This window comes from Gasterosteus aculeatus, chromosome 16, assembly GCF_964276395.1.
Source record: "Gasterosteus aculeatus chromosome 16, fGasAcu3.hap1.1, whole genome shotgun sequence".
In the NCBI taxonomy this organism is placed as follows: domain Eukaryota; kingdom Metazoa; phylum Chordata; class Actinopteri; order Perciformes; family Gasterosteidae; genus Gasterosteus; species Gasterosteus aculeatus.
The window spans coordinates 12,026,819-12,152,814 of record NC_135704.1 but is presented as its reverse complement, the minus strand read 5'-3'; the positions used below and the strand labels follow the sequence as shown (position 1 = coordinate 12,152,814).

General features: G+C 45.7%; 5 protein-coding genes across 12 annotated transcripts; 4 read left to right on the top strand and 1 right to left on the bottom strand.

Annotated features, from left to right (window-relative positions):
- The first annotated feature begins 5,282 nt into the window (after positions 1 to 5,282).
- myo10l3 (myosin X, like 3) lies at positions 5,283 to 49,385 on the top strand. Of its 3 annotated transcripts, none has more exons than XM_078091142.1 (41): positions 5,283 to 5,580; positions 17,127 to 17,225; positions 23,325 to 23,483; positions 24,345 to 24,532; positions 24,655 to 24,789; positions 25,059 to 25,183; positions 25,301 to 25,314; positions 25,436 to 25,520; positions 25,641 to 25,747; positions 25,960 to 26,089; positions 27,088 to 27,206; positions 28,661 to 28,807; positions 29,024 to 29,124; positions 29,503 to 29,569; positions 30,124 to 30,216; positions 30,948 to 31,016; positions 32,307 to 32,389; positions 32,494 to 32,602; positions 33,589 to 33,669; positions 35,345 to 35,469; positions 35,717 to 35,831; positions 38,684 to 38,790; positions 39,937 to 40,374; positions 40,470 to 40,500; positions 40,626 to 41,441; positions 42,009 to 42,132; positions 42,456 to 42,699; positions 42,775 to 42,870; positions 43,056 to 43,149; positions 43,408 to 43,463; positions 43,560 to 43,702; positions 43,847 to 44,041; positions 44,189 to 44,346; positions 44,786 to 44,909; positions 45,596 to 45,893; positions 45,984 to 46,191; positions 46,297 to 46,433; positions 46,546 to 46,690; positions 46,780 to 47,235; positions 47,356 to 47,547; positions 47,635 to 49,385. In XM_078091142.1, the coding sequence occupies exons 1-41, from the start codon at positions 5,560 to 5,562 to the stop codon at positions 47,737 to 47,739; spliced, it is 6,339 nt and encodes a 2,112-aa protein (XP_077947268.1). In that variant the 5' UTR covers positions 5,283 to 5,559; the 3' UTR covers positions 47,740 to 49,385. The 3 variants fall into 3 exon arrangements, with proteins under 3 accessions (XP_077947268.1, XP_077947269.1, XP_077947267.1); XM_078091143.1 differs by having other exon boundaries at positions 40,623 to 41,441; positions 46,567 to 46,690; XM_078091141.1 differs by having other exon boundaries at positions 40,623 to 41,441.
- Positions 49,386 to 50,122: 737 nt separating this feature from the next.
- Positions 50,123 to 52,892, top strand: pttg1ipb (PTTG1 interacting protein b). The gene is made up of 7 exons (XM_040201667.2): positions 50,123 to 50,287; positions 50,523 to 50,578; positions 50,675 to 50,783; positions 51,086 to 51,188; positions 51,496 to 51,561; positions 51,679 to 51,725; positions 52,184 to 52,892. The coding sequence occupies exons 1-7, from the start codon at positions 50,197 to 50,199 to the stop codon at positions 52,225 to 52,227; spliced, it is 516 nt and encodes a 171-aa protein (XP_040057601.1). The 5' UTR covers positions 50,123 to 50,196; the 3' UTR covers positions 52,228 to 52,892.
- A 476-nt stretch (positions 52,893 to 53,368) lies between these two features.
- On the top strand, positions 53,369 to 56,990 carry sumo3b (small ubiquitin like modifier 3b). Its single transcript, XM_040201668.2, has 4 exons — positions 53,369 to 53,661; positions 54,678 to 54,806; positions 54,961 to 55,032; positions 55,798 to 56,990. Exons 1-4 carry the CDS (start codon positions 53,641 to 53,643, stop codon positions 55,858 to 55,860), a joined length of 285 nt encoding a protein of 94 aa, XP_040057602.1. The 5' UTR covers positions 53,369 to 53,640; the 3' UTR covers positions 55,861 to 56,990.
- A 3,081-nt stretch (positions 56,991 to 60,071) lies between these two features.
- Positions 60,072 to 104,005, top strand: fmnl2a (formin-like 2a). 4 transcript variants are annotated; one of them, XR_013453086.1, is made up of 28 exons: positions 60,072 to 60,849; positions 76,423 to 76,506; positions 80,473 to 80,553; positions 83,770 to 83,846; positions 85,879 to 85,962; positions 86,692 to 86,847; positions 89,572 to 89,680; positions 89,849 to 89,925; positions 90,590 to 90,683; positions 91,783 to 91,857; positions 93,099 to 93,209; positions 93,553 to 93,702; positions 93,945 to 94,046; positions 94,206 to 94,518; positions 94,656 to 94,838; positions 96,164 to 96,288; positions 96,386 to 96,588; positions 96,787 to 97,021; positions 97,121 to 97,189; positions 97,277 to 97,357; positions 97,447 to 97,576; positions 97,672 to 97,835; positions 97,949 to 98,050; positions 98,596 to 98,691; positions 99,144 to 99,267; positions 100,208 to 100,327; positions 101,727 to 101,825; positions 102,205 to 104,005. XR_013453086.1 is itself a non-coding variant. In XM_040201054.2 (27 exons), the coding sequence occupies exons 1-26, from the start codon at positions 60,736 to 60,738 to the stop codon at positions 101,801 to 101,803; spliced, it is 3,216 nt and encodes a 1,071-aa protein (XP_040056988.2). In that variant the 5' UTR covers positions 60,072 to 60,735; the 3' UTR covers positions 101,804 to 101,825; positions 102,205 to 104,005. The 4 variants fall into 4 exon arrangements, 3 of the variants coding, with proteins under 3 accessions (XP_040056988.2, XP_077947271.1, XP_077947270.1); XM_040201054.2 differs by lacking the exon at positions 100,208 to 100,327; XM_078091145.1 differs by lacking the exon at positions 101,727 to 101,825.
- A 216-nt stretch (positions 104,006 to 104,221) lies between these two features.
- prpf40a (PRP40 pre-mRNA processing factor 40 homolog A) lies at positions 104,222 to 116,832 on the bottom strand. 3 transcript variants are annotated; one of them, XM_040201055.2, is made up of 27 exons: positions 116,743 to 116,832; positions 114,807 to 114,887; positions 114,507 to 114,650; positions 112,879 to 112,962; positions 112,499 to 112,517; positions 112,366 to 112,385; positions 112,176 to 112,217; positions 111,967 to 112,077; positions 111,199 to 111,319; positions 110,952 to 110,976; positions 110,551 to 110,763; positions 110,171 to 110,276; positions 108,899 to 108,963; positions 108,637 to 108,801; positions 107,749 to 107,857; positions 107,456 to 107,606; positions 107,212 to 107,345; positions 106,984 to 107,098; positions 106,650 to 106,741; positions 106,393 to 106,509; positions 106,046 to 106,183; positions 105,810 to 105,905; positions 105,644 to 105,730; positions 105,450 to 105,540; positions 105,289 to 105,350; positions 105,020 to 105,175; positions 104,222 to 104,813 (listed from the first exon to the last, which is right to left on the bottom strand). In XM_040201055.2, exons 1-27 carry the CDS (start codon positions 116,743 to 116,745, stop codon positions 104,724 to 104,726), a joined length of 2,637 nt encoding a protein of 878 aa, XP_040056989.2. In that variant the 5' UTR covers positions 116,746 to 116,832; the 3' UTR covers positions 104,222 to 104,723. The 3 variants fall into 3 exon arrangements, with proteins under 3 accessions (XP_040056989.2, XP_077947273.1, XP_040056990.2); XM_078091147.1 differs by having other exon boundaries at positions 111,967 to 112,074; XM_040201056.2 differs by lacking the exon at positions 114,807 to 114,887 and having other exon boundaries at positions 116,743 to 116,823.
- Between the last annotated feature and the right edge of the window lie 9,164 nt (positions 116,833 to 125,996).

The following is a 125,996-nucleotide window of genomic DNA, read 5'->3' as shown; positions in this document are numbered from 1 at the left end:
AACTATGTTTGTTTGGAGCTGCCAAAGTCAAAGCGGCACTATTATTAACCCTTCTTTACGTTAAAAAATGTATTAAAGAGGAACATTGATTAAGATGAAATGCAAGGTGCTCACTGGTGTTTTGCCTGTTAAACGCCAGCCGATCCCGGGCACAGAAGCTCATTGATTAGCGATGTAGTTGAGGGGTCATGGTCCGTGAGCCACACGGTTGAGTCACACGCTGTGAGACAGCGCTGCAGAATTCCCCACCACTCGCCGTATCGGTCCTGAGCTCAGGATACACTGACTGAGGAATGCAGCCTGTCTGTTTTCTCAGGCTCTGAATGGCCGCTGACTCACTGCTGGGCTCTATCGGATACTCTGGATCCAGAGAGAAAATAGGTTTCTGAGAAACTAAACAATAAACAATAACATCCCGGTAACACGACAAAGGCCCGACAGTGGGCTTGCATTTTATAGCCGATTTAACTCTGCGGTTGTCTGCATCCTTTTCCAGGTTTCTTTAAGCAATTATTCCACATATGGGAACGGGGGAAGACTGCAATCTAACTGTGGGAGCACTGACATATGAAGCTCTATAAACAAACAGGAAGTTGACAGTGCGGGGGAGCATGGGAAGTGTGTTAGCTGGGCCTCATTCCTCAGCCTCGAGGAAGGTACGGTATGTGTCTGAGGAGAATTGTTTGTGGTGAGACATATTGTGAAAGCCGCTCGCTGCGTTCAGAGCTGATGGAGAAGCTTATGAGGCCAAATTAGGCGCAGTGATCAACGTCTTTCTTCTGTTCCTTCCCCTCATTGTCAGATGTTTGTCTCTTCAATCGATAAGCTCTTTGATTTTAGTTGTAGCAGCAGGGCTCAATGGAAAAGTGTGATATTGACATTGATTCCTGCTGTTCATGAGTGCAGCCTCGCTGACTGTTACATGATTTGTTTGGATCATTATTTAATGTTGGTTTTCTCCTTAAATTACGTCAATGTATTACAGAGTCGTATTTGTTGATTAAAGATATTACCTTATTAGCTTAGAATACAGTGCAGAATATCATAAAATGTAGAGCTATAGGTCAAATAGACTTTGGTTTCAGACTAAATTGTGCCACATGAAACGAATATAATTTATTCAATCATTTATTTTTTCCCTTTTAGTCATTACAATTTTTATTTTTCAAAATAAATGTGTGCTTAGATTTTGTTGATTAAATTGAGTTGTTTTGCAGCTCACCTGGAAAATAACAGAGAAAAAAATACAATTTTAATAAAAAAATACCACTTGTAATTTAATCCACTGAATCGTTGACGGATTATTTTCCTTCCATCATCTTTTGCCCTCAATTGTGAAAACGGCATCCATTGTTGTCATAGGTGTGAGTAATGCTTTTAGTTGGAGACCTGTTGGCCCTTTGGTGTTCCATGATCAGCCACATGATTTAATAAATGTGGCACCAAGATTTGTCATCGACCATATTTACACATTAACGTGACGCTTTCAGCGAGAGTGATCCAATAAAGATTGAATCGCCTTTGTCAAAGGATATTGTCAGATGTTCCATTTTTATCTCCATGGTCACATTGCCATCCATCTTAGCTAAACAAAATTTATTTCAATCAATTTTATACCCTCTCCCTCCCTCCTTCTTTGTTTTCTTTGTTCCCTGGGTGTGTCCAATAAACCCCGGCTCCCTCGGCACAGTGGTCACCATCCTAAAAGATGAATAGCAACGACCTCTCGACTAATCTTCTAATGCACAGCTACAGCTTTGCACATCATCCCTCTACCATCTTATTACGCATAATATTTCTTAATACGATATATCTTTGCTTTATTTAAATAATACAGACATTTTGTCTCTAAAGAGGTTTCTAATTCTTTGTACATTTTTTTTGTGCAGTTTCCCTGAGCTGAATTGAGAGTTAAAAAGGGTGTTGTATGTTTGTAAAGCACTGTTAACTCTGTGAGTTTAGGCCATTTGATATAAAATGTTTGGCTGCTTCGGTTTCAGAAAATGGGTTCTCAAGATTTATATTAATAGCTACATCCTTAATATGACAACTCCAATTGGGAAAAAACAGTTGTCGTTAGTGTCACGGATTTAAAAAATGTTTGGTTAACACAACATCAGTATATGTAGGTCTGACACCAATCACACATCAAATATTTCCAGCCACAGTAAATAAAAAGAAGGTGTGTTAGACTTTATTCAATGTGACACGTTGCCAACAAACATACGTCATCGTAAGCAAAGCAGCCGGTGATATAACGACGTGACCGAGCGCGGATCAATGTTTGTGCTAGTTATTCACAGGTCATCGGGGTTCAGGCAATAATACACGGACGGTTGCTTTTTACATTATCAAAACCTCCAGTTAAGTGATTATCAGGGTCTGGCTGTTGAGCGGCGTATTAACTGTATGACATGAGGCTGAAGTGTCCTTCACCTGACCTGAATGACTTTGCCTCAGGTCTTGTCCGCTAACAGGAGGGCCCGCACAGACCCTGTTAGCCCTCCGCACGCATTTAATAGAGCCGCTGATCTGAAATGGTCACATTACCCCGGCTCGTTACCTCGGACGGAGTAGACCATCTTCATGCAAAAGTACTGCCCTGTTGTAAGAGCAGGAAATAAGGGCAACCGTTGTGAAGTAGATCCATATTAATGCAGCAGATTAACCTTAACATTTTTTTGATACTGTTGAATATGCCTTAGAACCCCCATCTTCCTGTGTTTTTCTCTTATGTGATAGAAATGCGACCTTCGCTGTCCCACAGGATGAAGGACCAATACCCGTCGTCCATTGCAGAAGCACATCTTCTCGTGGTTTTCGATTTCATGCTGAACACATGTTCAGTACCAACCCTGCAGACCTGACCCAGCAGTCCACTTTGTCGGTCTGTGGTATGCCTAGTGTCCCCTTCAGTAAGTATATATAGGGTCACAGATGTCGTTTTTAAAACGTAAAACCAAAATAAACTGTGTCACATGCACTTTTTAAAATTCCTTCCTGACACCGATAGCAATGTGTTAAAAGGCTGTAGTTGGCAACCAAAATGTAATAGTGTTATTGACACTGATCTGTGTTCATTGTTTGTCTGGTTCTTTCCTCTTTGACATGGGGAGCAGTTGTCCTGCTGCGATGAGGTTTTTCAATGTCGAATCTGCTTCAAAACCTCGGAAACATTGCTGACCCGCCCGGTTGTTCCCCTCAAAGGACAAAACCAGCACATGTTGACTGGTTGAGGCCACGGAAGGAACGGAGAACAGGAGGTCTTATGATCTCCGTCGCTTCCCCCGATCCCTCTGGGGATGTTGAAGACTAAATGCATGTTTTGTTTTTGCTGTCGTTGTCCCCTCAGGTAGAATGAAAGAAAGCCGTACCCACTCTGTCTGCTGCATTTGCACATTGAGGCGTCAAATTAGTCGCTCACTCAAAGAGCGCTTCTTTTACCATTGTTTGGTTTTTAACAAATGTGTAATGGGTGATGCTCAGTCAGTGCAATGCTGAATATCCTCGACACTCTGACGACTCTCAGTCAGACCTAATATTCAGCCCTGGTTTTACTATAAAGGAACAAATCAACTGAGACATGATGTGGAACAATCCTGCACCCATACTATAAGATATAACTACAGGAATTTCCTATATATGTACATATACTGTATATATCCCTATCTTTCTAGGTAAATTATACATATATACATATTTGTAGTATTGACAGGAAATTGTATAGTTAAAAAATAGGATTATCCAGACAGAATTAAGGGTGAAAGGAGAACCTTCTGTTTTGCTGGACAAACCCCCTTTCAGTAAGCAACAGTCTCACAGTCACTGAGCTTTGGCAACGGCAAAAGGATTCTCTTTTAGTAACACAAAATAATGATTGTGTTGTTCTAATTAAAGCTGCTCCCCAGGAATTACTGAATCCCTAAAAATATGATTAAGCTTCTCTATATTACTGTCATGTTAATCGAGTGACTATTGTTATAGGCCTACTTCTACAATACTTCATGACCACCTTTTAACATACACCCAAAAGACAAATCCCAAGGAGTCCGTCGTAGTTCATAGAGGGGAGGAGAAGGAGATTCTATTTTAAAATTGTATCCAGATGGGACAAAAAAAATGGAGAAAGAAAACCACTAAGCGCTTTGGAAAGCTTTAACCAACGGAAATTTGAGAGACTGCGTTCTGCCGCGTCACTTCTATTAGCTGCCGCACCCATTACATAACAGACTCAAGACGATTTACCAGTCTGCCTCTCTTGTCCTCTTGGCATGACTATTGCATTTAGATTCATCTGTACCACTGTTATCCCAGGTCATGAGTGGGGGGCTGATCTTACTGACATAAGGGCGCAGATTAAAAAGCTTGTGTTTTTTTTGTGGATTGTAAGCTTAAAAGACAACAAGTAAGATTGCATTTGGTAACTGTGGGGAAAGTGTACAATATTAATAAAGCTCTGTTTAGTTTAGCTTAAGGAAAATAATCTATATGTTCGATATGCTCGCACCGGATTCATTTTTATGATCTCAAAAGTAAGAGAACAGAGTTCGTGGCATCCTCTAAATAATGTAAAGTCAGATTTAAAAATGATATTCAAACCGCAGCTTAAAAAATTGAATCATTTAGATTGATTCTGTCTCTCTCATTGTTGTCCTGTTCTTAAAAACAAATAAAGAATTAGAATAAATCTGTGGGCCAAGAAACCAAAAGAATGAGTTAAAAGCGTTTTCTGTTTGTCTGTCTGTCCATTGTTGTTATAGTAGCAGTAAAACCACTCTGTTGTGTGAGCAATGACATTTTTGATGAATTGTGTGAAGCGTTTAGCCTCTAACATAACATTTATATACCTGCACAAAAACAAAACAGCCTGTACACGTCCTGGGACCCACATCACTTCATAAACATCTCTAACTCAGATGACTCGCTACACGTGATCTCCCTCTTCCTCCTCCTTAGTTTATTTTTACTTTTCCGAAAGGAGGAAGTCTAAATAACGACTCATCGTCAGTCTATAACACACACATACTTGGATAACTGGGGGAGAATTCAGTATGCAACAATTCCTCCCTTGGTACAAATATTCCTGTCTCATATCCCTTTAACTGTGTGCTTGAGTGTGTGTGTGTGCGTGTGTGAGTGCATTTGTGTTGAACACCACAGGGGAAACAATACACATCTTGAGCACACACAAAACCATCAGCCCCTTTGTGGGAGTGAACAGCAAAAGGGCGTATGCCGAGTGGGAGGAGCTATGCCCAGTTGGGCCCCGCCCCCCACTCACAATGTGCCGGGCTCATTGAAACGACTAGACAGCTGAAACGCAGCAGCTCGGCAGCGCACCGGGAAGAAAACTCCTCAGCGAAAGACCACACGCCCCGCGAAATGGTCCCAGCTTCCTGAGCCAGCGGGAGGAGGAGGAGGAGGAAGAGGAGGAAGAAGAACTTTTCTTTAGCCGGACGACGTGGATGGAAATCACCCGGGAGGACGGCTTCCTCTCCTCCGCCGTGGTACCCTGAACTCAGACTACAAAGGGACGAGAGGTCCGGCCGCTCGGGGGAAATGGAAACATTCTTTTGCGAGGTAAGTCACTAAGAGCCTCCCGGTACTGTAACGCGGGTTTTCTGTATTTGTACTCTGCTATGAAAGTGACTTGTAAATGGTTTTGGGAAGCCGGCGGTCTTTGTTTCTGTGTTTTGTTGCTGTGGGCCGAGTCTCGCTGCTCCCGTTTTCATCCTATAGTCACTTATTAACATACCATCATTTGCTTTCTTTTTTTTTGTTGGGATGCTTACTCATTTATCGAAATGTGAGTATCCCAGACTAGCACCGGGCTGCTTTGCAGGAATAAACCCCCCTCCCCTCCCCGCCCCCCAAACAAAACTACTTTAAATATACACAGATAATCTCATTATCGGGATCGTGTGAAAGCATCACCGCCGCTTTCCGTCTCCTCTTGTGCAGCATGGCTTTGATCAACCTGCACCAGCGTGGCTGTGAAAACTGAGTGTGTCCCCTGCAGGTTGGATGTGTCATCCTGCCACACATATGCAGGCTGTGTGTGCAGCGCAGGTCTGCTTTGTCCCCCTCATCTGAGTCAGAGGACACACACACACACACAGGGAGTGGGGGGGAGGAGAGAGACAGTCTCCTGCTCTCACCTCCAACTACTTACCATACTTGGCCCTCTGGGATGAGCTGTGCTGTGACTCAGGGGACGGACGCTGTTTCATAGGTGACTCTCGTCTCGTGCTGTTTGCCCATCTACTATGTATGTTCATTTTTTAGATCCGGTTCTTAATTAAAGCAGGTGATTAGTCACCTGAGTTTTACCAAAGTGTTGTCATGGGGTCCCACTGAGTTCCAGTGGTCTAATGTGCTGTTGCGTAATTTTCTGGTCATCCTGAGTGATGTCTCCTTACGAAACAGCGTCTTTCTGCGAGTTCCGTCTTGGAGTGAAAGAATATCCGTCTCAAGAAGCCGTACAAACTACAGTTTTCAAAGTTCTGTCGCATAAACCAACAGTGTAGTGAGCAGATTGAGGCGACCTGGATTTGGGCTCGTAATCTTGTTTTATTAGATTGATATGCTTTCCAGATTATCATTTTAGACCAGGTCGCCATAGAGAATTGTTATTATTTGGCGAGCGTCCTTTGTTCTGTAATAACTGAAATCCCCAAATATGTATTTGACTTTGATCCAGGTTTGTGATATAACCTTCCCTGTGTCGCATGTCTTTGAATTGTTAGCAAAGGACAAAGTCTTAACATGTAATTTGATTAAATTATTGTCAATTCAACTGACATCAAATTAAACTCTACCGTATAATTTGAATGGGCATCAACCGTAGAAAAAACAGGTATTACTTGTGGTTGTCTTGCATTTTTATGAAAATTGCATTCAACTGATTGACCGGATTGTCCTTTTTTTATACAACTTATGGGTCAAGGAACAAAATCTGCTTCCCGAACTCCTCAGTGCAACCAGTGTGAATTTAATTAAGGAGGAATTTTGTGAAGGATTAAACCAGACTCAGCTAAAACCGGCGCGGTGGGATAAATCTTCGCCGTGATTCATTACTGTGACTCAGCCGGTCTGATTTGGAAAGCTGTGACGTTAAAATGATATCATCGTTGTTCAAATCTTCCTCTTGATAAGAGGAGAGATTCTTTTGCAAATCCGGTTCATTTAGATAAACGCTGTCCAGCCTTTTTTTTTTTATCAGGAATCTCTTTATCTAGCCCTCTTCAGCTTAACCTTGCGTGTCACTTTTGGGGGGTTGGGGGGGAGGTGGTGATGGATATAGAGGGAGAGAGGGGGGGAGGGGTGGCAGGTACAAGGGTGTGCGCTCAAAAGGTCTGTCCTGAGAGCCCATCCTGTCCAGCAAAGGTCTTTCCTCTCAGGAGCCGACGCAACGCCGTAAAAGCCTCGGCGCCGCTGCCTCGGCCTCCACGCCCGATACGAGGATGAGGTGAAATCCCAGCTACGCGAGTTGCTAAACTAATCAGCTCCTTTTATTAGCATCAGCTGTTGCACAGTGGAAAGCCACTCGAGGACCTTTCCACGCCCGTTTACTACTTCCCCGCACTGCGCGGCGAATACCTTTCTCTTAAAGACGGCCCCGAGAAGAGCGAACCCCAGATTCCCGGCCCTGACCCCTGAAATTCCCGGTCACGGCCGACCTGTCGTCCTGGCATCGTGGCGCTGTGCGGACAAGGCTTCAGGTTTCACACCGTCGCCACCAGAACCCACGCACACACGCACACACACACACACACAGACGGACACATTCTCCCGAACGTGAAACATGGCTCACAGCCCCCACGTGCTGTTTGTGTGTAGGTGTTTGAAGCCGGCAGCTCGCGCGGTAGACGCTCTGCGTTGAAACGGGTAACGTGAGAAAGGCCAACCTGCTCCGACCCAGTTGTCACTTCCTCCAGCTGCCACTTGGGAGAGCTGAGATTCTGAGCTCATCGCTCTCCACTTCCAGCCGCGGAGAAGTCAGGAAGTACAGTTAGGATGTAAGAAGAGGAAGGAAAAGGTCCCAAAATGGCTAATGGATCCTGTGTTTTGTTAAGTGGTTATTGTTTGCATTGTTCGCATCAAACAAATGGACATTTAAAAAAAACCATGCTGTCGCCCTGAAGAACAGCGGTGGTTGTTCATGAACAAAGGTGGAGGTGTGATGAGGGAGTCGGTTTATGTGTGTCAGCAGAAATCACTCTGGAAGGGGTTTAATCGGTCACAAGAACGCCGGGACTAATCACCAACAGGCGTTGACCACCCATAAAATAACACGGATAATCCCCTCTCACACGCACACAGAGATAACCACCCGTCACAATGACATTTTCAAATTTGTTAAGCTTGAGTTTTTCCATTTTCACGCAACAACTCTTTTCCTGCATGTAAGGTTTGCATTCAAACTACACTCTGTAAAAGCCTGAAGCCTCTCGCCACCTTGTGTTTGCATTTCTCTATCAGTAACCTGAACCCCGTCTATCAGCAAGCGGGCCGTCACACCGGCAGCTCGGGGCCCGTGATGACCTCCTGCTGACACCGCGCTGTTGACTTTAGCTTCAACCGGCTAAATGACCAAGTGTTTCAGATGGAGCAGTCTATTCCTTGTGATGAAAGGAAAAGAACACCCCTTTTTCCCCAGGTCGATCCCACAGAACGTCTAACGCGGCGCAGGAGCCTTCCCTCCCGTCCATGAGCTCATGGTGATGCACAAACTATGAAGTCCCGTGACAACGTCTTTCATCATCTCATTCTTTGACCGGAAACAGTATTAGGCCAAATTTCTGGCTGCGTTGACCTGAACTGACATCCTATGTGTTCACAAAACGCAGCTCGTAAAACATGTTAGTAAGGTAATGTTCAATCCAATGTCCAACACCCATCCTTCCTGCCCTGTGTGTGTGTGTGTGTTCATATCAGGGCCGTCCTAGGTGTGTCGTCCTCTGAAACATAAATCATCACAGGTTACTTGGAGCTCTTGCGCACATCGGTAACACGTCTGCCCTCTTGTTTCGTGACGTCAGCTGTCGTCTGCCATATCTGGGATTTCTATAGTGAAATGAGTCTTTGTGGAGTCATGCAGAGATGCGTCTGGACTTGTGTTAGCAGCAGCTCACGGTTTGACGTGCTCACCTTGTTCAGTCTCAAAGCAACTGTGACGTCGAAGAGATCAAGGGTATCAAGAGGAAGACTCTTAATTCATTTTATTGCTGAGAGGTAAATGAGCAGATGGACCAGCAGACCAAGCTGTGGTCTGGGATCAGTTATCTTCGCTTAGAACAAACACTTGAAACAAAGGGAGACAGCTAGCTCGGCTAAGGCCGTAAATAATAAAGTCCACCTCACTAACATGTTGCTTCTCATTTTGTTTTGACTTCCTGCTAAGCTAAGCTAATCGCCTGCCCGCCTCATATGCACACGTTCAGACGTGAGGGAGTTTTTTTTAACTCTCAGCAAGTGTGCGTCTCAAGATGCTGCTCATGTTTTGTGTGTGTCCACTGTCTGTGATTAGGACGCCGTTCTGAAAGCCTCACATAACACAAGTCTCTTGGCCTTCACCTGACCGACACAGTGAGTTGGAGGAAAGTGAATGGACTAAATCCTGAGTTCAGAGTTGTCGTCTGGAAGCTTAATAACTGCCAACCTGTGATTACTGCTCCCAGGCCAGATGGTGACTTTCCCCTTTTGGCCCCCTATGATTACTGCGCTCGGAGGCCGCCTATTACGGGATAGAGTCTCTCCGCACTCGCCTGTGTATCGCATTTTACCGCTCAAACGCATTGCAGCAACCACAGGGGAATATGGCCGTGAGGTGAAAAAGATTTTTTTTTTCAAACTGTAAAATTGTTGACTCCCTCGTGATGAGGTGACGGCTACAGTTGTGTTTCCAAAACTAATTGCAGGAGTAAGTACACAATCCCACGCTGCGTGGCACAGCTTAAAGAGGCAAATGAGCACAGCATGGCGCAACCCACAGTCATGACGGGGCGGCTTTTCCCCGTCCACTCCCTGTTTGTTTTACTACACGTGCGTGAGTGTGTGTGTGTGTGTGTGCGTGCGTGAGTGTGTGTGTGTGTGTGTGTGTGTGGTTTGGCCGGCGGTTGTTTGTAGGATCAGACACTGAGATACTAAGATTGGCATGTGGAACAATGTTTTAAGACTGTATACATATGTTTATTTCTCCCACTTGTGCCCAACCTTCCATAACATCCTCATCCTATATATGAAATGCTCACCGCGTTCCTCTATGAAGGCACGTTAACCTTTAAATGCTGCAATCAATACATCATCAATGCTCCCTCCCTCTTTACCATTTCTCCATAATGATTAGAATGCTGGAACCGTGTTGGATGATGAGAAAAATACTACATTTCCTGACAAATCTTCCATTATAACTTCTTCAAATTTCTTTTTTTGCCCGACCAATAGTTTAAAACCTAAAAATATTAGTATTGCTATCACACGACAAATGCTAACATTTGAGAAGCATGTATTTGGCATTTTCATCCGCTTAACTGATTAATTGATTATTAAAAGTGTCATGTCTGCGTTTGTATATTGCTACCAGTCAACAAAATGGCTAAATAATGACCGAAGCCCAGAATGCATTCGGTCATGCAACGTGTTAAAATTACATTAAACAGAGAAAAGCAATCACATCACATATTTGTGAAGCTGAGAAAAGCAAAATGTATAATCTGTGTAAGACAGGAGGGTCTCCGGGAGGCCTTACGCTCAACCCGGGACAATGTGAGGAAGGTCAAAGTCAATGTAACATGAACCAGGTCCTCTATCGATGCTCCACTCAACCATAACAACCACTCCCCCGCTCACTCACACATTCAAACACTCCTGACGGCAGCATTCCTGAAATATCTCTGGGATTCCTGCTGTGCGACCCCGCGGCAGTCAACAGATGAGTTCGGAGGAGGCTAGAGAAGACGGGCAGGAGGAGGAAGGCCAGGTGGCTGAGTAGACATTCAAAGTCATTCAGGCTTAGCTCAAACCTGCAGTAATCGCATCATTTGCTGCCTCTTTGCCTCTTCGGGCCCGGAATCTGTTCTGTTGTTGGTGGATCAAAATGCGTCATAACCCTGAGGTCACGGGGTCACACCAGTACTTTCATCACTCTAGATCACTGGTGGAAGGGAAATACGTGCATGTGGAGCAGGACGCTGTGACAGGAGTTTGTGTCAAGTGCTCCTCTTCTTTATGTCCTCCTTGTTATGCAAATTGTCTTCTACTCATTAGCCACATGGCAGATTAGCTGCATGAAATAGTGAGTGAGGGGAGGGGCTATTTAAGACACAGACACACACAAACACACACACTGACGGCGGCAGAAGGACACAAAAGACACACACACACGCGGTGCTAAACACACAGAGACGCACACACAAACACGCGTGAACCTGTGCATATTTGCTCCACTTGCTTCTGTGATTCCATTTAGGATCTTAATGAAAACAGCTCAAGACAGCGGTGAACCGCCGCCGCCGCGCGCGCGTGTTTGTTTTCCATGAACCCCGGTGACACAGCTGCATTCATAACCTTGTCATCCCCAAAGCGTCTCCTCGTAACAATAACCAGGCTATAAATATGCAAATGAAGGCACGGGTTAACCGGTGAGGCCGCTGCCTCCGGGCCATCCACGCTTTAAATCTGTTTATGGCTCCCTCAGCAGGGGGTCCACGCAGCGCCTCGCAGTCGCCCCCCCCAGCGCCCCTCCCTGCACCAAGCCGGGGAAGCCCCGTTCCCCCAAGGGACCTCCTCCTCCATTAGCTAATTTCTGATCAGCTGCTCCCTCCATCATTTATTCATACGTCTCCCGGCACAGACGCTGAAGGTTGCCTTTAATCATCTGATCTCACCTCCCGGTCACACCTCATGCTGGTTGTGCGAGCGTCAGGAGGCAGACGTCGCAGTGCCAACGAGGAAACAAAGAAACAAGGAGACGTCTGAGGGACAAGCAGCAGCACCCTGGTGTTAAAAACCCGCTGTTATGTTTTCTAGATTTAGTCTTTGTGCTAGTCAGCAATTACGTGCCACGTGATGAGACAGTTGCCTGATGCAGAAGTTAGCGCGTTGCCAGAGGGCCGCATGGCCGCTGCTGATGAGCTCTTGAGAGCGACACTGAGCCCGGCATTGGTACAGATGAGCTGCTGAGAAAAACAGTAGAAATATCTAAAATATCTGGATAACAAGTAGGACGTCCCGCTTTTGCCCAACTGGAAAGTTTGTTAGTCTCTGCCAAGATTCCCCTCTGAGCGGCAGTCAGCCCATTTTTTTAATCTCACCAGCTACTTGGCAGTTTCCTCCTCATTCCACTCACTCAGCATCTCAGATTTGGTTACAATCCCTGAATCTGCATTTTCACCCTTTTTGTTGGGCAGAGCAATAAACTCCTTCATTGCTATTGTTGTTATTCTTCTGACTGCATTAATTCACATGGCTTTATTTCTTTGAGCAAATGCTGATTACGTTCAAATTATAAAGCCTCATTTAAAAAACGAAAAATGTAATAATTTCCCCAACAAAATAGTTATTACACACACACAAGAAGCATGCACGTGTCAATGCGCTGTTTGACCGCTGTCTGTCCATCCAGCGTCCTGGACCGCACATCTGCCTTTGTGACATCAGTGAGGTCACAAAAGGGTCTCGGCCTCACGACTCTCCGTTGTTATGGGAACGATGCCACGTTTTGGTATTTGCAGTGTAAATGGCGTTTGAACATCTGTTTACTCTGAGCTCAGGCAAACGTCATCTCGATCGACCCCCCAAAAAGCACATGGTAGAGAGACCAGGGAGCAGCGGCCACAGCTAGGGTTTCGTTTCCACGAATGCGTTCCCGGTGGATACGTTCCGGTTGTTAAGTTCATCCGAGCATAACAAATGAGATGCTGCTCGCAGTCCAGCTGGATGTTCCCGTCCCTCAGCCGGGCATCGCTTCTTGCCAGCAGTCAGCTGAACCCGCCCCGCCGAGGCTGCTGTCCGCCAGGCACGCGTCCACTCGCCAACCCCCCCGAGTCCACGCTGTGATCCGAGAAATTGGCTTCACAACTTGACCGTTCGACCGAGTCCCCAGTCGGGGCGATGTTAATTAGCTTAATTTGGTTCTGTCTGATCCGGTCACCTGATACCGCCTGGTGCTCACGCGCCTTGCCGGCTTCCAAAGTACCCGTGGCACCTTTTTTGTTACCGAGCGGGGCCTTAAATATTTAACTCTTCATTCATTGGCAACTCAAGCCTCCAACTCCAGGGTTACGTCATTCAGCCCCAGCGGGCTTCTGTGTCGGGCAACATGATGGGACGTCGGCGCACGGCCCCCTTTTGGCGTGTTGGATCACCGCTGTCAGCCGGGGGTCCTGCCACACGTGCTCAGTGACACGCACCACCAAGAATTTGAAATGAGCTATAGAGCTGGAAATGTGGTGGCAGCTTTTTAATGGAGAAACATCTGGTTAGCAGAGGCGCGGGAGTGGTGGTTAACTGGGTGATTCCATCCAGTGAAGGATGTGTTTCCTCATGAGATCGACTCTGTGCTTCCCAGTGATGCAACAACAACACGCGCCGAGTCGCTGGTTTGGTCTGAATGGTCGGTTGTGCTGCTGCAGGGGATTCGAGTTTAGACCCGTGTCCCGTTTGCGTCCCAGCTGGCTTTTGTTTGGGATGTTTCCGCCTGGTTAACCCCCAAGCCCTCAGTCCGAGGTGGTTGCCTTTGTCCCGACTTGGTGACGGAGCTCCTGAGGATGGAGGGGACAAGGGGGAGGAGCTCTGTTGAGGCCATCTGTTGCCGCGGCAATTCATCTCCGCTCCGGCTTCGGACTCTTTTTGGCACACATACGCTCACGAACAAAGACACAAGCAAATGGACGAGCACCCCGCGGTCAACTTAAGCTTTACTGGCTGACAGTCATCCAGCGGCATCGCCGGCTGTATTGGAGTGTGAGCTGTAAAGGCAAAAGGTGGTTCAGGTTTAGAGAGAGTGAGGAACGGAAATCAGAGAGCGGTTGGGTGCTGGAGTGCTTTTTTTTTACCTTTTTCATTAATTATTTATTTTTTAATTTTGAAAATCCTTTAATACCGAGAAGACTGCTTTGACATTTTAAAGCAAAACAAACGGGAGATAACACAAAAGGATATGTGACAAATTTTTGGTAGAATCATGTACGTGTTTATTAGGCAACTACTGATTTTCTGCGCAATTTAGGTTATAGTGCCTGGTGGGCCGTTCTCCAGAGACGCCGGTACAGCAAGCCAAACCAAAATGGGCGTCTGTTGGAAAGACTTAAATAATCGTTTGCCTGAGTGGACAGAAGTTCTGTGACCTCTTGTATACTGGGACATGGTTCAAACCAATTCAGGATCAGGACAGTATGCCAGCAAGTCATTCTACAAAGGTGTAAACAAAGCGTTCTCTCCCATCTTTCTAATCATGAATGACCATGCGATCTTTCCCCCGGTGTGGAGGTGACGAAGGTCGAAGCCAAAGGAAGAATCCTTTCAGCAGATTTGAGGCATGATCTGTATGTGTTTCACCTCTGCTCCAAATACCAAGTATTTTTAATAAAGTCCTGTTAATGACTTCACACCGGTGTTGATTCCAATTTTTCTAACAGCATCTTTAAGTGCGAGCTTGTTTCTGACTTTTGGTTTACCATATAGTGTTTACTCATTTCATTATCCAGAGATTGAGACAAAACCCTTCAAATCTTGGAAAATGGTTTGATGTTTTGCAGCACTGAAATTGAAGCCATCCCGCCATGTGGTGTCGAAAAAACAAAGCAGCATTTGGAGCCATCTCACTGCTTTCTCACACAATCTACCTTTCTGTTTACCCCCCCTCTCCCTGCGTGTTTCTTTACATCGTCGCCTCCACTGTTGCGGCTTGGCGCGGGCGCGGCCTCCACCAGCTGCCTTCTGCTAGAGTTCAAGCCTCCGTGATTTGCAGTTACATAACAGAAGTGATCTCCTTAAAAATCTACGGGGTAAATCTCCTCCCCTGGACCTCAGCGAACTCACGTGAAGCGGCTTTGCCTTGAATAGGCCGCGCATGCCGGGCTCGTACCAGGCGGACGCAGGCGGCTGCCGGCGTGGAGGGTCACCGATCGCCCCTCATTAGCGGCGAGCTGAGTTTCCGTGTTGGAGGGTACCTCTGTCCTATTTGTGCCCTGGTGTTTGTTTCTGTTTGTCCGCCTCCTCGTGCAGACAATGGGAGGCGGGACATTATCAGGTGCCTGCACCCTTCCTCTTTCCCCTCTCAGAGCCTCCTCTAATTTACACGACCCCCTTTATCCCACTCAACACGCTCCCTCGTGGTTTCAGAGAGCCACATTTAGATGCAGCCCATTAGACGACTGAAAAAAAATAAAGATGAGAGTAGGTTTTGCAGACGGCCTGGTTGGAGTGAGCGACCCTTTGTCCAAACAAGGAAAAGGAAATCATGAAATCAAGCCAAAAGACTCAAGATCGGTCGTCACTGAGCAAGTTAAACGAATGGATTCTGAGTAATTCCTCTTCGCCCCCGTGATTCAGCACAGATTTTTAAAAAAGATTGCATTTCTCCGTCAAACAAAAGCATCTCGGTTCTCGGCTCAGAACCCGGTGGCCAAAAACATTTTCGCTCCACGTATGAGGGTATGTGTGCACACGTGGCAGCCTGTTGTTAATAGTTAATGAGGATTGATGTCTAGATGTGGTGACCTTGTATAAGGTTTCCTGGTGGAATCCATGCATATCGATCGCTTCGGCTTTATGCTCTGTTGGACTCTCAGTTCCCCTCTGCTGCGAGTTCTCTCCGGCCACTTCAATGGTGGGGATGATTAATGGGGGTTAGTTTGTCAAACAAAAGAGGGTGACTTACAGTCATAATATCTAAGTGCACATCCAATAAATGTCACCGCGAAAACCAAAATATTTGATTAATGTGATCTACAGTTGAAACCGTAAACTGAGGAAGGAAAAATAAAGCTTAAAGGAAAGGTTTGATATTTTTAAGATAAATAAGCATTAATTGTTAGTTTTGCTCAGCGGGGGTTGACTGCTGCACCAAACCAGATATGACTTGTTAAATGTTAAGCATTGCAGCTGCTAGAAAATGTTGTTACCTTCAAGGTAAAGCTGCTAGTTTAGCTGTTTACTCTTGAGTTTCCAGTCTTTATGCTAAGCTATTCAACGGACAAACTTGGCATAGAGTCGCATAGATTTTCTCATTTAACTCTCCCCAAGCAAGCAAATAAGCACTTTTCCAAAATAGTAAACGTTCCTTTAAAGTTAATATGCTCATCCTCCAATTGTTTTATAGTCACTTATGGAGTTAGTCATCCTTAACGATTTACAAATTTGACCGCACAGCCGTTCACTCTCCTCCACTGCTGTCGTTAAAATGCAGCCGGTGCTATAAATGCATCTTCTGACGCTGCGAGGAAATGACAGTCTAAGCAATCGGCCTCAGATTCCTGTTATTGCTCCTGGTCACTGAGCTGCTAACAAACATGTCTGGGAAGGCCAGTGACTCGTACACAATCACGGGAGAGAAAAAGGCGGCCCGGGTCAGCTGGTGCTGCTGACGATCTCCATCTGGAACTGGGACTTGATCCGCGACGGTGGAGGCGGCGGGTTGTTTTTTTGCCTGATTGAAGAAAAATGAAGGAATGGGTGCCATGGACACATTGCTTTGTGGCAAACGCTCGTTTGGGTACATGTGCTTCTGTTTCATGAAGTAGCTCTCACAACCAAAGACTGAAAGCCCCTTTTGACACTTTTACTGCGTGTGTGAATCTGAGTGGCTGTTGTAGTGTCTGACGCACCCTCTGCATGCTGCCTTACTAACAGGCAATGACAGTGTAATGGGAGGATAACTGTGTCAGTTCAGTGTTCAGGGCTGAGTACCGCTGGGAAAAATGTGACAAAACTAGAAGATGTCATCTCTGCCCAGAAAACCTCTCACGCACCTGGTACGCTCACACACTTAAACGACGCGGGATATTTTCAACTTTGCCTTTTCTCGTCACCATAAAAGGATTTTTATTGCAAATGCCCACAGCGAAGACTCCAACGAGACTCCCGGATGTGTCCGGATGCTGACGTGTTTCCTTGCGTTGCAGGGGGCCCGCGTCTGGCTGATGCACAAAGAACAGCTCCTCCCCTCCACCGTCAGTTCCAGTGACCATTCGTCCTTGGTCCTCACCACCGACTATGGGAAGGTAAGAAGACCTGTTTTTCGTTGCTGAAGCATTACCTGAGTGCCTTTGACAGTTCCACCGATGTCATTGTTCAGTGTGCACCATGAAGCATGTTTCCATCGGTTTAACGTCTGTTCTCGCATGAATTTGCGAAACCCTTAAAAAGCCAATACTTGTGTATATGAGTTGCAATCATAAGTTTGCTTGTTTTAACTGATACAACGTACCTGTAGAGACTCCCTTGGTCTTTCATTTATAATTTACACGGTTGTAGTATAACGTAGGAGTGTGCACAAGGTTAATTGTTTGCACACGTGTGCATCTCAAAGGCTGGAATCAACACCTTTTGTAATACAACAAGAATGACAGGAACGGGCTCCTTGTGTCAACTCATTGGCCCAAGCTTATCCGTTTGGCAGTGCGGGGGGTCTTTGTGTCTGGAGGAAATCCTGTCAGAGAGCGAGAGAGAGGGAGGGAGAGAGAGAGAGAGTGTGGGTCAAAAAGAATCATCCAAACAAACCATAAAAGAGGTGCGTATAATCGTCCCTTAGTTTCTTGACTGTCCAAAGGCAGCCTCGGCACTTTGCTCGGGTCAGGGCTTCGGGAAGGGACCGGCCCTTTCTGCAGGATCTCTACTTAAAACATCCTTTCCGCATCCAGACGGCCGTTATCCGAACCTCAAGCCGGAGAGCTGTGATTTATTGCCGGTGTCCTTGAAAGAGCCATGTGAAGACGAGGCCTTGTATTTAAGGTTGAGGGTTATCACTGATGTGTGAGAGGGAACAAATGTACCCATCCTTATGTGTTCGACGTTTCTATAATCCGATCAATGTAAACACCAACCAGGTACAAAGGATTTACAGCCTCGGGTTGCAGGTTGAGAAATGAATCAGTCCTAGCGTGACCGGAGAATACCACTAGCTGCTGCCTTCACCTCCCCTCGGTGGGGTTAGAAAAAAACAAACATTTGGTTGAGGGGACGTCCCATTTTATGGGATTGGGTGTAGCTGAAATGGAGCTGGACTCTTTCGTGATCCTCACATGCAAGCTCAGGATGTGTCGGTCCATCCGGCCAGGCGTATGGTCTAAGATTCTGCAGCCAGAATGACAGGAATGTGGGACTGAAAAACAGACTCCACCTTCAGGGTCCTCCGTCTGACCGGATACAACCTCCTTGTTTGTGAACGATGCATCCGCTGAGGTTCATTTGCATTCCCCGATTAAGTTGTAATCTCTATTTTAAAGTGATTGTTTGTGTGTTTCAAAGTGGGGTTGCATGAGGTGATTATCCATATTCAGTCTATTGGAGACGACACGCGTCTCAGCTCGAGAGCTGAAAACAATGAAGTGCTGCAGCCAAACTTATTTTAGCACCGTAGAATAATATTCATATTATATATAATTATGCATAATAACTATTTTCAGCAGCCCTTCATGGCGCGGAAGCGATCTGACCATGAAGCGTCCTTTCCAGCAAAGCAAACAGACTCTATTGACTAAAACAGTATAAATAAGATCCACTTTCTGTTGGGAAATGGCATTCAGCATGCACTTATACAGATATTGATTCTTTTAGGTCGGCCTTTCTTTTAGGTGACTAAAATACATTTGACCCGCCCGGGTCCACGGCAGCACAGCCCAGTGTCCATGCTGCTGCTCCTGTCTGCCCCCCACCCCCTCATCCCCATTGCAGGGCGTGCAGACCACGGGAGCTCACAAGCCCACAAAACATTTCTTCAACCCAGCTCCTCTGGCAGGTTAAGGGTACTTTGTGTGAGTGTGTGTTGTCTGTCAGTCTTTGTCCTGCAGTCTTTACTCCCGTGTGCAGTGTCAGAGGGGGTTTCATAAATGTATGCTGGCAGGATTTCACCTCGGTGGGGGGGATACACCATTATCCATTGCTCCAGTGCTCACACTAAGGTGCAGCTCCCTGCCTGAGTGCTCATCTTACAGACCCCATAGTGTGTCTTTACCCACAATGCATCGGCTTTTATAGCCTGAGCTGGCTACTGTCAGATTAACCATCATATCAGCATTCATCACTGTCTGGACGCAGTACACGGCAGACCTGAGCGGACCAGTAATACACTGCAGACACACTCAAGCTGAGATAAATGTCTAGTGTCTTTGTGTGTGTGTATTGACCAGATGGCACCGGCTGGATTAACAGTGTGTGCGTTATCCCCAGAGGGGCGCCCATGTAAAGAGAAGCAGGAAGGCTCCGTCACCTGTGCTAAATAGCTGCTGGTGATGTCATCCTTCCCCACCGGAACGAGAAAAAAAGAGATTGACTTTCGTCCGTGCACAAGCCTCGAATGCGATTCTTTAATCATTTTTTACTTTTTTCTTAAATGATGTATTCGTTCAGTCATTCTTTTCTACAGAGAGGTACCACAGATACAATGTTTAAGGATCTTCTCTTTGGGTCGATGCTTTCAATGAGTTAAAAGCTATAAGTGTGACGTCTGAAGTGGTCCTCTGAGTCCTGTAGGCATGAGGTTGAAAATAGGTTTGTTATGGCCCCTCAGTTCTTTTCTCTAGTATTGGTCAAAAGAGTCATTATGTGAGTCTGCGGGTGACGTGTGTATTCATTAGAAATAACAACATGCACTCTCAAACGTTATTGTGAGCATCTGCCTGCATGAGCCAAATATTTGTAGTTGTTGTAGATGTTTTCTGATTTTTCAGCATGGATGTAATGTAAAACTCTTTTTATTTCTAAGAATTTTCGCCATTAATAAGCCTCTGTGAGTGTGTGTGTGTGTGTGTGTGTGTGTGTGTGTGTGTGTGTGTGTGTGTGTGTGTGTGTGCCTGCCCAACACCCCCCCACCCTCCATGTCTCGGGGGTTTGGGTGGGATCTCCCGTCAGCAGATGGATTCACTGTAAGACAGAGAGGGAGTCAGAGGGAAGAAAAGAAAGAAGATAAACAAGACAGTGTTTGTGTTCACAGGCCTGCGATTCTGTATGTGCCCATGTGTCATTTTCTAAAGGCTCGAATATATCTGGCGGCTAAAGGCCACAGAGCGGCAGAGCCCGACGCCGCCCACATGTAAATATTCAGCAGGCCACGTGGAACAAAGCTGCAGCAGGGTGTGGTTCCGGAGGAGGGGAACAAAAGGGAAGTTTAAAATCAATATTATTGCTATTGTTTGGTCATCGGGACAACTGCTCCAGATCCACATTTCCTAATCTACAAATAAGATTGATGGATCTTTACAGATGAGGGGCTGGAACCTGAGAAAGCTTCAGGTTGTTACATGATAATAAAATAAAATAAATGACATTGCCAATAAAGTAACGGAAAGATTTGAAATAAATAACGAAGGAAACCAGCAGAGACAACTTTATGTCCCTCCCCGTTGAGCCGCTTAAAAACCCTCATCACAAAGTCCACAGCAGCAACATTTTCAGTGAGCGGGGTTGTTTTGTGGTCCAGTCAGCGTACTGCACCAGCGCCAACGCCAAGCTCCACTCGGAGAGGATCGATTCTTAACAGCGAACCGTTCCACTAATCAGCGACGGGTCACAGTTGGTTATAAGGGACATGGAATGATCTCCAGCGATCATTACTCCACCCAGAACGTTAACACTGATGAGGCTCAAATGGAAAAGTATCTGCTTCGTGTTTCGAGCGTGGATTTGAATCCAATGGATCCCAGCTCTGATTCCTTTTTGTGGAAGTTGTAATTCAATAACAGCCAACACTCAGTGTTACTTCACTGATGGGGCTAAGACAGGCTTTTATTCCACGGTCCCTTTATGGAAAATGTTCCAGTGGGTCTAAACGTCTTAATGGACGCTAAGAGAACATAATCGTACCTCTTTAGGATTGAAGTTGAGATGGAAAAGAGCGTCAGTCTGCGTCCAGATATGCTCTCATATGCCATCTTAGCTCCCTTTTAGCCGTTATCTACTGCGGTTTGACATAAGTCTTGTGAATCATTTTGAAACAAATTCAAGACATTAATGGATTCAGATGAGAAATGCTTTCGGCTGTACGGACAAAACTAAAACTCTGTGACTTATCCCCCGGGAATCAAATCCAACACGCAAACCAAACCATTGAAAATGGAATGTGAAACCTCTTTTGAAGCTGGAAACTCCAGCTCGGCTTTCCCCGAGCAACCCTGATGTTCCTGCCATGAAAAAGTCCCCCGAGGCTCACAATTATCCACAGCGGATGAAAAACAACGATCACATGATACGACGCGAAGAAAGAAACAAGACACGCTGAAGATGTGACGAGACAATTCCTCTCTGCTGTTTTCATATTTTCCTGCAGCTGTATTGAGAAACCTCTTGAGGTAACGCGGCCCGGCTGCCTCACCTCGCTGATTGCTATCGTGTAACAATCTTTTCTCCCAGTCACGTCCTCGTTACTTTGAAGCTGCGCTCCGGGAATGTGAAGCACGACAACACGGGCCTAATATTTGCCCCCATTTGTGTGGGTTTGTTTGATTGGGTTTCAATGTCTCTCCCTCTGCGTCAACAGAAAATACACTCTGACCCCAAATACATACATAACGTAACAATATTTTTGAATAATAAATTTATGTTCCCTATATATTACATAAAAAATAAATATAGTGACATATTAGACCCTACAAAGACCATGTGTTTGGAATTAGCTTAATCCTTTGCATAAAATTGATATTTAATCCATTTAAAATGACATAGTTCAGACCAAAGATATACGTTTTCTTTTTTTGGAAAACAATTTGCAGAAATCAATTTTTTTTTGATTTAATAGGGATTTGTCTGAGCACATTTTAGTCAGTGCTCTTCCAGAGCACCAGGTGTTGATACTGAATCAATCCCATTAAGGGAGTGATGTAATTTGATGTAAAATGATGATACTGGTTAACGATGTTAGACAAGTGAAAGCTTTTTTTTCTCTTGATTTATCAGTCACAGCAGCCCTGCCTGGTAGAACAGGGCCAATTTGTCAGAGAGGAGAGGGTGGGGTTTAAGCCGATTGTTTATGGACATCTGGGTGTAAATCTGCCTCCTTCTGCTCGATGGATGACATCACTGCACGTGCTGCTTTTCTCCCTGAGGTCCTCTTCACCATTTCACAGACCTCAACAGCCCCAAAACACGTATCAACCCTCTGATGACGCCATTGTTATTGTGCTATTGTCTCAGGCTACGCCCATCTCTGAGGGCCATCGTCTATCTGTACGTGGAAGGCCTTTTTCCTCACTTTCATATAGACTCACACAAGTTTCAATCAATAGATACATATCAATGCAATTGATCAAGACTACACAAACCTCAGCAGCCTCCACGGCGCCGACTCAGCAGTTGAGTGAGAACCATTCTCTGCTCCCAACTGGGACACAGCTAGCGAGAATGAATGGACTGGGACACCACAACCGCCGGCCTCCTCGTCCATCAGTATTGATCTAGCCAGGGCTTCCCGTCAAGTGACCATCACACGTCTCTTCCATTAGAGGTCCGTGGAGCTGTGTGGGTTTGCAGAGCTCGTTCCGTCCTTTGTCTCTCTCTCCCCGGCTCCCCTGTTGGATCAACTCAAAAGAGATGTGTCTGTGATCGAACTGATCAAGGAGGGAAGTCTTGGCATGAGTTTGACGGGGGGCTCTGGCTGGTAGGCCGGCAGCGTGCACAGACAGGCACACATTAGGGCCTCAATCTGTCATTTTGACCCCAGTTCTGCTGCCATTCATGCATGCAGCGCAGGTCACACCAGAAGAGGAGAGATTCTAATCAGTGCTGTTCAGACCCCACCCCGATGCTGAAGGGGAATGTTTAATAGGACTAAATGGGCATGAACTCGTCTCCTTTACAGTATTTAAGACGTATGTGCAGTTCGGTGGTGTTGTTTTGAAATTGTGTGTTGATCGTCGGCCACCAACCATTGAGATGATTAGAAGGCCGGCGGGCACCAGAACTGCTTAAATCAAGAAACCCTTTATCAGATAAACTAATAATATTAACATTTCTCACGTTTGACAGACTAGACGGTGAATAGCTCAATAAAAAATCCATCCATTCACAGTAAATGATGCACGTGCCTGCTCTGCAGACTGCTGCCTACAGCTCATTTAAACACAGACACACGGGGCTGTGAAACCTTTTGGACGTGTGTGTTGTTCCAGGCGATCTACCTGCAGACGGCCGAGCTGAACCGGGAGACGCTTTACCCGATGCACCCCAGCAGCATCCATGGAGTGGAGGACATGTCCACGCTGGCCGAGCTGCACGAAGCTGCCATCATGCACAACCTCTTCCTGCGCTACAGTAAAGACGACATCTACGTAAGGAACCCGCACTGTCTGTGCGTCTGTGAGCGCTTCTACTGTGCGCCGCCACCATGCACCTGGAAGCAGCGGGTCCATTGTCCTGGTGGGGTGGGGGTGGGGGGGGGGGTTGGGAATTCTTGCATGCTTCAGGCAACTTAGAAAGAGATCTCAGACCACATCAACTGGAAATGTGGATTTTTTTTAAGGGGATTACAATATAATTCATTGCGAGAACAAAAAGGTATTAAGACGCCGTCTTGGGGGGCTCGTCAGAGGGAAATGTCGTAATTAAACACTAGAAGTGACTTTGACGGAAGCCAGCAAGATAACAATGATAAATATCAACATTTAACAAGATGCAGAAAACCTCTGGAATGCGCTGAAGAGAATTAAGATTTGAGATGTGTTTGTTCGAGCCCCGTCTCACTCCGGGGGATTATTTTCACAGCAGTGTGCTGAAGTCCTCTTGAAACACTACCCGGGCCTGATTAAAATAATCACTGCCCACGGTCACATGGTGACTGTGTTTTTTTTTTTGATCTCCTAATCTGATCACGGAGGGTTTGTACTGTTCCGCATTCATGGACTCGCAGAACAATCCCATTGTGGAAAGATGACCCACAAACACATTTTTGGTTGAGCCCTCCCCAAAGCGATTAAAGCGTATGCGGTATTTTAAGATTTCAGGTACTGGGTCACAGGAAACTGGGCGAATCTGAGGAGCTGCTGTTAAGTAACTACGCTGCAAATCTCATGCAGAAATTTGATTTGTGTAAATAAAAAGTTGTAACTTCTGGTGTAAAATGCAAACTGTTTCTCTTTCACCCCCTCGGTGCATTCTGCCCTTCACTAACAATCTGTCCTCGTCTCCCTCAGACCAACATCGGCTCCATCCTGGCCGCCGTGAACCCCTACAAGCCGATAGCGGGCCTGTATGACGCCGACGCCGTCGACCTGTACAGCAAACACCAGATGGGGGAGCTTCCTCCTCACATCTTCGCCGTGGCCAACGAGTGTTACCGCTGTCTGTGGAAGAGACACGACAGCCAGTGCGTCCTCATCAGGTGAGCGATTGCCACGAAAGGGCCTGAGAACTAAACATGCAATCAGCGGACACTTGTGGCTCCGACGCAAACAAACGCACGGCGGGTTTGACGGATGGTTTCTGTGTCTATCGCGTGGTCAGCGGGGAGAGCGGCGCCGGGAAGACGGAGAGCACTAAGCTGCTGCTGAAGTTTCTCTCGGTGATGAGTCAAAACTCGGCTGGCGCTCCGCTGACGGAGAGGACCACCAGGGTGGAGCAGGCGCTCGTCCAGAGCAGGTACGGTTTGAATCCAAGGGTGTGAAAGAGCAAGGGGGACGTATTCTCATGAAAACCACCCTGAATTTAGAGAAATAAGTGTTTATTTCGTTAGTGGCTTTCTGTGGCGATCAAGAATATCGATGACTGCTTTGATTTCTGTTCATGTAACAGAAAGATTTCCATCACTGTAGTAAAGAGGTCTAAATACGTACTAGACAATAATGTGACAAACCTGTGATTTGTAAAAAAGGCTTTCCTAGCAGATCTTCTATTTGCTCTCTCTGCAGTCCCATCATGGAGGCCTTCGGCAACGCTAAGACTGTGTACAACAACAACTCCAGTCGCTTTGGCAAGTTCATCCAGCTTCACTTTTCCCAGAACGGAAACATTCAGGGAGGCTGCATCATCGACTGTATCCTCCGACGGTTCACTTAGATGTTCTCTCGTGAAATCACACGTCCGTAGCGCCTGTTTGTTTCAGAGGACGTTCTGTACATGTCCATTGTTCTCCTTGACTTTCGATCGTCAGATTTGCTGGAAAAGGTAGGTTTGTGTTGAAACAGCGACTGGGATCGGCGAGTATCTTCCTCGACTGAATCGATCAGTCCATTCTCTCGTGAAACACTTGACTTAATTTTATTCCAACTATCTTTTTCTCTCCAAGAACCGAGTCGTTCGACAAAATCCCGGAGAGAGAAACTACCATATTTTTTATTCTCTGTTAGCGGGAGCTGACAAAGACCACAGAGGTTTGTGTAAAAGGATGCTTTATTTCTCGACAATGACAATCGTAGGTTTTCCTCTGGATTAAAACGTATCGACCCCTTGATTTATTTGAGTGTGCGTTTCCTCACGCCTCTGTGTTGCAGACATGTTCCTCCTGTCGGAGGGTCCCGAGTCGTATCACTACCTCAGCCAGTCGGGCTGCGTTGAGGATGGAAGCCTGGATGACAAGCAGCTCTTTGACAGTGTGATGGTGAGGCCACGATGAGTGTGTCAATAATTGGTGCAGGTGGTTACTTTGCACTCCAGGGGGCGCCGTAAGCCTTTTTACCGGCGGTGTGATAGCGCAGAGCCTTTGGGCTTTGGACGAACATTATGGGGGAACATATTGTTTTCACAGAAGTGTAAGAAAACCGTGTCTTTCACATTTTGACATGTTGTCCTCGTGGTTCCGTTGTGTTTCAGGCGGCCCTGAGTGTGATGGAGTTCACTGAGGAGGAGATTAGAGACGTGTTTAAGTTGCTGTCGGCTGTCCTCCAGATGGGGAACATTGAATTCATGACTGCTGGTGGAGCTCAGATCACTTCCAAAGGAGGTAGGCGAAGGGATTAGGAGGGAAATATGTGGCAGACCTACGACACAGAGTGTGTTACATGCACATTGTCCACATGTACCACACTGGTAAAACTAGTAGGAGAGAGTTAAGTCAAAATAGGACTATAGGAATCTTAAATGGGAAATTAGGAATTTTCTTTTTTAATCTCCAAATTATTTCTTGGAAAGTTGTGATTTGGAACTAATTATATTTTATTATATACTGAAGATTTGTCAACAGATATGGAAGTTTGAAGTACTCGGTGTACATTTACGTGGGTTTTTAAATGGAGCAAATCCTAGAAGGAAATTCCTGTTCCCACCATAATTCCTTCGAAATTATAGTTATTTCTAGGACACACTATGAAATCCTGAAATGACATAAAAATTACAGATCATCTGCAGTTACACGTTCCCTTTGAAAACCAAAGTATGTTTAAAAAATTGAGGGCACAGTGCTTTGCTAACCAGACAACGTTTATCATTATTTTTACCCTATCCATGTTGCAGGAAAATGGATACAAAGATGAAATGCTGGATAAAAAAATGTATCTGAAGTTTATACAGCAAAGAAATATGTGTTGAATGACCACTTGTTCATGCTGGATTGTGTTGAAACAGTAAACTTGAATCAGATATTTAGATTCGGGACAATCTCTGCTCTACACCTCTTTCCCCTGAGTTTGATTGACACTGCAGGAGCAGACGGCTCTGAACAGGCTGTAACATGAGCTCCAGTCTCCTTTGTTTGCTGTGTGCGACCTCTTTTCCAAAGAACCAGTGAACTACGGTGCCAGCAGAGAACTGCAACCCCCCCCCCCCCTCCCTCCTTTCCCCCCTCTACCCCACCTCCCACGCGGAGCAGAGTTACCTGCAGACCGTGTGGGACCTACGGGCCTTATGTCGCCGGTGTTGTTCCACATGAACAGGGAGACACCCGAACGTGACACACACGCACACGCTACCTCTGAGACATTTGTGCACGTGTGTTTTTTCCAGTTGTCAGCAACGTCAGCGAGCTGCTCGGCCTGGACTCCTTCCAGCTCTCGGAGGTGTTGACCCAGCGCTCCATGATCCTCAGAGGAGAGGAGATTTGCTCGCCGCTCACCGTGGAGCAGGTAACCAATCCAACGCTGCTCCCGCGGCATCCCGGGATTTAAGGATTGTGCTTTTCCCTTTGCATTAAAACACACTGAAACATACAGTAGATGCCTGTTTGTTGGCCCCTGTCCACACGCCCCCCTTGTCCCGGTGACACACACACACACACACTCTTTCTCCGTCGCTCACATGCCTCTCCAGATCCCTTGCGTGACTCCCGGCCATTTCCTGCTTTTTGTCTGCCAGATTCCTGGCACAATAAACCCATCGTGATAGGGATCTCAGTCAAAGGCACAATAGGGCCAATGACTGAGGGCGAGGCGGGAGGCTTCTCCTCCGGAGGCAGCGCGGCTCGAGCACCAAGGCGCCGGTTCAATAATCCTCCCTCGGCCTCAAATCTCCACGCCGGGCTCCGTAATTAACGTGAATGCCTCACAGTTCTGTATCGGCGTGCGTTTGTCCCCCTTCGCCTTACGCCACAAGGACATTCGGACACATGACGCAATCCTTTTTGGTTGAGCTTTGAGGCCTTTGGACACCTCATATGCATAAATACCAGCGACTGTGCAGCGTGGACCTTTTTACTATTATCACAGACACAAAAAGTCACAAGAAAGCTTTTCACCACCAGACAAAGACCTCGCGCTGTCACCCGGCCACTGCCTGGCCTTTTGGAAGCAGCTTGTGTCTTAATAGAGTTCATTATTCCAGCCCCGGGACTCGGTAAGAATGGCTCCTTCTCACAGTGGCCATGGGGAGGGGGGGGGGGGGGGGGGGGGGGTGTGAGGAGGTCAGGCACCCTGCGACCGCCTGCACTAGGCCCTCTTCCCCCGCCACCCTGGACAAACAGCCATTCTTCTCGCCACTGTGACGGAGATCCTGGAGCCACCGGCGCTCTTGTTTCACACCGGGCCAGTCGCAGGAGGTGAAGGGTCTTGATGGATCGCTCCCCAGGAGCATTGTCGCCACCAAATACAGTACACACCTAGTGTTGTTTTCATGTGAAAGCACAATGCCAGTGGAGGAAGTGTGGCTGGCAAGCTCAAGCTTTTTTGTGTTGGATGATGTCGGGCTGAACGCCACGAGAGAAACGCAGAGCCGTGTCAGATGTTTCTTTGTTATTTCGTTTTGAATTTTCTATTTTGTTTGTCTTGCTTGGGGTGTTTGTTTAAAGGTAGAGGTCATCATAAAACGAGACAATCGTCCACAAAAGCAGTTTTTTTACATTTGTCTTTGTTTTCACTGGATGTATGAACAGAAACGGCCTTAGATGATAAACGACTGTGTCGTAACAACAGACATCACCGCTAAAACGTACACGCTTTGTCTCATGGACACCCGACTGAGGCCCTACACATCACATGTAATGATGTCTTTATCTGCCGTGAACATGGGGATGAACTGTGCGCTGCGATGAAGACACATTGGTATCCATGGTAACCTTTTTGTCTCTCCATGTCATGATTCGCAGGCAGTGGACTCGCGGGACTCTGTTGCCATGGCACTTTATTCTCAGTGTTTCTCCTGGATCATAATGAGGATCAACCAAAAGATCAAAGGCAAAGATAACTTCAAGTCCATCGGCATCCTGGACATCTTCGGCTTTGAGAACTTTGAGGTGAAAGTTCGCTTGTTTATTTTAGAACAGACATAAAAGAAAAGATTTACCTCTGAAACTCTTCAGAAAAGGAATGACTACAGGTTTATCTATATGATAAAAAATTATGCTTTTTTTCAACATTAGAGCATTAAGAAACAAAAATCAGCATTATCTGCCCCTGGAATGATGTGCCACTGGTCTGTACTGTCTTTTAAACTCTCTCCCATCGTGTAGGTGAACCGGTTTGAGCAGTTTAACATCAACTACGCCAACGAGAAACTCCAGGAGTATTTCAACAAGCACATCTTCTCGCTGGAGCAGCTCGAGTACAACAGGTCTCCGTCTCCCCAAAAAAAGAGACATCCATGTCTTTGGGTGGGACTCGATTGCTCGTGAATGCAGTGGAAAACAAAACAAGGCTTCTCAATAGCTGTAGACAGTCCCGCAGACAGATACAGCTGCGGGTGGGGGTGGGTTGGCGGGTGGGGGTCGGGGGTTGGGTTGGGAGCTGGCAGGCTGCCAGAGGGTTTGGGGTCAGATCAGTTTCTTGCCCAGACAGTTGTTTTCTTGTATAATGAGCCAGCAGCTTGGACATGGCCCATTTCATCACATGCTCACGCTCGACAATGCAGCCATTGTGTCTCCTTACTTGTTTATGTTTGTATATACACTCGGTGAGTGTGTGTGTGTGTTTGTGTGTGCGTCCCCCTCAGGGAGGGGATCCAGTGGGAGGCCATAGACTGGATGGATAACGCGGAGTGTCTGGATCTCATAGAAAAGGTAACCCAGAGCGAGCAGAGTCACCGCCGGGGTCTACCGCTAACCGCCGGGCCGCGGCGCACAGACCTCGACGCCACGCCGCGCTTTACGCCGCCCCCTCCGTCTCCTACTCCGCCTTTTAAAACTCATTGTGCTCGCCGCATGCACAGTAACGTACAGCAGCCAGCGGCTGGAGGCGCGGTCGGAGGGAAACACTGAGAGGTTTCCCGGGGTCAAAATCCTTAGACGTTGGGTAGAAATTTAAGTGAAGCGCAAAGGAACTACACAGCAAACCGTATCCCTTCTTTTGCGCTCACTTGGGATGGATGGCCCGCTATAAGAGGGATCTCTGATGACTTTGTGCAACCGTGCAGTGCCGGCAAACATCGTGCGTGCTCAGTGAGCCTCCTTTTTGTCAACTAAAAAAAGAAAAAAATTGAATGAAGTCTTACGCTGTTTCCTGTGCACATTGTAATGACAGAAGCTGCCAGATGTGAACCAATGGGATTATAACTAGTTTCATCATGACTGCTGTGTTCAACCCTCCCTGTTCCTCTTGTCTGCATCCCCTTTAGAAGCTGGGCATGTTGGCTCTTATCAATGAAGAGAGTCGCTTCCCCAAAGGCACGGACTACACCCTTCTGGAGAAACTGCACAGCCGACATGCAGTGAGTCCACACACACACACAGATAAAAACATATGTCACACATGCCAGGGAGACCCTCACGGGGACATGTCCCTCCACTCCAGCTCCCAGCAGACAAACCCGCAGAGAGTCAAACCTTTGAATGAATGGTCTGCTGCCCGACGTGTGCAGCGTCTGCGCGGCACCCGTAAAAACGGCCCCGAGCGCTCTCACATACAAACACAACAATGGCGAAATGCGATCAGCCGATCTCAGGGGCTGATGGGGATTGTGTGCAGGAGAAAAGAGTGTCCTTAGAAAACCCGGCATGGTTTGGCATGGCAAGGGGAAAAACGGGAGCGGTACAAGGTGAGACATACGAACTGGCTGAACGCTCCCAGAGGTGTCTGAGGACACAGGTAAAGGTTGAAGGCGGGTCAAAGAACAGCTTTGTCGCGACTCCATCAACGCAGAGGTCATTATTTAGAATATTTAGTTGAATTAACAAAAACAGACTAAATAAAACAACAAATATGAACATTTCTTTTGTCTCAAACTAGGGAAGCAAAAGTGCCGAGGAGGCAGTTCATGTTAATAAACGTTCACGCCACAAATGGTGATTTGATGGCAATCTCCATCAGCTGTCGCGCCCCCACGTGTTCCGGCCTCTCAGCTGAACTCCCGCGAACTACGTACTACTGCTCAATGTGATTACCGGCAATTTACTACACGGACAGCACATTCTTAAAGGTCTCTTTGTCCTTTCTCCTCAGACAAACCCGTACTATGTCAAACCCCGAGTGACCGACCACCAGTTTGGCATCAAGCACTACGCCGGAGAGGTAATTAGCACGGACGCACATGAAAACGTCGATGCGGGGGGCGGGGGGGGGGATCCAGGTTACCTCCCGCAAGTTTGTCGGGGGAAGCGATTTGATGGGCAGCAGCGCATTCTGAGCCAAAAGCAGCTTTTCCCTGAGTCAGGAGAAACCGCTGCACTGTCATCCTCGCCTTCCTTTGCTTGAGCGGAGATTACTCCTGACGGTAGGGAACGTAAAAGAGGGAGAGGGAGAGAGAGATTGAATGGGGCAGGCGGGATGTGTGTGTGTGTGTAGGAGGTGGGGAGGAAGGCCTCATGAAGCCCTCCTCAGACAAGGTCTCCTCAGTGAGCTCGGTCACAGGCCTGCCATGGACGTCTATGGTAATGACTTGGTCCAGAGAGGACAGGCAGGCCAACCAGTTGTTCTCTCTCTCTCTCTCTCTCTCCGGGAATTTCAGTGGCCTCTCTGAAAGCTCCTTCTGTTTACCGAAACTGTGTCATGGAAATAGTAGCGTCCTCCCACAGATTTGATTATCGGCGTGGCGTCGGGGATCTTGGAGGGGGGGGGGGGGGGGGGGTCCTCCTTGTTGGACACGAACTTAACCGACAACAAACACAACTCACCATAGCTTGTGAACTGAGGAGTCAAAATGACACACATTTGCGATTACAGAATCTCAAATAGATCTTGTTGCGGATTCGGTTTATGATCTTTAGGCTTTTTGTAAGATTAAATTAAATTTCCTGGTCTCATTGTTGCATCATGACACCGACCTAGTGGACTGAACCTGAAATATATTCCAATGTGAGGAGGGACTGGAGTGCCATTTATAAATACTTGTGTTGTCAAGTTCGTATCTCGTGGCTTTCCGTGAGCCACAAGGTTTAGCAATGTGGGGCTGGGGGTTGTTTTTGGATTATAGTGTACTACTCACACACAGCTGGGAAAACGTGTACGCAAATGTTTCAGTGTTAAGATCGCACTCTGTGCTGCGTTATCTCCATGTATTTTCTGGCATAAAATACACACACAAACTCTGAGGGCATTGCAACAGGTGACTGCATTAACACACATTCTCTCCTCTGGGCCGTCCCCCTGTGTGCACAACATGCATTGGCAGTGTGTGTGTGTGTGTGTGTGTGTGTGCTTGGTGAATGTTGTCATTAGAAAACCCAGTCGGGATCACGAGCCTGTAGAAGCTAAATAAAGTGCATATTGATACAGACACATTAGCTTGTCTATGTTCAGTTGTGTGTCCAATCTGTGCTTGATTGGCATCAAAGACACATTTCCTTTCCCCGTCCGTTGCAGGTGCTTTACGATGTGCGTGGGATCCTGGAGAAGAACCGAGACACCTTTAGAGACGACATCTTGTTCATTCTCAAGGACAGCAGGTGAGCACGGCACGTGCCGACCAAACACGCCCGCACGATTCAGTTCCCACCTGCAGGTTTCATACATTCACGCCTTCTGCTCTGCGACCCCGTGTTGTCTGCAGGCTTGACTTCATCTACGACCTCTTCGAGCGCGTCGGCAGCAGGAACGGCGATGAGACCTTAAAAATGGGCACGGCGCGACGCAAGCCCACCGTCAGCTCTCAGTTCAGGGTGAGACTTAAGCCTTGGGGATGTGTCTGTCGCTCCGAGTTCGGCACGTGATGGCGTCATCGCACGCACAACAGCTTTATAGCGTCCCGTGTGCTTGGACCACTTAACCTGTCGGCTCTCGGCTGTCTTATCTTGGCATGATGAGTGTGAGCACCAGGGAGAATGCAGCCAGTGCATTTGATCTGCAGAGAAAGATGGGTGATGGGATGTATGAAATATGTGGTTGCGGTGGTGGAGGGAGCGGGGGGAGAGGGGAGAGGGGGGGGCAGTGGAGGGCTTATCTAAGCATGTCCTGACTGCAGTGGGGAGAGAAGGAGCAGGGGAGGTTTTGGCAGGCTGCCTGGGCTACGGTTCCTAAAGCCAAGGGATTAGGGTTGATGGCTGGGCACAGAAGGGCCAACCAGGGGCCGACCAGGCTCGGTTGTGCCAGGCCGGGCCTCGCTGGAGACAGGCTGTCTGAGGCAGCGAGGAGAGCAAGGCTGACAGAGTCTGCGAGGTTCGAGGGTCCTCGGTGTGTGTGTGTGTGTGTTTTGTGATTTATATGGACTTAATTAGTAAAGAGACAGAAAGTATTCATTTGATTTCATCTGTACCTTTTTATGTATTCATTTTTAATAGTTGGACAAAGTTCTGCAACTTGCAACCACTGCAAAAATCTTACCGAGGGATTTGTGAATCCTGAAAGTCTTTCTTAAAACATGTGAAAAAAGCTGTTTTTAAGTTGACATTGACATTTTGGATATTATTCTAGATCAATAATCACTCATTCTGTCTTCTACGATTATCACCCTAACACAAAGCACTGAACAATCGATAAAGTCAGGCCTGTATACATTTGAACCTCTACAAGGTGAAAAGCACAGGCACAACATGCATAATCATTAAGTCATATATTTGAATTGAAATACTGGCTTGAATGACTCTGTTTCATTACACAGATTATGTGCTGTGTTGATCTTAATCCTCTTGTTGCTGATGTGTTTCAGGACTCGCTTCATTCCCTGATGGCAACACTCAGTTCCTCCAACCCCTTTTTTGTTCGCTGCATCAAACCAAACATGGACAAGGTAGGTCATGCAAATTTCATTGCACACAAAAAAAAACATGTGCAAAACCTCGCCAGGTCTTGTCAAGGTCAGCGCCTGCAAAGTTAAATCTTATTGATGCTATTCATAGCTCCCGTTGCCCAGAGCTAATCGTAAGTCATATAAATCTTCCACTTGAAAACTAATTATTCTTTTCCTTTTTTTCGCTGCAGATTCTCTTATACTAATAAATAGTAGCGATAGCGCTTTGGTGCAACGACTCTCATTTGTACTTCCTCAAATAAAAGCGCATTCCTACCACTTTATCCCTTCAACCAGAGGGTCGTAGGTCACAGTTGGCCACTCCAGCTGCAGCCGCTTGGCTGATGCTCTGCTGATCTGGCTGCATCAGTGGAATGCTAAGATAAGACCCAAGTGCCGTAACTGTAGTGAAACCAGAGGGGGGGAATGTTTACTTAATGGGCCCCTATTTCTACCCGCTACTCTTTACCAGATAATGGCAAGAGCTCTCAGCACTCTTATCCAGTTTTCTGATATTGGACGGTTGGTGAAAAGGCGAATTGCGTTTCTTTATGTTTTCTCTGCGCAGAGACCCATCAGCATTATCTGTGTTATTGTTGTTAGTTATTCATGTCTGACTGTCCTCTTCTGTCAGCTCCTCCCATGCCTCTCCTCCTGCTGACGTACTGGCCTTAAAACTGCACACAGTGCACACAAGAAGACACACACACTGTCTTCTTTTCTCTCTCCCCCTCTCTCCCCCGTCCACTGCTCCCCCCTGGCTCTGCCCTGCATTCACAGTGCCTCTGTTAAGCCGGCAGAAATGACAGGATTGCGCGCGCGCGCAAACAGGACAGCACGCGCACTGTATTTTGTGTGATCCACATGTACTCACCCTACTTGTGTTATATGTCACTGAGGGAAGGGTCAGCTTGTTTTCGCTCAAAACCGCTCAACATGCCGTACCTCTTTCAGCTCCCTAAATCCTCTGCTAAAGAACAGAGTTCACAGCTCACAGTGGTGCACATTTATGTGTGAATGTGCGTGTGTGTTTGTTGGATTATGATCATGAAGACATACACGCGTGCCTTTGTATCCAAGTTCTGCTCCATGCGTAGTAGCGTTAGCACGTAATTAGATTGACACACTTGGGGTATGCTGTGGTCCTGTGTGGGGCTTATACAGCCATGTGTGCCCTTCAGGGGACAATGGCCTTCACACGCTCCCTGTGAGGCGTCAGGTAGACCGCGCAGAGGTGTAGATGTCACCGATCCTTTCTGGTTAACACACCCGAGGATTATCTGTAACACGAGGCTGTCAAGAATTGGGCCGATTATTTCTAACACTGTTTGTGTTTTTCTCTGATGGTGCGTATCGCCTTTTTTTCTTCGCAGTAACCTAATTGTTCGTGTAAAATGATAGCGCTCCCCGTGGTAATTTCCTTTTTAGTTCAAGTTAACCCTGACGCAGCAGAAGAACGGTTTGTTTTAGGTGTGTGGGCTCAACTGTGGAGGATTATATTTACTGTCAAATATCTTCCATGGGAATACTCAACGAAACAGCAACTCTGCTAAATGAGGCCTGTTTTCAGCTCGACTTTCAATGCATAGCTGAGTATTACTGAACGTTATCATTCCAAAGGAACGAATAGGCATTTTGGTCATTTTCATGTTGCTTTGTCGCTTGTCATCTGCAGAAAGCCAACCAGTTTGCTCCTGATGTGGTCCTCAACCAGCTGAGATACTCTGGGATGCTCGAAACTGTGAAGATCCGCAGGGCTGGATTCCCAGTCCGTAGAACCTTTCAGGATTTCTACAGCAGGTCAGAAAAATACCAAGAAAATACAGTACAGAGTAGAGCTGACAAGTCATCGATTAAGTGACTGTTAACTGGGAAAAAAACGCAAAATCTGAATAAAAATATCTATCCCGTAGGTGCTGAAATTCACAATATTTGTCTTCTGCTGTTCTGTTAATCTAAAGGTCTGTCTGTGTGTGTGTGTGTGTGTGTGTGTGTGTGCGCGTGCGTGCGTGCGTGCGTGCGTGCGTGCGTGTGTGTGTTTCCATAGGTACAAGATTATCCTGAATAACAAAATCCACTCAGGCGAAGAGAAGCAGAGCTGCTCTGAGCTCCTCACACTTCACGACAAAGCCAAGACAGAGTGGCAACTGGGGAAGACAAAGGTGGAGCACATGCACACACACTCCCACACACACACACGCACGCACGCACACACGCATATGCCCCAACTTGTTTTTGTCATCTAGGAGGACATTGCTTTGACTTCTTCCAAAATAAATCTGAAAATATAAGATTTGAATCTGAAAAAATAAAATCTGAAAATGAAAAATATAATAGAGTGAATATCAAAAAATATATATAAGTGAAGATTGAAAAACAATATATTTTATTTTAAAAATGTATAGAGCTGAGTCAAAACTATATTCATCCCGAAAATATTTTTCGTCCACTTTTTTTTATTTTGAATACATTGTTGTATTTTTCAATGTTCAACAACAAAACTTGAACTTTCAGGTTCACATTTGTTTTTCAAAGGAACAAAACTTTTGACCTGGATTTGGCTCCATACAGTAACCATAACCACAACCCAAACCAAGCCCCGGCCTTTAAATCTCAACCGTACACCAACTCTTGACTCTAAAATGTTGTGTTTGCATCGGAGGGCTGCGCTTTCTGTCTCCAACATGTGAGACGAGGCAACCTGAGGACGTATAAACAGATTTGTCCTCACAATGTAATTAATATAAGAGCTAACCCCTGTTTCATGTAAGACGGACTCTGCAGTCAAGCTTTTTAAAAAAATATCAAAAGTGGCACAAAATCACAGTTTTTAATCTTTTTACGTCATAGTTACACACCTACAACTTCCTGCTGCAAATCCGGTCACCACATTGGTTCAGTCTGGTGTCTTTTGAGCCGGATTTTCCCTCAAGAACTCAAGCTGTTAATGTGTGCCATAGTTTTAACAGCCCCAACTGTGACTCACAACCCAAACATTTTTTCTGGCCGGTTGTGGTCAATCTTCTGCTCTCCTGCGCTCCAGTGTTACATGGCAACTCCTTAAAAACTCTGGACGCCGACAACTGTTTCTGTAACTGTAAACCAACGGGGGGGGGGGAGAGGGGGGGCTCACGGTAATCCGCAGGCCGCCTTGTTGTAGCTGGAAGAGTGTTGGCCTCCTGACACTCGTCTAGCTGTTGATTTAATAAACTGAACTCTCCCGGCGGGGGATTTGGAGGCAGTGATGAAGCGTTGCAGAGGTTAGAGGAAAGTCACGCATTCATCATTTTGAACAGTTATTGTGGCATTCTGATCTCCATCTGTTGCGACACAGTTTAATCTTCTCTCGGTTTCTCTCTTGGCCGATTTATATAAAACAATCATCTACTCCCCCAAGCAAAGTTTTTTTCTTTTTCCTTACTCGGCGCTCTCATTGAATGATTAACCTTTAATGAGTATTTGGATCTGGACAGCAAAACCTTTCATCCTGTTGAACTCAGCATTCATGCCCTCTACACTGCAAAAATGGAAATATAAATAGTTTTACAGGCTTTCTTGAAATCCGCTAAATCCACACATCTACTTCCCGCTCTAAGTTGTGGTTCCCCAGCAGCCGTAAAATCACAGAGACATTCAAATTTGTCGGACCGGTTTGCTGTAATACCCCATTTGGCGGGCACACATGGGGAATTACACGCCGAGACCCAAAAAAGGTTTCTGTTGGTTCTTATAGAGTTTATAACCGGAGCGAAACCAGCAACGTCTTTATTGCACGTTTTCACACATGCATGTAGTATAAATCTCCTCAGTCACTGTGTATTACAGGCATTATGCATCCAGTGTCAGCACCTTTATGCTGCGACTGCTGATGATTTTACAGTCTGTAAATAATACAAGTAAAAAGAGAACTACAGTCGTCTTTTTTAAAGTTAAGACTGCGTCTTTGTCCCTCTGTCCACACGGTTGTGTTTTTGATGGCAGCGTAAAATAGGGTAATGTGGCTTGTGGGAAAGGGGGCTCAGAGACAGATGGGGGCTATTTCCTTTGGAGAAACAATCTGTGTGTAATTACATACATACGTATTGTGTGAAGAGGAAGTGTGTTGCCCAGAATTAGGGGCTTGGGTGACATTGCATGAACTGATGTCTGTGTGTGTGTGTGCGAGACATTACAGACGTGGGAAGGATGTGGACGAAGAGGAAACTTCCTCCTCTCACAGACTTTGCAGAGGCAGGCAGGGCTGCAGCTGTGGGATCCTTTGATTAGTGGAACATCTGGGGCACACACACTGAAAGCCCCCATCAGTTGATCCTCCAGCCTAGCAACATTTATCGCATTATCACAAAAACCCAGCCACGGTCAGACATAAGTCTTTAGATTTTCAATGTTCATTGCTGCGTTTTAGTGTTTTATTCTAGGAGCAGCGGTATGCTGTAATTTGTCCCACAGCACCTACTTTGAAGGGGGGGAAAAACAGGTTAAAGTCTCCCAGGAGTGAGGAAAGGGTTAACTAAACTTTTTCTCCCTGCTTCACAAGAAGAGGTGTGGCTTTCTAGCTGGACAGCAGCCACCATCCCTCCCCCTCTTCCCTCCATCCCTCCTCTCCCTACCTCTCCCCACTCCCTCTCAGGCTGTGCACATCAGTTGTGCCTCCAACGCAGCGGCAGTGGAGAGATGTCCAGGAAGGACTCCTGAACACGATGAGGCTCTGCAGCAGCGCCATTAGCAGCAACACTGCAGTCCCCGTGCCCGCCTCCCCCTCCGCTCAGCCCTGCGGTCAGGGAGAGCAGGTAGCCGGCTAGGCCTCTACTGCACCACAGCTTCCTCTGCAGCGGGCAAAGGGTGCTGCCGAACAGGACAACAGGGAGGGGGAGGACCACGACATCTCTGTTGGCCCTCCTCTGCAGCCTTTATACCTGGAGGAGGAACTAACCCATCCTGTTTTCCCCCTTCCCCCTCCCTGTGTGTCTCTCTGTCCCTCCCCTGTCGGCCCGCGGCGCTGCTCGTCCCGCAGGTGTTCCTGAAGGAGGCCCTGGAGCAAAGGCTGGAGAAGGAGAGGGAGGAGGTGCGGCGCAGGGCCGGCATGGTGATCCGCGCCCACATCCTCAGCTATGTGGCAAGGTGAGTGGTGGGGAGGTGGAGGAGGGGGGGGAGGAGGGGTGAGTGGCAGGCCCAGCTGGCATTGTTTGGTTTTGTAATAGAGGTGCACAGACTGTGTGCGTGCATGTGTGTGTGTGTGTGTGTGTGTGTGTGTGTGTGTGTGCGCGCTGACTTAGGAGAGTTGTACAGTGTCATTGCTGAAATGGCTTCCCAGACTTTAAAGTGCAGTAAAGATGTTTAGTTATTTCCACACAGAAAAAGACCTGTGGACTCGCTGATGGGACAGTCATTATAAACTCATCTGTTTTATACCTACAGAATATTAAAATGAAGTTTCCAATGAAGACACAAATGTCATGCAACATGTTTGAGAAAGTTTGATAAAAAATTCTCTTACACCAAAATGTCTGAAGTAATTCAAGAAATATCTTCACTTTGTATCCACAAAATTGATGAGGTAAATTTAATTTAATTGAGTGCAATGATTTTTTTTTCCTACACAATTGGAGTGGTGTGTATAGAATGATGCACGTACAATCTAGACTTTGCCCCAATGATTTAATGCTGCTGAGTCTTTGGCTCAAATATTTAGTTTGGATGACGATTTTGCATTCGTTCTTTTGTGCAGCTAAAATAAATCGCAGTCTTTTCAGCCCGAGCAGCCGGTTTCAGACACCCTCAGGGATGTTAATTGCACCTGCGTGCTACAACATATCATATCACACAGTCGTCTATAGGCTCCGTTGGCAGAGTATAATGTGACTGATGACGTTGTTCAGGCTGTGAGTTCCCTTCCATTCAGAGGCACTAAAGAGAACTAAAGAGAGCGGCTAGGCGGTTCCCCAAAGACCCAAGCAAAGCCTTTGTATTATTATATGTAACACTACCTCTGCCCTAAGACCAGTCAGAGGCCACAGTTATTACTGTGGAGAGTCAGAGAGTCAGAGCAGTGTGTGTGGTCCTTTCGCTAGTCACTTGTATTTGTGTGTGTGTGCGCTGCCATGTATATGTGTGCATTCAACAGCCCAAGCTCATCGCTAACGGTGTGTTTATTTAAGTGGCATCCTGTGACGTTGTGCAACGACGCACGCTGTATTACCCCCACGGGTATCGGATTACACACGTCGTCTGCTTGACTGAAAAGGGTGCGTTTGATTTGCTCCTCAGGAAGCGATACAAGAGGGTTCAGTCCTGCGTCGTCACAATCCAGAAGAACTACCGCGCTCACTTTTGGAGACGCGTCTTCCTGCGGCTGCGCTTCGCCGCCGTCGTCCTGCAGAAACACCGCCGAGGCCAGCTGGCCCGATCCCTCCTCCGCCAACTCAGGGAGGAGAAACAGAAGCGGGAGGAGGAGGAGGAGGAGAGGAGGAGGACGGAAGAGGAAGAGGAGAGGAAGCGAGTAGAGGAGGAGAGGAGGAGGATGGAGGAGGAGAGGAAACGGCAGGAGGAGGAGAGACGAAGGGAGGAAGAGGAGAGACGGTGGCTTGTGGAAAGGGAGATGAAGAGGCAGGGTGAAGAGGAGGAGGCGATGAGGCGAGAGAAACTGAGACTGATGGAGGACGAAGAGGAAGGGCAGGAAATGGCAGCTAAAGCAGACGAGCAACGGTAGTTATCAGCTCTTTGTGACATGTGGACGATGCATTTATTCAGATCAGATAATTATTCCTTTTCTTTGCACACTTCTTCTATTCTATTTTTAGTCACTCCCTGGCAAACGGCGTCTGTCAGAAGGTAATTACTTTTTAAAAAGCTGTTATTCAAATGATGAAACACAGTATTGGGTTTGTACGCGGTGCAACAAAGTAATTAAGTTTGATCTCTCCGTCTCGTCCTCTTCCCTTGTCCATTTCCAGAAGGAGCTCTCCCAGTCTCTGTCCCACAGCCACACCTCCGAGGAGGAGAGCCGTCAGATGGAGGAGATCCTGCGGCTGGAGAGGGAGATCGAGCGTCTGCAGAAGCAGCAGGAGGACGGCGTGTCCCTCCTCGGGGACGTCTCCCACGAGGAGCTGCGGCAGATGAGAGACGCAGAGATCTACAGGCTGGAGAAGGAAGCTTCCCGGGTGGCCACCGAGTTTCTGGATCTGCTGGACTTTGGGGGCCTGGAGCCGTCCCTCTCCAGCGAGGAGAACCTCCATGACCCGGCGGAATCCACGGCCCCTCTGGCCGAGGAGGAGGTGGACGAGGGCTTCCACGCCGAGGAGGAGTGCGTTCCGTTACCTGACTTCCCGCCTCCGGCCGCAGTTCCTCTGGACAAGGCAGTATTTCGAAGTATCCCCCCTCCTCCGCCCGCCTTCGCAGAAGGACTTGTCGTCGTCGCCGCCTCCTCTTCTGCCTCCTCTGCCCCACCGGCAAAGCTCTCCCCACTTACCCCCAACGGACTGAGCCGTGGCCCTGCTCTCACAGACTCCCGGACCTCCAGACCTCCTGCTCTTCCCCCCGGAGTCACGAACGGAGAAATGGCACCGTGCCACAGAGCCAGCAGGGGGTCGGACTTTGAGCCTGCGAGCGGGGAGGCGCCCCACCCGAACCTGCCGGACGGCGAGTCCGACTACGACCAGGAGGAGTTCGAGGAGGCCCACGGGAGCTCGGGCCACGTCACAGATGAGGAGGTGCTGCGTAAATCCTCCTGTACGCAAAACAGCCTGGACTCCTTCCGAGGCAGCTCGGACTCGGTGAGAACTAAGGGGCTGGCAATCATTTCTGTCCAGAAGGGGAGTCGTTTGAAAGGATCGCTGTTGAGGACGTTTTGCCCGGAAATTGCATCGCATGTCAGATCAAACTGTGAAGTTAAAATCGAGTCTTCCTCTGGGTATAATAGTTCTGCCGTGCGGCGACTCTTCAGCGTGCGTGAAGCATTGGCCTGCGCGTGTGCCAGCCTGACTCTCGTCTCAATGTATCGAAAGGCTCCGCTCACGCTAGAATCACACTGGACCGCTGTTGCGATTATTTGTTTTGGCGCCGCCGATGAGCGTGTGGATCCATTCCCACACAGTTAAGCAGACCTTACACTGTCTGATCAGCAAAACGGCAAAGGGGAAGGAGGGGGGGTGTGTGTGTGTGTGTGTGTGTGTGTGTGTGTGTGTGTGTGTGTTTACAACAGCACCAGGTCAAGACACATTTTGGGCACTGATTATTGAAGCCAGAAATTCAATAAACAAGTCGTCCTTTCCTGCAGTTTACATCTACATTGTAATTCCCGTAAGTTGCTTGTGACGGCTGACGTGACGAATGTGTTTCAGTTCATCGACAGCGATGAGGACAACGACGGCTACGTGGACACGGACGAGGAGGTTTCCAATGGGAAAGTGAACGTGCTGAACGGCAGCGGGCCTCCGTACTTCCACGGCTACCTCTACATGAAGAGTGAGTCGCCCTGCTGAGACGCTGGCCGGCAGGCGTGCAGACGACTTCTGCACAGCTGAACGCAGTGTCCAACAGGCTTGATTGCTTTATATGATTATGTTTTAGTACTCAGATTGTCAAAATATTCAGAATTTTTGTGTAAAATGTAGTTAATGCTGTTTTGCATGATTGTGTGTTTCGTTTCCAGAGGGTGCATATGTGTGTGTGTGTGTGTGTGTGTGTGTGTGTGTGTGTGTGTGTGTGTGTGTGTGTAAAAGTAGCTGTTTCAAGGTACATTAGTATATAAACATAGTTTCCGTCTCACGCCTCCTTCTCTCCTCTAGGTGGCCTGATGATCCCGTGGCGTCGCCGCTGGTGTGTCCTGAAGGACGAGACCTTCATGTGGTTTCGGGCCAAGCAGGACTCCGTCAAATCCGGTTGGCTTTACAAGAAAGGAGGGGGCATGTCCACCTTGTCTCGGCGCAACTGGAAGATGCGCTGGTTTGTTTTGCGCGAGTCGAAGCTCATGTACTTTGACAACGACAGCGAAGAGAAGCTGAAAGGAACCATCGATGTCCGCACGGCCAAGTAAGGAGAAATAGTGGCGTTTGTTCAAAGGGGACAGAAAACTCTCCAGTCCACTGATCATTTTTCTGTCTGCAGGGAGATAGTGGACAATCATGAGAAGGAAAATGCCCTGAATGTTGTGACTGAGGAGAGGACTTACCACATCTATGCAGAGTCTCCAGAAGATGCCAGGTACATTATTACACAGCACCATGGGAAGCATTAACTAGATGTTGCTTTTTCTTAGGTGGGCTCTGTGAAAAGTGATGTGTGGAAATAAAGTCCCCCCTTGTGGTTGCCAGTGGTAGTCCACGGTGTAATTTTCAATTATATGGTTGCTGACTCTGACTTTCTGGACTCCCTCTGACCCCATCCAGTGGTTGGTTCAACGTGCTGAGTCGGGTCCACAGCGCCAGCCAGGAGCAACTCATGGAGATGCACCACGAACAGGCCAACCCAAAGAATGCAGTGGTTAGTGCTGTTTTACCTCGGTGCTGCCTGGGCGCCGGCCTCAGCTCTATTTTTCATCAGAAAAGATAAAGCGCGTAACTGAATCACCCTGAGTATGCTGGTTCAGATTGAGGTCATGTTGTAATTTACTTTTTTTTGTCTTTTGATATCCCACGCCACAAAAGAGGCTTGTTGCCCTCAACTCACCTTGAAGACAAACGGACGACCAGCTGCTAACATTTACATATTCTGACCCCCTCCCCTCTTCTCTTTGTCCAGGGCACACTAGATGTGGGCTTGATAGATTCTGTTTGTGCATCCGACAACCCCGACAGGTGAGGAACGGCTAATGAACCTCAAACATACATTTAAACCGCAATCTAAGTAGTAAGCCTGCGTCAGTGTAACTACGTGTGCGTTCTGTCCGGAAGACCGAACTCGTTTGTGATCATCACGGCCAACCGGGTGATCCACTGCAACACAAACACACCAGAGGAGATGCACCACTGGATCGGCCTGTTGCAGAAATCCAAGGGAGACTGCAAGGTGGACGGGCAGGAGTTCTTAGTCAGAGGTCAGTCAGTCCACACACACACACACACACACAGTCCGGGATGTTTACGATTCCTCTGGGTTGACTTTATTAATGTCAGGTGAGATGCTGTGCGGACAGCGCGTTTAAAATAATAATCCATAATATCATGTTCATCGCCGTCAGGCTGGTTACATAAAGAGATGAAGTCGGGAGCCAAAAGCTCTTCTCTCAAGCTGAAGAAGCGCTGGTTCGTTCTCACCACTAACTCCCTGGACTATTACAAGTCGTCAGAGCGCACCGCCTCCAAGCTGGGAACTCTGGTCCTCAACAGTCTCTGCTCTGTGGTCCAGCCAGACGAGAAGGTCTTCAAGGACACCGGTCAGTTCGCGGTCAACGTTGTTCTCAGTTGTCTTGGGCACCAAAAGTATACATTTCAATTTAAGCTCCTTCAGGATTTTTTTTTTTAACTTGTTTCTCAAGTTGGGGTTGTTTAGCTCCTACTTACCTTCCTTCTTGTTTACTCAGGTTACTGGAATATAATCGTCCACGGACGTAAACACTCCTACCGTCTATACACCAAAATGCTGAATGAAGCCATGCGCTGGGCGAACGCCATACAGGGAGCGATAGACAGCAAAGTTCCCATTGAAACGCCAACACAGCAACTCATCAGGGACATCAAGGTATTCAAGGGTGCATTTGCCTGTTTCTCCCTCTAATGCTAATAACTGCTCTGTGTGCAAAGTCTAAACCATGAGATTTAAAAGCGTGCCACACTTAAGTAATGCACATGAGATAGTATTAACTTATGGTTATTATTTGAACCCTTATTCTTTTCAGTCATGCAAACCTTTGGCAGGGACACACACTGTAGTAGAGTGAGGTACTTGTACTCACCGAGTGTGTGCTGTGATCTTCTTTAAGTATTTTGCTTTGCTTGTTTTTTTCTCACATATAGCTGTTCCTGTAACTTTACTGCGATATTCATATCCACCATCTCTATTTCCCGCATTGACTCGACAAAGTGTTTCAAATAGAAGCGTTTAGCCTCCTTTTAAGGCGCTTTACTTTGTTGTAAAGATAACATGACATATTTATTGAGCCAGTTTTCTCTCTGCGTAGGAGAGCAGTTTGAACGTGGAGGCTGTGGAGCAGACATACTGGAGGAACCCCATCTTGAGATATACCCAGCATCCTTTGCACTCCCCTCTTCTACCTCTGCCCTATGGAGATGTCCGCATCCTTCGTGAGTGTTGTGGTCTGCAGCTAAAATGATGCACTTACAGTGCATCTGGAAAGTATTCACTGATTTTGTTATGTTACAGCCTTATTCCAAAATGGATTCAATTCCTTATTTTCCCCAACATTCTACACACAACAACCCATAATGACAAAGTGAAAACTGTTTTTTGCAAATGTTTGCAGATCGGTTAAAAATAAAGAACGAAAACATCACATGTACATAAGTATTCACAGCCTTTGCTCAATACTTTGTTGAAGCACCTTTGGCAGCAATTACAGCCTCAAGTCTTCTTGGGTATGATTCCACAAGCGTGGCACACCTATTTCTGGGCAGTTTCTCCCTGTCTTCTTTGCAGAACCACTCAAGTTCCATCAGGTTGGATGGGAGCGTCGGTGCACAGCCATTTTCAGATCTCTCCAGAGATGTTCAATCGGGTTCAAGTCAGGGCTCCACCTGGGCCACTCAAGGACATTCACAGAGTTGTGCCGAAGCCACTCCTTTGTTATCTTGGCGTGTGCTTTGGGTCGTTGTCCTGTTGGAAGATGAACCGTTTAGCACAATATTTAAAATGTCCTAATGTAATTCTATTATTACTGGATAAAAAGTAAAGTTAGTATGTTTACCTGGATGAAAAACACCTTAACTGTTTTGGCTGGACTTGAAATAGCCCCTCTGTCTGTCTTTCCCAGTGCAAAAGGAAAAGGGTTATACCAGCCTGCAGGATGAAGCGGTGAAGATTTTCAACTCACTGCAGGAGATGGAAGCTGTGTCGGACCCGGTCCCGATCATCCAGGGAATCCTACAGACCTGTCAAGACTTGAGGCCATTAAGGGACGAGGTTTACTGTCAGCTGATCAAACAAACCAATCACGTCCCGCACCCAAACAGTCCTGCCAATCGCGCCCACTGGCATCTCCTGGCCTGCATGTGCTGCACCTTCCTGCCCAGCCGAGGCATCCTGCGCTACCTCAAGTTTCACATCAAAAGGTGCGTTCTGTTTCTGGGCACCGATCCTACGGTCGGCGATTACGGCGGGTTGGAACTTCTATTTTATTGTCTCTCTGTGTGCGATTCCAGGATCAAGGAGCTGTTTCCGGGCACCGAGATTGAAATGTTCGCCCATTTCATCGGGGAGTCTGTGAAGAAGACCAAGAACAGAGAGTTTGTTCCCTCTCAAGAGGAAATCATGGCACTGCTCACCAGACAGGAAATGACCACCACGGTGTACTGCCACGGAGGAGGCTCCTGCAAGATCTCCATTAACTCACACACCACCGCTGGAGAGGTGACAGAGCAGTTTGGAATATCCCTCTGCAGGATGGCACTGTGGGTAATTTACACTAACGCTGATATCACTGTGACTGTGGTTGTCTTGGCTCGCTTCGTCCAGGTGGTGGAGAAGCTAATCCGAGGTCTGGCTATGGAGGACAGCAGGAACATGTTTGCACTCTTTGAACACAACGACACCATCGACAGAGCTGTAGAAAGCAGGGTTCTTGTGGCTGATGTTTTGGCTAAATTTGAAAGGTATGTTACGGATTACCCTCAATCACGCACTATATGCAACTGTAAATTCAAATAAGTTACCCTGTAAACACTCGCTGCTGAGAAAAGACCAAAACCCATCTGCCAATGACAGGTTTTGTGGCTTTTCCACCAGACATGCTGGCAGTGAGGATGCTGAGGATGAAGGCCAATGGAAACTCTATTTTAAACTCTACTGCTTCCTGGATGTGGAGAGCATGCTTAAAGAGGGAGTAGAGTTTGCATTCATGTTCGAGCAGGTGCGTTTTACCCATCCTGTTGCACTTTATCGACTCCTTTCAGTTCGAGTTCGTGCTCACGATGACCACCCTTAACGCTGTCCCTCCAGGCCCACGAGAGTTTGACCCGGGGCCACTTCCCCGCCCGCGAGGAGACCCTGCAGCACTTGGCCGCCCTACGCCTGCAGTTTCTGTTTGGCGACAAAGCGAAGGTCGCCTGGAGCCTGGAAAGCGTCTATCCCGTGGGACGTCTGCGCAGTCGCATCCTTCAGTTCACCAAGGTGGGCGGGGCCTCGGGGTCGGGCCAGACGCTGGAGCGTCGGAGGACGAGCTTCCTGGACGGGACCCTGCGGCGGGGGTTGAAGACGGGCTCGATGAAGAAGCAGCGCATGGAGGAGGAGCAGATGCTGGAGATGTGGATAAAGGAGGAGATGTCTTCCACCAGGGCCAGCATCGTGGAGAAATGGTCCCGCCTCAGTGGTCTGGACCAACACCAGGCCATGCTCAGATACATGACCGTCATCAAGGAGTGGCCTGGATATGGATCCACGCTGTTCGACGTGGAGGTAGGTCTTCGCGTCTTTTCTTTACTGACGGAGCAGGTCAGATCACTGCGTCCCAAGTTGCCAGCCCAAAGCAAACGTTGGACCATGTTTACGACGTCTCTGTGTTTTGCGTCTTTCTAGTGCAAAGAAGGCGGCTTCCCTCACGATCTATGGTTGAGCGTGAGCGCTGAAAATGTGTCCGTCTACAAGAGAGGGGAGCCCAAGCCTCTGGAGACCTTCCCATATGAGCACATCATTTTCTTTGGCGCTCCGCAGCCCTGCACCTACAAGATCACTGTGGACGAGAGAGAGATGCTCTTTGAAACGCCGCAGGTGCGTAGCCTCTGCTGTCGGTGTCAGACTGTGTCTGTTTAAAACGGGATGTCAGCTGACATGTGTGTTTCATCTGTGCGTCGCCAGGTTGGAGAGATCACGAAGATTATGAAAGCCTACATAAACATGATCGTGAAGAAGCGCTGCAGCGTCAAGTCCGTGTCCAGCTATGGAACCAACTGGATCCGGTGATTGACTTACAGGACTACAGCAGACCAGACAGATAACAAGCAAGAGTGGGGAGGAGATGAATAAATGGCAAAATGAACAAATCACCTCCACAGAGATAGTTTTTCATAGCATTTAACTGGCTACTTAGCAACGCAGATCAACTCCATTCAGAAAGATTCCTTTCAATAAAGACACAAGGAAATGGATCTACTGCTTTGGATAAAAGTGGGAATTAAGCATTTGAACCGTTTTAAGCTTCACAGTCGTCCAAATTGTTGCTGCTCTCCATGCAGTCTCATTACTCACACTGCTTGTATGTCACATCTTACTTGAAATCTATTTTTCTCATATTTTTGTGGATTTCTTTAGCTAAATACCCAAGAAAATTAGACGCTGTCCTGAATTTTATTCAGACATTTATTGAATATCTGAATTAGGACTTTTTCATTTCTAAAAATGTATATTTTCTCTAAACATGCACCCAAACTAGAAATATGATATTGTGACAGTGACAACCAAACCAGTTGTCATCTTTTGTCACCAAGTGTTTCTCCTGCAGATGTTGTGCCCCGTAATGAATGTTCTCCTTCATGGAGATTCCCTCAGGTTTCTGTGTAATATACTGCAACTGTCCAAGGGAGATACACCTCCTCTTGCCTTATTTAAGATTTTTATTTGAGATATTCTGGATTAAAATATTAAGTGTGTATGCCTTCCAGGGATGGTTCATACATTTGGAGGTGTTGAGTATATTGGTCAGTGGTAATCATGGCCTCCACTGGTGTATTTGCTACACACGTGTTTCCCTACCTTTTAAAAAAGAAAATTCAACATGAATAACCACTGCATCAGTGGAGATGCATTGTCAATGACCAACGCAGTCAAGTATTTCCTCAAAATGCATGATTACTAAAAATCAATCCAACCAGAATATAGTTCTCTTCTAAAACAAACTTTTCGTTGATCTGTGTCATCTAGAACGTGTATTGTGACTTGAGTGTGTGCAGCTCAAACTGATGTGCAAGGTTGTGTTTTTAGAAACAAGTGGGATAGTGTTGTTCAGTGTGTCTGTGTATAAAGAGTGTGTTTTTCTCAGTGATGTCAAAGGCCTTGACGGGTGGGGTATTTATTCATTTAAGTATCAATGGATTGGGAAAAAAAAAGTGCTGGAAAAGTATTGATGCAGTTGTCCTTATACTTTGGATTTTCTAATATTCTTTTGCATTTTTTGACACATAAATGTAGATTCAGAAAGTGTGTTCATGGATAACTATTGATCTTCTCAATTTTGTGCCGTTTCTGAGCATTTGTCAACACAAAATAAGTGTGTTGCCCTCGACACTGAACTCATTTCCCTTAGTTGATGTAAACAAACACAAAGGATGCCTACGCCAGTTGACTTACAGGCCGTATAGTTCATGATAAGAGTATGATCCAAACGTATTGAGCTTAGCATTTACCTCACTTCGCATCACTGTCTTCCATCGCTCTCCAATCGTACTCACTTAGGCGATCTGGTCAGCTGCCGGCGGCCACACCAGAGACTGATCTTGCCATTTGACGATGACTGTATTTCGGAGATTTCAGATTGTTTTGCGGACGGAAAATCTGAAAATGTTTTATATCAGAATTTAAAGATGCTCTAATAAATTATTGTATTTGAAAAAGTTGTTGGTGTTTGTTATTACTGTCTCATTGCCATGTCTCAGAGGGGAAAAAATTGACTTTTCAGTCAAACACACCTGATTAAGCTTTCTTTGAGTTACCTAAACTGTCTGTGGAGAACTCATCTGACATGGTTACAGTGAATCCTTTTAGAGTCTGCGTGCTACACGAATATGTTGAAAGGGACTGGATATTGAATATCGGGGCTCTTGTTTTTAATTTACTGCGAACTAAAATGATCTGGATGAATTGCAAAGGATGGAAAAACTCCCAGGTGATTGAAAAGGAACCTTTAAAAAAAAATGTTTTAGCCATCTGGTAAAAAAAAAAACAATTATATAAAAAGGGGTTTGGATGAACTTTTCCAACAAGCCATCAAGTCTGTCAAAAAAAAGTTAAAAAGGAACATTAATAAAAGTCCAGAGTCCTCTGATGTTAACGGCTGTCTGCAAAAGTTCATAGTCAGCTATAAAACAAAACAAGGGATTTCACAACTACTTGTCAGTAATTCCCCGACTAAGCAGTGTGTCTCACTGCAAGAGGAACAACTGTTTATTAAAGGCTAAAATAAATATGTCTATTTAATCAGTAAATCATTAAAGGATACTTTATTTATTTTTGAATACAACACGTTGAAGCGGCCTCTCTCCAACCACCTATCTGGGGCTGAGATGTTTCCCGCTTCTCTCGTGACACCAGCGTCATGCGTCCGTGACGTCACGCCGCACCCCTCCGCCCCTCCCAGTAACGTCAACGTTAACGTTAGTTTGAGCGGTTCCTCCCCGCAGTCTGCGGCTCGCTCCTCGTCTCACCATGGCCGGACTTTACAGAGCTTCCCTCTTTGTTCTTGCCTTCGTTTTAACGACCACAAAGGCGCAAACGCCGACTTCTTCTCCAGCTCCGAGTAAGTCTGTGCGTTTGTTCTTAAATCAGCTCCATCTGTAGTTTAGCTTTGTGTTCGTGTCGCCAGTAAACGTCAGGTCAGGAGGTGGTCACATGACTACAGAAAAGTTCATTTGAACTCTATTGAGGATTTGTTACTGTGGGCATCAAGTTAACAGCTTGATCCTATGAAATACAAAGGAGGCAAATATGCCATATAATAATATAACACTGTTATTTTTTTTACAACGTTTCAGCTCCTTGTGCCTTGAGGTCCAACACCAGTTGTGCTGAATGCCTGCGGAATGTGACCGTAAGTCAAATACTGTAACTGGTTTCATCCTTGTAATTGGTGTATTACTGTAAATAACGACACTGAACCCAGTTCTTGGTGCTGTTTTCGTTGCAGTGCTTGTGGTGCGCACCCAGCAAACAATGCATCGACTATCCAGTGAGGAACATCCTGCCCCCCAGCAGTGTGTGTCCATTGAATGACGCACGATGGGGCTTGTGTTGGGGTAAGACTGACTAGTTTTTAGCTCTCACATCTTGGTTTGTTTGACGTTCCTTTTGACAACATTTCCAATATTGTACATATTCCAATTAGTAATGATGTGCTGCTGCTTTCTTACTTGATAGTAAAGTGAATATCCAAAAACCTATTTCAACACAAGTCTTTACAAATAAATCTACCAGTCTTTAAAATGTAAAGGGGTAGAAGTGTCTATTTAATAGGATTTGCAATATTACGCAGCGCTCGTCATTGAGTGATTTTCTGTAGCGTTTTTTATTCCCTCTTTGTCTTCCTTTTTATTTCCAGTGAACTTCCAGATTCTGATCATCACCATGTCAGTGCTGGGTGGCGTCTTCGTTATCGCCATTCTCGTTTGCTGCTGCTGCTGCTGCAAGTGTGAAAGAATCGGGTGAGACTCGAATCACGTGGCGTTGGCTGTGAAATGTCTGGTTTAGGATGGAAGGAGGAGGACGGGGAACACAAAGGGTTGTTTTTGTTCGCCCCCGGGCTGAGACCGCCGTCTCCAAAGGCCTGACAGAATATTTAACTGCAGCTCAGCTGGTAAAATCACACCAGTGATCTTATTATTTAGCCGTAGTCGAGTCTCTTCTAAAATATGTGGGAATATAACAATAATATATATATATATTATATTTTTCTAATGTTGTATGTGGCTAGAAGAAAATCATGAATTATTATAAAACTGTATGTTCTAGGAGTAAGAGAGAAGACGCTAAAGTGGAGCGGCAAACCCGTGCGAGGAAGAGCCGTCAGAATGTGAAGTAAGAAACTGTTGGGGATATTTACAACCGTCGGTATATTACAGCAGTACAAACCCTGTAGGCCTGAGTGTGTCCAGTGTTCTCTGCTGTCCAACAACTTGTCTTTGTTTTTCCCAGGAGAACAGAAATGCAGCTGAGACACGATGAAATCAGGCAGAAATACGGTGAGACCAATAGCTTGGTTGTGTGTTTTGAGTGGGATGTAAAAGCTGGAATATCAAATATACTTTTTTTCCAAAAGCTTTGCTTGCATGCTCAATAAAAGAGTTGCAAAATGAATGCATAACGGGAAATGAAACAATAAGATTGAGAAAATAAGATTAGGGTAATGGATTCTGAGCTGAGGAATTTAGGAACAAATCCTCAAAAGTCTTCATAAACAGAGTCTAAATAAAAAGAACAATTTTGATCAAGTAGCGCCATCTACTGAAAAAAGCTGATACAAGTCAGATGCTTATTGGTTTTTGAAGACAAGTAATTTACTTGTTTTGAACCCACTATGTAAATGCATGGAGCCAGTGAAATAATTGGATATTTTTAATTCGTACTCCAGTACCACACGCTTGCCCTGCTTGTAGCCATACAATGGGTTATAAGATTTGTTCTTCTTTGTTTCGTACAGGTATAGCAAAGGATAATCCATACGCCCGAATGAACAATCCGTGAGAAGGATTTTCACCATGATGCCATAAGTAAATTGCTTAAGGAGATTTTACTGATGCCAGTGACATTGAATACATATGTAGCATATAAGAAACAGATTATTTGATTTCATGCCTGCAAAAAACACCAATATGTTCTGAAATTAGTTTGTGCACTATACATGTAAAAATGTTCTGTTCACCTAATGTTTTATATTATATACACGTTGTTCTCTGTTGTTGTACCAGATTCATAATTCTGTATAAATTATTATATTACAATGTGTTCAGTTAACTTTTTTTCTGTCAACACAAGAAACATAGATGTGGCAAATCAGTCAAAACAAAATTTCCACCATGATACACAAACATTTGTTTAATTTACCATAAAATGCACTGTTTCTAGATGTATATAACTCAAGAGTGGATAAGAGCTTGTGGTGCTTCTGTTAAAACTTGCAGTATTGTTGTCATACTATATTATGACACACACTATTTTACTGATTTTAATTCATGTCTCAAGGACATCATTTATTTTTATATAAAAAGCTCATTTGTCACATGTAACTAATTTAACACCTTTTGCCTTCAGAATTTGTTTAAGAACTTTCCTGGATAAAACAAATGTAACTAAATGTGAAAGAAGTATTTTGTTGCCGCTTTTGTAAAAATAAATTGAAATGAAATCGATTTTTGTGACTTTAGTTCATAAATTTACAATTTCCCCATTGACCTCAATCCCTACTCCTCCCAAAACACACATAGAAACAGGTGAGGACAAAGAAGCTTTTTGGAATTAAGAGACTATGGGAAGATTATTCTCATGATTAAATCAATGTTATCTGTGTGCTTCCACCTAATCCTCCTTGATCGACCCCCTACCAGAAAAGGAGTGACTCAATGCATGCAACAGTTTCTCAGTATAGTTTCCCCTTCAAATATTTCATAGAAAAATATAATAGTCTTATATCCTGCTATGAATGTAAATCCCCCAAAAAAATTCAGCCCATGTCTACAACGTATGAGTAATGTTTTATAAGTAACTGAGGGACTAGTTGTGACAATATGGAATATAAAATTACAAAGAAACAACTTGCTTTTTTCTAATTTAATTGACTTGGTTGTTTTGTTGTGGTTCATAATTCTCACTGTGACTTCCGTTCAATGTTCACGGCGGCCGCTGGTCTCTACTCGAGCCTGGCTTTGCCAAGCGGCCCTTTTGTTTCACCTAGGTCTCGGGCATGCGCAAATTAGCTTGCGCGTTCACGTATCCGCGCCCCCGAGGAAAGGTGGACCACGTGACCAATTTCGTCGAATTGTATTTTAAATTTCTGTGCGCGCTCCTGTTTCAAGCGAAACGCCGGAGAAACCGATAACCCGTCTTCGCCGCAAACAGTCTGTCTCTGCGTTATTACTAAACCCCGAAAAGAATAGCGCAATGTCTGAAGAAAAGCCAAAGGTCAGTAATGTTACTGAGTTCATTCGAGGCAACATTTTTACACGGTAGCCGTCAGTCGCTAATGATGCTAACTGCAAGTTAATGTCTGCTAGCATGTTCTGCTAAGCTAGCCGTGCTTCCAGGCTACAGTTACCGCATTTTGAGCGGGTCGGCGGAGAAAACAAAGGTTGTTATCTTTTTCTTTTTCGACGCATAGTTTTGCGTTTTGCAGACTCGCACGAAAACAAGCATCGCTACTGTTATGCTCCCACTTTGTTGACTTTTGAATTAAGAAACCGTTGCTAACGTCGGCATCAAAGATTTTCAATTGAAATGCTCGATTTATGTTTTGCCATTCATTTGCGCCATTGTGGCTTTCTGCGCCAGTTTGAACACGGCTTAGCTTGCTATGCTAGCCACCTGGCGAACCCCCAAAGGAGTGCGCGGTGTGTTTTACACGGCGAAGCCCGCCCCGCGGACTAATCGTGTCTTTCTCAGCCTGCGTTAAGGTGGCTAACTGGCGTTAGCTGGCTGGTTAAGCTAGCCGTTAGCTGCAGATGGACGTCATTCTCCCGGCCACTGGTGTTCCAGATAAACTCGGGTCAGATTAACGGATCGGGGTGGCCTGGTGTGTGGTTGCTTTTTTTGTGACTTCGGATGTTGAGAGCACAACGATTCATGTATTACATTTTGTAAGCGGGGGGGGGATATCGTTCCGCCAGCTGGACGGACTTGTTTGCAGTCGTGACATATTTGCCGTATGAGAGTCCGCTTTCGCTCGCATCGCCGCTGTGGGACCAGGCCTCTCCGGAAGGAGCCGGCTACATCCTGCACACTGTCTGATCGTCCTCTCCCTGATTGGCCACCTCACTTGTACAAGTTGATGTCTGATTAATGTGTAACGCCGTGCACTTTCTTGTACTTGCAACAAGCTACCTTTTTTTATTTTTTATTATCTAACTTTGACTTCAAACGTATGCAAATAACATTGTTTTGACGCTGGGTGTCGCTTCCGCTGATGAGTGTTTTCGTTGCAGGAGGGAGTGAAGACAGAAAACGACCACATTAACCTCAAGGTGGCTGGTCAGGATGGCTCAGTTGTACAGTTCAAAATCAAAAGGCACACTCCACTCAGCAAACTAATGAAAGCATACTGCGAAAGACAGGTAACGTGATTCTGAAAACTGCAGTGACTGCAACCTAAGCCTGTATTTTCCTACGATAACGATAGACTTTTGACTTTGAACAAATAATCCCTTTTATTGCTATCTAACTCTGTTCAAAGTCTCATGTTATTTCTGCCTGCCGTGTCTTTCACAGGGACTGTCAATTCGTCAGATACGTTTTAGGTTTGATGGACAGCCCATTAATGAAACGGACACGCCTTCACAGGTTGGTAACTCAGTGATTTTTATTGGTCAGACTTGTTGTTTCCTATTTCATGCCTGAAGTGGGTAATGTTTCTTATCCTGGACCTTTTTGTACACTGCAAACTGGTCATATGGGTGTGCGCTATTACTCCTCTTGAGCTTTGGAGCGTAGAAATATAACGCACCTCAAATCATTTTGACATTTTCATGTGTGTATATGCAAGTTTTCATTGGTGAGCTTTAACAGCACTAGTAGGGGATTTTGTTTAATTTCAACCGACTGAGGCTGAATGTTGGCCATTAAGAGACAACTTTGACAAGAAAGCACATAGGTTTTTTTTGTCAAACTCCTGCAAATTGGTTTGGATGCTGAGCTCACACTTGTTTAAAAGAACATGTAGTTGGCAACAGAAATACTTTTAAGTTGATGGTCTGGATGCCATATTTGTTGGAAAGAGGTGAAAATGTGTAAAACCCACTTTAAACAAGGTTGTCAATTTAAGGTTTGTTAGAAATGTATATTTGCCCAAGATCGTACAAGTACACCAGAGTTTTGGTATTGACACAGACTAAATCATTTTCTTCAACACTTTTGATTTTTTAATGTATATCAAATTAGAAACAAAGATTACATTGTGTCTAAAATATTGATTTGTAGCAGGGCGCTCACGAGAACATTCCATGGGTGCTTATGGCACTGTGCTGTCGGTATTGAATGCTCTATACCAGCTCTACTCTGAGGGTAAAAATGTTTTCTGTAGAATAATATTTGTTTTGATTGTTTCAGCTGGAAATGGAGGATGAGGACACTATTGATGTATTTCAACAACAGACAGGAGGCGTCTCTTAAGTCGGATGTGGACTCTTGGAAGAACATCCACATTATTTTCCTGTTGTGTTTGTTTTCTCTCAACCCCCCCCCCCCGCCCTCTCTCCACTGTGCTCGGTCAGGCTCTTTAGAATTGAAGAAGGTTCTTTATTTGGCGCCACATCCAAACTTCGCGATGCAGGGTAATTTTTTTAAAAGTGTTTTATTCACATAAATGGATGCTTTAAATTGTCCACGGCAGGGACACGTCTCAGATAGCAATGGCTTGCAATGAAGAAAACAAATAACCCACTACATTATTTTTATGTTTGACCAGATGCATCTCATACACAATAAGCTGAACTACATGCCAAAATCTTTCCCTCTTTTTTTTTCCTCCTCTTTGTGTTCAACTTTTCCCAAATGTTGTGAGCTTTCAAATTCAGGGTGGGCTCAAACCATTTTTAATTCATGTACTTTGTGGAAAAGTGATGGCTGGCAGCCTGTGGTGTCTCTCTAGATTGAATAGATAATGACAACTTTCTGAAGTAATACCCTTTCTTAGTTTTTTTTTTTTTTTTTTTTTTTAAGGATCTTTCAAAATAATTTGAGGTATACATAGCCAAGAAGAAAAATGGTTTGTGCTGCGATTCCTATGGATGTGTACCTCATGCGGTCACCCTTGACTCATTGGTAACTATAGTACAGTCATGTTTCTGGACAAAAAGCTAAATGAATAGTTATTTTACAAAAGCGTTTGGTTAATGCATAATCTGTAGATGTGACGTGGTCACACAGCAAAGAAGTACTCTTGTGTGATTCTTTCCACCTTTTTACAGGATAAAATAATTCACCATAACCAGTCCAGAAATAGAATCTCCCACCAGTCGTTATATATTTCACTCCGTGTATAAATATATATAGAGTCAATGTTGTGTTGCCAATTTGAATACATTTGTCCAACATCTACCCAAACATTTTTAGTTTGTTTGACTCTTGTGTGTTGGTAAGTAGAAATCTTGTTTTATAAGAATGTCCTTAATTTTTGTGTCCTCATTAGTTAGATTGGCAGGGTGACATCAGCAGATCCCCCCCCCCCAGTTTTTGTTTTGGGATTTGTACATTATTTGTTGTCCCTATACTGTATACAATAAATATAGTTTGATACTCTGCCTCTTGCATTATATGCCTTCTATTTGTGTGCCATTCGATTAATCTTCTAGCCATGCTGCGCCGCATAATGCAGGGCACTGTTCTTTTGGTGTAAATAAACATACAGGTATTAAAGGGCTGACTACATGGAATTGTCCTTTTCTGAATGTTGGTTTGATTAATATAATTGGTGCAAATAAACTTGCCTCTTGATAAATGCTATTGACGAAACGAAGTTATTCTTTTCCTTGAAATAAATCATTTCAGGTTCTATGAAATAAACTTCTAATTGAAGAATCCCTTATTGGTGTTATTCCAAAGAAAGGAGAACTGAGTTGTAACTGTCTGTTGTCCAGCGGCATTATCCTCCAGACACTAGAGGGCGTAGTACTTAAGCCTCAATATCTCTGCTTGTTTGAATCCCTGAAGTCTCCAGCCCTTAATTAAAACACAAAGACACATGTGTTGCTCCACTCCAGCTTTGTGAGGGCCATAACTCCATGCGGTGTCTTTTGCTCAAGAGAACTTCATTTCACAGATGTTACTTAACCGATCAGCCGAATGAACTCCCTGTGAGCCGCCCCCCCTCCCCCCAATCCCTCCTCACACAGTGGTTTCATTGTCCTGCCTTTTATTTCTGGCAGCATCTTTGCATTTTATATTTCCTTGTGGATGTGTCTGAAGTCTCTCGTATTCCCCAAGACGTCCCGGGACGGAGCTGCAGCTGAAAGATGCCCCCCTCCACCCAAACACTCATTGAGTGCAGCGCATGTTTTATAAAGTCAGGGCATGCTGCTGTTCTGTGGGGCTGCGAGTCACCATCAGCTGTGTCAGGAACCACGTATCCTCAATTGTGTTTTCACTGCAGATAACGGAGAGAAGCTTTGTGTTATCGTTATTGTTTTAAAGCCCATTCGTAGTCGATCTTGTGTCATGCACGGGGCCAGCTGTCAGAATACAGTGAGGATGGTTTGTTTATTATTGTGACAAGATAATAGGTGGATTATTGACTCCCAACTACACAGTTAATAAGAGGGAAATATTGTTGTGTGAGAGACAAAGGGTCATGTTGATATGAATAACGAATATAGGCATCTGTGCATGAAAGATGCAATTGTAAGATGAAAAATATGCTGGTGAATTAAACTTTGTTAACGCGTCTTATTACCAGGCGGGCCCCGGACCCCCACCGGCTCAAAAGCAGATTTCAAACCGATCAAATAAGAGCCTTAATCTGGGCCTTATATTCCAAATGGCTGATGTGTCAAAAACTAATTAAATTGTACTTAATGAGATTAGAGATCAGCGAATATGGGGCCATGTAATAATCCATCGCAGGAATCCTGTACACGTGCTCAGAGTGGGGGTGCCACAGGGGGTTAATAGGCCCCCCGTGCTTACTCCCGAGCCCAGTTTCTTCCTTATCTCATGATCCGTTACCCATTATTTGTCGTATTATTGTTGTCAACATTCAACACTAATGCTGTCGTCTGTAACAAATTAAAACACACGATGAAACAAAATCTTAAATTACACTCCAGCTGCTTAAAATACATTAATAACATGGACACATATGATGTCATTAAGTATACACACATTATACGCATTACTTATTAAGTTGATTCTATTTGATTTTTTCACTCGAATTGAATAATAGTTTAACAATACATTCCACATAATCTGTCTTCATTGAAGCTCATTTGCTGCACGTCTGTAAAGGCAAGAAAATCCAATGAGTGCATAAACATGTAGTAGGTGCATACACTAATCAACACAAGAGGACGGGTCTTCAGACAGAGAAAATCAGCTTAACTTGGAACGCATAATGATCCTATGACGTCAGTCAGCCGCCTTTTGCATTCTCAATGTGTCGAGCCAGCGTCGTCAGATGTGACACCCTCCCTGGTTGAGTCCGTTCAGCAGCCTGAATGAAAGCACTGTGCATCTGGAGAACCTCTGGATTGTCTCCAGAGCTCTGCATGCTGATGTCACCCTCTTTGTGCGTAATGCCGTCCCCACCCTGTCGGCAGATACGATTCCCCTCCAGAGCATGTAGAGATCTTCGGGCAGCATAAACGTTTCACAGAATTGTTGTTGTACAATTTGTAAATCCGCAAGTTTTTCTAGAGTTTAGTAGAGATCCTGGAAGATGTGTCACTTTCTTTTTTACAATGGAAATTTGGACGAAAACAACTGTAGTTTTAATGTCATAACAGAAAAGGCGCATTACTCTTACTCTATATATTTAAAAGTCATAAATCCTCAGATGGAATCTGGACAGAAGGCCTGTCTGTATCTGCTCGAGGCTTTGTCCTGTGGATATTGGCTGAGGAGACAAGAGTAGGAGACAGGAAAGGTTAAACTAATCACAGATGTCCTCAGCGTAGAATTAAATTCTTGGAAAATAGATTAAATAAATAAAACATGTTTCTTCATGTGTCACTGAACGCGTCTCACGTCTCAACAAAATGAAATTCCCCGGGATTATTAATGCAGCCACGCTCACACTAACAGCGTTGCAGTTATTCAATTCAATACAACTTGATCTAGTCAGCTCGCCACAATCCAGACAAGAACATACACACAATAGAAAAGAAAACAAGGGGGAGATATCTGTATCCGCAGGACTAAAGCCCGTATCAGTTGCTTTCCGTGCTTTGCCCCAGGATACAAATGTTAACTGTGCTGTTTTTAAGACACATGAAGCTAAACTCCAGTAGCCTGCAGACAAACTCCAGCAGCCTCGTAGTTACTCAGTGCAAACGCAGGTGTGCCAGTTCCAGGATCTTGGTAATGTACAGTGAGCCACTGGCACAATTAATCATTATTAGTTACACCTGTGCTTTTCCCGCCTGAGCAAAGTCCAACTTTCTGCCATGAAAACATGAATGGAGGGATGAAGAGTCCAGTTTTTCAACCTTCACAACACAACAACAATGTCCACAGGACACATTGTTGTTGTGTTAATAGATTAGTCCACCCGGTGGCCCCATAGTCAAGGGTAGCTCAATCATTGGGGGGGCACGAGTAAAATAATTAATCAACTCATCACCCCTGTTATCAACTCTATATTCCCTCAATTTAATTGTCTCTCACGAAGGACTCAAAGTGCCACAATGCAACACCGAAAACATATCATCTATTTAGCTCCGGCTTTGGGAGCGACGCCCCAAGAAGAAGAGGAAGAAGAGGAAGAAGAAGAGGGAGGCTTTCCCCTGAAAGAACTCATTGTGGAGAGGGATGGGAGTGCGTGTTTAAAAGAGCCCCCCTCCTTTCGGGGATTACCGAAGCCAACTCACTAACATCCGCGGTGCGTGTGTGCGCGTGCGTGTGGAGGGGGGGGGGGGTGCAATAAGCGTGAATCATGGCCGTCGTCACTACTACCGGCCGGGAGCGGAGCCTGAATTGTGCAAGATACGGATAAGAGCGGAGAGAGGTCCAGTTCTCCCCGGTCTCCTCCCCGCGTGGAAATGCCCCAGAAGAGGCTCGTGCGCCGCCGCCGCCGCCTCCTCCTCACGCTTCACATGTGCTCCTGCTGAAGAAGTCACTCGCCACACAAACCTGGCAAAGGGCAGTTTGCAAGCGAGAAAGAACCAGAGGGACTATTTTTTTTAAAACTTTAAACTTTTTCTTTTGTCGTGCGGAAATTGTTCTCAGCCGGGAGGGAGAGAGAGAGAGAGAGAGGGCGAGCGAGGGAGGTAGAAGGAGATAACTAGACACGGAGAGGAGGAGAAAAGTTGGTGCTTGTTGGTGAACGAGGACAACATGGGGAACGCGGGGAGCATGGACCAGCACGCTGACTTCAGAGGACACAACATGCCTCTGAAGCTCCCCATGCCCGAGCCCGGCGAGCTGGAGGAAAGATTCGCAACCGTTTTGGTAAGAGGAGAAAAGAAAAAAGAAACGCCAAAATGTTCCCATCTGTCTTCTCTTTGTTCCCCCTCCACGCTTCGACGTTCCGGGACGGGACAGCTGTGCGCGCGCGCGCGCGTGTGTGAGTGGGACCTGTGTTTGTCCAGCACGTCTGTCCTTTGTTGTTAAGGGGCAAAGGGGTACAAGAGATACGCGTCTGTTACGTGAACTGCTCGAATACAAAAAGTGGGGGTTGCAAGTGACGTCTTTTTAACTCTTATCAAAGTTGCAGCTGGAACATCTGCACTAAAATGTCTCCCTGACTCATCAAAGTTCTGAGCCACCAACTTTTTGCCACATGCATCAAACCTCCATTTAGGGCCCCCCCCCAGACGAAAAACACCCACACAAGATAACCTAATCATTTAGTGCCCCTTCATCTTCTCATTCAGCAGCTTATGTCCATCCAGCAGACACCTGCAGTCAAATTATGGTTTTTATGCCCCCCAACGCCGCCCGCTGCTGAAGCTCTCAAGTACCCAGCATGCGAGCTCCCTCTTCCAACATCTGTCACATCATTAAAGCGTCTGTCAGCAATTATGTTACCTGGGAGTTGCACATTCCTGGTGTTTGCTGAAGGACCCTCCAGGCGGTGAAACGCCTCGGGGGTCAGTCAGCAGGAGGAGGAAAAGGTGTTTGTGTTGACGGGTCGGCTAAAGCTTCCCTCGGCAATCTGTTGACCGCGTTCTCCGGTGCGCCAAAGCGTTGTTACCGGGGCGATTATCGTGGCCGACGAGGAGAACTTCCTCAGTCAGTGAGTCGAGGCCTAAATGGAAGCACAGCCATGGCGAAATTTGAGCTCTGGGAAGAACGGGGGGGAAAAAATGTGGGTCAAACGGGATCGTCGCCCGGCCTTCAGCTCCCTCAAACACTCTCTTGAAATGGTTCATGTTTATATCAGAGAGGTGGACGTTAAATCGGGGTCTGCTGGAGGCTGCAGACCTGAAGGTTGACACGTTGTGATGTCACAGATGGAACTGGGGGGCCTTCTTCTTAATCACCTCCGCTTTTAGAATCCCGCTACCTTCTTTGAGCGTTGAGGTGTTATAAACTGCAGCAAATGTCAGGGGCGAGGGGACTTGTTGTGCAAACCACTTGTTATGTTATTACCTGTCTTAACTCAAGGATTTCGTGGGCCGGCTGTAAGAAAAGCTGATGCTCACAGCCCGTCGGGATCCCCAGTCCCCCCCCCCCCCCCCCCCGCCGCCCCCCCCTTTGAGCCTCAGCTCTTGGCCGGGTGGAAGCCCTCCAGCATTAGAAGAACTTAGTGCTATAATCACAGCGTTTAGCGTCATTCACTGCCATTAAAACCCTGACGCGTCTCGGCCGCGCCTGATGGCAGTTGGCTCCATTGGCTTTCGGGAGCGAGTGGCACCGTGTGCCTCTGATGACCTCACTTGGGTTTGAATAGAAGATGATTAAGATGATGACCTCGCCAACGCCTTTCTTTGTTTCCCCACGTATCAGTTTCTCCTGGACCTGATGAATTGACATTTGAAGGCTACTTGGCCGCTGATCAACGGCCCATTCACCGACTCATTAATCAGTTCACATACCTAACAGACCCTTTTTGTTTGACAATCACATATATTTTGATATGAGTGATAGCTTTCCCTCGACATGCCCTCTACTTAGATTATCATCATGGTTATTTACCGGCCAATCTGCATATGTTTAATCAACAGGCAAGTCCTGCATCCCAGTGGGGAGCCGTTTAGATTAAAGGCTCGCGTTCATGCACTCGCTCCACTAAAGCCTTGAATATCTTATTAGGGACATTCGGTATTTTAATTTGTGTCCATGCTGTGTGACACGCAAAGGATGTCGACTCGCATATACAGTACCAGTCAAACCAACGCTCGTGCAATTTCTAACAATTGAGTTGATTTAATCATCAGATGAGATCTTGTGTGCTTATAAGTGTTTCACTAGGAAAATAGGTATTTATTTGACAAATAATTGTCATCCAACTTCAACGGCCAATTGGTTAACTAGATTCAAAGATTCAAAGATTTTTATTGTCATTTACACACGCCCTGTGTATTGAAATTCTTGTGCTTGCCTTTTGAAATGAGTGCAATATAAATTAACAGTACAGTAACAGTAAGTCAGTGTGTTTACATGATGGCATAATTCGAATCTTTGCTTAGTCGGACTATGCTATCTTTCGGGGAAAGTGCTATTATCCCAATATACATGGCAGTGAATAAATCAAATCATTGGCCAAAAGCATGTCATGTCCGATACGATAGGTGGCACTGTTTTCATTACTAGTTGTGATACAGCCATTTCCGCTTGACCGCTTCACCACTACCAACAACAACAACATCAACATTACGAGAAAGATGGCGAGCGGAGAGCAAGGTGAAGCTACATCCCTTTACTATATGTGTATGATGTTAATAGGAGTACAGCGAATGCGAATGGCCCTATCGGCTGAGAGAAGACGCCGTCGGGATCTCAAGCATGCGCAAAGACGCAAAGTCCAGTTCGTCATCCGATTCACCGCTACATGCCGCAATAGTCGCACTATCAACTGGATCGGATCGAGTTATCCAGGGGTGTTAGCCGGATCGTAGTCGGACCGCACATAGTCGGACAAAGGTGTTGAAACGGATAATTCGATTTCAGTCCGACTAAGCCAGTTATTCGAATCCATGTAACCACGCTGAGTGAAATTCTAACAAGCTAAAGTGCAGACCAGTTGTGAATTAGGTTATAGAGTCCTCTCAGCTGTTGATGGCTCTAATGGCAGTGGGGAAAATAGAGTTTTTCAGTCTGGTGGCTCCTGCCTGAGGGTACAGAAGTGCCAACTAATATGTTGCAGTAAACCGTGTCCACTGCAGGTCAAAAGGGTAAAAACTTCAGGAATTTGTGCTGCGTAGAACAAGTTTGGACCTCGAGTGAAGTCTGGTCAATGGTCAATAATGAACTTTATTGTGTCTTATCATTTTATTTTAGTGAGTGTTCTACATACTCACATGTGTATCGTACTACACTTTGACGTTGGCCATGTGACAACGGTAAGAAACAGAAACTCCACCATTTACCATTTGAACGTTTCGTCTGTTTCAACACGGCTTTGATACCAACGTTCTTCGTCGAGCATCACATCATTTCATTTGAACGATCTGTCTTCGACGTTGCAGTCCCACTGTCTCCCGTCGGAGGATACTGCTCCGTGAGCCGGCGCTTTCTGCTAAATGAAAAGCTCCCATTGAAGTCTCTGTCTCGTGAGTCCCTTGAGGAACGGGCTGATCTTGGAAAGAGACTTAGGCTAATTCTCATGCAAGGCCTCTGCCGCGATAAAGAGAGGCTAATTCACATGTGACCTCGGCCATGAAGCGTGTGTACTTTTAAAGCCAAATATTCACTGTCTCAAAAGCCGTAAGGGAAGCATTTCCATGCAGGTATAAGATGGAAGTTATTCATTGTTAACTTTCACAAGTGTTTAATAAGCAGTTGCTGCGTGTTTAATTCCTGCTCTTGACTTTGTGAGTCTTGTAAACGCCACCGGTCGCCTCTGCGCTCTGGAAAGCGTGTTTGCAGGTCTTCACCTCCCTTGCGGTTGCCATAGAGCTGGTGAGACACGTCTGCAAGAAGAAGACGGGTCACACACAGACACACACACACACGGCGCTGGGCCGGTAGCGGGGCTGCCCTTTCAGTGTCACCTCTGCACAGCGCCGACATCCCAGCGAAGGGTCGTTTACAGCCGTTACTTCAGATGCCATATGGGGCCTGCAGGCTTAGCTGTTGTTCTGGCTGCTCTTCCTAAATAGTCTGTCCAGATTACATCTAAGCTACTTTGTTCAAAGGCTGCTGCAGCACTCTGAGCTGCTGTCCGTCGTGCGGCGGGGACCTGCATCCGAAATGTACCCCTCAGATTAACCACACGAGTGGCCGTCGTGTTCAGTTGAAGTGCAATTTGTCACGCTGGCCGCGCGTCAGGCGGCGTGCGTGGCGTTCAGCTCGGGCCTCCGGGCCGCCAAGAGCATTGTTGCTGAATAGGTATAATAATAAAAGAAGAAGAAGAAGAAGCATGAACAGTGAGCTCCCACCGCATCTCAACCCACCGCAGGGGAAGTTGTTAGTAGACCTGAGGTTACCGTGGTGTGGTGCGAGGTCGTGCATGGCGTTTTGTACACACACACACACACACACACACACAGACACACACACACACTCAGTTCATTCAGAAAGACGGCTTGAGTTTAGAATTTGGCCCCCCAACTCTACTCACTTTACTTTTTCGGCTTTTGTGCGAGAACAGCGACCCACCCGTCTCCTACATAGTGCATCACGGGACCCAGGAAGTGACTAGAAGTTAACCCCCCCCCCCCCCCGCCCCTAGTTTTTCCACGTCGACGCTTCTTCATTAAACAGCAGAACAATCGGTATTGTCTGAGGAGCAGAGGGTGAACACTGGCTGGATCCCGTGCGGCAGAGAGAGGCAACAGAGCTGCTCTTTATTCTGCGCAGAGCCCAAGACGGAGCCTGGCACGGGACCCAGACCCCGGCAGGCTGCGAGGGGGCCACCACACATACCCAAATATGTGTGTGTGTGTGTGCGATAGCCCCGGCATGCTGACCCACCAATTAGCCGTTAACAGAGCTGAGCGCGACATGCTCGGGGTAGTGATGAAATGCACTTCCGCCGCCAGTCGGCCGCTGGCCACCGTCGTCTCCCGGAAGTGCTGCAGGTTTTTCTTTTTTTTCGCCGATAACGTGCCGCTCAAAACCCAGAAGCGTAACCACGCGGAGGCCTGTCAACCCGCCGGCGGAGGGTCAGATGGTTGCGTGGGAGCGGTGCTCCCTCGGCTGTGTGTGGCCACAGCTGAGTTGAAACCACTGGGGCTTCAATCACTGTTGTTGTTCCCAGTTCAGTTTTGACGTGCGTCGAGGGCTGACCGGGCGGAGCGACGAGACAGCGCTTCGATCCGAGTGTTTTCGGAACGATCAAACCTGATTAGGACGGAGGATTAAGTCTCCACAGGCTTCCCGCCCCTCTGACTCAGCTACTGAAAAGAAAGAGCAGTGGAGCTTTTCTTTTTTCCACCATTGCAGAAATGTTGTTGTGCTGAATGCCAGCTTTCATCGGAGACTGTGTAAAGTTCTAACTTTCGGTTCAGGCTTTAGCGGACGCTGCCTCGTCCTCTGCCGTGAATGTCTCCGCTGAGGGTCTCCCTGCGTGAGGAGCAGGTGTACAAACAGGCCAGCGCTGTCCTTTTCATGTCGGTCACGGCCCGTTCCCAGTGTTGTCCAGCGAGGACCGGTCCAAGTGCCCGCACAAAAGAACAGGAGGGTCGGCTCAGCGGAGAAGTGCATTATGGTCGGGATCTGTCCCGGCTCCAAGACGGCAGCTGGGCTAATAAAATGAGATTGGCCGGCCAAAGTGTTTTGGTTTTTTTATGCGGAAAAGCCTTGAATGAAGAGTGTCATTGTGACAAGTTGGCGTTGTGTTGTGTCTTCAGGGTGAGCCTTATCCTGCGCCATTAGTATTAGTGTCCTTTCTTTACTTTTAGGGGCCTTGAGCAATGCTGACTATGCACACAAACAGCCTGGTATTGGGCCTCCTCTGATATGGAGAAACCTCTTTTTGTTTTCAATACACTTTCTTCCGGCTGTTTGTTGTATTTCCATCATGTGGGTCCTTGAGGGGGTTTAATCACATAGATAAATACACTCCGCTGATGTTTTTGAGTTGTTGGAACACGTCGTTTATCAATGCCGTTTCACAACCTTGTACACTATTTACACCACGTCTGCACATCTTCTTGGGTGTCGGATTTCGACATTTAGCACAACGCCGTATTCTCAGATCCAACTGGTCGTCTAATATTCTTGTTGTTTGAAAGACGCAGAAGTTCCCTTTGTAAAGTAGCCTTGTTTCTCTTTTCTTCCTGATGCTTTTGGCTGCCAGGGTCAGAGAGGCAGGTCCTGTCGGGTAACAGCCTGCCAGAATGAACATCTGCAGAGCACAATGGGAGGTCCTGCTGCATTTGAATGTACGGTCGCTGAAGTACGAGTGTGACACAGGCCTCATCACAGCTCCCGACAATGCGGCAGTCTGTTGTTTTCGGGTTTCAATAGCCTCTCATCCTGGATCCCCCCCACATGACACCACAGCCTCAGTATCATGAGTTGAAATCCATTCATTGCGGTGGTCTGAAAATTCACAGCAACCTATTACTTTGTGTGGCTTTATTTTCTTTTTTTCTCCCCGTTGGGGCTTCAGCCATTTAATTCAACTGCTATTTGGTTAAACACACATTTAAATAATCCCCCCCCCCCACTCCCCTGCAAATCTGTGATTCTCATCACAGAATCTATCAGGACAGGATCACAGAGTCACATTCAGGGTGAAAGCCTGTAACGGCTGGCTCGTGAGTCACTGTGCAGGACGGATGAGTAGACACATACCTGCTTCCTACGGACTCGTGACTCGCTTTAGTCAAACATTTAGCTCCGACAAATCGCACAATGAAGGTACTTTGTCCTCACTGTATCTGCTCGACCCCCCCGAGGCCTCCAGTGGTTTTCTTGATTTGTTTGTTGACAGAGGTAGTGATGTGATCAGTGTCATCTTGTTTGTTTGTTGCTTTGTTTTGTCAAAGGTGCCGTTCAGCCGCATCACAATTTCTGTGTTGGTAAACTAAAAATCAGCTTGCATGAATCATGTCGTTAGAAGGAGTGACGGTTCTCTTTATTTCCCCCCTTTATGAGACGTTGTATTGGGTCCGTTCTAGCTGTTTGTTTTAGGAGTTGTTGTGCTCTTCTGTTGTTCTGAGATAAATGCCTGATGAGTTTTGAGGGGACAGTGGCTTGATTGTGGCCTCGCTGCCGCTGGAGGCGGAGATGTTTGCTGCACCACAAAAAACATTCTGGGCTGATGAGCCTAGAATACGTCTCATTATTGTGGTTATGTAACATTCTGCAACATCGGAGGTTTCCCATAACATGAGAGAAAGAAAAGGATCACTTTATTACATAACAAAAAGTCTGTACAGTCTTGACAGGACCATCATCAACACAACTTCTAGATAAATGTGTGACAACTACATAGTGGAGTGTGTGGTTGTCATGTTATAATCAACAGAAGATGCTTTAAACTCTTTAAAGGATTATATGCTCAGCACCTTCATGAATTAGTCGCCTCCTTTTGGTCAGCTCTTATGTTTCCTGTTTGTCCCGCTGCCGTCTACTAAAATAAAGCTTGCGGTTGTACAAATAACAAAACCTTAGCTGAAGGTGATTTTCTTCTGAAGATTTACCAAATCTCAAGTAAACCAATGATTTCACTCAAAAACCAACTGCATTAACGCCCCACTGTCATACAGATAAACAACTTTTTGGATTCCTATTATTTCTTTTATTTGAACTAGAACATGGACTCCACCTCCGCCCCGACACTTTCGCAAGCTCACAACATCTGGCCTCGTGTTCGTGTGTCACTTGTTTAGTTTGGACAACTTCCTGCTGCTCCAAACCATCTCCATATGGTTTCTGTTCTTTGGGTGACGTCCAGCGTGAAAGCCATCCTGTATTAGGACACAGCTTTACACCAACATCTTAATATTTTTGCATTTCGTTCCTCCCACTTGCAGCTGCTGCATTCTATGTGTGTCTCCATTGATTCCGCTGTGTAATGAATCATGTACAGTATGATATGGCGTGTCCACCAGGCTCACCCAATGTATCTCCGTGACAGCGGGGACGGTGTCGAGCGAATGACCCAGATGAGGTGGAATGTCTCACCAAGAGTATTGGTTGACGGTGTCCCGCTCACGGACGCGGGTTTGGCCGCACTGTCCCCGGACGGAGGTAAATGAAAGGAATTTCGTTGGAATGTGCTCGTAAAGGGGCGCGAGATGAGAGGCCAGGCTCAAACATTTGAGCTCGCCGTGTAGTCTGTAGGCGTTCCAGGGAACAGCTTCACAAACAAATACTCCTGTTCTGACAGAGGAGGGGCCGCTGAGCCCGGGCGGGGGGTCCCGAGGATTACAAAACTAATCTGAGAACAGACAGTGGACACCTGTGACCCCCCCCCCCCCCCCCCCCCAAAGAACGGCAGGGATTACGGATCCACGCTGCGCTAACGAGGGGAGGACGACTCGGTTGGGATGGCACAGGGCCCCGGGGACGTCCTTCTCCCCCTGATGGAGACAGTTACCGCCCAATCGTGGACATGATTCTTCTATGTGTGAGCTGCAGAGCTCCTCGGCTTCCCTGCAGTTGAAACGAGAAGAGAGAAGCGTCGTTGGTACACCTGTGGAGGTGTTTTACGGCTCAGGCTGGCCTGCAGCAACAACCTCATTATAACTGTGTAAATGCCCTGGAAACATAAAACACCCCAGGGACCAATGAAGCAAGAATTGGGAGAGAACAGTCAGTCATTTCCGTAGTATTGAGCAATTTGAAAATATATGCTATGACTAGTCCGCAATCAATGATGCAGTCCGATGTTTTCTTGTTGTGGCCTGTTGTTCTTTGCCTCTAATGCTCATTTAAAACCACAGCTGTGCTCTCAGAGAGAACAGCGCTACATGAGCGGTTGGAGCGTTGTTTTGAATGACGCAATCTGGGTGTTGATAACAGGAAGAAATGTGATCTCTTGAGGTCACCGGCGGGATTTTCCTCCGAATCCGGAGAAAATATAGTACTGCGTCTGCTGACCGTCTGAAGGATCGGAGCTTCTTTCTCCTCGTGGTGCATTAGAGGAGAAAAAGAAAGGAGATCGCGGGTGTTCCTCAAGCTCATTGTGTCAGGGATGCTGGGTGGAAGGCAGGACTCAAACGCAGACTTGTTGAAAACAAAAAGACTTTAATAGTCCAAAGGCCAAAAAACACAGGAACCGGGGGCAAAAGCACACAGACGAGAAACTACGGCGATCCAAGACGAAAGACAGTACATGCGTGGCTAAAGACAATGACGCGACAAGTGACACAAGAGACACATGGCTTAAATACACAAGGGAGGTGCAGGTGATTGGACACAGGTGGAAACTATTAGACGAACACAGGGGATGACGAGACTAGGCAGGAAGTGAAGTTACCCGGGGACACGAGTGGCAGAAAACTACAAAATAAGACAGGAAGTGAACCACACCGTGACAGTACCCCCCCCTTAAGGGCCGAATTCCAGACGGCCAACACTAGAGCGAACAAGGGGTGGGTGGGGAGGGAAACCAGAGACGTTGGTCGGACCACCCTGGAAACTCTGGCGGGCGGCCCGGCGGGCGGCCAGACGAGCGGGGAGCCTCTGGGGGTCGGCCCGGCGGGCGGCCAGACGAGCGGGGAGCCTCTGGGGGTCGGCCCGGCGGGCGGTCACCAATCCGGCTCCGGAGCGGCGACTGCAAGGCACGGAACGTCTCTAGAATGGCAGACTCGGAGACACGGGAAACGTCCGGGTTAGTAGTCGTCGTCGGCAGCTCGGGGACACGGGAAACCTCCGCAGTGAGGTCCGGCTCGGGGACACGGGAAACCTCCGCAGTGAGGTCCGGCTCGGGGACACGGGAAACCTCCGCAGTGAGGTCCGGCTCGGGGACACGGGAAACCTCCGCAGTGAGGTCCGGCTCGGGGACACGGAACACCTCCGCAGTGAGGTCCGGCTCGGGGACACGGAACACCTCCGCAGTCTGCTCCGGCTCGGGGACACGGAACACCTCCGCAGTCTGCTCCGGCTCGGGGACACGGAACACCTCCGCAGTCTGCTCCGGCTCGGGGACACGGAACACCTCCGCAGTCTGCTCCGGCTCGGGGACACGGAACACCTCCGCAGTCTGCTCCGGCTCGGGGACACGGAACACCTCCGCAGTCTGCTCCGGCTCGGGGACACGGAACACCTCCGTAGTCGGCTCCGGCTCGGGGACACGGAACACCTCCGCAGTCGGCTCCGGCTCGGGGACACGGAACACCTCCGCAATCGGCGGCGGCTCAGCCCCCCCCATAACCCACCCCGTAGCCCCCCCCTCAAGGGCCGGATCCCAGACGGCCCTCAAATCACCAACGGGAGGGTGGGAGAGGACCATGGGATGGGAGGGAGGGAGCCTGAGTCTCGGAGCGGGGACTGGCCGAGTCGGGGGCATGGAGCGTGGGGCCGGTACTGGTCGGGTCGGGGGCATGGAGCGTGGGGCCGGTACTGGTCGGGTCGGGGGCATGGAGCGTGGGGCCGGAACTGGTCGGGTCGGGGGCATGGAGCGTGGGGCCGGAACTGGTCGGGTCGGGGGCATGGAGCGTGGCGCCGGAACTGGTCGGGTCGGGGGCATGGAGCGTGGCGCCGGAACTGGTCGGGTCGGGGGCATGGAGCGTGGCGCCGGAACTGGTCGGGTCGGGGGCATGGAGCGTGGCGCCGGAACTGGTCGGGTCGGGGGCATGGAGCGTGGCGCCGGAACTGGTCGGGTCGGGGGCATGGCTGAGAGTCGGGCCTGCCCAGCGGGAACGGGAGAACGCTGCGGCGGCCCAGCGGGAACGGGAGAACGCTGCGGCGGCCCAGCGGGAACGGGAGAACGCTGCGGCGGCCCAGCGGGAACGGGAGAACGCTGCGGCGGCCCAGCGGGAACGGGAGAACGCTGCGGCGGCCCAGCGGGAACGGGAGAACGCTGCGGCGGCCCAGCGGGAACGGGAGAACGCTGCGGCGGCCCAGCGGGAACGGGAGAACGCTGCGGCGGCCCAGCGGGAACGGGAGATCGCTTCTTCCGCTTGCTCCTCCTAGGGTTAAGGAGGTCCCGGAGCTCGAGGCAGGCGAGCTGATAGCTCCTGGGACCAAAAACACAGTTTGTTTTCCGCTGCCAGAAGGGACTCCTTACGTCCAGGTAGTCCGGACCGTAGTCTGGCAGCGGGTCTGCTGAGCCCTTCTTTGGTCGCGTCATTCTGTCAGGGATGCTGGGTGGAAGGCAGGACTCAAACGCAGACTTGTTGAAAACAAAAAGACTTTAATAGTCCAAAGGCCAAAAAACACAGGAACCGGGGGCAAAAGCACACAGACGAGAAACTACGGCGATCCAAGACGAAAGACAGTACATGCGTGGCTAAAGACAATGACGCGACAAGTGACACAAGAGACACATGGCTTAAATACACAAGGGAGGTGCAGGTGATTGGACACAGGTGGAAACTATTAGACGAACACAGGGGATGACGAGACTAGGCAGGAAGTGAAGTTACCCGGGGACACGAGTGGCAGAAAACTACAAAATAAGACAGGAAGTGAACCACACCGTGACACATTGTAGCCCAAATCAACTGAAAGAGAGACGCAGCACTGCGACCTATATTGTCTTTCTCTGTCCTGTTGATGTGAATAACACAGTTAACATGATAAACAGAGAACTGTTTTCAATCACCCAAATCTCTTGCCATAATTGTTTGGTCTTTCGATTATGTTGGAACTAAAAGGCCATCTAATGGGGTGTGAAACAGGAGCTAAATAACTCATTCACTCGCTCACTTTCACCGCCGATGCTTGACTTTGCGTTATGGCATCAACACATCACGTTAATTGCAATTCCACCTAAAAAACCCACTTATTATTATTCCTAGTGATGAGTTTTCTTACTATGAGTCACACGGCGTGCTAAAAGATGAGAGGCAGCAGATCAAAAACGTGTGTTCAGCAACCTGAACAATTAGCATAGTGCATCCTTACGGCATTTTTGAATTCTCCAAAAACATGTTTTTGGGATGCCTCCCTGGTGAAGGCAGATTCTTGGGGGAAAAAAAGAAATTGAAGTAAATCCTTGATGAGTACAAGTAAATAAAGGCAAGAAACACTAGTTTATCTCAAAGGTACTTCGATATAGTTTTGCAGATTCTTCATTCTCCTTGGAGCCGTGCATGAATAATGGATTCCTTACTCTTTTAGTACTTGGCTCTAACTTTTTGGCTCGTGCATTCAGTGTGTACCGATCGTGTGAGCCATTTGACGGCTTGCTCTTAGTTACTATGGCAACAGTTTTCCCAGAAAAGTGGGACAGCGGGAACGACCGTGTACAAGCGTGACTGGACTCATCTTGCAAGGTTGTAGCGGCTTGGGATCGGGTCTGTTTACACACGGATCCTGGTAGAATATTCCGTTCAGACTACAAATGAGAGAGCTTCTCTGTTTTTGTTAACATAGTCTACATCTTTTCACAGCGAGGGCACCTCAAGCAGGTCCTCCATGTGGCCTCTTGTGTTTGCTTTCATAGGCAGCTGTGCCGTGAAGGCTGTGCCTCCGCAGACCTCCTGGAAGGTGGTGGGCTTTGAGCCGACGCCGTCTATTTTTACTTTTTTTCTTTTTTAACGACGCAAGCGGCTGAATGGGAGGATACGCGCGCTCCCATAAGTTCAGTGCATATGTCACAGCCCTGTTGCCCCGAAGCAAGTTAAACATTTACGTTTATTGATCCGAGCAGCAGCTGTCTGATGTAGTATTCACACGTGTGACTCCTTTGGAGCGGTGACACGTGATCGCTTACGTTGATCTCTTTAAGGTTTAATGATCTTCAGGTTTCTTTGACCTAAACTGTAGCATGGAGTTGCTTAGAGTCCAAAGGTAGGATTCCTGTCCCAGCGCATACTCTGTTGATTCCCAAAGAAGTTCACTCCCTAGCGGTACAGATGTGTGCACAGCTGCTCTGGAGATGACACGTCAGGTTGGAGATGTGGGCGTGTTGAGACCCCACATTACACAGAGAGAGGCTTGGTCGCCCACTACCATAAATTAGAGTTAAATACATATATTAATCAATTAATATTGATCAGATCCAGTGTTTACGGCTTGTTTGTTTGAGAACAATACTGACGTACTACATATCTCGTCCCCGGTCACTGCGTGCCGTCAGGTGTCGGTGAAAAGCTGCCACTCCCTCTTGAACATGACCGCGTTAATGCCACACGGGAGCGGGCACATATTTCGACGCAGGCTAACTGGACGCCGGCGAGCGGAGAGCCTGTCACAGCTCATTAGCGTCGGGGAGGAGTGAAGGCTGAGAGAAGTGAAGCTCTTTGCTTTAGTTGGAGCCTCACCAAGCAGGAAGATCGTTATGCTCAGTGCGCCCACAGCGACTCTGCAAACCACCACCTAAATGCAGCACCTCCATCACCACCTCAAACCATCTGTCTCCGGGCCAACAGCTGTCCGATATCCAAGCATAACACAGACGTCTAGAAATAACTCTTAGTGTAACTTTTAGTGTAATGCAGTGAGACCGTTGGTGGCGCTCAGTCATTAAATTTCACGTTGTACTCAGGTGTCAGATTGTGTTTTAATTGGTTGAGAGAAGGAAAGTGGGTTGTAAGCGCCTGTCACATGGCTTTGCATCCAGACTGAGTCAATAGAGCCCAGTTCCTTGCAGTCAGCACAGCAGCAATCAGCCGTCTGGCAGCATCGGCTGAATACTAATGCCGTTTCCTGCTCGCTCTCGCAGAAGAGACGGGGCGGCTACACCCGTTCGCTTCTGCCAAATAAGACACAATTGCTGTGCTTTAAATTGATTTTGGTGCAGCTAAGGACATCAATAGATATTTTAAGCAAATTGTACTCTTTTATTAGGATCGAAATTCATTCTGCAGATATATTATAAAAGCTGTGGAGGACATTAAGTTGGCTTCATCAGTGTCTTTGGGGAAACAGCAAACACATACATAATAAATATCGTGTCATTATCAGTTAGCTTAAAAGTCTACAAACCAGGTTAACTTTTAATCCTAAACTGCCCCCCCTCCCCTGTGCCTCCCCAACATTTTCTCTGCATTGATTTACTTTTACAAATGCACTCTCTTAAAATGATGGATGATTGCATGGATCAACAGCGGAGCCATATGATAATACGCGGTATGAAAAATGAACTCCTAAGAAAGTTGCGGATCGGGCCGCTCCGTCAGTGTCACACTCGACGCTGGTATTAATTGCTCATGGAAATAGGCGGGCGACCAGTCTGCTCCTCATCCATCTTCCTCTCGTCCCCCCCCCACCCTGAGAGTCCAGGGGAGGAAAAGTGTGAGTGTGAGCACTGAATGCACACTGATAAATGACCCAGCACACCGCATGTGGAGAGGAAAGGAACCCCAAGCCGAGGAGGGCTGGGTGGCTCCGTTTCACCCTCTTTTTATTTCTACTCTGCAGCAGTGGAAACATTCTCAATAAAGCCACGTCTTTTAAAGCTGAAAAACTGCAGATGAAGGACACAAATAAAAGACTTGGCGTTTGTAGCCTTGACTCAACATCTTTTTAGCCGGCGAAGCACACACACACACACACACAATTACATGTTTTTAATATACATTGTCTATGTGAAATCTTTCTGCTGACATATTTGCTGGTCCTCTCCGTGCTGTAGGCGGTGCGATTTAAGTGCCGGTTAATTGTTTCATGCTTCTTTTGATTCACACTCGGGCGCGGTGAATCACAGAGGATAAAGAAACCAGTTGCGTAACACTTTTTTTGGGACGATCGGGGTTTATTTCCAGACACATGGGCCGGATTAGGTTTGTCCTGAACTACCCACTCTTTAGGCAATTGCTGCACGTGATGAAAGAGGAATACAGTGTTTGTCATGATCAGAAGAATAAGAAAAGGAAACCGGTTTTAAAGTACAGCGGCGACAAACATTCGCCCATATTATACTTCCAACCCAGTCGTTTTTCACTCACTGACTCGCGCTCTCATTCTCTCTTAAGTGCACCGGTTCGGGATTGCTGCTAATCTGACGGCGGTTAAGTGACTGCCGGGTACATGTGATGCAGTTATTCTATGCCGGGGGTCAAACTCGATGGCCCGGTTGTCAAATTCAAAGCCTTGACTCAGACGACAGAGCTTAGAGGTTTCTCCTCTCTGCGTCCGTGTCACAACTGAACCCTCATTAAGGAGACGCCTCCTTTTCCCAGCTCTGTTGTAAGGCTTCCTCCGCAGATATTTTGGGATTGTCTCATTAGGGGCTTTCGTGTGAACAATATATTTGGTAACTGGGCTGAGGGAAATGGAAAAATCTTGTTATCATGTTATCAAGATGTTTTAAGGTTTTGGATTTTGAATCCTTGACTGTTGGATAATAAACACAATAAGTAAAAGAACAAAAGAGAAGTAAGAAGTTGTTCATTGAAAAATCAACGACGTGGAACTGTAACTTAAAAACTAACGCTTTATATGTTCTCGCTCCAGACAGGAAGAAACAATTTAGAATACCGTGGAACCTTTCGCTTACTATTTCTCTAATCTATACATATCAGTGTTGAATGAGAAGATAATATCTAAGCAGAGGAACCCAGACATCAGTTCATGTGCCATTGTCTGGTTCTCCATTAAATCTCTTGCTGTGGATTCTCAGACATTGTGAATGTAAATGAAAAATGTTTGAGCAGATCAGCTCTCTTTTTATACCAGTTGAAGAAACACGCATCTCAATAATAATGATGGACAACTCTCTTGCGTCCCTTTCCCTCCTGTGTGTGTGTGCCTCATTGCTTTTTTTAGTTAATCGATTTTTAACGGACTCACGTGACGGAAGCGGTTTCATTATCCACACCCAATTAACTCTTGATCTTTTTTTCTCGCTTTCAGAGCTCGATGAATCTTCCTCCGGACAAAGCGCGACTGTTGCGTCAGTATGACAACGAGAAGAAGTGGGAGCTCATCTGCGATCAGGTGGGCATCAATCTCTCGTCCGTGTGATACGGTGACACCAAGGAGAAAATGTGCAATGAATTGAGTTTAGCTTCACGTCGTGAGCCTTTAAAGTGGTGAGTTATTACACTCACCGGGCCTTTCAGACAGTTTTACAGAGTCATCCTGTATCTTCTATCTGTGTCTACTGATGATGTAATGTACCGCGTGTCAGTGCCACAGCACACACGCTCCGCTGGCCTGCCTGGAGCCGCCCTGTCGAGGGAGCAAAGCGGCGCGGCGGGGGCCCGAGCATCAGTTGGCCGGTCAAAGCACTCACTCGGGCCATTGGCGTCATCTCTGGGCGAAGGAAGTAACAGAGGGTGCACGTCGTGCAGCGAGCCGGGGTCTGATCCCTCCACTCTTAGCCCGCAACCTCCTCCGTGCCAGAGATTTTTTTTTTTCCCGCCTCTCTGAGCGGAGAAGAAAAACCGAGACGAGATTGAGACCAACCGCCCGCTCAAACTGTATTGATAGCCGCTGACCCAGAAGGGGACGGTGCCAAAGGGAGCCAAAGGATCCCCCCCCCTGATGACCCAGAGTCACAGATCCTCTTTCAGTTGTCATTTCAGGTCTTTATGTCCCCTGGCAGACCTGAAGTGAAAATAGTCGGTTCCCTTTTCCTCGTCAGTGAAGCAGTTTCGTAAAACAATTCCTGTGATTCTGTCACCAGAATCACAGGAATTGTTCTGTCACCAGAATCTGTCACTGGAACTGTCACTGTTTATATTTACAGTGACAGGCATCTTGTTTTATTGATCCTCTCACGCCTATCTACTGCAGGTTTGATGTTTCCTAACTACGCAGCATCATTAGTAATTTGCCATTTGATTAAGTGCCAGAGAGAATCCCTGTTGTGTATTGGCAAAGTCCTTCGACGTCTTTGTGTCTCTTGTTTTACGAACAAGCACATGATAGCACCTGCAGCTCCGAGAGTAAACGTTCCGTCTCATAGCTGCGGTCCAACTTTTTATGTAACCACAGCAACAGTGGTGAAGGGAAGCAGAGAGGCAGACGGGTACATTTGCTTTGCAGAACAAGCCCTGCAAACTCAGTCAGAGGTTAAAATATATTTTTCTGGCAACTATAAGAATTCATCAAATATGGAGGATGCTGTTTGTGCAACATGTTTAAATATCACAAAGGTCAAAGTCTGGGACTTTTCAGACCTTCATAGATCATGCACTTAAACATGTATACATACACAATGAATGGCAACAACTGCTGGTTTCCACACCTTTCAAATATTATCCTCACCACCACTTCCAGACAAACTCTTTTACGTCTGTTTATCACGATACAACTTGTTCACGTGTGCTTCTAAAACACAGGCGTGCTTTTAATGATTTAGAGTCGCGCTTCATATATTTATTGGCCTCCATTCCTCTTTTATCTGTACAGCACTTGTCAACCTTTTTATTTTCCATAATCACAGATAATTCTTTAGCACAGAAACATTTAAATAGGGTTGAGACGTGTGAATGCGAGCTCTGTCTCCTGACGCCACTGTTGTCTTACCTGTTTTTCTGAGACAGACTGGCAGTGATGAATGTGATGCTTCTGATAACACACAGTTATCAGATTCTATCTGATCTCAGTATCTCCTCAAAGAGGGCGGTGCAAAGCTGTGCAATAAATGCAACCTTTTAAGAGTATGTCTACACTTTCATAAAATAGTTTTTACTTTTCAGCTGTGTTTTTTGTGGAGCTCTTGTGTTGGATTTCTGTAAGTCTGCTTCCCTTAACTACAGGATACAGACCTTCTAAATATAAACAAAGCTTTTGTTAACTGAAAAACTCACCTGTCACCTCTCAACAAGTCATAGGCTTAAAATAACCAAAGAATGTAGATGTAGAATGTAGAAGAAGACGGGTTGAAAGAAAGTTGTTGCACAAAAAGAGTTAAAGTGTGACATCACGTTCAGTTGGGTTATCAGGTTTGTAGTGAGCACAAAAAAAATGTACAGCCAATTGCAAACACATCTTCACCGACCCTTGCAGACATCTAAGGCCTCATGTGATCCAGCCAAAGATTGATAGTGCCGTGAACAATTCAATTCAATTCAATTCATTTTATTTTGTATTGCCCAAAATCGCAAATTTCAAATTTGCCTCAGAAGGCTTTACAGTCTGTACACATACGACATCCTCTGTCCCGAAACCCACCATCGGCACAGGAAAAACTCCCCAAAAAATGACAAAACCCTTCCAAGAGGGAAAAAAGGGAAGAAACCTTAGGGAGAACGTCAGAGGAGGGATCCCACTCCCGGGATGGACAGACTACAATGGATGCCATGTGTACAGAATGAACAATGTATAATACATTCAATTCCTATGACAGAAATGATTCAAGTAATTGTGAGTAGTAAGCCAGGCGCACAGCAGGACCACTGCAGGGGCAACCACCATCAGATAGAACCACCATCAGATAGAACCACCATCCACAGAAGCCTGTGGGGAGGGAGAGCACAGAGACTTTAGGAGAGGGTAATGTTGGTTTACGAGTACAGTGATATGATTAATATCTAAAATAATAATGATGATGATGATGGCAGCAGCAGGCATCAGCAGGGCCACGGCAGGTGTCAGGACCAGGGTCCAGAAGGAACTACGATCTACGGAGACCTGCCAGGGGAGAAAGCACAAAAAACTCCCGGAAAGAAGCTGAATTAGTCATGTGCCTTAATAAAACGTGAATCATTGTAGAACGAGAGCGTGAGAGAGGAGCTCGGTGTGTCCTAAGAAGTCCCCCGGCAGTCTAAGCCTATAGCAGCTTAACTAAGGGCTGGTCCGGGCTAACCTGAGCCAGCCCTAACTATAGGCAGAAAGGTGAACGGAGACAGAGGACGAGGACAGGACATCCCTGATTCTAATAAAAGTAGTTTATGCTTTGGTGAGGGGAACATGTGCATTACATGCATTGTTAAATGGGGGACCTCCTACTGTACTTTCCTCTCAATGTGAGATCCTTGTGTAATCTGGTGTGCATTAAAAATAAAAACTGGATGATATGTAGCAGCATGTTGCCTCAGTCGGGAAGTGTCTTTGTCCACATTATATGAAGGACACCTTTCTTCCCTGGCACGCTCTCCTCTGAACCTCTGAACCATTCACGGTGCCGTGGTGCTCAGCCTGCTCCAAATACTGTTCCCCGCTCAACTCACCATTCCAAATCCGCCACTAATCTCTTGTATTTATATTTACAGCACAAGCGAGAGGGGATTTGAGCTAAAACCTGTTCCTGGTTGTGACACACATGAGACACGTACACACGCAGCCACACACGTTTAGGCACAATCCCCAAGCAGGTGGTGCTTTACAGCACATTGAAACTCATCACGGTCTTCCACTGCAGGATCGTCGTGGATCTGAGGAGTTCATCACAATCATGCTCTCGTCTAAACTGTCAAAACTATTGATGAATGAAGAAGGGAAATATGTTGACAGCTCATTCAAATGCTATTCTCAAAATGAACTCAATTATTGTTGTCTGGTTTCCTGAGCTGAGTAATGCTGATCAGTCAGATTGTTGCCATACAAAGGTGTGTCATGTCCTCTACAGAAGACACTCCTGTCTCTTAAAGTGGAAGAAAAATCAGTTTCCCATCAATTGAAGGATGACTCATTGTTATTTTAATGTTATTTACTTAAAGCCTGTCCGGGTTTAATCGGATGGCTTTCCAACAGTTGTGCTCATTCTGCCAACATACGAGGCTTATGAGGGTGTGTTTGTTATTTTGTTTTGTCTGGCCACAAAACCGCTGCACAACTGCCTGAAATTAAAGCTTAACTTAATGATTTTAAAACAACTGTAACTTCTGTAACTTTGTTTCAACAAATGTCTGCAGATGTTTGACTCTATCTGACATCCTTCTCTTGTCCTGTGTTCCTCTCCATTTCGCTCGTCTCACTCTCTTTTTTTTCTTTCCCCTCCTTGTTTTTTGACAGGAGCGATTCCAAGTGAAAAACCCGCCTCACGCGTACCTCCAAAAGCTGAGGAGTTATCTGGACCCTGCAGTCACAAGAAAGGTGAGCTCCATCCTGTTCCACCGCCGAGGCTTTTCCTTCCTTTCCTGATACTCCGCTATCGCTTGTCCGGGATGTCCTTCGCAGCCGGGGGAGGACCGCACACACGGCTTCTCGGGGCGGACAGCTTGGGAACTTAAGTTAACAGTCAACAGTGTGGCTTAGTGAGAAATAAGACCGTTGTTTATGTGGAACGCCCGGCTTTGAGGAACCACTGCCCAGTTGATGTGTCATTGAGAAACTGAATCCTAACCCACCCCATGTGGGGCCCGTTGTGTGAGGGAAAAACACACCATGAGTTACTTGAGGACAGAGGAGAGACAGATGTCGCCGACGGAGGCTGTCCGTTCCTAATCATTCCTGCACTGACGTTGCATCGCGGCCGCGAGATAGTGTCTTCGACGTGATAAATATGTTCTTAGGTCATCGGTTTCCCCGGCTGCTTGCAAGGGAGCTTGCCCAAGTGAAGTCTTCTTTTTGGCCCGAGAGAGCAGTGCTGGGAGACCAATCTCGGTGATAAACAAATTAACCAAGAGGCTCTGCCAGAAAAACAACAAATTGCTGAATAATTCAATTGGCGCTGACTGGAGTGAGGATTTTACATCACAATACGCCAGCCAGAGCAGCGCGAGCGGAGCTGCAGTGCCACACAAACAGAACTCCAGCCAGTCGCAGCACACAGAGTTGTCGACTTGCATTTTCTACTCCTACGGTTTGATAAGAGAATGCAAAAATGTGTCATGCTGCTTATCCCGTGTGTGATATCATTCAGAGCGTCTTTATGGATGGTTCTCAAATGGTGTCAGTTGGCTTCCTTCCCCAGGGGTTCAGTATCTTTACTTATGTTCCCACACCATTAGTGCATTACTTCTTCTTCTTTTTCTCTTCCAAAGAGATAAAATGTTTCCACATATTTCCCAAGATTAGAGACGTGGGCTTGTAAGCAGCAGGGGTCGTTATATAAGTATTCCTCTTTCCTGCTTCTGCACTTACTGCTAAAGTGCTTTCGAGCAAGGCATGTCCAACTGCCCCATGGGAGACATCCGTTGGCCGTCAGTATGTGGAACGAGACCCTCTTGCAGATTTCCTCTCAGTAAGAGATTTGGTAATAATTGGAAAGGATCATTTCACTTTCTGAAGGTAAGAGGAGTTTGACGCCACTCCCATGTTCGTCTCGTCCTCCGGTTTTCCTTCGTCTCAACTAACTTTTTTGTGTTTTTTTCAAGGAAATAGTCTCTGGAGGTAGATGTTGAGCAAGTTTAAACCTCTCTGGGTGTAAACACTCAACGTGTTCACATCTGTGAACAGATTAAACTTGGGACGACTTTTTCGAGACACGCAAGCCTCTTTTTGTATACCCCTCGTTTTCAGAATGACTCTGTATTTTGAAAAATCCTCCTGCTGGAATTGCTGCCTCTGCCTGTTCCTGGCATCGATCTAAGACTATAAGCAGACAGGGAAACAGGTATTTCACCAGAGTAAAGTGAAAAGGGCAGATGAGAGGGAGGAGGAAGCCTAAATAATGGGGAGGTTTTAGAGGGGGAGACAGAGATGGACGTAGAACAAGAGAGACAAAAAAAGGAAGCACGAGCGAGAGAGCTCCGTGGAAAAGCAAGAGTTATGGGGCTTCTTTCTACATTCCTGCTTCATCCCCCTTTTCTTCAAACTCAAAACAATTGCACCTTTGTGTCGCTGTGAGAGAGCTCGAGGTCATTGCCTCTGCTTTCCATAGGCAGGCGCCGGTGCATTCCTCCGGGCAGCTCCCAGCCAATGAGCAGCCGAGGAGGAAGAAATGCAGTCCGACTGGTCCCCGAGAATGTATCAGCCATTGATTTGTTTCCAGCGTGACCCCCCTCGTGCTCGCGCTCCCCGAAAACCTCCCCTCCCCGCCCCTCCCTCCTGTCCACACTGTCTCTCGTCCCTCACTTTCCCCTTTCACTGCTCCCCCCCACCTCCTCCTCTTCTTCCTTTCCCTTCATGTCGTCCTCACCCCCCCCCCCCCACCGTCGGCTCCTCTCTTCCTTCCGGCTCTCTCTGTGTTGCAGCTGGTAGTACTTAAAGTGTGGAGTGTGTGGAGAAGGAGGGGTTGCCTCTGGGAGCCTTCGCGGTACCCCTGAATATGCTCAGCTCTCCACACAAACACACACAGGGCTCCTCCCTAATAAAAACACTCTGTTTCCCATCGGCCAACGTGCCAAACACACACCGCCTAAGCCCAAAGACCCCGCGGACTGGAGACAGGGAGAGACTGACGCAGAGGGAGAGAGACCCGAGCGATGGGAACAGCTTTCTTTCCTGTGGATGTGTTAATAACAGGCCGGGCTGAGCTCTGCTTCCACCCTCAGACAAACGCGTCATGGAAATTGGAATCTGGTCCTGGACCAGGTCCTCCAACTCTGGGTGGATCCTCTTCTTCTGACTGGAGCTGGAAAAATGTGCAGAAAACCCCTAATCCAAAATCAAAAAATATTTATTTAATTCATCAATTAATTGTTTGTTAAATGTATAAAAAAAACATGTCTTTCCTAGTTTTCATAAATCCCAGAGGACATCTTCAAATTCCCTTTTTTTATATTATACATTTTATATTTATTACACAATCCCTCTCACCCGGGATTCCTCTCTCCTGTTAAATCAGCACTGGTCGTTCTCGTTGCTCCTCTCGTTGCTGCGGTTGCGTAACAGCCTGAAGGGCCTTTTGTTTGTTCGGCCTTGAGGATCACCTCCTATCAGGAGCCCAAATGAAAGAAAAACGCTCTTATGTTCCGTCGCTTTCTCTTTGATTTACTGGCAGTCCAACCCTTCGTGCACGCCGCTCACACCCGTTGCATCTCTTTCAGCGGTAGCCACGGTAACCGGACGGAGAATGTGTTTGTGTGGCCGCTGGCTCTGACTTGGCAGCTGACCAATGAGTTCACTCCATTTGATTGCGGTGCTACCGCGAGGGACGTCTGTTCGATATAAAGAACACGTGTGAGCAAACAAGATAACGGGAACTACTCCATGTTCACACTTTCCATTGAGTCGGCTTGCCTTCTTCAGAAGTAGAGGGTCCACTTAAAAATCTTCAAGAAACCAACCCAATCCAAACTCTTTATTCTGTATTTGTTGCACAACTTTTCTTCAACCAAAACATGACCGGACTTGATGATTTATAGTTTAACTGGTACGATGAAATATTAACTTCTCCCCCCTCCCCTCCTTTATTTCCTTCCACAGAAATTCAGACGGAGAGTTCAGGAGTCCACTCAGGTCCTGAGAGAACTGGAAATTTCGTTGCGGACCAATCACATAGGGTGAGTCCCTGTACGACGGCGAGAACCCGGTGCGGGTTGAACGTCCCCGACCGTGTTACAGTAGATTCAGCGGGAAAAGTTCGACATTCCACACGGAGACGCAGACGTCGACGCTATCCGCCACCACCATCCCCCATTCTTCTCAGTGCTCTTGCCCAATATCACCCAGGAAGCCTTGTGGCACGGGAGACGAGATGAATCCATTGATTGTTTGAAGCGGTTACCATGGGGACGGCCTGTGGAAGAATTTTTCATTTTTCTCGCTGCCCGACTTGATACGTCGGCGTTTCCGTGTGCTGACCTAAAGACGGCCTTATTGTAGATGTTACTAAGGAGATCAGGATTGCACAACAGAGGCATTCATGTGTTATCCCGGAATGGCAAGCCTCAGCCTGCTGACGGTGATACGTATTGAGTGTTGTGCAGTCATCACCAGGGAGAGATCAATATCTCAAAGAGCATCACGCAATCTCAGGGTTTAGTGTGGCTATGGATTAAAGGGTCTGTCTCTTTGATTACAGACCCTGATAGTTGAAGACCGTGATGTCCACTTGACCTTTTTAACTACACATTTTCAATTCTGAGTCCAAACCTCAACGATTTCAATCATCGCATAGACGACGGTCATTCCCACGCATTTAGACGCGAGGCTGCTGTAACCTGAGACATGTTTAGGAAGAGCTGCAGCAACAACAACCTTGGTGATGAACCTAACCGCTTTACCCACCGAGCAGCACACGCCTTCCTTCCATGCGACCAGCTTCTGCACGCATGGTTTCAGCACAGTGCATTGATTGAGGCCCAGGAGGACGAGGTCTAGGTGGAACTAGCGTCCACAACAAAAACAAAGAGTGGTGAGCTCTTTGTACACATACATGCGTTTGCAGACTCTCAAATCATCCCATCTCCCGGACAACAGCGTCTCGTCACAGCCAGAGACCTTGTCCATCTGCCAAAGCAGTTGATTGTTTACATGGATTAATCCCTTATAGAGGCCGTATGTTGGTAAACTAGATTACATGAATTATCTACCTAATCTAGATTAGACAAAGCATTACCATAACAGCAGAGGGACAGGGAGATAGATTGAGATAATAGAGGGGGGGGCAAGGGAGCAAGATGTCACCCTACTCAGACAGTGAATAGCTGCTGCTTCTTTTCAGGTGTGAGACAGGGGAATATATCACCATGCCGGCTGTGTATAATGGGTGGATTGTCCCCGCGTGAGCGCGGCTGAGGATAACCCCGGCTCCCCGCCTGCCTGCTCCTCACATGTTGCTCATGAATGGGAGGACTGTTAGTTAGTGTCCTGCAGTAATGATTACCATGTGGCCCGACGAGCCCTTTCTAAAACGGGACGGCCCCCACCAGGCACCTCTTTGCTGGACGCTCTCTTACTCGGGGCCCATGCCGTCGAACCACAGGGGAGCCAATAAAGAAGCAGCTAGTGGATTTTTAAAGCAGTTTAACCTCACACCTTCATCCACACAGTACCGGCACTCAAAAGCCTACACGCGCGTCATTATACTCATGCAATCACCAGTGAGAGGCACTCACATGGGGAGCGATTCAAAGTGATAAAATAAATGTGTGACTCTGAGAGAGAAATTTAAGGGAGAGTGATGTGAAAACATATGTGTAACAAGGTCAGGTACGGTCACAGCCTGCGTAGGATATTATTATACACTATGTACGATGCAAAAATAACAATATCCAAATGTCATTTTTACCTGGTCTGTGTTTCTATTCGATAAAAACATAGGACATTGAGTTTAGCGCTGCCCATAAACTATTAAGTATGTGTTGGTCTTTGTTTCCAGATAACAGACAAAATAATATCAAATTCTTCTGTTAATCATAACATGTTTAGTTGTGGTTCTCAGACTGATGAAAGTGAAGTGTTGTAAAACCTGTTTGTGTTTCTAACTGCTGATCCAAGTATAATTGAACGTTTGCATCTTTTAAAAAAAACTCTTTCACTGATTTGGATGAGAGTCTGTGTGCTGACTCACCTTTGTCCATCTCTCCTCAGGTGGGTGAGAGAATTCTTAAATGAGGAGAACAAAGGTCTGGACGTGCTGGTGGAGTATCTTTCATTTGCACAGTATGCCGTCACGTAAGTCGCTCGCAGTTCTTTCTCTCTGTACCACCACATGTTATACGCAGAAGTGACAGCTGGCATAATGCTGCTATTCTGCATAGCTGCTGATGCATCACCACCAGCACCGCCAGCACCCGGGGCCCATTGCTGACACATTGGCCCTGTGTGTTCCACCAGCCATATGCTTCTATTCATAGATTGATGGTGTGGTTATTAGTCAGTCACAAGGTCCTTGTTCTGGGCCACAGCGCCCCGCAGTAAAAATGTTTAATTTGCGTTCCCCACTTGCCCATAAGTTATTATGGTCTGTCCACATAATGGATGGTTGGTCGTAAAAGTGTTTTTAACCTCAGTCCCACCTGAGCAACATATGAAAGTCATGAAAACGACCATTCTAAAAAAACGTGAATAGATCACAACAAAACTTTCAGCTCTTTCCAAGTACCGAATAACATGAGACGTTTCATCCATCATGTCCAAACGCCAAAACAGAAATGTTGGCGGCAGCACTGAAGTTGAACACATTTTAAACTCTGCCAGCACTCTATAATACTGAAAGGGATGTTGACTCAGCTTTAAAGATAACTTTGGTAATAATTAATCTGGACCCTATTTTCCTCATGATTTAGCATGTTGAGTCACTAAGTAAGAACAAACAAAAATAAAGTGCAAGTTATGTGTTTTTTTTTTTTAATTATTGTTCACAAATACTTCTACTGGCTTCTTGTTTTCATGGCGCAACAGGTTTGATGGGGAGTCTGCGGAGAACGACCCAGAGGCTGTTATGGATAAGTCTAAACCCTGGAGCCGTTCTATAGAAGACCTGCACGGAGGAGGAACCCTGCCCTCCTCCATCACTGGGAACAGCATCACACGCGCTGGCCGACATTCCACGATACGGTAAAATCCACACTAACACTGACGGTTAACAGGAGTCACTGCTAACCACGTGTCAACGGCTAAATTTGCCTTTCAGTTCATTTTCTTCCCCCTGTTCACGTAGTGTTCAGACTGGGACAATTGCGGTTGTATGTTGAGATTATTTTTGAGAAGTCACACTTTTCATATGATGCTTTTATTTAGTCACGAGGTCTGTAAGACTTTAAAAGCTTAGGACCCATTTCGGCGGCAGGAGGCAAAGACCTTTTTGTGTGTGGATTTGTGGGATTGAAGCCCGGCTGGTTTTTGCACATGATTATGACACACGACTGACAATAATCTTTCCTGTGACGGACAACGCAGCAGAAGGAACAATCTTTTTTATGGAGCAAATCTGTAAGCACAGTGGATGTGATTCACAAACCCATGCTAATATTTGCTCTGGAGCACAAATCCTTTTCAGTGTACATGCTTTCTCTAATCCGCCCCGTCGTTCCCTTCATGTTTCAGTGCAGCAGTCGCCCTGATTTCTGTGCCTTTTAATCTGTAATAGCTTGAACTCTTTACAGACAAAGAGCATTATTGATATAAGGAGGCACACGTCTCTTCAATATTAGCCTTGCATGATAAGCTAGTAAGTTGTTTTGAAAAAAATATATATTGTTGTGATTGTTTTTTTCTCTTTTCTATTTCCATAAATCATACACATCATAGATATGGAAGGCGTGTCCTGTTCATAGAGCCACACCCATTACCTGTTCCCCTCCAGATCTTCTTTCATCCTCATTAACATAATTTAATTTGCGACTCATTCGCCGATATTCCATTGTGCCATAACCGATTCTCGCTTTGCTTCTGTACCTTTGTATCATCGGCATGTAGAGTTTGTTGAAACCGGTCAGAGTGTCTACTGACTGCGTCCTCTGTTCTGTCTTGGTGTCCCTCCGTAGTCATCTGCTCCTCTGTCTGCCCGTCTTCGACAGCAGGCAGGTCTTGGGGTCTCTGACTTTGCTCGCTCATAGTGAGCTTTCTACAGCTTTAACCCTGCATCCCTTCTGCCTCCCAGCCCACACACACACAATCCCCCTGCCTCATTGTATTTTATACCTCCCTCCTAGCGCTGCGCAGTCTATTTGTCCCGCTGTCCATGTCGGGGATGTGAATTATTTGTACTGCCAGTCTCCCCTCCAGCGCTGGAGACTGAATTCTCTCCTCGGAGCAAATGTTTTTTTCTCCGCTCCGCATTGTTCTTGTCTGTGTGCTGCTTGTGTGGCTCCCTGTGCAGAAGCTTGCCGTGTTTTGATGAAGGCCTCGTAAAAAGCAAGAGCTGTTGTTGTTGGTGTTCTGCTTTCAGGTAGCCCCCAAACATCTTCTGTATCATGGATCCATTACGCTATCGATTTTGCTGTTTGACACTGATTATGAAGCATTTGCTTTAGTGATTTTATAAATTCTTAAATTTCCATTATACAGAAGCTCTTTGTGCTTTAAATCAGAATAATGGAAGCTCATTAACTGCATACAACCTGGTGATTTTTTATGTGTCTTCTTCAAACTGCCGTCTTGAAGGACACCAAGCACGCTGGGCTGTCCAAAGTGCTCTCAAATGAGACGGTATGGAGTTTGCTAGAAATCCATGTGCTAGACCCTCGTCCTATAGTTATGCTGTAGTTATAGTTGTGGTGTTTTGATGTTGCTCTGTGCTGTTTGTTTTTTTAGAAGATGCTCTGTTGTTTGTGGTTGGGCCATTTTGAGAAATTAGGAAGGATTTTGCTTGTTTTTGTGTTTTGTAAAGACAACGGCTGTGAGCTTTCTCCTGCTGGATAAGAATCCACAGCACCTCTCACCTCTTTTCTTACTCCAGTTTCTGATGCCCTGTTTTCTTCTGAGTCATATTTGATTCAGTTAGTTTGTGTTATGTAAGTTGAGTAATATCAGACCAGTCAAAGAAGGTCAATGTATTGCGCTTTCATTGTATTACGCAATCCCTTATCACAGCCGTGGTTTGAGATTAAGGAGTGTATTTACTCGTTTCCTCCTTTATGGAGCCGCGCCTGGAGTTTGATGTTCCCTAACTGGTACAGAAGACCTCGATCAACTCCATTTTGGAGATTTCTGCTATGATACGCATCTCATTTTACAAACACACACACACACACACACACACAGATGCCTGCCTGTGACTCACACAGGAGTCACGCCTTTAAGCACAGGAGCTGATGCAAATTGTGTGTGTCTAGTTTGTGTGTGTGTGTCTATCAGTAGCCTGGAGACACATTTCTCCTCAGAACTGGTAACCTTGTGCCAAAAGTCTGCAAATAAAGTGTTTTGCTCTGACCTGAGTCGTAATGCTGCTGCACCAGCTTTTATCTTTGTATGGTGAGAGCTGCGCAAGGAGAAAAGGTCCCCCCCCACACAAAGCTGCACAATCACTGTGCTGCATGCAAATGACTGGCTTCTATTGTGCTGGCTGTAAGTGATATCTCTGTGAAGGACATAACATTAAAACAAAGCGGGAGTTCCACGGGCCCGTGCGAGGCTGTAGATTATCATGTATATATGGTGGCTTGGCAGTTTAACAGCCTCGCTATGAGAAGGAGGTGGAGGCTCCATCTCAAATGGCATCCGTTTTATTATTCATCCGCTCACACTTATTTGTGTTCAAAAACTCACAGACTAAACACTCGTTTCAGTAAAACACTCTCCTATTACCGCTAAATTCTTTTTCCTGTATTTCTTTTTTAGCAACAACACTCTGCCGAGCCGGAGAACTCTGAAAAACTCCAGACTGGTCTGCAAGAAAGACGACGTTCATGTGTGCATCATGTGCCTGCGTGCCATCATGAACTACCAGGTCAGCCTTCTGCACTCCATACTCTTATTATTTAACTGAAGCCAATTCAATTCACTTCACAGCTAGTTCTCTCTGTTTTATTTGATATGCAGAGGAATGCTCCTCTTCTCTGTTAATTAGCTTATTTGTCTCCATCGTTCTCTCTCTGGTTTGTTTTTCATCTCCCAGTATGGCTTCAACTTGGTCATGTCCCACCCCCATGCTGTGAATGAAATCGCTCTAAGTCTCAACAATAAGAGCCCAAGGTAAGTTAAAACCCCAAACTGCAGATTTTTAAGTTGCTTTTAGGAGACCCAGGAGATTGAAATCTAAGAGACATTTTGAGCCTCACAAATGGCGGTACCTTACCAAGACCGAAACCCATGATGGAACATTCAGAGCACAACTTTAGCCTCAGTGCACCTGCACCGTCGGATCCAAAGTGAGTGTCTTTGTAGCTCAGGGGCACACATTCATTCCAGCGGAGGGATCAGGTCACCGCTGGAACACTCCACTGCCCACTGAGACCAGAAGGACTCACTTCCCCTGAGTGGGGCTGTGTTTTCATCTGTTTGCCCAGAGGCTCAAACATTTGCTCAAAAGTGAATGTGAAACCACTCCGCATCACCTGTCACATATCGTCTCATCCAGGCAGAGAAATCCTGCACACACACACGCGGCCTGAAGTATTCATTTTTTATTACTGCCTTTTTAATCCAATGGATAAGATGACAACTTTGAGCACTTTTTTTTCCTCTTGGGAAAGAGGTTATTTGAAGTTTGTTCAAGTATTTGATTAATATTTATAAACATATGAATTGTGATAAACACCATATAGATCCGTACTACACAGCCGTTTCAGCGTTTGTAGGATCTTTATACCTTGTCGTCGGGTAACCAACAACCATTTATTTCCTCCCCGTTTCACAGAACTAAAGCTCTAGTCTTGGAGCTCCTGGCAGCAGTTTGTCTTGTGAGAGGAGGCCACGAAATTATTCTCTCTGCGTTCGACAACTTCAAGGAGGTACGCGCCGTCTGGAGAGGGGAAGTGGGATCTGAGGAGATGTCCTTGCGTTTCAACTGTTCAATTTCCAACTGTGACTTGGCTCTAGTCATGAGCTCCGTCAGCAGATCACTCATTAAATAGCCTAAATAGCACTAACTTGACTTCTGGAGAAAACGGTTACATGCGTGTTAACTAGATCTCAGAAATGTTAAGAAAAACTGATATAACCAGTCAGCCTTGCCTGCCCCCTGTGTGCCTGGGCGAGGTATTCTGGCTGCCTAAGAACAGGGTAGTTTGTGATGGAGTAGGCGCCAACAGCAGCCCCATTTCACAGGGCACTAAATGGCCCGCAAAAAAATCGTCCGACTGCAGTTAATGCAATATTTACACCCCTGAATGAAATATTGAGTGTTGCTCTCAGCGGCTTCGGCATTAGTGGGAGAATAAGGCTTTGGGAGGAGACGCCGCTTCCTTAATGAGATGAAAAGTCGTGTCATGATAGTTTAGGCTGCTGGAAGCATTTGAGGACTCATTTCTGTATCTCTTTGCCGTGTGAACGCAGTTTTCAGTTGTTTTTCTCTTTAAAGGAAGAAAAGGCATCATTAGATACTTTTTGCTGAGTTACTTTGATGTCCCATGTTTGATGAAAGGGCTGCAAGTTGGGAGTCGAAAAACATGATTCAAAGGTTTTTGGGATATGAACCCCTCCTCTTCCTCTCTGCTTCCTTCTCAAGTCTTCATCATGCTCCATCTCCCTCATTGCCCTCCAGATGAACCATCTGAACTGCACAGCATCTCTCTCTCTCTCTCTTTCTCTCTCCACAAGCAAAGATGCACAGATAGAAGTATATGCATATTCAGTATAATCAGTGAACAGTGCATGGAGGGTTCTGCAGGGTTCTTAATAATAGTGACGACTAAAGAGCATCTCTAGTGTTACTGTGCACGTGCAGCACCAAAGTTTGCGCCGAGCTTGGAGTTTTGGGGTTTGAGGCACTTGTTTGTGTAAATTATTAGTTGGTGGTATTTATTTAAATGAATAAATACAGCAATTTTCAGTTGCTTGCTGTGTCACGACTGCAAAAAATAAAATAACTTTGAAGTTGTTGTTCTGCAGGTGTGTCTGGAGACGCAGCGGTTTGAGAGGCTAATGGAGTATTTCAAGAATGAGGACAACAACATTGACTTTATGGTATGTTCTCACACACGCGCGCACACACACACACACAAACATGACATCACTATTGAAGTCACAAGGGAAAGGGAGATGTAAATTTAGGCGTGTTAAATGCCGTAAACAACAGCAGATAAATACACTTATATGAAGTTAACAGACTCTCATCAGTAAAACAAACCCAATATATACGCTCGGCTTTCAGATGAGATTCAATGTTACATGGTACATTCATCCACACTGTAACCATTCAGGCTCCCTCATGTGGCCCATAGGGGTTTAGCAGATATAATAAAAATAATATCAAAACTCCTGAGACCCGACTGTCGGTCCCGATCCAGTATTTGAGAATGATTGCATTAGAGGCAGCGGTTAGTTTAGCAACTAGCACTTTTCAGCTGGTTAGGAAATATGGATCTTGTATATTCTGAACACTAATGCACATATTTTAGTTTCGCGTCCAGATCAACGATACGCACTATTATACGCACTATACACATGAAACTATCAAGGAACCCTTGCCGAGTCGTTCATTTCCAGTCGAGTAGTGCTTATTACCTGACAGATGAAAATAAAAGGTACTTAAGACCAAGGAGTGCCGGCGGCGCTGACAGTATTCAACGCGTGTCACTCTCACCGTGTGTCACTCTAGGTGTCTTTCGTTGCTCTGAAGCAAAGGCTGCACGTGCACGTGAGTGAAAACCACCAGCTGCTGTGTTTCAATAGCGGTTCAATAGGACCTCTGTCACTTGCTGGTCCGTCGCCTGACAGCAGCACTAAAGCAAACAGGCTTTGTCAAAGCTGCAGTGTCGCACCGAGAGAACTGAGCTTCTTCATTAAGCCCGTGTCAGGGTGAGAAGTGTGTACATAAGATACTGAGAGGAGACACCCCTCCACCCCCCTTGACACAGCCGCTGATGTGTTTACACAGGCTCCCATGAGGCTGCCGATGGAGTTGAACGAGCTGATCTTGTTCATTTGTTTTTTCAGATCCACACTTAATCTACCAGATAAGCTACTCTGCCAGCAGAGCAAGCGCAGTAATGAGGATTTATACAGCAGTGCAAGCCCTATTAAAAGGAATTAGATGTGAGCATGAAGCCATTTCATAGGAATACCAGGCTGAACCTGAAACCTGCTGCGAATGACTTCATTAAGACCTATTTATGTGTTGTCAGCGGGCACGCGCAGAGTACATTATATGCGGGGTTTTGAAAACATTCCAGATGCTCGTTCACTGTTTCTCTCTTATTCCTCAGGTGGCCTGCATGCAGTTCATAAACATAGTCGTGCACTCGGTGGAGGACATGAACTTCCGAGTTCACCTGCAGTACGACTTCACCAAGCTGTGTCTGGACGACTACTTAGACGTGAGTACAGACGTGCCGCTGCAGGAGAAATTCCCAGACTGACCGAACCCTGAATGCAGAGCTCAATTTAGAACACAGGTCTGGTTTATGGCACCCCCGAGACAGCAACCATAGAAACGCAGTCGATAATGGATTCTCCGTTCCTTGAGGGGGAAAAAAAAAATCTGTCAGTTCAGTGAGTCCTTGTCTCCCGGCTCACTGCGCAGGTGAGATCAATGCTGGCCTTTGGGTCAGAGATGTCGGCCTCATGCGTGTGAACTGAAGAAGTAAATGTCTCCTCCCTCTCACCGCCTGTCTACCTCGCTTTTTTTAATCACTGCATTTCTCTTTGCCTTTTTTCCAGAAGCTAAAGCATACAGAGAGCGATAAGCTGCAGGTTCAGATCCAGGCCTACTTGGATAACGTGTTTGACGTGGGAGCCCTACTGGAGGATGCCGAGACCAAAAACGCTGCCCTGGAGCGCGTGGAGGAGCTGGAGGAGAACATGTCGCACGTGAGTGCCCTCAACTGCTTTTTCTTGTGATGTCAGTGTGGGATTTGCTATGATCTCCACTGATCACCCAAGACTGGGATGGAACACTATATATGGACTGAATGTGGACACACATTCTGTAACTTTTAAGCTTTCATTATTTGCTGGAATGCAGATTTAATTTTATCTAATGTATATATACATCACTGCATCATGTTGAGTCACCGTGTTGCCCCTTTACCTCCCCGCTATTGTCCTTGTAGATGACAGAGAAGCTGCAGGATACGGAGAACGAGGCCATGTCCAAGATCGTGGAGCTTGAGAAGCAGCTGATGCAAAGGAACAAGGACCTTGAATCGATTAGGGTCAGACTCCAACTCTGATATTCACATTTGTCCTTCAAGTATTCATTGAAGCACTCAAAGTCTTCTGCAAACTGTTTCCACTCTCATGCCATAAATCCACAAATATTAATCCTTCTACAACGCTTTACTAACGACTCTCAACTCACCTCGTCGCCACAGGAAGTCTACAAAGACACCAGCTCGCAGGTACACACACTGCGGCAGGTGCTGAAGGAGAAGGACGAGGCCATCCAGCGACAGAGCAACCTGGAGAAAAAGATCCACGAACTGGAGAAACAGGGCACCATCAAGATCCACAAGAAGGGGGACGGAGACATCTCCATCCTGACATCGCCCTCCTGCGGCGTGGGGGGCTTGCCAGGTGCGCTGACGGGCGGAAACGTCGCAGCTGTCACCCCGAATCACGTGGGAGTCGCCGCTGACACTCCGCCACCGCCCCCTCCAGCCCCCCCGCTGCCAGTGAACGGCACACGTAGGTTTAATAATCGTGCAGTTCATCGGCATTTAACTGTTAATCATAAAAAGAGAGGAAACGGGAGGGAATGTGCACAGTTTGTTATGTTGCGTAGTACACAATGATAACAATGAGGCATCTTTCCTGTCTCCTAGTGTCAAATGGACATTCGTCAGTGACTCCGGCAGCTGCAGCTCCCCCGCCTCCACCGCCTCCCCCTCCGCCGCCGCCTCCCCCTCCAGGGCTAACCTCGCATCTCTCGGCACATCTGCCTCCTGTAGCGCCGCCGCTGCCCGGCTGTGGGACGCCCACAGTCATCATGAACTCCGGGTTAGCAGGTAAGGTCATCTGATGGGGATCGTGTTTCCGTTTCCGAGTTATATGACAGCAACTCCTCCTGGAAGCCGCACAACTATCTATGTACGTAGGTTGCTCCAACTTTTTTGTCAAAAGTTGTTACATCATTCCCAACTGAACGCCCGTCTTGCAGCTGCTTCACGGTAAAAGTTTTCCAGTTGCTGGGAGCGTGATGGAAGCGTAGCGAGGAGGACTTTCACTGGGAAGCAGCTGCATTTTTGAGATGTAGAGACGTGTCACAACAGCGTCAGATTAAACGCCCGCTCTCCTCGTGTGTTTGAGATGTGCATGTGTACGCTCTGTCACTAACTCTGCCAACTTCTTAACGATTTGTCTCTGGATTGTTTCTTTTTCTGCCAACCAGAGGGACCCATCAAACTTTTCTGTAGGTTCTGCTTGTCGTGTTTGGTGTGTTTTCCCTTCAATGTTCCCTTTTCTATCACAAACGCCACACATTTGGAAAATGGTATTTTCATTCTCTGAATCCCAATTAAAAAAAACAACAATAATTTCAATCAATTTGTGTAATTCAAGCCTTCTGGAAGTAGTTCATAATTGTTTAATTTTTCTCAAAGACATTTTCTTTTCTGTTTGGCAGCAAATGAGTAAACACAGAATCAAAAAAACAGTTTACTGTGGCTTCGAGGATTCTGTTATTTTAGCTCTCACAGTGAGACTTCAACATTCGGATGATCTTAAACAACAGAGAAAATACCACGTTTCAATATTATTCACAATTTACCGCACTGTGCTGTACACTCGTCTTGTATGTGTGTGTCGGTGTGTGCACGTCGAATGAAGTATTGCCATATCTCAGTGTTGCATGCTGGGAGACAGTGAGCTGCTGTTGCAGGCAGAGGATAGAGAGTGGGAGGCTTTGTGCTGTTTGGCCTCTCGTGACGGCCTCATCTGTCTGTCCCTGCTGACACCTCGTCTCTGTGACTGAATCAGCTGCCACCTTGATGTTCAGCTCCGGTAAATCTGCCCAGGTGGCCGCAAATAGCCGTAATCTGGCTAATGAAGTGTGTTGGCAGGCCAGAAAGGAAATCCTCCTTGTGTGCCCCATTTACTGTAAAGCACGTACAAACTTTGGCCTTGTTTCTCTTGCCGAAGGCGAGCGGGCTTCACTCTTGTTTGTGTGCTTTTTGTGAACTTTAAAGTTTAACAGCTTGGAGCAGATAGCACAGTCATATCCGTGATGGTCAGAGACTCCTGTATTCCCTTTCACCCGTTTGTGTGAACGTGGCCGTTCGTCCTCTCACGGTGGAAAGGGACGTGTTGCTAACTCTTCTGCTTCCCCTTCAAGCTGTTAAGATCAAGAAACCCATCAAGACAAAGTTCCGGATGCCCGTCTTCAACTGGGTGGCCCTGAAACCGAACCAGATCAACGGCACAGTCTTCAACGAGATTGATGACGAGAGGATCCTCGAGGTAAGAGTCTTCCCCGGTCCAGCCATCGTTCACTTCACCTTCCGCCTCATTTCAACAGTGATGGAACACACATCGATTCCTTTTCTGCACCTTCAAGGACCTAAACGTGGATGAGTTTGAGGAGATGTTCAAGACGAAAGCTCAGGGCCCAGCTATCGACCTCATCTCGAGCAAGCAGAAGGTCATCCAAAAGATGCCCAACAAGGTGACGCTGCTGGACTCCAACAGAGCAAAGAACATGGCCATCACACTGAGGAAAGTGGGCAAGACTCCTGAGGAGATCTCCAAGGCCATTCAGATGTGAGTCTCAAAATAAGAGTCCAACACTTTGATGTTCCTGCATGTTTTCTATGCACGTAGAACTGTTCCTTTAAATGTACTGCATGATGAATGTCTTGGATTATAAGTTTTTTCACGTTGATATATAAAAAGTAGTTTTGGACCTGTTTTCAAAGTGTGTAACGCATCCCTACCTCCCTCCGTCACATCAACTTTCAGCTTCGACCTGCGAACCCTGCCGGTGGACTTCGTGGAGTGTCTGATGCGCTTCCAGCCCACGGAAAATGAGATCAAAGTCATGCGGCAGTTCGAGAAGGAGCGCAAACCACTGGAGAGCCTGACAGACGAGGACCGCTTCATGATGCAGTTCAGTAAGATCGAGCGGCTCATGCAGAAGATGACCATCATGGCCTTCATCGGCAACTTCTCCGAGAGCGTGCAGATGCTCACACCGGTGAGGGCCGGGGAATCCACATGGGGAGGCTGTGACTGTAGAAAGCGACAGTGGTTCACTGGATTCAGCGTCTTCTCATCCTCTTTGTTTGCCCCGCAGCAAATTCATGCAGTCATCGCAGCATCCGTGTCAATCAAGTCGTCTCAGAAGCTCAAGAAGATTCTAGAGGTGGCGGATTTATTCCTAATCGAATGTTGAACGTCAAATGAATGCATGGTCAGTCTGACACAGTCTTCTTCTATTCCTGCTTTGCAGATTATCTTGGCACTTGGAAACTACATGAACAGCAGTAAAAGAGGAGCGGTGTACGGCTTCAAGCTGCAAAGCTTAGACCTGGTAATTGGCCTCCCCGCTGACTTTTACGAAGCACTTTATTATTTCCAGACAAAGGTTTTCTGAAGTTTTGTGTTTTACCTTCTCCGCAGCTCCTCGATACCAAGTCGACGGACCGCAAGATGACGTTGTTACACTACATCGCCAACGTGGTGAAGGAGAAATACTCCCAGGTTTCTCTCTTCTACAATGAGCTGCACTATGTGGAGAAAGCTGCAGCAGGTAAGCGCACGAGTGTTGCTCCTGTCTGACTTTTCCCACTTTCGGCGCGTCGCGCGTGCGCTCCTGTCACTCATGCGTGCGCCGGGTGTTCACAGTGTCGCTGGAGAACGTCCTGCTGGACGTGAAGGAGCTGCAGAGAGGCATGGAGCTGACCAAAAGAGAGTACAGCATGCACGGCCACAACACCATGCTCAAAGACTTCATCGCACACAACGAGAGCAAGCTGAAGAAGCTGCAGGATGACGCCAAGATCGCACAGGTATCCCGAGCGCCTCGTCTGGTTTTATGCACCCTGTTGTTGCGACGCGGTTTAAAATGAAGGAAAAAATTAAGAGTGTTTCTCCAACTAAGTCCCCCGTCTGTGTTTGAAAGGATGCCTTCGACGAGGCAGTGAAGTTCTTCGGAGAGAACTCCAAAACAACGCCGCCCTCCGTCTTCTTCCCTGTGTTTGTGCGGTTTGTTAAGGCCTACAGGGTGAGTCAGAGAATCTTATCGCACACAATCACACAAAACTAGTCGGGCAAGAGGGGATGTCTGGGGGGGGGCACCTCACCGCACCGCACCAATGTGTGGAGATGTGTGATTGCACTTTTTGCACTCTATTGACAACAACTTGTCCACGAAAGTCACAGCAACATGACATCTGGAGGGATACAAGAGACTTTTGTGCGTGTGTGTGTGTGTGTCCATTTTGAGAGGATGTGAGTAGACATGGATACGCCCTCTGGTGTTCTCACTGCAGCACAGGATTCTCTTCTATTCCAAAGCTGAGAAGTATCTTACAAATAAAACAGTACGTTTTAAGCATGACGGACTACAAGCAGCACTAACTAACTAAATCCGTCACATCATGTGATCCCTTCCCTCCCCACAGCTTCTTGACTGTTTCCAGCTGCTTCTTACTTACTCCAAACCATGATAATGACTCCATTGAGATGCATTTAAAATGAGAGCTTCTTATATCATGTTAACAGCACAGCTTGTGCTAATAGTTTGATATGTTTATGTAACATCCTCAGCAAGCAGAAGAGGACAATGAGCACAAAAAGAGACAGGAGCAGATTTTGATGGAGAAACTCCTGGAACAGGAGGCCATGATGGAGGAGGACCAGAAGGTAAGTCACCTTCCTTTCAACTCTTTCTACCCCCCCCCCCACCACACCCCCTCCTCCTTTCTATTGCGGGTGGTAACAGGGGATCAGGAAGACCACTTCCTCCTCTTTCTGCTTCCTCCTCCCTTCCTCTAGATTGCTGAGCACAAGACTAATTGAGCACTGACTGCCTGCTGGGTGTAGTTATATCTGGTGCTCTAGTCTGAATCCCCCGCTGAGCCACATCACATCGACTCAAGATCAGCGGTTACACTTCTTAAATGGTTCACTTAACTCACACGTACACAAACCTGCAGAGTGAAGTAATGTGTATATTTTAGCTAAAGGAAATTGTGGTTGGGAGAAACCTTTGTAGATCATACTGGAAGCACGACTGAGAATATGACTTATTAATGCATGTTAAACGTGGTCTGCGTGTGTGTGTGTGTGTGTGTGTGTGTGTATTTGTGCCTCAGTCTCCGTCTCATAAAAACAAGCGGCAGCAGCAAGAGTTGATCCAGGAGCTCAGGAAGAAGCAGGTGAAAGACAGCCGCCACGTCTACGAAGGCAAAGACGGAGCGATAGAGGACATCATCACAGGTAACCCCACCCGGGCCCCGCCGAGGCCCCTCGCCACACACAGACAGGCAAACAATGCAGGGCGCTCTGCACGAAGGTCCTTTCTGATGCTACACAGTCATTAACAGAGGGAAGCTAAAACAACTAACACAATGACTTTGGCTTTATTACATTTTTATTCTGCTGTCAGATATTTGATAACTAAAGGCGTTTAACCTGATGATCACAAACATGCAGCTAACCCAATGACATTCAGCTCCAGATGGGTCTGATGATCATCGCTAGTCTTACCTGCTTTGTCGTTGCTTTTCTACGCCATCTGTAGGTAGACGGGGCCGGGTCGGGACTAGCTCATAGGAAAATCATTCAGTATAATGGAATAAATTCATCTTAAGTTGGATAAACCTGCCGTGGGCAGTTATGGAATTTAAGTCGTTTTCTGATGTTCTCTACTTAAGTGTAGTTGGACTTTATATGTTCAATCATTTGATGAGCCATGAACACATAGCATAGAAACAATGTTGGCTGGTTCAGCGCTCTCTGCAATCCACTGCAAAGTCTAGAACATTTACACCAGTAAGATATATTCATATTTTAATAAAATGATATCAGCTGATGTAAGTGTAATGTAAATACTTTTACATTTGTTTTACATGCAAACTGTGATACATTAATACAATTCATTGTCATAGATTTTGTTCTGTTTGGGTAAATTAAATGCTACTTACCAATTAACGTATTAGTATTAACATTTAGATATTACATGACACACTTCAAACATTGAGCTTTATTATTAAGTAACATTTTTAGATCAACAGCCACCATAAAAAAAGTCCCCCCCCCCGCCCGATGCTGTTGTGAGACATTTGCTTAGCGCTAAAACCCTGTAGAAGTCTGCTTTTTCTTAAACTGTCTTTGTCCTGTCTTGTCCTGGCTGTTGTCCTTGTTGTCCTCGATGCAGTGCTGAAGACAGTGCCCTTTACCGCCCGCACAGCCAAGCGCGGCTCTCGGTTCTTCTGCGAGTCGGCCCTCAATGAGGAGTACCATTACTAAGCTCATAGAACTGTCCCTCCTCGCTAAGGTTGCTGGAACAAAACATTCTCTCCTTTTACGTGTCTCTCTCTCCCCCCCCCCCGCATGAGTCTTCACACCTGTTTTAACCGTCACACTCTCAGACCCGTGTTTGTGTTCACAGTGCCGATCAAAAGGTTTTTACAAACACACCTGTGTGTATATGTGTGTGTGTGTGTTCTCTCTCCTGAGTACGACCATGTGGGTGTAACGGTTTTCTCTGCCCACCTGCATGAAGTGTGACCCCCCCCCCCCCACCTCATCTATTATCATCACGTTATCAGCCATGGCAAACCATAATGTCACAGAGGGGGCTGTCTGCGAGGTCACACTAGTATCTGCAGTGACAGCAGAGGGAAAGTGGAACGGAGTGTGTGTTCTCTCATCGAGGCCTCGAGTAGAAACGCTAAGCTGCCTGCTGCCATCTAGTGGTCACAGATTGAAGACAAATAATGAGTCGAATACTTCAGTTTATCACTGATTACATTCAGATTGAATGGTTATTTCATGCAATGTGTATGTAGAATATACATATATAAGCTTTAGTCATCATCATTATCATCATCATCATTATTGTGTTAGGGGCTGTGGCATTATCACTTGCTTTTATTTGTTTAATGTCTAATGAAAAAAACGAATGTTTGTGTGTTTGTTATCACATGTCATTACTGCTGCTGGAACAGCTTCTCGCATGCTGATTGCTTGCTTCCTTCCTTCCTAACGTTTTCCCAGAATGCATCCCTGCTCTCCCCGTTAGGCTGCAGACCGAAAGGTCAAAAGACTCTCTGTGGTGTGGGAGGCTCGCTAATATTCTGCATGACGTCTCCACCTGGACAATCTCTCTGATCGCAGCGGTGCTTCTTTGCAGTTGCATCCTCTGTGTGCGTGTGTGTGTGTGTGTGTGTGTGTGTGTGTGTGTGCTACTAACATGCAGCGAGGCCGTTTCGCCTGGTTCCCGCCCGTCCTTGGTGCTGGCTGCATGCATGCTTTGGTAGATTTTTGGTGACGACGCTGTTGTATGTATGTAAATGTAAACAATCCTGCCGTGTCCTGCAACCACGTTTGTTTATTTCTGTCCACGATCGCTCTGAGGTGTGAAACGGGCTCTTCTTCTGTCCTGCTGGTAGCCGCTCTCCAAAGCACAATGAGTTTAGAACGCAGAAAAAAAAGAGAAAGAAAACCGCCAGACGCTTTGATCCGCCTCCCTGCCAGATGAACTAGTTAACGTCCTCCGGCTCTGTCCCCTCTCAAAGCCTTTCCCCTCCTGCGGCCTTTTCCGCCCCTGCAGCCTGCCGCCACTTTGCTTTGCTCTCGCAGTGCCCTCTCAGCGCTCTCAGCAAAGCTGGTGTGAATATGTCGGCCTCCTCCTCTTCCATTTTTAACCTCCATTTTGTCTTCTCTTCGTCTAGCCCTAAAGAAGAATAATATTACTAAATTTCCCAATGTCCACTCGAGGGTAAGAAGTCCTCCAGTAGCACACCTGTAATGGTGGATGTGTCCCAAACCTGGCAAGCATCTCTTTATTATCTCTTCTGTTTTGACTGTAATTTCCTTCATCTCTCTCATTCTATCCCCTTCATAACAACACATTTGAATGTCTTGACAATACAAAATAGATAATTCACCCATTTTATTAGGATGGCGCATCTTGCTTTCACAAGATCCATCTAAGTTTTCCTACGTAGAAGTGAAAACCCTGTTGCCTGTTTCTGTGGTGAGACAGCTGACCTGCAGGGCCTTTTCTCTGGGTAGAACTCATGCTGCTTTGAGAGACGTGCTGCCAGCACTCTGAGCACGTGGGCACGTCAAGACGCCGCCACAAGACCACTGACAGATTGTTCTTTACCCTCCTGCCCCCCCCCCATCCGCGCCATTCTACCCTCACAGATTTGAGGAATCAGCCGTACAGGCGAGCAGACGGCGTGCGGAGGAGCGTCAGGAGACGCTTTGATGATCAGAACCTGCGGCCGATGGCGAGCGGCGAAGTGGTTGTGTGAAGAGGGATCAGTGCATGTGCCGATGGGGGGGGTTTAAAGATGGGGAGGATATGAGAGAGAGAGAGACGGGCGGGTCGATGCAGAGCGAAGGCTGATACGTGAAAGATGACCAGCGTAGCAAACATACAGGATGATATATATGTAAATATATATATATAATACATAAGAATACATGTAGCTTCATGTCTGTGCTACAGCAGCAGCTTTTCACTATGAAGGACGCAGACATGTGTGGGACTGTATTTTAAGTGTCTGAAAGGTGGATCCGGGAACCTTAGACCAGCCAAGTGCCTGAACTTATTTTTGTGGGCTGATTTCACGCCGTCTCCTGTTTGTCTGATGTTTTTTTTTAATTTTATTTTTGTTACCCAATTTTAAACATGTAAAACTGGACTTGCGGTGGCCTTAAGAGCCACGTGAACGAGATGCTTCCTTGGGAACATAATGTAGAATGTATGGGACGCGTTCCCTTTAGCTGTTACAAAAGCGACATCTTTTAGTGTTGGTTTGACACTGTGGTATCTTGGTACATTCCGGTGCTTCTTTCCATTCCTCGTACTACAAAAAACACACCAAACCATCTCGAGAATTGTTTTTCTATAAAAGGGCTGATGAGCAGGCGTATGGAGGGTAATTTGTACTAAAGTAAGTGTATCGCTGAGGGATCAACAAAAAAAAGAAATGGAAAGCCAATGTGAATTATCTCCATGCTGACTTCTTTCAGCATCTTTACTCATGGATCAAGCCTGTAGCTGTTGATCTATAGAAGTAAAACTTTACCGTCCATTTAAACTGTTGCATTTCTGTAGCAGCACAGCAGTCCAAGCGAGCCTGTACAGCGACATGAAAAAGAATTTCGACCAAACGTAGAAACTGCACAAAAGTAAGAACCCTACTAAATGGTTCTCACTGTCAAACTGGATCAACTCAATCTTTGCATTTCATCTCTCATTCTTTTTACTGATTGATTACACTCCGGGCGACTGCGTCTACTCACTTTATTGTAATTTTAATGTATAGTATTTAACCACTGAGAGGATTCATTTTAACGCATCTTTTAATCTAACGTGTCCATGGACATTAAAAACATGGCAAATCAAAGTACAAGAAAAAAAAAGTTTCCTAAATGTACAGATATTTTGCTACAATGTTTTTTTTTTCTTTATTCACATTACCAGATGGTTAATATTGTACATATTGTTCAAAAAAAGTTTTCATTGCCTTGTGGTACACAACTTGAATTTTATTTTAACTTATAGTTTTTGTTATGTATTTAATTATGCCAAATGCAGCCAGAATCTTCAGTAATGTTAAATCATGTCCTATATTGTATGTCTGTCATGTGGGGGGTTCACAGATGCATCAAAGCCAGCTACAAAAACAAGCAACCGATTTTAAATTGTACATTTGAACAGATTTAATGTCAGATCTTCCCCACTGTGTTTAATCAAACTAGCTTCTGTTATCTGACCTGAGATGAGCTAGTTTTGTGGCCTAGTGGTGTGCAGCTGTTCTACTCGCTCGACTTCAGTCTACAGTAGTAACACTTGTATAACTGGATAATAATGGCATGTCTTTTTTGTACTTTCACCGAATTTAGGCAGTCTGCCTATTACAAAATAACAAGCTTTATTTTAAAAGATTAGGTGATATGAGATTTTTAAACGATGAAATAAACTATTTACATTGAACATACAGGAGTCTTTCTTTGGCAATAAATCCAATGATGCAAATCACCTTTTCAGGACTTTACTGCAGTTTGTTTAATAAAGATCACGAGGATTCCCCCACTAACAAGTCGTCCTAGTAGCTGCTCATCTATTAACTATCAGTGGAATGTTTGCAGACTACATATAAGAACAATTGCCTCCATATTGATCTCATGAAGTATCCAATTAGACACATTATCCATTGAAACAGTATTTTATTACATTTCACAAAGGTAAATATCAATTTAAACAGATGCTCAAATTAAAACCTTTTTGGATAATTAGCGAATAGTTAAGTTTGACCAAATCCAACATGCCCAGAGATCATGAAAGATGCTGCGAATTGTCTAATTTTCCAGGTTTAAGACGCTCAGTGTGGCGTTGAAGGTGTCATCGTAATTGAGTATAAAAATGATTGGCAATGGAAAACATGTACAGCTACAATCAACTAAAAAAATACTAACAAAAGCAACCAAAAGGACAACCTGATATTTAAACGGTTGATCAGCTGATCAGTTTCCTGATCTCAAAGTAGTTACCAAATAAGTGTGTAAGCTCAGCATATTCCCATGAATACCAGAGAGCAGTGTTACGTCACACAGTCTGCAGGGTGGGGGGTGGAGGGGGCGCCCAGCTCGGAGGGGAATGCATGTCTCTAGAAGTGTACGAATACAGTTAAAGGACGGGAGAAGTGTGATCATCAAGGTGCATCCAGCTGTTCCAGTAAAGTCCTTCTCCTTTTCTCCAGCTCTCCTTCACTCAGCTCGCTGCCTGATGTGTCCCAGCCACCCTGACCACAACACAGACACTCAGCATCGCATGAACTACCAGGAACTAAACACAACTGCTGTAACTAAAAATAACAAGACAACCTCTAAATGAGGAGTAGTCACTGGTAACTTTTACTAGTTCAAGCTCCCTCAACATCAGGCAACCATGACCATTACCGGCTGAAATGATTCCAATCTAATTTCTGCAGTGATGAAGAAAACCAACCTCCTCTTTTGGAGCTTTTCTTTTAGGAGACTTCTGTTTAGAGTCTGGGCGAGATTTCCCCCGAGACTTGTCATTCTCTTTGTCTTTCTCCAGGTCCTTTTCCCGCTTTCCATCGCGCTCTCTTCCCTTCTTCTCATTGTCGGATTCCGGCGACGCCTACGATCATAACCCCCATCAGCTCACATACATGTACATCCAGATTACACGTGCGTGTGTGTAAACACATTGCATGGATTTGAGGGGGGGGGGGGGACTTCCGGTATACTTACAGACTTGTGACGCCTCTTCTTGCCCTTCTTCTTGTGCTTCTTGGATTTTTTATAGCTTCTCTCTGGTTTCGGGCAAAAAAAAAGTCAATAAACGTCAATAGTTCCGTGCACTTGTTCCGTGAGATGACAAATACACGAGCAAAGCGTCGACGCCCACTCACCGGATTCTCCGCTGGACGAGCGCTCGGAGGGAGATTTAGATTGTGACCTCTTTTTCTTCTTGTGGTACTCCTCGTCCTCAGACTCTGAGCCCTGTCAAAACAGAGAAGTGGAGTAATTGGGAGATTAACGAGGCGTGATATGAAGTATTGACAGCGGGGGCAGAAGGTGTCTCATAGCAGCGAGGACTACTGACCGAGCGGGAGCGGGAGCGTTTCCTGTGGTGCTTCTTGGACTTCTTGGAGTGCTTCTTTGTCTTGGAGTGATGATGTTGGCATTCGTGCTGTTAAAAAAAAAAAAAAGACCGCGGTGGTAAACCTTCTGGTCACTTCTGCCCATTCTCACGTTGCTGGCGGACTCACCTCCAAGACATGCATGAAGTCTTTGAATATCCTTTTCCTCTCCGACTCCAGAGTCACATCTTCAAAGGCAGATTCTTTTAAGAATCTCTCTCGGATCTGAAATCGTCACAAAAGAACGAGCACAACAAAAACAGAAAAGCTCTTAGAAATAATTCGAGTAAAATAGCGAGGGCTGTTAGTAGGTAATTGTCGGTGCTTTGAAGCTGTGAAAATATCCTTATGCATAAAAGACGTACCCCCTCCCATGTGGTCTCGGGCTCCAGCGGGGGCGTCGCCAGCTTCAGCATGTTCTTAAAGGCGGCTTCTTTTCGTTTCATTTTCCTGGCCTCCTCCTTCTCTCGCTCTCTCTCTCTGGCCTCGGCCTTCTCCAGCAGCTGCACACAAATAGGTTGGGAAATGCGTTAATAAACAATCAAAACCGCCTAAAATCGAAAGACGGATCAACTGTAACGATACAAACCCTAATTAGCTACGATAACAACATTGATTTGAAGTTCTTAAACCGGCAAACGTTAAGCTGTTAAATACTTAACAGCCGCTGGGTTCTGCGAAGGGTTTGAGAAACGCTGGTGGGGAAACTCACACTGTTGAATGCGAGCTTTATGTTTCCGGCATCCAGTGTGGTGGCTCTCTTGTCGGAGCTGATGACGGATCCAAAGTCATCAAAGCTTGTGTTGATTTCCACCAGAAAGCCTTTGTCCTAGCGGGACACAAATGAAGCAGATTAACAAGTTGTGTGACTGAAAAAGAATAAAACATCACAACAAACCCGCTTAATGAAAGCGAGGGCTTTTCCCTGTGACACTAATCCAGGTATAAGTACACCAGAGCCACACGTACCTTAAGAATATCTTTGATGATCCTCTTTTCATCATGATAGCGGGCCTTCAAGTCCTCCACATAGAATTTGAAGAGATCAAGGGGAGTTGAACCTGCACAACAGAAGGGATAAGGAAACATGTGTTATGCACAAAACGCATGCAAAACTACACAGCCAAAACAAAAACATCACCATTAAAAGAATTAGAAGAAAGAAATTGGCATGCTAAATGTTTTGTTAAATACATGTGTGCATGTTCAAATGTGTCACGCGCTGCATATCACAGCCACGTGCTGCAGATCATTGAGCTCATGTGGCCGGTGGATTCACGTGTGCCGCCGCCTGCTGTCTTACCCGGCTGGCCCAGCATGTTGGCGAAGCGGATGTCGGAGCTCAGGGTCGGGTACATCTCCATCCAGGCAGACATGGAGTGCAGCTGGCCGTGGTCGTGGAGCTCGTCCAGAAATTTCTGAGGACACAAAGAAAACCCTTCAGCACAACAGTTCAGCACAGCGATTCAAGGGTTTTACTAATGTAACGTGTGAAGTAAGCGTGTTCCGAGATGCTCATGTTGAGGCTCACCTGGAAGGCCTCGCGGTTCTTGCGCTGTCGTCTCCTCTCCCTGAGAAGAGTCTTCTGTTTCTCCTCCTCCTCCTCCTTCTCCAGAGCTCGGATGTGCTCCTCAAAACATATGAGGGCATCCTCTTTGTCCATGTCTGTCAGCAGGAAACAACACGTGTCAACAGGGAGAACTGAGGACCCACTGAACGGCACCTACAACCACGATTAGCTCCAAACTAATTAGAGAAATAACAATCTCTCGTACTTTGCAGCTCCTCGTCCTCTGCGAAGGTGGGGTTGTCCAGCAGGTACTGCTGGGCCTCGGACCAGGTGGTGCGGTACGTGACGTTGGCCATGTTGTCCAAAATGTTCTTCAGAGCTTCCCAGTTCCTCTTTCTCAGCTGCTTGGCTTGCTCCTGGAGGCATTGTGGAGAAGAGGAAAGCAGGATGTCAATAGTGTCAGTGATCACAAAGCCCCCTTGTCTTAAAAGGGAACGTCCTTCATGATGATGGACAGAAAGTGATTCTACGTTATCATGATGTGGAACAAAGCCTCGCCTTCTCTTTCTTGGCGAGGTAGAACAAAACATCCTCATAGATCTCCAGCCGGTCTCTCTCTGGCACGCAGCTCCACACCTCAAGCTCATTAAACATCTGTTCTGCTTTCCTGGATGGCAAGTACACACGATTAATTTCACACAATAACCCACATGAGGGCAGCATTTTACAGGAAGAAAACGCATTTGTTTTTTGATGCGGTGCGCAAGTCATCAGATGAACAGATGCAGAGATATTATGAAAGGAATAACATGTAAATAAAAAGTACAGCTGAAGCTGTATTAAGCGAAGTAGGAGACACACACATAATCAGCCGGTCCATATATCAAGTCATAGTGTCGGTGGTGCCCCTTCCCAGATTACAGTCTGCCACCACAACAACCCCCTACTAGAAGAACTGTGGAACTGGCTCGTTATCAAGGTCATCGGCCGATCTGTCCGTCACGATGACTTTCACAGAAAGGCCGCAGGCTGCTGAACTGCAGCTCGCGCAACACCAGGATCAAAACTCAAGCAGTTGAAATGTTGTTGGCATGATTCCTAATGCACGAGTCCTTAATACAGGTTTAACGATGCCGGGGCCGAATAAGTACACAAATAGCAAAAAGCAGTTATTTATAGTTGTCGTTTCCAGCGTCTGTGCTGTATTTATGCGTGTGTGAGAAATTCAACATAAAAGAGGAGGAAGAAACCAAACACATGCAAACCCACGATGAGACGAGCACATCAGAACCAACTAATCACAAGAGGAAGCTGCCAGTGCTCTGACTGCATGGTGGCGTGCAAAACCACTGGTGACCTTTCAACGGTCCAATCTGCGTAATCACATTGACAATACAGGGAAACACAAATCAATATAGAAAAAAAACCCTCTTTGAGGGCACTTACTTGTATCTGGTGGTAGATGTCATCTTCTCGTGGTTCTCCAGGAACCTCTGAAAGGTCTCTTTGGACTCCTTGTATTTAATTCTGGCCTCCTCTTTTTCCTCCTTCTCGGTTTGGACTTTGTAGGCATTGAACGCCTGTTTCTTCTCACTCAGTTTGGGAAGGGCACTTTATTGACAAGGGAGAGTAAAATGTAGGTCAGAGGGGCATCGTCATCCCCTGCTGTAAACAGGATAAACCGATCAATCCCAGGAGAAAAGCGTACCTGTAGCGAGGATCATTAATAATCATCTTCATAGCCTGCTCCCAGGAAGAGTTTGAGGACACACCCTGAAATGCAGAGAATAAAATAAAAAAGTCAGGATTCGGTGCCTTTGAATAAAAAAGGGACAATGAGCCGTTCTGCTTTCTCTCCTGAGAGCTAAAACATCTGCTGAATTACTACTAGATGTCGAGGGACAATAATTCATAGAGGGGCTGCAGAGGACTTATGTAAGCGCCCTTTCGGCCACTTGCCTCTCTCAGGGAGCGACTCCTTCATCCATTATCAACGGATTCCACTGCTTGTAAATTGTCAGTCATTCTAACTAACAGTCATGTCACTTTTTCTCACCGTCTTAAATCACAGACAGCCTTTGATACAATGAAGCTAATCACAAAGACAGCGCCATTAAGATCTTGCGAGAACTGGCAAGCAATCTCAGAGGAGCGCTTTAAGCACAACATTAAAAAGAGCCTAAATATAGCAGCATTCGAGGTGGGTGGAGCCAGGCGACAACGCATCCACGGCAACCAGAGGTGAAGCTCACAGACTGAGCCGAGGGCTCCTGGGGTCTCAAAGGGAGGGACAGGGATTAAATCCAGATCACCATGCAAAGGCTAACACGGCAGGCATTAGGACAGACTTATTACAATACATACACATACAATATATTTACAAAAGCACCCTATTTAATAATAACGTGGCTGGATCATCGTTAATATAAACCAGCTTTTTTGGTGGTTAGTTATTAAACAGAAAGCAGGTTTTAAATAATTGAAAATCTACTCAATTTTACTCTTTTTTTTCCCCTCCATAGAGCTAATGGTTAATTGCTACACAAAAATCCCCCCAACCTTCGGTGACCAGTTCTCACCGTAGGAAGAAGACACGTGGCATAGATGTTGTGTGTGTGTGTACATAACCCACCACGGCCAAACTCGCCAAGTACACAGCTGCATATTTGACTAAATTCTAAAAAAGCCAATAACAGATGACAAACAGTCACTTTGATGCGGTTTTGCATTGAAGACATGAAATGACGCGATCAGCCCGACAGTCTTTGTAGCAGATACATGCATAATGAATTCTAAATAATTAATAGCTAATAATTCCTGTCCAGGCAAGCTTGCTGATGCTTCGGGGATAATTTCACTGGATAAATGTCAAAATGCAAACAGGCACCACAAGCTGACAGACAGCTCAGCCTCCAAACTCTCCCCCAACGTGTGGCCCAAGTTCATCTACATGTTGGCCCTGTTCGACAGCCCGACTCACCTTCTCCTTCAGCAGCTCTTTGAAGGCCTGCTTGGCCTCCTCTTTTGTGTTCCACTTGTACGTCTTCTTCTGAAGTTCTGGCCTTTCTTCTTTTGTGACTTCAATACTGAGGGCAAAGGAAGCGGCAACGCATTAACTTAACTGTGTTTGCATGAAGCACTTAGGACATCGTACATTCATCACGTCGGGAGATGTGAACATTAAACCAATTTATGAGACGCAAAAATAGACCTCATCCATGAATACATTACGTTGAAAGGGTGCCGTGTACATAAAACCCCGGTTCATAAGGACTCTATTCTCGTCCCGGCGTGATGAAGACGACGTGCGCCTGAGTACCGGAGACACTGTCCGCCTAGACGTCAGACACAGTTGTTTACCTGGCTGCGGCCTCTGTGGCGACCGAGCTCTCGGAGGAAGCCACAGGTGCGTCCACAGTCTTGATCTCAGCTACGTGATGCACGGCCGCCTGAGACAGGTGTTCCTCCGAGACGGCGGCCACAATCTCCGCCTCCATCACGGTTACCATAGCGGCAGTGTTGTCTGCTTGCATTGCGGGAGCTGCCGCGGTTCCAGGAGCCATCGCCTCCGTCCTGAAATCACACCACGAGGGGTTAAACCACATGGGAAGAACAGCAGGACAACGTCGCTGACAGGATAAGGACATAAAGGACAACGAAATGAAAAATGTAAAACTTTCAATACAAAACGGGATGTAATCGTATTAGGAGTAACTTTCAATAACCGCTGCAGGAACTGAGTGTAAATAGGAGGCTCTTACCCATTCTCCTCTGCTTTGATCATAGCTGAAATAGAAAGAACATGATAGCTTTTAGGGAACTAGTTTTCATTTCTTAACATGTTGCTAATAAGAAAACAGCATAGACAAATGAACTGCACGAGCCATAACATACTCCATTCTGTTGTCATCCCCAAAGCCCTCTCACGCATGTAAGTCTAACCGGACATTTATCAAGCTGCCACATCCGTTCAAACAGGTGTGACATCATCAGAGAGCCGCTCTTTACCTTCCAGATCCTCCAGCTCTTTGGGTTTCGTCCATCTAGACTCCTTAGTCTGAGAGTTGTAATAATAAGGCTTCCCCGTGTCGGACTTGTACTCCTTCCAAGGGCATTTGGACAGCATTTGCTAAAAAGTGGTAAAACAAAAGGAAGGTTATTTCTCAATGAAGGATAACGTGAATCTAAAATAAAAACTCAGCTTGTTACATAAATAAAAGTGGTAGGCTAGCTGCTGCTGCTTCTTCTCTTTTTTTACTTTAAAACAAATACACACAGACCGTTTCCGTAACTCCTGTCCTGATTCTGAGGGAAGAAGCGTTACACAGCGCGCCATTTTGAGCTGAAACTTTGATGGAGGCCCAATTTCTCGCTCGCTTGGAAGGTGTCGCGACGGGTGAGAAACGTTTTTCGGAAGTGGAAATGAGGACTCCTCTACACGATCAATCCTCTTTCCTACTTGCTGTTGATTATATTGTCGCTTACAATAAATAACGCAATGAACTGTTTAAAACGTACAAACTTAGTAGTAGTAGTTCTCTGCCGTCATTAAGGTTGTTGATGAATGTCAACAACGTCGTGGGTCGCTGGTACCCAACATATGAGCACACATGCTGTGACTCACTATGCAAACCGAGCACAGAGAAGCTCTGATTGCAGCGACACGGAGCGAGTATGACATCATTCTCCGCTCTGGCAGACATAACTCCACTACGTCTGTAGGTAGCAAATAGCTGTCGCTGCTATATTTACGACACGTCATGAAAGCGTTTGTACCTCTGCAGGAGATTTGAGATCCTCTGGTTTCTCCCATGTGGACTGCTTGGTCTCTGTGTTGTAGAAATAGGTCTTCCCATCCAATGACTTGTGTTCTGTCCACAGGGACTTCTGGTGCAGAAACGAAAAAAGGCAACAAAAAAAAGAAGTAAATATTTGTATGGTATGGTATCGTAGTTGATATCTTTGCATTTTCAATGTGAGCAGACCTTCTTTGGTTGGTCGTCCTGTTGAGATCCATTTGTGGCACTCTGCAAGGACAAAGGGAAAAATCAAATGTTCAGTTTGTTTAGGCGACTGAAAACCATAGTTTGGAACTATTCATAAGAACACTAAATTGTTGTAAACTTGTAATTATAGCATATTAAAAAAGGATGAAAAAAATAATACTACACTTACAGCTGTTCCAGGTGCAGCAACTGTGAAGATAAACACAACAGTCACATAATTTATTTTATTTACTTTATTTATATTCAATGCAAAACACGCAAGAAAAGGATTTGTGAGAATGGTGACCAATTAAGGATCTTACCTGAGGGGTCAACACCAGGCTGAGGAAAAGCACAATATTTTTATTTAAGACAGACTAGTCAGTCAGTCAATACACCAATACAATACAAATTTTACTCATTTGTATCATTATTTCTCAGTATTAAGGAAATTACCAACATGTGTATCATTATGATTGCAGCTGAGATGAAGCCAAAACAAAACAGTGACAATAAGGAACATGTTGTATAATTACTATTTTCAGCTGTTCCAATACATGATTAAAAATGTACAGATCTTTTTGTGAATGACAACTATTCACGACCGACGGTGTTGCTTGGCAGCACAAACGATCCGCTTGGGATTTCAGAGATTGCAGTGAATATTATGAAGTGTTAAAACAGAGCAGTGACGGAGAGTTACCGGCCCCGTTGGCTGCACAGACGCAGCTGGAATGTGAGGAGGCATCATCATCGCTGGCATCATAGGTGGCATCATGCCTGGCATCTAATAAAAGAAGCATCATGAAATATTCATTTGGCATTTTCATACCACCCAGTGCAGGAAGACGTATTACGACACAGTGTGAGACTTGCTGTTGGTGTCTGTGTGAAAGGCTGCTTGCTACTCGGGGAGGGGGGGGGGGGGGGCAGTTGAACAGGGTTGGCTGTGCGTATTTAATGGTGTGATGCCAACGCATCTGTGAAGCAGAAACACACCACACTGCAGCCCATTGTCACATTTGTAGGCTGGTGTTGCTGGCACCTTGAACAAAGAACTTCAAACATCACACTTATTCATAAGCATGAAAGGAACCCATATGCCTGATAACGCGACTCATTTCTTATTTAAAAGATAGCTAAAAAAAAAACTAGATAATAAAACACTGTTGCGGTGGTATGCCTCCCTTTTTCCAAAACGTCTTCACTTCATAATTTTGTCCTGTTAAATATTTGAGCACAGCTGTCATAATCGGCAGAAACTTTGACCATTGAGTTCTAATCTATTTACTGTGGCTCAGTGTTACAGCAGGTCGGCCTTGTGCATGACACGTCACCCGGTATAGAGTCCGAATGGTTAGACAGATGTTGGGCAGGCGGCCCCTTGCATGGCAGCTCCTGCCATCAGGTTACTCAGGTGTGAAAAGTTAAAATGAACGTGTACTGTTAAATGTTACTTGAGTTGTCAGAAGACAAATAGACGTCTATTTACAACCTTGGTTGAAAGTGGAATTTCGCACTAAATACCCTCCAAGCAGTCTTTGGATATTGCAATCATGAAAATAGGACAGATGGAAAAACCTGAAAACACGACACCTCTGAACATGGCTGTGATGGGAGGTTCAAAAAGATGCAGAAAGTTAAGTGGCATCTTCTGATGAAGACATGATGGAGTTGAAGAAAGGTTTGTTCATATCTGGCTCCACTAGTCATAATAATGTAGTGCTCACCTAAGTCATTTGAGATCTCAGAGCATTGACATTGTAAAACAAAAATTGATTAATATCTAACACAACATAATAATAAGCCAGATGATTGGACAGGTTTTAAAAGTTGCCATTTTATTTTACGGTAAACCAAATTGTCTGACGTCAACCTATCGTCCCTCATTGCATACGAAAAATCATGAGCTATAGTGGGGTCATTTTTCACATAAATTTGACAACGTGGAGGTTTCTTTGTCTGATTATTGGTGCATAATGTCCATTTCTTGGTGATGTTGCCGCTGTTGGATATATAACTCCTTACAAAACCAATGACCAGAGAAATCACTCGTACTGAACGTACCATCAATTCACTTGTTTGCGACAGAGTCGTGATTTACAAAAAGACATTCTGCAGTGCAGTGGATTCTATACTTAAGGAATAACATCTGCCACCTGGCCCTGACTTATCTGCTTTGGGTGTTGCACTGCGGTACACCCGTGTTTGAATCAGGAGCAGTCTGCCTGCTGATGTGAGAGGAGGAGCAGCAACACAAGCTACCGAGCCCAAAGAACTAACAACTGCAATAAATTACAGATCAGCCTACGAGCTTCCTGCCAGGCTCACCTGTCCCATTGGCGGGGCCCCCATCGGTGGCATTATGCCTGGGGGAATTATACCGGGAGGCAGCGGAGTCATGCTGGGCGGTCTCTGCCCCATAGGGGGCATTCCAATGGGAGGGAAGTGAGGCGGTATTCCTGGTGGTCCCATCTGGATGAATTAATCGGGAGAAAAAGAAGGATGCATTCGATTAGAGTTACATTAATAAAGACCTTAACATTGACCACTCTAACTTTAACCCGGTAGGACGACTGGCAACAAGAGGTGAGAACCTAATTGTTATAAACATATCTGTCACTGACTTACAAATTGGGGAGGTATCGCTGAGGGCAGAACACCTGGATAAGGTGGCGCTTGGCTCGGGCCATTATTGGCGTCCGATGAAGACTGTCATGAACAACATAGGAGAACATCTCTAAGAATAAAGCAGAACAATTCAACAGCACAAAACTACAGCCCCAAAGATGCCCATCAGGCAAATTCAAACAACGCTCCTAAGTAGTTTCGACAGAATGTCAAGAATATGACCCCAATGGTGATTTAATAAAGCACTGTATTAGCATGCACTAAAACAAGTTGGAATTGCTGTTCAGTCTGCGAGGCAACACTTAAGTAAGAGCAGAATAAGAATTTAGGGTGGAATCCCGATTGTACATTTGATCGGTTCAGAGCGAGATCTCTTTTCTTTAACTGTTTTGGCAGCTTCTGAGCACCTGAGACGATAAAGGGCCTCCTGCCGGCCATTTTTGATTTGAAAAGGACAACAGGACATCGTATTTTCTTCTAAGAACACACCGGGTAAATAAAAGTGGAGGAAAACAAACCGAATCTTTGCCAACACTGTTGGGAGAACGCAATTATCTACACAAGAATGTTAACATGTTAAGTATGACGCCTTCACTTAAACCCAAGACTGGTGAGAAGTATGAGAGGCAGTAAGCAGTCAAAAAACTCAACAATATCTGGGAAACAAACCAACAGTTGGTGGTCCGTGTCGTGAAAGACAGATAGTGGAGCACATGTTTGTAAGCTTTAGAAAATATGTATAAGAGAAAAGACCTGGATCACACAATTACTGGGTGGAGGGGGGCAGAACTTCTATTTTGGGATAGTACTGCTAGAGGAGTAGTAACACAGGGTTTATTAGGTGACATTGAAGGAGACTTAACAACAGGAGGCAGTGGGATAATATAGTGTTAAGGATGCAAACTATCGTAAACTCTTTAAGGAGAAGAGATAACGTTACATTCAGTTTGAGCCCAATTCTTATTCTGCTTGTACTAATCCGTGTCCTAAGTATACATATATAGTCCTAGAAGACAAGAGATTAATACACAATCTCTGACATTGTTAACCAAAGTTACATTCGTTTTACAGCTTTAAATTAGATCCCTAACGTTAACTAGCAAGTCACAACTTATGTGCACGAGTCTGATTAACCTAACTCGTCGAGGTCCAATGGAAATGTTAAAAAAGAATTGATTGATTTGAAGTTTACTTAATGGGTTAGCAACCTAAATCACGTTAACCTATATTTAATTAACCTTAGACGATAACGTGGATGCATTAACGTTAACCGGCTAACGTTAACCAGGTTATCAACTTAACTAACGTTAAATACACGCTGACGTTAGTTGTGACTGGATGATTGTCCAAAAGCAAGTTTCCTTTGTTTGTCTAAGTTAAACGCTTTATCAAAAAGCTCACGTTTAAATCTGAGTTATGCTAACTATGTTAGCTGTTACCGTGTAAAATGCTGTTCGAAATGAATGACTATAGGCTCTGGCTAAAGCCTGGTGAAGAATAATGGTTTACCAATTGCTAACGTGAGCTCTTAATGTTAGCTAGTTGGCCAACTAACTTAATCGGCTAGCTAAACTAAACTTTTATCAGCTTTGATTTATAGTTTAAATGTGCGAAGACAATTAGACGTGTTTTCCAATTTTATGCACAGCCGAAGTTAACGGGAGCAGAATGGTCTCTACCTTTATTTTATAAAAAGTATCAGTTCCAGGACATAGTCGGAACCATGACAGTATGCGTGTGGCGCTACCATAGCTCAGCGCTAAGCTAACACGACATGCTAACCTGTGGTGTTATAGGACTTGCAACAATATTGTAGCATTATTCCAACAAATAGATGGTCCTTAGACAAACACCAAATAGGTACACGTTTCATAACTAAAATGATTTACTTTTGTTTTAGTGTTATTAATACATTCTTTTGAATCGTTGTACTCACCATGTTGACGAGAGGGTATCAACCTCCTAGAAACCTGAATACCTCTCAACAACGAGCCAAGCGATTGGCTGAGCTTCATCATGCAACGGGGTCAAAGGTAAATATTCGGTAGCGTCACTCTGCGCTGGTAATGTGCAGAAATGCGCAATAACCAAAGACAGAGTTGCAATATTATGCTCTTGTTTGACAGTAAAAGACCTATAATTAGGTTTTATTTGGCAAGTTTGCTTGTCCTGAAAAATAAAAACAAATATATTATTATTATTATCATTAAGTAATTAAGCCTAAGAATCCCATAGAAAACGTAATACTGCTAACAAAAAAATTCAATTGAACACCGTAAACAAACAAACAAAGTACATTCATTCAACTTCCATAGTTTCTACAGAAAAAAAATAACAATAGCAGATAAAATGATTAATGTATAATTTACAGGATTGTAGTGATAACTATATGTCATATGTCATAACTTTTCTATATATAGTAATGTATTTATTGACTGGTAAATATAATAAAACAATGCCCTGTGTACACAGATGGATATTTGTGTATTGCTAGAATAAATAGGCGTCTGCGTATGTACAGTGGATTTTTACAGTACTGGTATTTCTTTCCCATCTCATTACAGTCACTTATAGGGATATTGTTTAAAGAAATGATGCATAGTGTAACATATTTTGAGGTTTCATGTCTGATTTTAAGCGCCACTATGACTGTAAACATTGTCTTCGATAATCCACTGCGTAATGACAAAAATAGCACAATAAGCAGTATTCCCTAATATGCATCCTCCCCCTTGACCAACTCTGTTAATAAGCAATTTCACCCCTCTTTGTTTTACTCTTTAAAAAATGTGTCCATTTACAAAACTGGAGTTTCTGGTGTTCAGACACAGCAATGTTTCCTTGGTGTATTGGGGATCCCGACAATGTGTTGCCGGAGTGATTCCCAATGATGGTGTGAAATTAGAATGAGCTCAGTCTAAACACTTGTCATCTCTTTAAGTGCCATTCACATGCCGGTTTTCATTCAATCGATGTTCCTCACACAAAACAAGGTGTAGGGTTATTCAAACAGAAAATGAGCTTGCCGGTTTAATGAACATATGGATTTTCATTTATTGCTGTGTTCACTGTCATAAAGAGTTTAAATAACAAGGGTATGGATTCAAGAGCTTTTCAAAATGGAAAAAAACAGATGTGTTCTTATCTTTTTCTGTGCTGTCGTTTACTGTGGAGTTGTCGCTGGGATTTAGAGTGATATTGGAGTTTGAACCGTGCAACAAAGAGTTAGGAAAAAGATGAGCCAAGACTCAGGGTAGACTGCAATAAGCTCTAATGTATTTATTGACAAATGAGAGAGAATTCCCCATCCGTTCTCTTAACAAGCCGAAAAGACAGCAAGGCGACAGTTTGGGGCAGTGATGGATCGAGCTCCAACCTAATGATGGGAGTCAGTGTGCTGCGAAGCATCAATTCTGGTCCTTCTTAAGGTAAACAAACACACACAAAAACAAGCCAGGAATCAACAACAGCTGCAAATGATTAAAAGGAAAGATTAAAAACACAACAGAAAATTCAGGCTTACTATAGAAAAAGATGAAATGGTATCAGGAGAGATACAGAGACGTGTTGAAAGAACTTCGGCTTGGTGCTCTCAACAAATATGAAACTGTTTTAGTCTTTAATTAGTCAGTGTGATAATACCAGAAATGTTATTACAAAATGCAAACATAAGTGAATAAGATGCAAATTAATTCAAGACAAATCATACTTCAAAATATCTTTTCTAACTTACGTAACACAAAAGAAAAACCTTTTGGATTTTGCTCTGCTTGCTGTTCTGTTGCGCTTGTAGTTGAGCGATACACCAAGTACGTACTGCCAGGAGGGGAGCTGTTCTCCAGCTGACAACATGTCCAACGTTGCATTGCATTACTAGTCATTTAGGAGCAGTTAGGGGTCAGGTGTCTCGCTTAGGGACACTTCGACATGGGACATGGAGCAGCCGGGGTTCCAACCGCCAACCTTGCGGTTCCCGGCTCATCCTCTCTACTCCATGAGCCACCGTCGCCCCCGTCACCCGGAGTACCAGTAAAGAAAGATTTTCTCAATAAGTATGAATAAAAGATGTCTTACACAAATAAAATACCATCACCCTTTTATTGATTTCACTATTGTCTTTGATCTTTCATCTATTTGCTTGTAGATGATTCATGTTAAACACGCTGAATCTGTTTCCATAAACTGCAGATGTAGACACACAGCACAATTACTTGTTCTATTTATACATCCTAACGCAGTTTATCTCAGCCTGACTGTTGCGTGTGATATTGATTCACAAAAAATGAGGTGGTCAATGTTTGCCTGCGGCCAATTTAACCAGCGAGCTTTGAGTCCAGCATGCAGCTGACCTGCCTCACAGGCACACTTCTCTCACCCAACAATTGGCTTCCTGTCCACCACAGTCACATCAACTATACATGGCGCACAGTATTATATTTGCGTTATGCTTTACAATCCCCCTGTTCTAAAATAAAAGACCTGATTTGTGTCATATGAGTACGTGAAGATCTTTTTTTTCCGACTAGAGAGCCTTTACGAAACAAACATTTGTGTGAGAAAATGGTTGGAGAGAAAGTTTTGTTGTTGCTTGAGAGTAACATGTTTTGTCTAAAAGCATATTTGTTCTTTTTTTTCTCAATGAAAAAAAATCAAACATTATGCGTTTACTACATTCTACTTACAGTCTGGTTTATTTTTGACACACTGACTTTATTCAAACCCCGGGAACATAAGAGAGAACCTCGGCTAAGCTCTGCACAGCAAATTGGTATCAGGGGTTGAGAAAGTATTTTTGGAAAGAATCCCTGGGCTGAAATCATCACGCGCAAACACACAAAGCTAGTGATTACGCTCCAGTCTCTCGTTCTGAGTTGTTGATTTCATGGATATCACTGCACTTTAAATCAAAGATTCTACTGTACTTAGTCTTTACAATTCCGCCCCCACACACAGACACAGGGCTCACACGTGCCACAAACATAAATCACATTTTCCAGGTTTGTGCCATTGAGAGGACGTCAGAGCACAGCGGAAACATGTACAAATAAGACTTTAATATCACTGTAAATGTTGGACTTTTCACACTTTGAATAGAAAATCTCTTAAAGACTCAGAAAGGTCTCCTTCTCGTTGGAATATCTCCGGTCTGGTGAACCTGACATTGCGCTCAGCACTTTTGATCTTCTGTTGATGTGTTCTTCCGTGGCCTTGAGGACTTGGGAGCACTTTGAGAGGATCTGAGATGCATTGTCATCTGTCAGAAAAATGAGGCAGTCAGGCTTCCGACAGGTTGTCACTCACAAAAGGCTGCGTGTGTTTTTCGTAGAAAGAGAGAGGCGCAGGCTGTGTCCGAAGTCGCATTCGTGCTGCATCACACATCAGTATCCACTACTCACTACGTAGAGGTCGATCCCACACAGCTAAACCATTGACACAATTCTCCCCCCCAAAAAGGGTTTATTTATATCGTTTAAGGACAGCTGATTATTTAATAACTATTAAAATAGCAACAGTAGCTGTCAGGCACATTTTTTCCTGCAATGTCTCTGCCTCCTTTTTGAATGTCTCTTTCATATGGGCGGGAATGGCGGTGGTGTGTGGTTTTAATTTGAGACCTGATGTCCAGCTGTGGGCACTGACTGTCTGTGGCATATAGTGAGAGGAAATGGAAAGGAACAAAGAGGGGGGGGGGGGGGGGGGGGTGTAAGAGCCAGGGGATTTATGTGTAATAGCAGTCTATGAAATAGGACTTCGTGCTTCATGTCCTTCATTCCCAATTTTCTAAGGAATAACCTGTTTCTGCAAGGTGTTTTTGTGATTTTGATGGAAAATAACTTGGCATACATGAAACATGGTGTTATGTCTGAATATTACAGATTGGAGGTGTTTCAGAAGTTTAATTTGCTGCAGGTGATTTTCACATGAATATGTTCATAAAAGATGCTTTGATGCTGTTCAAAAGAGCTTTCTTGAATTATTTTTTAGCCGGAATATCTTATCTAAGTACACCTGTGTTGCGCTAGTGATGTTCAAATCAAAATGAAGAAGTCAGTTGAACAAGTTAATATACCACAAACGATATTCATTCAGTCCTCTTCTTCTTCTGCTCCATTAACTTTTTTTTCTTCCTCTTCCTCTTCTTCTATTCTTCTTTTTTTAATTATTTATTCATTTTTTTACTGATGTATTTTGCAACATTTGTTTAAAAAAAATTATCCCTTGTGTTTTGAGAGTCAGAGCTGCCAGTTTAAAGTTATGGCAAACTGAGCCAACTTCGTTTTGTAAACTATAGTTGAGCGTTTTGTGTAGAAGTTGGAGCGGGAAGAAGATCCGACATTGAGGTTCTGTTCATCAGACTAAAGAGACCAATGAAGCATGAAGAATAGAATCTCATCAACACACCGTCTTTCCTCTCTTCCTGACACAACGCAATGACCCACTAGTTCAATTCGGCTTTGGGAAATGTGATCACGCAGCCTCTGAAAACTGCCTCCGCAGTGACGTCCAGGCAGCAGCCGTCCCGTCTCTTTGCTGGCTTGTTTACACCATCGCAACAACAAATTCATGAATAAAGCTCATTTTTATTCCTTCTGTGCTCAGCAACCCTGTGAGGAATCTCATAATGAAGGAACTTTACTTAAATTATGCAGTGACAAATTAAAGATTTGTACTAAAGAGAGTTCTCCACCGACTGAGTGCAACATCACGTACAGTAACAGTCACTTGTGCTCAAACGCAGGATGAATATTTTAAACATTGGTTCATTAAACCTTCCGTATATCGGGGCGGGTGTAGGATGTACTCAGCGATGGCTTTTAACCACACTCTCCAGGAGCCTGTTTAAAACCATCGGACGTTCTTACACAAAGAAGTGAAACATACACACAATCGATAAGCACATGCACTTTCACTGTTGGATGTATAGTTGCTATTATCCTGTCCCTCCCCTCTTCACAGAACATTGTGTTCAGGACATGAATGAGCAGTCAATTAGCTATTAGTGCTCATCTGTCTGTGTGTAATACACTGCCTGTCAATCAGGCAGAGCGCCGCCACGGAAATAATGATACTCACTAAAACTTTGCAAATCTAAATGCGTGTGAGACGTCTGTGAGCTGAGCAAATAATCAGGGGGATAAAAAAAAAATTGGCCTCATCGATGGTGTCTGATGTGGCATCTGTTTGTGAAACTGAGCGTGGTTGTTTTCGAAAGGCTGACAAGATCAGGCGGGAAACCAACATCAGGTGTGGAATGAGACACAGGTCCCAGAGGGAGGGGGGGGGGGGGGGGCGCCGTGTGAAGTGTACTTTAAAATGGGGCAGCGATGGCTGGTTCAGCACACTTTGCAGTACTGGACTGGAGATAAATATCCCCATCTCAAAAGAAAAACAACTAAGCTCATCCAGAGGAACCGTTGAACATCTGCTTCTAAACATCTGGCAATTCCAATTGGACATGCGCGATTGACCACGGACGATTGAACACAGAACATCGTATCTGAGGAAAAGAGTCCACTAAAATGATACTTTAAATGCCGAGCGGCACGGGGACGGATTCTAGTGACTTCTGTGAGATGTTTCCTCCAGCGTCGCCGTCAGGCTCACATCGGTGGTTCGGCTTGAATTGGCCCAACAATCCAAGGACAGTCTAGAAGATATCCACTGTATTGTAGGGGATGTATTGAATTAACTTCACCACCACTCAAGTTAAAAATTGTCTGTAAACACATTATCATGCAAACAGATTTTTGAGCTTTTCTAAAATGCAAAAAGAAAATTTTTGAAAGAAATATTTTTCTTACTTACATTGAACGCTCTATTTCAAAGCCTCAATGAGGTAGAAAGACTCATTGCACCCCCAAATGTGATGGAACTGAAACAGCAGTTGATATTCAGTTAGATGAAAGCACCTGCTCTCAATCTATAACCACCACGCAGACTTTGCTGCACATGAACCAAATGACAAAACTTGATGGAAACTGTGAGCCCAGGCGAAAATTAATGACCTCATGTTTGGAGCTCAGGTGGGGAGGTTTCATTTAAAAATCCTCCCCCACTTAAAATCGCTGATACATTCGATATTTCATTAAATTCCTTCTGCCGCCACTGGAATGAGAAGAGCCGATGTGATGTTGTTCTCTGCTCTCCTCCGTGGTTGGTTTTCTTAATTATTCAAACCTGAAAAAGCAATTTCCCACCAAGTAGTGAAAGGTCATTATTATTTAGTAATCAATAATGTTATTATAACGAAAAGGTCCCACATTTTCACATTCGAATGATTTTGCATTCTCAGCACTGGGTTTGATTTATTTACTGAGGACAGCTCAAATAAGGCTCTAAGTAACTATGAACACATATTTAAATTAAAGCATTCTTGATACATTATCAGATGTAATGAAATAAAGTGTTTTCTTCTAACTACTTGTTTATAATATTTACCTTTGGCTGAACAGAAATTTCTGAATGTGTGCATCTGGCGATCCCTGATGCTAATTGGACGTCTTGGTAAATGTCATTCTCTGTTTGATAGACTTATTTCATTTCCTCTATCACAAATGCTCGGTTCCCCCCTTATCCCTGGAAAACAGCTGGATGCTGCAGTCATGTTCACTTCACACGTTGAGAAATCCTTTTGTGCTTTTTCTCAGCGGCTCTGATGCCGCAGGTCCGCCCTGTTAGACGGGAAAAAAGGGATTTAATTAAAAGAGCGTAGAGGAGTTGTTCTTTGCTGTCTCGCCAATGAGCCGTATCACCGGCTCACTACACTGGGCCAGGAGGTATCTGGGGCCATGGCTAGTGGCGTTTCAACGTTTAAGATTTTGATACACGGTATGTTTGATTGAAATGAATAAACCCGTAGGCCTCTTTTGAAAGACCGCTGAATCAATGTATGCTGATTAAAAGAAATTTGCAATCATTGATGTGAACAAAGGTGGAAGCAGGGCTCTGGATTTCACGGATATTTCAGAAATGTGTTGAAGTTGAATTAATTAAATGAGAATGCTGGGAACAAAATTGGAGATTTTCTTTTCATTAGTTGTATGATTATTATTGTATTGGTTTTGAAGACAGGAACTTGATGACACTTGACATGACAGCAAAATAAAGCTGAAACCTTCAACTGTTCTTTTTAGCATCTTAGCATCCTGAAATACAAAACAAAGCAAGCAAATGTTGACAGATTTTAAAGTTATATCATCGCCTGTTAGGGTCAAATTCTCTCTTCATGAATAAAGACAGTAAACATCCAGCAGACAAAATAAAAACAACATCATACAACAATCTTTTCATCCTGACGTTGGCATTTTAAAAATGGGGTTGAAACATTCTTTGCATTGATATTTGTATACAACTACCTGTGAAAATGTGCCATTACAGCAGCAACTAGGGGGGCTTCATGAAAAGCAATACCAGTCACAAATGCCAACTTTTGCAATTATACTGCTTATTTTGCTGCTAAATTGGGAAGTGCAGTGAAATCACAAATAACATTCACAAATATTAAAAGTAATTGCTTTTGTTGTCTAGGCAACTGCCACAGGAAATCACATCAACTACTGCGTGAATAACCTTTTAGTTGGCACTACATTTCAGTTTTAATTTGAGGGAACATTCTTTATTGCAACCCAGGAATAACAGCGGGGGGAAAATTACACCATAGAACTTAAAACGTTTTGTATTCTTCTGCTTTTATATTTAACTTTTGCCAATCTTGCTGTCATCAGTGCGTGCAGCAGGCAAACCATTTCCACATCTTGGCTCGCCGATGGATATTTACGTCCGGAGACGTGGGAACATCTAGGAAAACATACGTTGGAATAGGCTCTGCTCATGAAGGTGCTCCCGAGAGAGTCCAAGCAGCTGTGCTGGATTCATTTGGGGCCGCGCAGTGATCTGTGCCGACCTGTGACCAGCTGACACATCCCACCGATGTATCTCACACGTGCACGTAGCATTTCCTAATGTCAGATGATTACAGGAGGAGCTGGAGAAATCAGTCTACAAAGCACAAGTAGCAGTAGCAGCAACGTGAGTGAGAGGTTGTCAGAAAATGAAGACTGCCTCATTGACTGCATGTCTGTGGTGCGTTTGAGCATGATTAGTAGTTCTAACAGTGATTTGATTTCGATGATGCACACAGCACTAATATGACGCTCCACTGTCTCCATCTAGGGCCCCTCATCAATTACCGACTCCGGGTTCCATCTGATTCGTAGAAGGGAACCAATTGACAGCATCACACGACCACTTCATCCCAGAGTTGCTAAAAAAGACGCCACCAGGCTGCAGGTGAGGACGGCTCCCTGTTTATCAATGTGCAGGTGCAAGCTACATGGGGAGTGTTCCTGTGTTGTCAATCGTGTTTTTTCTCTTGTTTTCACAGTTTTTTCCCCACAATTAGTCAAATAGAGTGAATGAGATTAGACTATAAGTGGTGTTGTGTGTACAACTGGGTGTTTTAATTGATGCAACACGCAACCGTATAAACTGAAAGGAATAGTTCATTTGTCCAGTTCGCTGGTTCTGTTTGCCGCAGAATCTATAATGCAACTTAATGAAATCTACCAACAGGCAACACACAGGAAGAGAAGTTGGAATTCAATTGTATAAACAGGCAATGATAAATAAAACATAATAAGTTTGACATAGATACTGGATATAATGCATTTGGTCAATCTAGTTAGCAGTGCATTGGACTTGAGCATGAACTTATTGTTTCAGTATATAATGCACCATAGCGTACACTTAGGGGCACTTTGCCCACTTGTGGTGGTGATGGATGAGTCTAGATTTGTTTCTGTGGTTTTTGCTCCACTGAACTTTTTAATGTGGATTCTTCTTGGTACTGAGGAGATTAAACAGTGCAACACATAAATGCTGTAGAGTACACAGATCATGTTACTGGTTGCTCTTCTGCCTTTCATTTCCTTTCACTCTCCGTTCCCAAAAGACACTGATAAAGATAAGACTTCAATCGACGTTTCCGTAGAAACGTTGGCCTGTTGCGCATTCTGAAGCTTTTTAATGAGGAATTATCTCTAAAGGTCTCTTTGATGTTTTCCTCTGGCCTTGTTCTGTCGTGATGAAACATTTTCAAAGAAATAACAGAGCATGATACGACGTTAACTGTGCAATAGTACTCTGCAGTATAGTCTTGACGTACATCAAGTGCTGATTGTGGCGTGAATG

Coding starts and splice junctions, on each gene's coding strand:
- myo10l3 (XM_078091141.1), top strand. CDS start 5,560: ATGGAAACATTCTTTTGCGAG. Junction 33,670..35,344: donor TCAAACCAAACATGGACAAG/GTAGGTCATGCA, acceptor TGTCATCTGCAG/AAAGCCAACCAGTTTGCTCC. Junction 35,832..38,683: donor GGCAACTGGGGAAGACAAAG/GTGGAGCACATG, acceptor CTCGTCCCGCAG/GTGTTCCTGAAGGAGGCCCT.
- pttg1ipb (XM_040201667.2), top strand. CDS start 50,197: ATGGCCGGACTTTACAGAGCTTCCCTCTTTGTTCTTGCCTTCGTTTTA. Junction 50,579..50,674: donor AATGCCTGCGGAATGTGACC/GTAAGTCAAATA, acceptor TTTTCGTTGCAG/TGCTTGTGGTGCGCACCCAG. Junction 51,562..51,678: donor AAGAGCCGTCAGAATGTGAA/GTAAGAAACTGT, acceptor TGTTTTTCCCAG/GAGAACAGAAATGCAGCTGA.
- sumo3b (XM_040201668.2), top strand. CDS start 53,641: ATGTCTGAAGAAAAGCCAAAG. Junction 53,662..54,677: donor TGTCTGAAGAAAAGCCAAAG/GTCAGTAATGTT, acceptor TTTTCGTTGCAG/GAGGGAGTGAAGACAGAAAA. Junction 54,807..54,960: donor AAGCATACTGCGAAAGACAG/GTAACGTGATTC, acceptor TGTCTTTCACAG/GGACTGTCAATTCGTCAGAT.
- fmnl2a (XM_078091144.1), top strand. CDS start 60,736: ATGGGGAACGCGGGGAGCATGGACCAGCACGCTGACTTCAGAGGACAC. Junction 94,047..94,205: donor AGGACCTTGAATCGATTAGG/GTCAGACTCCAA, acceptor TCGTCGCCACAG/GAAGTCTACAAAGACACCAG. Junction 98,051..98,595: donor GGTTTGTTAAGGCCTACAGG/GTGAGTCAGAGA, acceptor TAACATCCTCAG/CAAGCAGAAGAGGACAATGA.
- prpf40a (XM_040201055.2), bottom strand. Junction 110,764..110,951: donor ATCAAAGCAGAGGAGAATGG/GTAAGAGCCTCC, acceptor GTGTGATTTCAG/GACGGAGGCGATGGCTCCTG. Junction 108,964..110,170: donor AAGAGCTGCTGAAGGAGAAG/GTGAGTCGGGCT, acceptor TCTGCATTTCAG/GGTGTGTCCTCAAACTCTTC.